The following is a 123,709-nucleotide window of genomic DNA, read 5'->3' on the forward strand; positions in this document are numbered from 1 at the left end:
ACGCCGACGCCGGATTTTCTGCGACACGGGGCCCTTATTAACGCTATCGCGTTAAAAGCCTACGCGCTTGACTGGCAGATCAAATGTTCGACGCTATCGTTGTGCTTTCAGTGCAGCCTGTTTTTTCGGGGCACAGGTTCGCCCAATATAAAGTGTTAGTTTCGCCATTCACAGTTTTGCTGCTGTGTTCTTGACCATCACTACCACGTGACAACATGTACAGCGTCATCCGGTGAACACGGCCGGCTCAGTGCTCTGCGGAGCGCCAGTCCGTCCGGCGCGGCCGCGCCTCGAAACGAAGCGGCGCAGGCGCACAGGGGACGTGCTTCGCGTCATCTCCTACAGCGCTGTAGCGCGCCGCTCTTGCTTTGCTGTTAAGTAAGCTTCACTAAACGCAGGCGACCGAGCGCCCTAGGCGGCGTCGCGGGAAAGCGCGATTCATTATTTGGAGCATTTTCCGGCTGCTTTTGTCTACAGCTTGTGGACAGCCTGCTTAGTCAATGCGCATAAACAGAAACAAGCTTCTCAGCACATAAACGACCAAGCATTTTGTTTTTGTGAGTGATGAGGGTAGAAGAACGCAGTTATTTTTTGCGCCCTCTTTATTAGGCTGGGGCCATTTTATTCTACTGCCGCAGCTGTTGGTGCAGTGCATCCGGAGGAACACATCAGACGCGCTTTTCATGATTGGCGCCACGTCGTGACGAGCCCAGCGGGTTTCGCGCTTCTCTTCATGCTATAACGAATTTGGTTAATTGAGTTAATAAAATTAGGAAAGGAAGTTAGAGAGCGACTGTTCAATCGTGCACACATATTTGATCATGTTTGTCATCAACTCTACCCTTAAGGAGGGCAAAAAATACACTACTTTGATAGTAAGTAAGAAGTGACATCCTTATTGCCGTGTAATCTCACTCGCAGGTGTTCGTGGATCTCTTTACGTGATGCGCGAAATTGCCCTGTCTGGTATAGCAACTGATTTGGCCGTAATTTTCTCGCCCCACTTTCATTTGCTACATCTAATAAAATATACAAATTTTTCTTGTCACACTTTATGTAAATTTCCAAAAGTAGTGCGGGTCCATTGTCGCATACCTGACGCGGGAAGTCGTATGCTCATTTAGATGAATGATCGATCAATCTTTTGATAGCATTGATAAGCTGATGTAAAGTAGGCTGCGCGGACTTTTTATTTTGTTTGTTTTTCTTTTTGTTTATATCCTTGGAGTTAATGCAGGCAGCATGCTAATGCTGTTTCTGTTCATTTTCAATAGGCGGTTGGAGTTGAAAATCTTTAATCGACGTGTGCGTTCTTTTTTAGCTTACACTTCGTCTTGCCGGGTAATTAAGTCATTATTCGCTTCCAGTTAATTTCGTCGGAAGAGGTCATATGCATATCCTCACTAACATTTCATAATTTTGTGGGGTATACGTCTCGGAGTGACTCATGACCTCTGCGTTACGCCATGGAGGTGGAAACAGCGTAAATTTGGCGAGTATGACGAATAGATAGATTTTTCAGGGGGGAGGGATTGCTGAATCAATCCAGCCAGAGTGGGTAAACCCTTAGGATGAATACCGGCAAAGGAATGCTGGCCGCGGAGAAGCCATGCAGTTGCCGTCGCGGGGAAGTCACCGGCCCGGTGTCGTTTGCCGACCGCCTGCCGGTGGTGGGCAAACAGGCTGGCCATTTACAAAAGCCAAGCTTGGCGAAAGACGCATGAAAAGCGCGCCTGATGTGCTTCTCCGGATGCATTGAACTAACATGTGTGGCAGTAGAATAAAATGGCCCCAGCCTAATAAAGAGGGCGCAAAAAGTAACTGTGTTCTTTTACCCTCATCACTCACAAAAAGAAAATGCTAGGTCGTTTATGTGCTTAGCAGCCCAACACCATAGTAAATAAGCAACCACGACGGGTTTTTATAAAGTTTGGCTAAAGTTACGGGGGACACCACGTAACTTTAGTGTGGTTTTTGTGAATTACTTCAATGTAATGTTGATTTTATCTTAACACCGAAATAACAGATGTGGGTTGGTATAAGAATACAAGCGTGTGGTACTTAGGTTAAAATCAGTGTGAACCCATTGCTCTAAATTCATGCAAAACTCTCAAGGCTCACCGGTGTAATGCCTGTCGTTATAGAATGAGGGCTATAAATATACTTGGCCGTAGTTTTTAATCGATTGTGACGCGATGTTGTGGCGAATGTTCTCACTTCAGCTTCATTTGTACTGTTTGCTCTTTGTATGCGATGTGATGTGAGCTGGCACCAGGCGCGGATCCAGGGGGGATGTCCGGATGTCCTGACCCCCCCCTCAGATTTCTGCGTCGCCCCCTCGCTAACACGGGGATGGCCCTGTCGCACAAAAATAAAAAAGATATATGGCAACCAGCATTCTTCAAAAGTATTTTTCGCGAGTACCAGTGGTATCAGCCATGTAGAAGTAAAGCTAGCTCGCTCACAAGCTTAATTGTATTCCGTAGGAGTTTGGTGTCGCGAAGTTGGCGTCGTTATTTTTTCTCATGAACACATTGGACCTCCTGGTGCCTGCCGTGCCTTACTCGTCTCGTCGGTGGCGTCGAATGAACGAGGGGACGTCCCTTTTGCCAAACACGCCGAGGTCCGCTCGAGCGCCTTCGCGCCTGATTAACTTAGTTTCCCCCTGGGGTGTCAACGGTTGCCTCATTGGCTGTCATCGGTTCCGCGACCAACCTGATTAATGAAAGAGATCTCTTGCTGAAGTGTTCATATATAAATAATAACAACTAACAGCTAAACTAAGAACTACGCATAGGCAACCTTTTTTAACTGTAGCACTCATTGGGATCACAGTTACACGTTGACAATATCCAGTACGAGCACAGTACCGTTCGTACGCTACAAGTTTTTCATTGTAACTTCGCAGTTTTATTGTCGTACATTAAGCATAGGAGGCTCAAGCCCACCGGATCCGTTTATCTGAGTGGGCGTTCTCGCGGAGCGGGGCGAAGCCTCGGGCCGCGGCTGCGAAGTGACGTCAGCGGCCAACGCCAGCGCGCGGGCCTAGGATGGCGTCGCGTGGTTAGAGAAACGGGAGCAGATGCGCGCCTTGTGTAAAAGGATGACGTCGCGTGGGAAACAAAACATGAAGACGCTGGCTCGCACTCTCGCCTACTACACCACATCGTTATTCTTGTAGGTGGCGTCGTGAGTCTTCATACGCGGTGATTCGCATATCGTAAACAACCAGCGTAGTGGCTCCTGCGTTGGAGCGGACCGTTACGCCCGTGTTCAAGAACGTTCCTCTAGTCAACACACCACCACGACTCAAGAGAGAAGATGTCACCGCCATCCCTCCACAGAAGTGGTCACTGAGCTTCATGATCATTCACGGGAATTCATGAGAATTGTCGCGTCTTTATTCTCAATTATTCTGCGCAGTACGACAATTGAAATTTGGAGTCTGATATCTCGGAGCACGGACACGCTAGAATAATTCTTCCGACTGATACTGTGTAGAAACTCGACTGTCTCTAATTTTTCAATACAAACAGACCTACTTACTGCAGTTAACAAAAAAATAATTGTTCAATTTTAATTAATTGGGCTGCTCACAGCGATATTATCATCTCACTTTGTGCCCCCCCCCCCCCCCTAGCCATATAACTTATTTGCACAGGTGGTCTTCGCGTGCCTCCCAGTGCCTAACTTTAAGAAAACCATAAAGCTTAGTTTTGAACACCCTGTATTATCAGGCGCAGCCGCCAAGCACATGGCTGTATTGGGTAACGTCCTTTTCCTATAAGCTCGGAGAAACCGATACCTGGTTTCGCTACAGGTCTTCTTCCTCTTTCTGGGGTTTTACGTGCCAAAACTAGTTCTGATTATGAGGCACGCCGTAGTGGAAGGCTCCGGATTAATTTTGACCACCTGGGGTTCATTAACCTGCTCTACAACGCAAGAACACGGGCGTTTTTGCATTTCACCTCCATTGAAATGCGGCCGCCGCGGTCGGTATTTGATCCCGCGATCTCGTGCTCAACGCCTGAGCTGACTGAGCCACCACGGAGGGCTACAGGTGTTGCTTTAGCCGTATAAAACGCGGGTTTATCGTGAGGAAAAACGGTAAATTTCGGTAAATAAGAAAGGCTACTCATCATCATCATCATCATCATCATCATCATCATCATCACTGACAGAAGCTGACCCCCCCCCCCCCCCCCTCAGAAAAAACCTGGATCCGCCCCTGGCTGGCACAGTAGACGACCTGGCGCAAGTGGACTGACCTAGCGCAACAAGCCTCGCATGTCAAACTTTGATTTTTTTTTACGCCCAGAAGTTGGCCCCACGAAATGTAGATGGCGTTGCCATGCCTCCACAAGCCGCCATTGCAAGATGTATGTGCTTCTATGGGAGCTTCGCTACCATGCGTACATATACTTCGGCCACGTGCTCCGAGTATCGCGTTTCACTTGCTGAACACTGTACACCGACATCCTGTAGAAGCTCTCTGGATCGAACGCGGGAGTGTGGTTCTTTCTCTTCGTGATGCGAGGCAGCTGCAGCTCTGTTTCAAGTTCATCCGGCCGCGCGACGGCTTGCTTGTAGAGAGGCGTGAATACCTGTTCGCAATTTTTTCTCTGAGTATAGTTATAACAGCTACGGTATAGAGGCGACTCAGTGGGAGCGTGTGCGCCAGTCGGTCCGAGAGACAAAGTATCGCCATTATAAACTTCCCATCGCCAACAGCGACAACAAGCGTCCTCGCTTTTGCGGTTCTCTCCAGTTGGCGACGGCATCGAGAGCTTTAGCCACGGAGCCAAGTGAGTCCCGAAACTGGATGACACTGACGTGTCGTTCGACCCATGTCATCTCGCAAAAGACTTTAAGTTGGTTTGTAATTGTGTTTTGCCCTACAATATCTCGTTTTGGTGACGTGTTGAAGAAGGAAATTATCTCCTTCATCGTCCTCGTCTGCGTTCCTGACGGCTTGAACGCAACTTGGATAAATACGGGGAGTGAACTGCGTTCGGGAAAAACGCCTAATTTTGGACATGGCACCGCATAGCTCTGACACCATGGCGCTGCAGCAATTTTTTTCTATGCCAAAGCACCTGCCGAGGTCGCGTTCTAGGTCCTTCAGCACTTTTAGAACCCGTTCACTGTCCCTGTCGGGACGGGCTCAGTTACGTTGGCGTCGACATTGCTGCTGCGCGGGTCGACTAATTGGACGAAGTCTTCTCGTACAATGTTCTTACGTACGTACCGCAGGACAAGACTTAGCTGCGACGTGTGAGATACACGGGTTATTCCGTCGAACATGATGCTGTATAGACATAGGCGGAAAGTTTTAATTTTTCCGGGGGGCCTGACCAGCTTTCCGAACCCCCCATGTATGCATATATATATATATAATCATCGTCAGCCTATATTTATGTCCACTGCAGGACCAAGGCCTCTCCCTGCGATCTCCAATTACCCCTGTCTTCCGCTAGCTGATTCCAATTTGCGCCTGCAAATTGGAATCAGAGTAGGAGACAATTCAGTTTTACAGCTTGAGTCCCCTCGCACCGTCAGAGACTGGCGTCTCTTGGTTGAGCCATGCGACAAGCGGATTCAGTTATACACGTTAGGGAGATATATCTGTTTTGTGCGTATTAAGTCGCACAAGTACACATCTATGAAAAAAAAAGCAATGTAACACCTTGAAAAGTTTTAATACAAAAGATACAATAAAGAAATCTTCTCCTGATGAAAGGTCAGTTATTGAGAAGATAAGACATAACATATATAAAAATTAAACGATATATAACAATTTCTGAACACAACTTATGACTAGAATCATTAGCATAAGTGTAATGTGATTCCATAACGCAATGGTTTCATTACTTGTCAAAGCATGCCTTGTGCCACTGGTTTCGTTTATTTTCTGGAGGCAGAATAAAGGATTATAGAGTAAAAATTATCAGGTGACCAAATAAATAAATAAGACAGCGATATCTCATAAGCGGGAAAGGACTCGACAGCAAATATAGGAACAGCGTGGATTGTGTTATTGAGCGGCAAATGCAACACATGACGAATAAAAATTAATAAGGAAAATACACAGCATGGACTGGGGAGTTTTACAAATAGCGCAACCACGCGTCTTTTCTTACCCAAATGACCTCACTCTGCTTGCGCTGTTATGTACCCCATTTTCGTTGTTTTGTATAACTTTTTGCGTTGTTTTCTAAGACAGGTGGTTTGCTTTGACTTGTAAGTTGGTGCCTTTCTCTCTCCTATTAAAGACACTAGTTCGTTGTCTGATGCGATGATTTCGCCATCATTGAAAAAGTGTTCGTTCGGGCACTCGATCTGGAAATGAAGTCGTCGGCAATCTTATTCAAAATAATTTTGCGGGAGAGTTCTTTGTGGGCGTGCAGAATTGCCAGATGGTTCGAACGGGCTTGTCCAGTCGTCGACCGCAAGTACAAGTACATTTTCAGTCGCCGAAGGCAAGAAAAGGACCTCTCGGGTGTGGTGGACGAGACCGGTAAGGCCAACGCAATTTTTTTTTTTTTTTTTTTTTGCCGTTTCCGGCAAAAGGTTTTGCAGGCGTTCGCCCTTGCCCCCCGTAAATATGTGCACGACGTCCTCGAATGTGCGCAATGATGCCGACCTTTTCTGGCTTAAAATGTCAATCAGCATATCTCTGTGCAAAATCATGCAGGAGTCCTGGTTCAAGGTCGTCACCGTAGAGCTATGTTATATATGCTTCGTCTTCCTTCCTTATGGCAAGCTGCTCAATGTGGTACTTATGCTGCCTTATCAGGTGGATACCTGTAGTTTAACAAAGAAAGCACTGTGTCAAGTACTTCATAGAACCTCTGGTGGTACATTTCACTCGCTGATGGAAACACGGGAGCTGAGGAACCTCTTTGATAGCGGCATGGAGTCTTCTTTCGCCTAGAAGCTAGAACACACGGGTCCTCAACTCCTACTGTTGCTGCCTCTGCCATAGATACGCGGGTCACGCGCTTTATTTTGGAGTTAATCTGCACCGAGTTCAAGGCTTGGGCCATCTGGGCTGGTCCCTTCGCGCGCACTGTCTCCCCGCGCGCCCAGTGTTATGTTTCCCCTGGTGCTTGTACGGTGGAAAATACGCTTCCTTTTCAGCGTCAGACGGCTTCTGGCGAAGTACCCATAAGCGAGGTGCCCACTGTTGGCTTTCTCGTTGGTGCTCATGCTGTGTTTGTAGCCGGTGCACATTGCAACGTCCGTAGCCGCGGTAGAAGCGAGCTTGACGCCTGTCTTCTATTTCTCCTTTTATTGCAGACAACAATTGTATCGACACCCCAGGCAAATTTTCGCTGTCGTCGTTGCCGTGAAATTCCGTATAAAGCCCAAAAGTCATATGAGTGAGTGTCCCATACACTGTGGGTGCGAGAAAAACACTTAGCTTAAACGGATGGCGGCTTGATGCGCATTATCTTCCCACGTGCTCAATATTCAGGTTAGTTGGAGGTCACGTGATCGAATGCGCGCATGGGGAGGAGAGCACGCGTCTTCTCATCTAGCCCTGCCGCAGCTGCGAATTACTGTGCGCGGTTGACGCTTACGCGGACCGCGTGCCGTATCCAATTGTTGGTAATCATTGGGGGGCGGAATGATCAAGGGCGAGCAGGGATGGCTGCTAACTTCATGCGGTCTTCCTTCTTAGGCTGCTTTTCCGCGCTCCAACTGTTGCAGATCGCATAGTCTAGGTTAAAGGACAGGGGTAATTGGAGATCGCTGGCAGAGGCCGCCCTCTAGTGGACATAAAAATATGCAGATGATGATGAATCTAATTTTCGGAGTCTTGATAAATCACATGGCTGTACGAACCGTTCGCCCCCGCTGCCGGCGTTCTTCATAATGCCAGCGTTGTCATAACGACTGCTCGTGGTCGTCCAGCGAGATATTTACAGGTTTACATGGTCCATGCATTGCACGATATTTGTTATTTTAATTAGTAAGTAAATGTTACTACAATTATTATAGGCAATATAACCAACGTACAGACTCGCATGAGGGCCACACTTTTTTGCCGCAATTTTGACGAGCCTTACATGGGAGCGGGTCATTTTATCTAATTTTTGCAACTACGAGTATGAAATCCGCTGTAAACCTCCGCGATCGCCTCCTGTCGCCGTCTATAGTCGTGTACAACTTTAGAAGGCAGCGGCATTTGCCCCTCAAACACGGATGCACACGAGCATCCACCAATGGGCGTGCACTCCAGACTGACGTCATGAGCCGGACAGCTGGTGACCACGCCGATTTATGACATGGCAGCCCGCGCTTCGAGCTGGGCCGAGTCGCGTCAGCGAGACTATTTCTTTAGTCGCGGTGGAAATCGGCTGCTGCGCTTCAGTGATCAGGGCGGGGCGCCTCTCCGGCTCCGGCGCCTCACCGATTTTTTTTCATAGTTGCGACGCGTGAAAGTACGCTGCGCGGGAAATCTCGCAGTGGAGCGCGATCGGAATAAGCGGTGAACGCGATTGCTTCTCGGTTGGATTAAAAAAAAAAAAAAAAAAAACATTTGCTTTCAAGTTGGGGGTGCAGCTCTTACACGGATTCATATGGGCAGAATCTTCCTTCGTGTAATTGTCTTATGTTTCGCTATCGCTAATACTGCTTCGCCTTTCCGGTGAAAACGCAGCCTCTTTTTTTATTATTATTATTCTGAGTCCTAGTAAAAGCTCTGCTGCGCATGACTGCTATTGATTCTGATTTCGAGTGAATCCGGCTTGGCCTCACTTCGGCTTACTAAGTTAATTATATATATTTATGACCTCTGCATGCACGTTGCGATGTTTACATCCCCAATAAATGTTGTAAATTATCATGTTTTTTTTTCATGAGTCACTAGCATTAGCCTACTGGAAAGAGAAGCAATGCTGAGACACATATCATTCACGTTATTTCATACACCGTTGATAAAGGACACTGAAGGGGTCACTGAAGTCTGTAGGTATTTTTCTGTGTCAAAAAAGCGCGCAAAGCAATTTGTAGCGAGTTGAACATACAGCAACATATTCAATCTCTAGACATAGGCTATCCATATCATTAGAAATAATTGTTAGTTAGCTACCTCTTTCTCTTTAAAGATATAATAATGTTTGTCCTGTGTACACATTTAAATATCATGTGTCTGTGCATGATGTTTACACTAGCAATTAAAATAACAAGTTGAAGAGAAAAAATACGGATGAGGTTGGCGCTTCTAATGCGCTTGTTTTCCTATTCTCAGGATTTTCAGAAATAAAGCGAAAGTATGAATAAAAGGTGTGCACGTCCACGTCAACAATGATGTAGTTAGCTTTTAGCCACAGTAACATTTGAAGGGAAAAGGTACAGGCAACTCAAAAGAAACCATGAACGATTTGGGTAACATGACTCTGGTAATGACATTAAAGAGCCTGGGGGGGGTCCGCGCCTATGTGTATAGACACCTGGATCGTGCACCCACTGAATAAGTGTAACAAGAACCTCGTATCCACAGCACTTAGGTCGTCTTGCGGAAGTATGCACGTGGCTCGGGTTGATGTGCTCACAAGGTGCTTCTGAAGTTCAGTGTCCCCGCTTGTTAATGGAAAGTGCAGAATCTCGCGGAAATTGCCCTCATTCGAAGTCAATGAGGCCTCATTTGGCCGCTCAAGTGGAGTTCTGTAGTCTGGGTGTCAAAATGGTATCTTCTTCTTTCTGGTGTTTTACGTACCAAAACCAGTTCTGATTATGAGGCACGCCGTAGCGGAGGGCTCCGTATTAATTTTGACCACCTGGGGTTCTTTAACGTGCACTACACCGCAAGCACACGGGCGTTCTTGCATTTCGACTTCATCGAAATGCGGCCGCCGCGGCCGGGATTCGATCCCGCGATCTCATGCTGAGAAGCGCAACGCCTCAGCTGACTGAGCCACCACGGCGGGTGTCAAAATGGTATACTTGGGCACCTCAGAAGGATGATCAACTTTATGATTGGAAACAGGCGGTTTCGGTTGTCGTTCACTTGATGGAGACGCTGAATGTAGGTCTGGTTGGCCACATCTTTTTCAGGTGGGCGGACACATGCAAGAAAGTGCTTCCCGGCCTGCATTGGTTCTTTGTGGTACTTGTTTGCTTCATGTACAGGAAGATCACAATGTTTTCCCAGCAGTTTTACAAGCTTCGCTTACCCCCATTTCCTAGACAGGGGAGGGGCTACTGATTTTTTTTTATGCTGCTCTACAATTTTCGCATTACACTTTTAATCTCATTATAATATTTTGTTATTAAAGACTAATTATGGAATTATGCGGAATGTAAAAAAATAATCTGAGTATTTCCAAGCGACGGCAAGCAAAATTACCTTGGTTCTGTCCACCTACGTGGCATTTGCATATCTTTAAATCTTGGTGCCTGATAGTTGGGACACCCTGTATATAACCGACGTTACTGTAACTGGCCTGTACGAGCTCGTCTTATCCTTATCTCCTTTGCCTTTGTAGATGAGATTCATCTTGCTTTCACGCCATCCAACGGGAATTTTCTTTTTTCTAATCACTTGCTCTATGGTATTAGTCAGCAGTGCCTTGCTTTTTTGGACCGAGGTTTTTGATTAGCTGTATTGGGATTTCATCGGGTCCTGCTGCCGTGTTGTTAGGGACATTTTCTGCTGCCGTTTTCCAATAAAGCCTTTCTATGCTAAATTTTGATCTCTCAGGCCTCTCTGTTGTTGCTGGACCTGTTGTCTGAACTACGCTTTTTCGCGTGCCGAAGTTATCCCTAATAACGTCTGTGATGTACCGCAGCGCATCGTCTCCTTCGTAGATGTTACCGTCTTCATCCCTTATAGCCGTTTGCGAATTTTTAGTTGGAGCTCCGAGTGCTTTTATATGGTTCCAGAATCTTTTAGGGTGCCTTTGTTTCTTTTGCAAATGTTATGCACCCAACGTTCACTTGCGCATTCAGTTTTCTTTTGCACGAGCTCACCTGCACCCTTTTCTTATCTCGTTATTTGTTCCATCTAAGGAGCACCTGTTCTTCGTGTAATCCCAACTTCTTGGCTTCTCGATGATCCCTAGACGTCTGCTTACGCTCTTCTGTAGCTTGCTTTATTTCATTGTTCCACCATTTAAGTGGTTTCCTCTTTCCAATCCAACAGTGTTTTTGTCGCGTCTGTCTTATTTCCTGCTGCATAACGTCTACCAGTTCCTTATATTCCAAGACTGCTGTAGGAAAAGCCTTCATTTTCTTCTCTATGTTTTTGTGATCTCTGTTATTTGCTCTTCATTCATTTTTAGATATTTTGATGCTATTGGTTCGTGTTTTGCTTTAGTATATCTCCCAAACTTTATTGTTAAACGTCTATGATCGCTACACAGGCTATTTTTCCCATGTTCGTCTACTATCATTTCGTCTAGTTGTTCTTGGACCATTTCTGGGACTAAGGCGTAGTCGATACATGACTGCCTGTTTCCGCACTGCCACACTACCTGTCCATGACACTTATTCTCCATGTTAACTACTATAAGGTTCTGTTCATCACAAAGATCCAGCACTAGAGAACCATCGTAATCAATAACGTGGCGGTTTGGGCGTGTTGGTAAAACATGACAATAACTTCACGTGCACAACCAGACGAGGACGGTGAAAGAAGGCTGAGACACACGAGCGCTAACTTGCAACAATTTATTGACACTCGCGAAGCGTGGAATATAAAGGCATTTTGTAGGCGAACATCACGCAAGCGCAGCTACCAAAACAATCAGTGACAACGCGAGTATCGTAATTCCTTCGAAGTTGAAGCAATCGACTGCTTGGACACAGTTATCTCCTGAACTATCAATTATCTCTGCCTCGATAATTTAACGCGTCAGTTGGCATGCTGCTTCTCGTGACGATGGTGCAATCTTGATTGCTTGGCTCGCAGCTCGATTTTACGCCGGAGTTTTCGCTTTGGCCGGAACTGGGAAACGCACTAGCATCATCACTAGATTCACACTTCCTACAGTGCAAATCAAGACACCCTGCGCACTTGTCCTTCACGTTTCTACGGTGCTCACGGAGGTGACAATTTACACACCTCCCACTTTGTCCGATATAAGTCTTACCACAAGAAATATACACGAGCGATTCCGCGCATTCGATGAACTCGTCATTGTGCTTCTTACTGCACCCAATTTTCTGCGAGGTGCCAGGATTGGTCATCTTGCACATTTTAACAGCGAAGCTGTTAAAGCAGGAGGAGAAACGTCCAAAGTCCGCAGAAAACTCCGCGCTGTTGCCTAGCAACAACCAAGCCACAGCTGTGCACCACCGGGCCCAATCTCATCTAGCCTCGCATGCGCCGAAGCAGTAGCGATGACGTTACCTCGCGTTGCCTAGTAACCTTTGGAGCAGGTGCGTGCTCGCTTCGCCCGACACAGACACGGCTCCGCCGAGCTCCCGCCAGCTGCGTGCTACTGCGCATGCGCCTTGTGACGTCATCCCGGCGTGTCGTCTGCTGCGCGCCGCCCGTACACTGTGCTAGGGTGGCTAGAATGGGGGGGTGTGAATACCTTAGATTATTACTGGCTGACTGCCAACAGTTTATTTTCTTTTCAGAAAGCATCGCTATTTACATAGTCACACAATAGCACACCAACCATGCGCAGAAAGCCACGACAAAGCCACACAAAATTTAACGTGGTGACAGCCCGAGGTATCTGATCTCCTTGTCAGTGAGAGCGACAGAGGAGGTACTGACGCAACCCGCTTCGATTATCTCACGTGTAACACGGTATCTGTGTTTTGCGACTATACTACATTTAAAAAAAATCTTGGTCTGCATCCACATGCGCAGCAGTGGGCAGAAAGCCATCCCTGTTTGGCGCGGTCTACATTGTACTTGCGTTCCTTCAGCCTTTCATTTGCGCATCGGCCCATCTTTCTAATATAATATTGGCCGCAAGACAGGGGAATCCGGTATTCAGTCAGCGCTCTGTTCTCTCTTCTGTCCCCACTGGTGGCCTTGCGCTGTTAGCCTGACTTTAAAGCATGTTTTACCAACAAGCCCAGTCTTACACCCTTCCCTTTGGCTATTTGCTTCGCCATTATTTGCTGCCACTCGATTGGAAAAATTCATCGCCTATAGGTAGACCAGGTAAACAGAGGCCAGTCATTCTTTTCCTACAGGATTACAATGAGAAACAACAAATTTTAAAGAATACATACAAGTGAAAAGGCGCGAGGATTTTCATCCAAAATGATTATTCACGGGAAACGCTCAGGAAGCGAAAGCTGCAGTGAGATAGTGCGAGAGATGAAAAAAATAAAGGAAAGAAAGTCAGCTTGATAAACGACAAACTGCGCATAAACAAAGATTTGTTCAGATGGGACGAAGTCACGAACGCAAGAATTCAAAGTCATGATGACCGCAACGCTTTGAACAATGTTTGACTTCATTCCACTAATGCCAAAGAACTACGAATCTTAAATATCAACTCCCGCAGTGTTCTGAACAAAAGTGATCAACTTGAGGCGATTATTCTTGGACACTATCCGCAAATCGTCGTAATGACTGAAACGTGGCTGCATGACGGAATTGATAAGGACGTCCCCCAAATTACCGGGCCTTCCGTCGTGACAGATCTACGAGAGGTGGCGGCGTTGCAGTTTTAGTAAAATAAACTATTCCAGCAATTCTCTTGTGTCAAGCTGATAGCACCGACACCATCTCTTTAAAACTTTCTTTGCGGAACACATCTTTGTTACTGTTTGCTGTCTATTGCGCACCTGATTCGGCTGCACACTTTCTACATGATCTACATGAACACATGGCGTCTTTTACACATGAATTTTTTTTCCAATCGATTATTTTAATCTCCCAGGAATTCATTTGTTGCGTGGCCCCTTCGGTTCCATAATGGATTCACATGCTAGTTCCTTGCGTGGCATTATCTTGAAGCACAGCCTACAGCAAGTTGTGACATAATCGACACGAATTTGTGCTGAATCGGCCACAGTACTTGATTTTGTCTTTATAAGTCGGTTCCTCGAACTGTTCTCTTTTTCCGTTAAAAAATGGATTTCTGATCATGAACTTAGTCTTTTTCTTGCTCCCTTGGACCATGCCGAACTAATCAATCCAACGTCGTTACTTTCAAAGATTTCTCACGCGCCAGGGATGAAAAAGTAGGAGAAAGGTGTTGCCCCGCGCCTGTAGCTGGCAGAACATTGCGGTTCCACACGTTTGCGCGCCTCTGCCTCATTACGGATTGTGTCCATAACTTCTGAGATCAGCGCAGAAAATTCCACACACAGAAAGACTGGACGAGCGCAGTGCATAAATCTTGGGGGCAATTTGATGCTCCCCACCAGGCTTTCGTCACCTGGAAGAGCTTCTCGTTTCTGGTAATTGACCGAATCGTCGACCATGCTGCGCGGAAGAAAAGCATTCCGCAAGTATTGCGACTTGCTTGTCTAGGAAACGCATAAAAAGCACGCCCCCCCCCCCCCCCCCCCCGTTGTTTTTTTCTTCTTTTCGTTGTCTCTGACTTTCATTATGCAAATAAACTTGAGAATAGCTTGCTTTTGGGGCAGTTTGTACCCGCTGTTAGCAATGAAAACAGAGCAAGACACGTGACAAGAAAGCAAGACCTACACAGCGCTGATTTTACCACGGCAAATATATATCAAGGACGGGGGTACGGGGTGACAAACAGCTACAACAAACAGGTGTTCGGGGAAGTAGGTGAATGACCGCGACGTCCACGCTGAAACAGAAATATAAGAATGTTAAGGGCCGCCGCGCCGTTCACTAACCCGGTGAATGTTTAAAAGTGCGACAGTGACTGACGGTAAATAGTTTAAAGAAGAGGAGTAGGGCGATGGATACGAGGAGGGGGGAGGACAAGCATAAAACCACCAAGAACGAAGTTGGCGGAAAATTATGGACATAGGGAGAGCGTCTCGTCACTGTCCGGTCGCTCAACACCAGACCGCCGTGGCCGTCGCAGAGCCGAGGTTCGCCTACCTTGTCGTAGCACTAAAGTTTTCGGCAATTTTCAGAACAGCCGGGTTTAAGTAGCCCTGCTTCGGACAGCCTGCCTCATCAGTTCCCGAGTGTAATTAAATAATAATACGCCTCGCGTGATGACTACAATACCATGATCGCAAGTTACTTCCAAACATCTATTCCAACAGGTCACCGAAAGTGAGTGAAACTTGCATCATATGCCACTATCGATGTTCTAGCGCAAAGGTTCGAACCTGTATTTTTATATGTAAAATAATATAGCATGCCCACAACGCCGAAAGCGCGATTGAGTGATACGCCACGTGCGAAATAGTGCCCGCGCTCTTCCGAACGTACAGCCCTGGCCGAACCACTAACTACAATTTCTGGTTGGAAAACAGCTTATCTCCGCTGTTACCTACGCTGCAGCAAGTCTGGGCTGCAAACACGTGACAGTGGCCTGTCTTGTTTTACAGCGAAGCTGTCTAGGGTTCTATGCATTTTTCGTGTCCGTCAACAGATCTACGTGTGCAAAAACTCAGCTCCCGAATTTGGTGTGAAATCGCTTCATTCTGTGCAACCCTGCGCTCACCCTGTCACCTGTCCCTTTTTCCCTTCATACTCAAACTGAGTTGCGCTAAAGGAAGTCACGAATACGATGCACCAACTTGCCCAATCCGCAGTACTTCTGTGCAAGAGCTTATACGTCTCATCACTTGGATATGCATTTTCAGTAGGTTATTTATTAATAGGAACCATTTTCAAGATCAGTAGACTCTCAGGTAGATAATAAGGGTTTCTCAAATATTTGCCGCTGTGCGACCCTCGTCGCCATGTGTACGCTCGCACCGCCGCCTCCTTGCCGTCGTTCCAAGCGCTTGCGTGCCTAGTTTCCTTTCGCTCTCCCGGCGTGGCGGTCCCGTCGCGCGTGTCTAGTTTCCTCCGGCAACCCGAGGTGGCGGTAGTCTTCCGCGCGATTGTATGCAGCCGTGCAGCCGATCAAGACCGCTGATCAAAATAAAAGTTTGTGTGGGTGTCTTTCTTCGGGATGACCACCGTCGCCGAAGAAGATAAAATTTGGTCATATCAAGAGATAAAATTTGGTCATACCTTTGATCTAAATTCTCTGTTGCGAGGGCTCGACGTGCAGGCTAGGGACGTAAGCGTGGCATGGCAACTCGAGGCGACATAACTTCTAGAACAAAACACGTTTATTACATTGCTCAACCGAAACGTGACCGTCCGCGCCGGCGGCGGGAACAAGAGAAAGAACGAGCGTACGAACCCGGGCCTCGCTTGGGTGTGGTGTCATGTAGGCGTAAAGGAGGCGCAGGAGGTGGCGCTAGCGATCAGTTACACTAATACGGTACTCACATATACGGGCGCTCACAGTTACACTAATACGGGTACTCACATATACGGGCGCTCACACCCTCACCTCTATGTCGTGTGAAAAAAACTTCGCTGGTAATCCACCTTCACAGCAGTGGAATGGCACGTGATCTATTATTTGTTTGGCCCCGTCTTTAGCATGTTCATTTCTTCAAGTCATGTACCAACTAGGTCATCAATTCATACATTATATAAATTCATCAATTTGTAAACGAAATGTTATATTTTAATATTATTATTAAAAAGTGCAGAATAAATTCGAAAGGAAAAAAAATTGGTGCAGCTTCACACTAGTGGTGCGAATACTGGGCAAACAGCAAAGCTGGCGACCCCACCTAGCTTTACCTCGGTTCGGCTAAGTTCTTGCGAGGTTATACTTCGAAATTCCGCCACATTTTGCGCAAGATCACCCCGGAATCACCGACAGCCTAAGGAGCAACGAACACTCGGTCATAAAAGTATCTGGGACGCTTCTGGACGCTCAAACGCTCTTACTCGGTTTCGCGGGCTCGTAACTCCGGACAACGCCTCCTCTTCGGCAAGACCGTTTTCAGAGGCGCCAGCGATAGGGGATGGAAATAACACCGGCTCCTGCGAAAACCCATATTTCCTGCGGGAACCTTCAACTATTGCATCGCCTTCCTAAGATCACCAGGATCAAACGGACACAGAGTTTGAAGTTGTAAGTCCGATATTAAATTTTTTACGGCCACTTCAAATTTTGAGGCAGCGCAAGGCCGCTAAGCCTACGACAGACATCGACAGCATCCGCCGCACAGATGGACGTGGCGCAGCAGGAGGCGCTCGCCGCAGACGCCCACCAGCTGTCCTCCGGCAGCTCCCAGGAGGAAACAATGGACTTGCACGAAGTACAGGACGTCCCTATTCCCGAAGAAGACGACGAGAACATCTCGAGTCCGTGGATCGAAGTTACCCGCCGGGCGAACCACTGCTCGCCACCGCCACCAAGCCATTCAACGCTGACGCTAGACCCAACGCTACCCAAGCCGGCTCTCCGCCGAGGCCCAGGGCCACGTCAGCCTAAACAGCCACCGCTCCCGATGGAGAAAATGATAGTTGGAGGAAACACGTATGAGGTCGCGGTCTCCCCAATCGCGCCGGACAACTCCTGCAAGGGAGTAATCTACAATATCGGAACCGACTGCTCCGTCGAGGAGGTCAGGTCGGTCGTAGAGGCACCGGGCTACGAATTCCTCATCATACGCCACCTGGGCAGCTCCTCCACCCTAGCAATCACCTTCAAAGGAAAAAGGGTAACGTTTTATATCTACGTACATCGAATGCTCACCAGATGCTACCTGTATAAACGCAGGGCAGCGTACATGTACAACTTGTCACGAGACCAGCCATCGCGCAGACGTTTGCCCGAACCCCCCGACAACTCCGAGGTGCAAGAACTGTGGTGTGACTCTCTCCGGAGGGCAACACGAGTGCCACCCATAATGCGGATTGTGTGGCGGTGCTCATACCACTGCCACCAAGCCGTGCCTGAAATGGTTTCTTCCGCCAGTGTATCGGGCAAAGCCTGCTGCCCAACTGTCACCGCCGCCGGCCCGGCGCTCCAGGTCCCCTTCGCCGGGTGTGCGGGGTAGGCGAGGGCACTCCAGGTCCAGTTCGAGGCTAAGCAGGGACCCCACCCGGCGATTCCCCAGGGACAGGAGCGGCTCCGGCCAAAGGTCCAATTTGAGGCGGAGGTCCACTTCTCGACAACGGGCCCCCAGCACACAGAGAAGACAGGGAGGAAGCAGCACGCAGCAGTCAACGTCACAGGATAGATGGGCTGGGGCAGTATCTCCCAAAGCTCAGGATACACTATCACAGTCGCCAGACCGGGGGAAAAGAGAATGCACTGCTCAAATAAGGGCTAGCTTCCCTTCGCATGGCACTCCAGAACATGACTACTCAGGCAGCCAAACAAACCCCCGCACCGGCGGCGCTTTCACCCCCACCCGAGAAACGTCCCCGTCCCAACGACACACCCACTAAGGCATCGCAACCACCCGACCCCCCAGTTAAAACTCTCCCGCCTGCACATTCACAACCGGCCGCTCTCCCCACACGGTACGCCACGAAGGGCGAGGCAGAAGAAATCAAGGCTCTTGTAGCAGCCCAAAGCCAACAAATGCAGCAACAACACCAACAGGTCCAGCAACAAATACAACAGCTTATTGCAGCCCAACAAGCACAGAACCAGCAGGTTAATGAAATACTACCGCAAATAGCTTCCCACCTGATGAGACTAGAGGAGCGGGTGACTGCCCTTGAAGTGTCAAAGGCCAGGAGAGCCGCTGACACGGTAAATGCCGACCTCGCCACAAGTCAAACCGCGCATAACCAAGATACATAAAGCAGAAAACAACCAGTTGGTCATCAGGGGCGACTTCAACGCGGCTCACATGCTATTGGGCTATGCTTACTCGAACACAAGAGGGAACAAGCTGTACGCGCTCAAACATATGAGCAAGATTTGTCTCTCGTCGCTGATCCGAAGACTACCACAGGAATAGGAACGAGCGTCACCAGGGACACAGCTCCCGACCTCACCTTCACTAGAAAGATACCGCCCACCTAGTGGCGCACCGAGGGGGGGAGGGGTGGGGTCGGGTGTTGTCGAACACTTGCGACCCATTTCCCTTATTTCCTGTGTGGGCAAATTGCTTGACCACATAGTATTGGGCCCGGACAGACTACAAACGTACTTGTAAGAAGAAAACAAACAAACCAACGGGCACGGCGTGTGCTTTTTGACCCGGGCCCAGGCCGGGCTCAGGTTTTTTGACGCGGGCCCGGGCTGGGGCTCGGGTTTTTTGACGTGGGCCCGGGCCGGGCTCGGGCTTTCTGGTGGTGTGGATGTAACGTGCAGCGAGTTATTCTCGGGCGTCTCAACTCTGAAAAACATGTATTTTTCGGTCTCGGGCCGGGTTCGGGCCGGTTTCGAGTCGGGCTCGGGCCTGGCTCGGGCCTAAAGTAAAGGGGTGGCGGGCCGGGCCGGGCGGGTAACGTAAATTATTTATGGGCCTGGCCCGGGCCCTGGTCTCGCCATAAAAGTTTTGATCGGGCTCGGGTGGGCAGCCCAACGTAAAAACGGGCCCGCGGGCCGGGCCCGGGCTGAAAAAATCGGCCCGTGCAGTGATCTAAATTCGCAGGCAACGAGATGGCGCAACTCACGGCTCGAGGTTTCACTAACCGAGCCGCTGGCACAACGGAGGAGCCCTGGCGACCACACCCTCTAGTCTCTTATCAGGAAATCACAATGCACTATAGGTTGCAACGAAGAATATTTCTGACCCCGCATAAAAAACTAATTAAAGGTAATGACCGCATTCTTAGAGCAGTGCAAACCAACAGCTTCCCCCACCCATCTAGAAACTGCCACTTCACCCCCTACATGTCCTCTCCACTTTGCCACTTTTGTGGAGCACAGGCAAGGAGGTTGAAAAGAAAATGTTTTTTTTTTTTTTCAATCTCCTTGAGCACAGGGCAGGCACCCTCTACTACATGGTAGGGGCTGTACAGAATCACCCTTACAGAATCACCTAATCCATACCACACACCTGAGCTTTGGAAGAGTGCCCTAGCCAGCTCCACCCTCACAAGCCAGCTCCAGCTGTTAGCGAGGGCCGTGGACGCGGCGAAAGCCTATGGTTTCCTAGAAAAGGGAAACCACCCCAAAGACAATTCTTAAAATAATCTCTCAATAAAGATGTTTATTCTCTCTCTCCTCTTCGGCGGCGCGATACTCGGGATCTGACCGAAGTCGTCTCCCTCGCTCTCGAGTAGCGGCGCGGCGGCTTTCCGCCGCGCTTCCTCTTCTTCGGGAGTGACGCTCTTCTTCGGCCGCCCCATCTTCGCCGCGATGTGCTCGGCGCAGAGACGGCGGGGCTTTTGTGTCGCCTCCTGTGGGTCAGCGCAGTGGCGTCACAGCTTAGCTTCACCTCGGCGCAGCCGCGGCAACCACTCCGCACGGTGCGGTGACGTCATGGCTCGGCAAAAAGGCAAAGCGATGCGGCGCGCGCGATGACGTCACGGCTCACGCAGCTGTGGGGAGGCTCGGCGCGGTCGGCGCAGCTGGGGCGAAACGTTACTAGGCGACGCATGGTGACGTCATCTCCAGGCGGAGGTTTTGCGGCGTACACTCGACGGACCATCCTCGAGCTTAAACAGCTGAATTCGCTAGTTCACAGAGGTGTGCGCCATTGCGCTTGAACCCTTTCTGCACTACCTCCAGGATCGGCCCACATTTCGGGCGTACACCACCGGACTACCTCCAACTTGAACAGCTTCGCTGTTAAAAGTTCACCGACTATTACGATACTCCCTAATGCGAAACTTGGGCGCAGCACTATACGTGTTTTCATTTAACGATGGATGGATGGAAACAACTTTATTGAAATCCGGCGAAGTTTAACGACCCGGGCTCAGGTCTCCCATGAGGGGACTTCAAGGCCTTGCCTCGTCGCCGCTTCCCGGGCCCGCTGGACTGCCCACTCTTGTGTCTTGAGGTTGGAGCTGCGCAGAGCGGCGGCCCACTTCGACGCAAGAACCTCCTGAGCTACTGCCCATTTTCGCTGCTATAACAGGACACTCCCACAACATGTGTGAGAGTGTCGCTCTAGTTGCCTGACATAACTTGCAAAGAACACTCGGGTATTGCGTGGGGAAAATGTGCTGCAATCGCACCGGACTGGGGAAGGTGTGTGTCTGCAGTTGTCGCCAGACGACTGCAGACAACTGCCTGGCAACGTTTCAATTTGGGGTGAGGTGGGGGCAATATCCTCCTGCCTAACTGGTAGTGCTTGGTGATATCATTATAGCTTACTAAGCATTCTCGCATGTTTCGCACCAGGAAGTCCGAACTCGAAGAGGGTGTCTCAGACTCTGCGCGGCGGATCAGTTCTCGCGCAGAGTGGTGTGCCACCTCATTCAAGTTAGGGGGGCCCTCGTCGGTGGTGGTGGCGACGTGCGCTGGGAACCACATGATCGCGGTGCTATTGAAGTGCTGCCGACCAGCTTTCCTTAGGATCTGAAGAGCTTCGGAGGAAATGCGCCCCCGCGCGTATACGAACTGCGGATTATGAGTCGCTAAGAGCTACCTCGCAGAGGGGGTCGGTAAGCGCAAGCGCAATCGCAACCTCTTCCGCTGTATCTGGGTATTCCGTGCTGACACTACACGCGTGAGTAAGCCGGGAGTTAAAGTCTATGACTACCGCCGTGAACCGGTGTTCTTGTGTGTACTCTGCCGCGTCTACGAAGCGCGTAGTCGTCTTTCCACCAAAGGAGCGCAGCAGTGCCTTGGCACGGGCCTGCCGTCGGCCCCCGTTATGTTCGGGGTGCATGTTTCGAGGGTGTTATGATCGGCTTGGAACTGCACCTGTCAAATGTGAGAAACAAGCCCGAGCGCCTTTCCCGTGACGAGATAATCCTCTTTCATCCTCGAGAAAGCCTCTCACCTCTACGAACGGAGCAGACGAAAACGGCGAGCTACCAAGAAGGAGGACCCGAGGGAGAGGAGGTCGTCAACTTGACCGCCCGACAGAGGTCTGACACTTCCACAAGTTCCCCGAAGGAGTCATCGGCAGGTTATGATCTTCCTGGAATCTATATCTCTCCAATGTGGGAAGCAAGCCCCAGCGCTTTTCCCGTGACGAGATAATCCCCTTCATCCCCGATAAAGCGTCTCACCTCTACGGAGCAGACGAAAACGGCGAGCTACCAAGAAGGAGGACCCGAGGGAGAGGAGGTCGTCAACTTGACCACCGGAGAGAGGACTTCCCCGAAGGAAACCTCGGCCACCACGAGGGGATTTAAGGCCGTCCTGGCCCCCGTGTTAATGAGAACCGCTAGAGACTCGGATAGAGTCAAAACCATGTAGCAATGAAGTGAATACAATCTTTTCTATTTTTCATCATCACGATGCCCGCCTTCATCGTCGTCTCCTGATTCCTGCGGTGACGACCCACCTCACCCGGTCGAGATTATATCAAGGGATAGGGGCGACGATCAGCGTGTCGCTGATGTTGGGTGGGATGGCCTGTTTCTGGCCGTGTTGGACATGGTAATTGAAGCCGAGTTTCTGCAGGATGTATCGACCCGTGGCTGTCAGGGACATGCGTTCGAGTTGCGAGGCTCTTTGCGCATCCACGATTTCCTCAAGCGTGTTGTATACCCCCAGCTGTAGCAGACGAGAAGTGCTCGTGGACTCCGGTAGGCCAAGGGCGATCTTGTAAGTCTTGCGTATAAGGGTGTTTAGTTTCTCTCTTTCGGTGACATTCCAGTTGTGGAAGGCAGCCACGTAAGTAATGTGACTGATTGCGAAGGAGTGTATGAGGCGCATGACGCTGTCCTCCTTCACGCCTGTGTGCTTGTTTGTAATGCGTTTGATCAGGCGGGTAGCCGCTGTAACCTTGCCTTCAATCTTGCGGATAGCTTCTGCGTTTGACCCGTTGGCTGCTATATGCATGCCGAGGATGCGTATCTTCGGGACTCGGTGAATACAGGAGCGGTCTTGAGTATACAGGAGTATTTCCTCACATTGGCGCGATTCGCCAATGCGAATGCGATTCGCCCGCGCCGCCGGCTTGGGCCGGCGGCACGGGCGGTAGAGGAGCAGCTCCGATTTGAGTGAGGATAGTCGGAGACCCGTGTCTTGGAGGTAGGTTTCTATTGCAGAGACCGCTGCTTGTAAGGTGCCTTCTATCTGACCGCCACTGCCCTTGTCGACGCACAGGGTGATGTCGTCTGCATACAAGGAGTGATGGAGGCCGTCAATCTCGTCAAGGCAGGCCGGGAGACCCAGCATCACGAGGTTGAAAAGGAGCGGGGATATGACCGACCCTTGAGGAGTGCCGGTGCTTCCTAGTGCATGTTCGTCGGATGTCATGCTGTCGACCGCGAGGGTGACTGTGCGACACGACAGGAAGTCTCTGATGTAGTTGTAGCTGCGCTCGCCCATGTTGAGCTTGTTAATTCGGTTCAGGATTGCTGCACGTGATACATTGTCGAATGCCTTTTCCAGATCGAGGCCAAGGATGGCCCGGGTGCCGCTAGTTGGGTCGTTTACGATCTGGTGGTAGAGCTGGAGCATAACGTCTTGAGAGGAGAGGTGTCGATATACGATATATTGGCTGGCGCGGACAATCTGTCTCGTGCGGCACGTTGCAAGCGGAGTGCAGTGTGGCGCGACTACCTCGCCAATCTGGAGATCGCGAGAGCCAGCGCGTGAGGCCAGTGCGTAGGTGACGCGTGGGCGCGATTCACAGCAACCGCCGCCGACAGACTACAGTGTACGGCAGTACCAATGCATGGCAGCACAGCATCCACGGCTATATAAAGGCTGAATAAACCCTGTTGGGCACTTGCCCACCTGGAGAGTCGGTTGCTGTGTCATTCGCTCGCTCGACACAGACATCCCAGACGATGCGCGCTACTCTGGCGCCATCTCGTTCATCGTCGCCGCACTACGCTTTTACTCTCACGCTTTCGCCATACCCTCTACCGCTTTCCTCTTCATGGTTCCGCTGCATCCTCCTCGCGCCTTTTCCCTCTCGCCACTTTCAAGTGCGCAGCACTTCAGGGGCCCGGGCTGTCGGCGTCCGTCGTGATCATGCTCAGCACATGTGCTCAAAACAAGGTCAAAACAAGTGCACAATTGATCAAAACTGGTTCAAAATGAACTAATTACATGATTCAGAATAATTTAAAAGACCGTAATAATCAAGCATTAAGCGCATTAATTAGCCGAAACTCGTTAAAATTGGTTCCGAAACGCCAGACTGGTACCACCGCTGGGCAAGAGACGGCGCCAGCCCTCCACAAGCGCTGGATTGCTCATCCCTACAGATTGCTGCAGCGCTACTCCGGCACCGGCGCATTACACTGCTTCGCACTTCCCCAGGTTTCACGTTCAAATCCGCAGCATTAGCGCTGCGGTTTTGAACTACACAAGCGCAGGATTTGAACAGGATTGGACCTACATTAAGCGCTGGATTTGAGCAGGATTTCAGCTGGATTGGAACTCTATTTGAGCTACATTTTGCAACTGCACGGAGTTGCCACAAATCGTCCGACCGCAGCCGAAGCCAACGGTTGCGCGCTGCAACCGTTTCGTGCCGTTTCGCTTCTCTCTCGTCCGTCTGCTGCGGAATTCGTGCCTAAATCTTCCTGTACAAATATGTCAACACTCTCCCAGCCCATTTACTTTCTTCCATATTCCTCAGTCATTGTGCATATATAGTCAATATTTTCATACCCAGCTGCGCTCCGCGTTCACTCTCATTAGGGTGCCTCGATGGACGCACCCTAGCTCTCATCTTTCGCTGTGGTCGTTCACTTGGTTACGCCGGGAACGCTGACGCATGCCGCTGGAACGGGCGCGAGCTGCGCTCTAAAATAGCGAAGTGACTGTCGGAAGTAACCCATATGCAGTGGAATCTCGTGGATACGATCTTCACGGGAACCGGTAAATAAAGCGTATCTCCAAAGTAAATCGTATTATCCGACGTAATATCCCACCAAATCGTATTATCGGTTAAGCAAAGTGTTGTTTCGGCAACGTATAAACGTGCATCATCGTTGTTAAAGCATGCTTGTCCGTGGAGCGCTAGGAGTTTGTCTTTGCGTTGTTTTTTTTTTTTTTTTTTTTTTTTAAAGAAAGCTCCACTATAAAGAGGATCACGCAGGCGCTTCCCGCCGCCACACCCAAATCTATGTAGAGCTCAATCTATCACGCTTAGGATGCTTCAGACGAGATCATATCCCTCGCGAGGTTTCCTAAGCAGGATAAACACAGAAATTGACCCACAGTGCCCGGATTGTGGGGAGGAGTTTAGCACTCTAGCACATATGCTCTGGCAGTGTCCTGCGTTACGGGATGCGTCACTCACCAGCGAACAGGACTGGGACGAGGCCATCTCAAGTACGGAACTCAAGCTCCAGTCCATGGCCGTCCAGAGGGCCCGTGAAAGAGCGGAGAGGCTTGGCCTCCCGATTCCGACATGGGAACAGCCAGCGGCGATCGAGCCGGGGGCGCCAGCGGGTCTCCACCGGCTAGTCCCTCAGGACCTCACTAAAAGTTCATTGTCTGTCTGTCCACACACACACACACACACACACACACACACACACACACACACACACACACACACACACACACACACACACACACACACACACACACACATATATATATATATATATATATATATATATATATATATATATATATATATGTGGAGAGAGAGAGAGTAGTGAAGGAGAGGGAGGAGTGGTAGGTGGAGAACTCCCCTTCCGATATAACTTTCTGCCTACGCCACTGTATATATACAGTGTATATATGCGCGAATGGGAGAGCTCGTCCAAGCTCTCCCATCATCTCTCTACCAAGTGACCGGCTCTCCATACATACACCCCCCCCCCCCCCCCCCCCCCCTTTGACACTCCTAATGCCAACGCATGAAAAAATCCATGGACACACGCGATGCATGAACCCTCGTACTTTCACCGCGACGCACGGGTAGTACAGAATGGGGCTGCCCATTTGGCTTTCGCTGAGACTCGCGCAGTTCCTGGTTTAGCGGTCGCGATCGTCGCTGCGGCCGATACGTGAAGGAAACTTTCGGCCGATGCAGTCTGAACAGGAAAAGCGCCGATGAGGAAAAAAGAAAAAGAAACGAGAGAGTACGGTACGCGTGCTGCTGCGCGTCGCTCCGCGGGCGTTGTCAACAGAACGTATATTGGAAGCGTCTCATATGTTAACGTTGTCATTAGAAGAATGTGTGCGCTGTGTGTGGAGAGGAAGCGAGCAGCAGGCGACCCACAAATACCGCTTTGTCATATGCGTCTGTCATATGATTTTCCCGTGCGTGTCCCCGAAGAAAAATCTGTCGTCCGTTCAACCGAAGAGTACTTTCAGTTATGAGCCCGCATTGATCTCTCGAGGCAAATTTAAAAGAAACGACATAACGACAGGAAGTGTTGTTGTTGTTGCCTTGCGTGAGCTAGAAACGATATAGATACGAGGTCGCACCAGCAACAAAGCGGCAGCGAGCCAATGTCGCAACGACGGCACACATTTTTTTATTCCCGCTGAGCGCGCACACGTGCACATCTGGAATAGTCTGCGCCGCCGCCTTCAGGAGGTCACTTTGCGGCCTTGATTTCGCGTGCACGCTCTCCGAAAGTTAAGTGCAGCAGTTTTGAAAGGAAAGCGTGCGTCGCTGTTGCAAACGACGCCCGCTAGGTTCCAGCGTGGCGCTGCGGCGCCTTGTAAGCGCTGATTAAAAATACAAATTGAGAAACCTCGGCACCTCCTCCCCGCTATCGCGTTTTGCGAAGCGCTGGCCGATGTGTCGTAGTTGTGCGTTCGGCTGTGTCGCCGCTGTCCACAAGTATTCGCTCCGCCTGGGTGCGAAACGATCGTTCGGTGTTTTGTCATCGTCGTCTTGCAGCTGACATTGTTGGCAACTACCGCGAGGTGAGAGGTGCTGCTCCACGGCCGTTTTCACTCGCCGTCATGTGTACGTATACGCGTGAACCGGACTACGTTCTGCTTGTGATTGCTTTCGGTCTAGAAAGAACGCAATCTAGGTTACCGTGGCCGCGCCGTCTGCACTTTCTTCGGTGACGAAGACGGCACACGGCCGCTGCTTTTCTTCTCCCATCGAAACTCTACCGGGCACACCCCCCACTCGTCGATCATTTCAAAACTGATTTTGTTGGCGGCGCCTGGCGTTTGCTGTACTAAAAAGTTTCCGTTTTTTTTTTCTTTTACCTCTCAAAGCTGCCGGCCTTAGTGGAGGTGACGAGATGTCGAGCAGCTACTCCAAGGTAACTACTCGTTTAATCCTTGTGTGGCGCTTCGCTGACAATTGCCTCGATGTTGCAGCGCGTGGACGAGCTGCGGCGGTCCTTCAAGCTCGGCAAAACACGGCCTACCAGCTATCGCGTCGAGCAACTCAAGGCCATGGACCGATTTCTCGCCGACTACCACGACCGTTTTGTAGACGCCCTCAAGGAAGACCTGAACAAGGTCAGTCATGGTCTCGTCGTTTCGTTGTTATTGAATCAATTCTGGCAGACTGGCAGTGCTAATTTCCAGCGAAGATTTATTAAGCAAGAAAACCGTGATGATGCGTGCACAGGCAACAGAACGAAAAACGAAGCAACCGTCGCAGCGCGAAGCAGCGTTAGCATTGCTGGCATGCTCACACAGTGTAGGTAATGTTGCTCAATTGCGGAATACATTCTGACGCAGCTTGATTTTGCACGGTTCATTCTACCACGACCATTCCCACCAATTTACTAAGTTTCTGTACACTCGCAGTCTATGAATGTGTACTGTGATGACACTTCCTCGTTGTACAGGTTGGTACAAAACATTCTTCTGTGGGAGTGCCTGATAAAATGCCAGTCAGCAACATCTGACAGCTTGGGGCGAGACTGGTATTCGCGTCTTATCCGACTTGCAAGGACGGCAGTTATTGAGGCAGCCGCTTTCTGAGCTGTGGCAGTTGCCCCAGGCTTGCGCACCATAGTTTTAATCAGTTGAGGAAACGAGTCACGACACATCCAGGAAGACATTTCCTGTGCAATGCCTCTGGAACACGTGTCACTGCATCAGGCCAGGCCGTCAAGGTGTTGCCGGCTGCCGTTTCGCAAAGGTTCGCAATATTTTGTCCCTGCCTGTACTCTTGCCTGCCGACACAACTGAGCTGAAATTGACAACTATTGTGCAAAATATGGACTTCCCAAGTGAAACACGTGTATTTTTACTGTATTGAGACACACGTGTTTACCACAAATAAGTATCGTCAATCGTAAGGGCTCATAAATATGATTACAGGAAACACATGCATTACTATGAACGTTGCAGGCGCATAATACAGCAAAGATAAATTCGACAAGGCATTGCTCGCAACTCGTAAAACAATTATAATAGACCGGCATGCACACATTACACCTATAGAACACTGAGTCTAATGCGAAGGGTTCGAAAAGGGAGCATGTCAGTCTCAAGCTTTGCTGGGCGAAGGCCACAGAGTGCATGCTGGCGGAATTCATTGCAGTAGAACTGTCGTAGGTTTGCTGCACTGATGGCCGGCGAGAAAGGGTGCGGCAGACAGAAGTAGTCGGGGTAGATGCCGTCTGTCTTGTCAGCAGCGTGTGAATGGAGGCTAAGCAGTTGTACCACTCTGTCGTGTGCCCTACGACCGTCTCGTAGACAGGCTCTCAGTCTCGATAACCTCGCGTGTAGTTGCAGCCATCCCTGCGGGCCCAGTCATGCCCACCCGGTCCGGCGTTGTTTGAAAATCTTGCCCGCCTGCACCTCACTTGCGCTGTCATGAGCTATTTTTTTCTTGCATTACCCGAGGCTTCCAACTTCAGTTTTGGCGTCGTATTTTTGTCAGCTGCTCCGTGACACTTTGAGACGGGTGAGCCACGACCCTCTGTATGAAAAGAGGGTGTTTCATAAAAAAAAAAAGGCACTTCGCCCTCTCTTCGTAAACTCCACGACTGCAAAATTTCGCTGAGCTGTTCACAGCTGTGTATGTTATCTTTGGAATGTGTTTTCTCATCACACCCGATGAGTCGTTCAGGGCCCCTTTAAAGTACTAGAAAAAATACACCCTTAGGCATACGACTATTCTGATTTTATGTGATTCATGCAAGGCAAAGTGTTTCTTTGAGGTTGTTTTTTGTGAGATAATAGTTTTATCCAACAGCAACCACTTCAGTCATGGTGCAACCTGTTTTTGCCAGTCCTGATCTGCAAAGAAAAAAAAAAAAAAACTGTGGGTCAACTGCTTAGCTAGTGTTGTGTTCATTTTACTGTTTGATGGGACGTTAAATGTGCCATGAACTTTTCCTTCCCTGCAATGTGTTTTGAAAGAGACGAACATGGCTGACCGTAATGATTTGACTTAGGCACTCTGAGGAATCGCTAGAAAATGCACAAAGCATGATTCTATCATACTTGAAAATACAGCGGGAAGCTATGCAGGACAAAAAAAAAAGAAAAGATGGACAAAGTGCTTTATCGTTCTAGTCTTCTTCTTTTTCGTCCTGTGCAAGTTCTTGTGCTGTAGTTTCACGTATGGATTACCAGCACGGCCATCGTACAGTTCTTTTGATGCATAATCTGACCACTTTGACTTCCTTTCGATGGACTTGAATTATGCAACAGGCTTATAAGTAGTCCATCACAGCTTGTGACTGAAGAGGATAAAAGCATGGTAAAGTATGTTCACTACATGCTTTCTTCGTTGTGCCTGGAAGGAGCAGTGTTGTATCACTGGCGGAACAGGTATTGGGCCATCTCGCGATTCTAAAATAAGTTTTGATCATTGGTGTAAACAACTGTGCCAACACGCTTCCTCTAGGTCTTTGAAAAATAGAAATTCCTTGTAGGGGGGGGGGGGATAAGGTCGTCCATTGGATGCTGCCCAGCATATGGTTTCCATAATTCCTTTATTGCTTCAGCTTTTTGAGAGTGCAGCCACAGCGCTAATTGTAGTGATCAAGCCTGCGCATAGATGCTCCCATAACCTTTTATTATGCAGACACCTTCCCATTTGGCTGTTGTAATTGCTGCCGCAAGAGAGTGGGAAACAGCTTCAGATATGCAGGCAACAAATTGCTTCATCTGCTTACCTTCACATGAGTTGACTTTTGCACAAACCCAGCGGGGGAGGTCGGGGTTGAGGGCTCTTTCGATGGTGGGATTCCCGACCACATTTCAATGGGGAAAGCTGGAAAAACACTTTTCTGTGCATGGATTCAGGTGTGAACCCTAGGTGGTCAAAATTAGTCCCTTCACTATGCCATCTGTCACAGCCCTGAAGTTTCTTTGAGGTTAATGCATCAGTCGCTGTTTTGTGCAAGCCTTGTTCAGAGCATAAAGAGCGATGGAACAAAAAATGTTAGGCCTAACGTTAAGAGACAGGAAGACAGTAGTGTGGATGGGAGAGCAGATGGGGATAGCCGATATTCTAATTGCCGAACAAGCCGCAACAGCGTTGGCCCTGCTGGACGACGGGAGAACGACGATATATAGCAACTCGAGATCGGCGGTCGGAGCATTTGCCAAGGGTACTGTCTCGAAACCGGCCTTGCGGATCCTACGGGTCAAGGAAATCAAGCAACACACAATCGTCTGGTTCCCCGCTCACATGGTACAGATCGAGGGCACCCTGTCCAACCTCAATGAGTCGGCCCACAGAGCTGCGCGAGGAGTCGTCGACCGCGTAGCTACCGGATGGCGCGGCGCTGAGGTTCCGGACAACAGACAGTACCCCTGCCTCGTACAAAGAACTCGCTAAGTACTCTTATCTGGAAGGCGGAAATATCTGCCACCGCACAGTAAATTGAACAAGCCTCAGGCATTGACACTCAGACTCTTGCAGGTCCTGGCATACCCTAGCCCCGCACTGTTACATAGGATCTATCCCGAAATTCAAACGTCAAACACTTGCGCGCTTTGCTCAGACTTTGCCTGCCAACTTAGAACCCATGCTCTGGCGGTGCATCGCATTACGGGGTGACGAAGATGTTACGTCGTCCAAGTGGGAGGCTGCTCTACACAGTCTGGATTTTGAAGCACAACTATGGGCAGTCCAACGGGCCCGCGACGTGGCGGAGAGGCTAGGCCTGTCTGCCCTGACGTGGGAGTGACCCGCTACGTGCTAGTGCACGTTCTGAAGGACCTCAATAAAGTTTTTCTATTCCATTAACAGAAAAAAATGGAACTGGGCAGGCCATGTAACGCGTAGGATGGATAACCGGTGGACCATTACAGTTACAGAATTGGTGCCAAGAGAAGGGAAACTCAGTCGAGAACGGCAGAAAGCTAGGTGGGGCGATGAAATTAGCAAATTTGCAGGTGGAAATTGGAATCAGCAACAGGGGTAATTGGAAATTGCAGGGAGAAGCCTTCGTCCTGCAGTGGACATAAATATAGGCTGCTACTGATGATGATGATGATGATGTTCAGAGCTGAGAAGTGCACCATGCCCTTTCTTCCTGGCAATGTCTTGTCATCTGTCACAGCCCTGAAGTTTCTTTGGGGTATTAAACCTGATGAATCAGCTTTGTCTGCTTGAGGCATTTTTCATCCACAGCATTTGATTAATACAGCTGCATATCCTCTGCTTATCGTGTCATGTATGGCAAATCAGTTCTGCCAAAGATTTGTGCGAAGGAAAATTGTCATCCACCCAACCTTGGCTACAAAGAAACCCATGTGGGTTTCTCCGAAAGAAAGCTTTGCTGGTGAAGAAAACTTCCTTCTGGTTCGGGATCAAACCCGGAACGTTTACAGGGTGGTCCATGGGGGCTTTCACACTTGGGATGATCAAATTTGAGTGGGTTTTCCCAGAGCTTTCTTGTGCGACCCACCTGAACACCATTCTGCTTGGAATACAACGCATCTAGCATTCTAGTGTTGGCTTGCTGATAGATGTTCTTGCTCAAGCTTTTTCTTTTTTGTCTCAAAATAAGTCCCACTGTGCTGCTTGAGCCAATGCCCTTCCTGTTCAGGAACAACAAGTGCAAACAACTAAATATGGCAAATCATTTCTGAGAAAGGCCACAAGGGGGAGGCAATTTCATGAAAGGGAAAACAATTTCATGGATTCAGCTGTAGCACCAAGTTACAAAGGAAACTGGTTTCACAGAAAATGGGTTTCCTGTGTAGCTCTTTGCTGCAGTCAGGTGCAAGACAATTGTTTTCCCTTTCCTGAACTTTCCTCCACCTCACAACATGTCAACATGATTGTTATGAGCTGTGCCACTGTGCTTGGTTGAAAATGTCTGCCTGTTAGCTGTTAGTGTGGCAATGCTTAGGAGTGCATTTCTTTCAGAACAAGTTCGAGAGCATTCTCTTCGAGATCCAGTACACCCGCAACGAAATAAAGGGTACGATCATGGAGTTAGACAAGTGGGTCAAGCCGGAAAAGGTCAGTTCCCCTCCTTATTGAGTGAACAGGAAAGGAAGTGCAAGTTGAGATTCAGTTTTCTGTCGTTTTAGGGGCCATATGCATTGAACTTAACATTTGCTTACTAACTATAAAAGCATGTGGTGTCAAAGCATGTTCCATGCTGCCATTTTAGCTGACACAGCAGACCACATGACCTTTGGGGAGGGCGTTCTTGTCTGACATATGGCACTCCCTCTTTCCACCATAACGTGGGGGGTGTGATTGGTGGAATTCTCTTGCAGCTCGCACGTATGCATCCGAAACATGGCTGTGTGGCTGTACGTAATCGCAGGCTTAGTTTAGCCAGGTTTAATGGGGCAGCATTAGAATGGTCATGCGAACGAAAAGCCGTTTGTCAGCTTGTGTATAGAGTTGAGTGGACAAAGTCGGGACGGAGGGGGGGTCTTGGCTGGCAACGACCGACCCTGTCGGGGCCTTGAGCCATCAGTCTGTACGTGCAACAAAGGTGCCATTTTTTATGCCCTACCTTGTCGCAATTTACAAAACAAAGGTGCAATGTAGTGGCCTGACTAACATGGCTACCAATACAGATGGAGTTACTGGGAACGGTTGGGGCCTACAGCAGAACTAGAATGAGAAAAACGAAACCGTCTTTATGTTTGTGACAGTCATCAATGCAACAGAAAACAAAAAGTAAAGATGTGCAAACAAGCTGTCAATCATTATGAAAAGCACGGTCAGTAAACAAAATACAACAATCTTTGTAAACAAAATACATACTAGCATTGTTGAAGGCATATCTGACCACGATATTCCAATATGTCACCTACCTCTGTCATTTAGTATACCAAAAAGATGTTTAGAAAGCACCATTATCGACTTTGCGAAATCTGACGACGCCAATGTATTGACGTACATGGCACATGAATTCACAGTTTTTGCAGAAATGGCTTGTAATCCTTCGGCAGACGCAAATTGCCTCTGGATTAAGTTTAAGACCGTAATACATGACTGCATTGAACAATTTATACCGTTAAAAACAAGAAAACCGCGGAAATACAACCCATGGGTAACGCGTGAGGTAATTCATGCCAAACGAAAAGTGAAAAGGTTACGTCGGTCTTTGAAGGACACTAAAAATCAATCACTCCAGACATCAAAGTTGATTACCGCCAAGGCAGAACTCAAAATGAGATTAAGCAACTCCAGAAAAGAATACTTTAATACTACCCTGCCTAACTTCGTAAAAGGTAATCCACACAGATTTTGGAATCACTTTCGTGCACGCAAAGTAATCACGCCAGAACGACCCCACGAAGAAAAAGTTTCTGAAGCTAATGCATACAACAAGTACTTCCAATCGGTATTTACTGCAGATAACGGATTTGTCCCCGCAATAATTTCTACAGGTTTCACCATCGACTCACTAAACATAACTGACTCAGGAATTTTTAACCTTCTACTCGGATTAGACACGAAAAAATCTAGTGGCCCTGACGACGTCCCGAACGAATTTTTAAAGCGATACGCAGAATGGTGCAGCAGATATCTTGGCATTCTCTATCGCATGTCACTTACAACCGGTCGTGTGCCACATGACTGGAAAAAAGCAAAGATAATCCCAATCCATAAATCAGGTGACACGAACTCTCCTTCCAACTACAGACCGATATCACTTACCAGTACATCATGCAAGATACTGGAGCATATAATTTTAAAACACCTAACAACATATTTAGAAGAGAATGGCATACTAACAGCCAATCAGCATGGGTTTCGACGCGGAATGTCAACGGTAACACAGCTGACAGAAGTTATACACGACCTAGCACAGGCTATTGACAACCGCGGTCAAACAGACATAATATTTCTAGATTTCAGCAAAGCATTCGATTGTGTGTGTCACAACAAGCTAATTGCAAAATTGGAGTCAATTATTGGAAACGGAAGCATTACAGCCTGGATTAGAGATTTTTTATCACAACGTTCACAGTTCGTTTTCCATGATCAAGCATCATCTGATACAGTTCCTGTCACATCTGGCGTTCCCCAGGGCTCGGTCTTGGGGCCCTTACTATTTTTAATTTACATCAATGACATCGTCACTAACATAGAATGCAGCATAAAGCTTTTTGCAGATGATTGCATTATATATAAAGAAATAAGAAGTTATGAAGATCACCTGACTTTGAACAGATGCCTTAACGTGATAAATGCCTGGTGTGAACAATGGCAAATGTTTATTAACACTAAGAAATCGGTGTCAATGGTAGTAACAACAAAGAAAATTAAGTCAGAATTCACCTACTTTCTCAATGGTGCACCCCTAACTAAAGTTCAGCAACACAAGTATCTAGGACTGACTCTATCATCTGACTTGAAGTGGAACAGGCACATTGCCAACATCACTTCAGCAGCCACTCGTAAGCTTTTCTTCCTTAAAAGGTCCCTGAAATCTGCTCCTAGTCATATCAAACTGCTATGCTATAAAACCTTTGTGCGGCCAGTACTAGAATACGCCAACACTGTTTGGTTTCCTCACACAAAGACAAACATAACCGAAGTGGAAAAAGTTCAGAGGAAAGCAATACGGTTTATTCACAACAAGTACAAAACCACTGACTCGCCCACAGAACTCCTGGCTTCATCCGCAATGGACACACTGGTGATCAGAGCAAAGCAAGCTCGGCTAAAATTCATACATAACCTGTTGCACAACCGCTTTAACATAAATTCTTCAAAATATATTACTTTCTCTACGTCCCGTATTTCACGTCATAAGCATAATAAAATGTTAGTTGAGTACCCTTGTAAAACGGACACAATTAAATACTCTTTTTTCCCTACTGCTGTTAGGGAGTGGAACAACCTCGACTCAGCAACAGCTGACATAGAATTATCATCAATTTTTAGTAACATGATAGAAAAGATTAAGGAATAACTGCTAGAACAGCTTTCGTCTTATGCAATTTTTTTACAATGTTTAGATCAATCTCTTATGTTAGATTGTATTAAGTTACACACTGTTAGGTTGTAAATAGTTGTGTTGCATTTATACTTCATGAGATTGTATTGTATCACAATTTAAATAGTTGTGTTGCGTTTATGTTTCATGAGATTGTATTGTATCACAGTTTATTGTATTTATCACATTTTCTTTCCTCTTAGCGTCAGAGTTGACTTCACTAATTAAATGCATGAAACGATGTCTTTTTTTTCTGCATCTTTATTTTTCCAGACTGTACTGTGTAGCTACATGTAGCGTATTTAACTTTTTGTACTTTGTATACACGTGTCCTGTGAAAAAATGCTGTATTAACGCTTACATTGTAACAATATGCCCACCTGCTATGGTCTCGATAAAGAGACTGGCAGTATTGAAAATAAATAATAAATAAATAAAATAAAAGGAAATCTAGTGTATTCTTGTTATCTAGTAGGAAAAGAGAAAGCAAAATTCTGGATGTTTGGCTGTCCCAGCTAGGTAAGTTGGGACATTTATTCAAACGATATTACTTTGCCGTCATATGCGGGACAGTTGGCACCCCTTCTTGTGTATGGCAAGTGAGGGGAAAGAAGTGGAGGGAGGGCCGATTCGGGTGGAAGGGGACAGGGCACCTGACAAAGGGGCCACACGCAGCACGCTGGAATGCAGCCCGCACAGTTGGCACTCGGCCTTCAGCAGATACACGTTGCTCCCAGGCAAGCCTGGACACCTGTCGTGTGTTCTGATAGTCGTGTTAGTGGCTGTGTTTGTGTGTTGCATAGTTAAAGGCAACGGTGGATGCCGCGCCTTCTATGGAGGAAAACTAATGTTAATGCATTACTGTCGCATGAATCCCATTGATGGCCCTTATTTTTTTCTTAGCATTTAGTGCCACTGAGTTTTGTTTTGCCTTTCTATTACATTTATTCTGTAGTTCCAACGTGGTAGCTTACAGCCACACTCCTTATCCCGCCCCTACGGGCAGCACATGCCGCCTATGTTATAGAGAGTCGTTGGAGTTGCGCTAACACTTGACAAATAATATTAAGGCAGAAAAAAGACATGGCAAAAAGGAAGGTCAAACACGGGATGCATCCGCTCAATCTGACTTGGTCAAATTGTTCTCTGTCAAAGCATGTCATAAATTGCAAAATGAAGTATGGCCTTCATAATTATGAAAAAATGTTCAATTCACTAGTACCAGCAGTTGTGGAGACATTCTGTGGTCAACTATTGCAGGAAGCATACATGAATATTTTGGGAACTATGTGGAGAGTTTGCTCAGCTACCATCGCAAGAAAACCAGGAAAAGTACTGGTTCACAATGTTGTTGGTACAATATTGTGTACTGCATGCTTTCATAATGCATGTTAGATTTTGCAGGCTAGCAGATGTTGAGCAACATTGAAGGTGCTGCAATTGTACCGGCAAATTCAAAGAGTAGGTGCAAGAATGTTTGGCAAAAGGAAGACTGGTCCTGTTGGAGCTGTACACTTATGTGGTCCCAGTTTGGCCATCTCCAACCATTTTAGTGCTGCCGTGTGGGTGAATCGAAGAAGAGGTGTTGAGGCTCCGAATGGTTCATGCAGGCACCCAAGAATATCATGCTGCTCATGGACCAGGCATTGATCCACAGCGAGCCGTATGGAGTGGCCCTTGTGATAGGCTGCCTGGAACTACCCGCTGCAGCTGACGCTGTGCCCCCTCATTGGGGCCATTGCAGCTGGCAACTGTGCCGTGATTAAGCCGTCCGAACAGGCTCCGGCCACGGCCAGGCTTCTCCAGGAAATGGTGCCCAAGTACCTGGACCCCGTGAGTGCAAATCTTTGGCTCGTCTTCATTTGGTAGCATTCCCTTCTTTGTGCTTTTCCCACCATGTAGTAGATGGAAAAGCTGCACTGCACATTAGATACTGCGGGCACGGCCACTTGGGATGTTGCGTTTACCAGAAAAGGATGGGCACTATGTAGATACTGGAGGTTGGTTCCCTTAACGGACACTAAAGCAAATATTGGGTCAAGATAAAGTGAAAGGTTAATGCACGAGAACGTCCAAGGCACCAATATTATCGAGAACAGAGTTTTAGTAATCAGGAAATTGAGGTAAATTTAGGGCACGGTTTCAGACTCCACTGGAACGTTTTAGTACTAGACCAATTATGTAATAACTCCTTATAAGTCTGTTATTTACACTGAGTCACTGATAATAAAAAAATCATTGCATTGCATTATAACACGGAAGAAAATGCTCCTTGTCTACGCCTGTTCGATTGTTAGAAAAAAGCTCATTGACCTTACCCTTGACAATGATACAGCATGCAGTCAAGAGGTTGTTTTGGCTCAGCACCACGGCTGCCTATGCATTTATGTTTTGGTAGTTTCTTTATTGCGTAGGACTGCGCTTGCTTTCCTGGCTCATGAAGCTCGTAATAACGAGGCAACACATGAAGGGCACACAATGTTCAAGGGACAAGTAACGCGATAGAAGGACGCTGTTGTACTGTCGCCACTCACTTTGGGACAAGTATACATTGGCACGATATTGAGAAAAAATGAGTTGCAACGAAATTTCATTGTCTGAATCAATACAATTGCACACCCGTAAAATAATTTCAAGCGTGCAGGGTACTAGATCGACTTTTAAATGTGTCATTACCAGCAAAAATGCACATACTGTATTAACTCGAATCTAACGCGCTTTTTTCTCTATAAAACAGGTCCAAAAATTACGTGCGCGTTAGAATCGAGTATGACCCTAAATCTGCGCTACTAGTATATAGCCATCGGCATCTCAAGATGGCCGCCTCTTGCGTGCTTCGAGCCTAGCTGTCATAGCTTTCACCATGTGCTGCAGTACATGTGCTTAGGCATTTGTCTACCGTCTGTCTTCCCGTTTTCTGCGTTTGCGCTATCAACATGATCTGCCGAGTTCATCACGATGCCACATTTAAAAGGAAAGTGATCAGGTGCGCGGAGACTGACGGAAATCGGGCCGCATCACGGGCGTTCGGCGAATCCGAAACTAGCGTGCAGGACTGGCACAAACAGGAAGAGAAAATTTTTGTCAGCAACGCAGCACGGAAGGGCTTTAGTGGACCGAAGCGGAACGTATTGTGCGACGATCGCCTTAGCCTTATCTTGAAAGCGATCTGCGACGGGGAGAGTCAGTCGCGCGCTGTGTTTTCACCGCTTATATTTCACGTTGAAGCGACAGGCGTGCTAGCACGAAGGTCAATTCGCTCGCCGCGCTTCGTCACTCGCGTTTTGACAGCTAGTTTCCACGGTCAACAGTGAGATTTGTTCATGTTTGCTTGTGCGCGCGTGACACTGTTTTTGTTAATTTAGTTAATAAGCGAATGTTTGCAAGTTTATATGGCTGATAAAACTGCTATCCTTATTTCGCATAGCTGTCTACTAATTTGCTATTGCAATCGGTGCTTCGCCTTTCGGGCGAAACTGCAACTTTTTTTAAATTCATTCCAACTTTAGTTCATCGGGAGTAAATCTTTTTTCAAATGAGAGAAAGTTATATTTTTGTATAAAAGCATGAGGTGCGCGGTACTGTAAAGGATTTTTTCGGTCATGGAAAACGGGTGCGCGTTACAATCGAGGGTGCATTAGAATCGAGTAAATACGTTATGTTGCCAGTGGTAAACGATGTGGCGCCATCTGACAGCTAAGAATCAACACTTTTGTGACTCCATGGTGCAATCTTGGTGTGAAATGAGCCGAAGCAAAGGCGGATTTTGCCATTTACTTCTTGCCGTCACGAAGGAGAACGAGTAGCAAGAGCGAATTCGGAACGAGGCAGGCACTCTTGTGGCTGTCCATTACACAATCGTGTGGCAACGGGCGGGCTATTGCGTGGACTTGTGGGCGACAAGCAAAATTTCTGCAAGCAGCAGAAAATTTCGCTTCCATGTGATATCTTGGGATGCTGTTGAAGTTTTGTTCATTTGCCTTTTGTGTCATCGCTCGGATATGTTTTGTGAAAAAAAGAAAGAGAGCCGGTTGTGGGGCGCCATTTTACTCACCGACGGACATAAAGGGTGGTAATGGTGTATGGAACGTCGCAACTCCGTGCTTGTGGGCGAGTGATTTGCACTCGAGGTTGAATGGGGACCCGTCGGACACAACCAAGCTAATGCCGAGTGCGAGACCGCTCAAGTCGGTGTGAACTGTCTAAAAAAGATATAAAATAAAATGATATAAAAGATATCATTCTTTGTGTTTGTGCTGCTGCTGCTTTCCATGCAGGTTCGGCACGAAAATTCGAAAAAGAAACACTTACAGTATTTACTCGATTCTAACGTGCCCTCGATTGTAATGCGCACCCGTTTTCCGTTTTCGTCGAAGCACTCATCCTTGGATGTCGCATCAGGTACTGGATGCGTGGACGCGTGTCGTTTAGCACAAGTGCGAGGTTGGTGAGGCATCGGAAACGAAAAGCGAGCGACACGATGGCATCGTATAGTGTCACCTAGTGTCAGGTTAGTGAAGCAAAGTGCAGAGACTTGTGCAGTAACCAAAGAGTGGCGCTGCCAGTGCGTTGAAAAACAAAAAAAAAAACATTTTTTTTCCCCTTCGGCAACATCAACTGGAAAAGGAGAGGATTGGTGAGCTAGGCCAGCTGCAGCAAGCAGTGGGATCAGGGGCGCGATCTTGTACGCGTTCCAAAATGGAACGGAGGCGTTCCGTTCCATCGAGCCACACACGATTGGTCAATTTCAACCGCGACGTTCAAATTGACCAATCGTGTGCGGCTCGATGGAACGGAACGCCTCCGTTCCATTTTGGAACGCGTACAAGATCACGCCCCAGGTTTGAATGAATGAAGGGAGGGGGAAAGGTCACGCCCGCGGCGGCAAAATCGCCGGGTTGAGGGATGCAGGCCCGCCTATCGCACTCGTGCGCTCACTCTCGCACTCACTCTCGCCTCGCAGTCGCCGTCAATTCGAGCGCGTCAAGCGCGATGCCGCCGCTGCTTCGCATTGCGTCGCGGCGGAGAAGGTGCTTCCGGTTGCTGCTCGCGCAAAAATGACAAAACTTGGGGCAAAATCCCTAGGTTGTCGGTGGGGAAAATTCGTTATTTCGAGGGGGTCGTCCGCTGCCACTTCGTTACGTAGAGGTCTCAAATACATGTTCTTCTATGGAGTAAGGGCGGGGAATAGAAAAACTTCATTATGTCAAGGAATTCGTTATATGGAGGTTCGTTATAAGCAGGTTTAACTGTATATATTCTGTGCCTATATATGTCAGTGTGTCAGCAATGAAACTCTGTCATTAATTGTGCATTATTTTGTCATAGCATTCTAGCTTTGTTGCTTATTTTCAGCTCATGTGACTTGTGAGGCATTGTTTGTTTTGTTTTCAGCTCGTCGGACGTGCCTGTACTTGTGTGCAGTAAAAATATTCGTTGAGTGTTTGCATGTGTCCTCGTTCATGTTTTGTTCTCGCACCCTAGTTTCCCCAATGATTGCTTTTCTTGGGCCCCTGAAAAGCATTTATTTTCTTGTGGTAACCAAACCTTGAAACCTACTGGGACAGGTCAGGTGTTATCTCCAACGTGAGGTTAGCTCCAAAGCCTTCACGGCCCTCTCCTTAAGCTGATCAGAGAAATATTGTTTGCAGGCATTGTTCCAGACATTGGTCAGCCACAAGTGTAGGCCAACGTCGTACTTGGAAAGATCCCGAGCATCCCATACAACAGTACCAAGTTATACGTTCACGAATAATCAACAGCAGAGGCACTTCTAACATTTGCAACATACAATAAATAATTGAAGCAAACTTTATGTACTGGCATGCTTAGTCTTCTGAGCAGGCTTTTGGGACTTGTCATTCTCATTCTCGGGCGGCTTTCTTCTTGGTAATGCAGGAGTGCTTTGCTGTCATTGTTGGGGGCCCCAAGGAGTCTGCCGAACTTCTGACCGAGAAGTTCGACTACATCTTCTACACGGGCTCCACTCAGGTGGGCAAGCTCATCTATGCTGCTGCCCAGAAGCACCTCACGCCAGTCACCCTTGAACTGGGCGGCAAAAGGTGGGCAGAATTTCTAATCCCAGCTTCACAGTACAGTATAGACCACTTATAATGTAACTAACCGCTTATAGTGCACGACCGGATATAGTGCGGTCTTTTCAGACTCCCGTTAATTTTCCCATAACACTCCATGTATACACATATTGCTTATAGTGCAGTTGCGGGAAACGAAATACCGGTTACAGTGCGGCTGCCTGGGAGTACGGAAGTCAGCGGAGACGGCGAACGCTCCCCTCAAACGGGCGCCCCAAGGAGTGCGCGAGGAAGAAAGAGAGACGAAGTGGAGGAGAAGGGCACGTGGTGCGAATGAACAGCCAGTGAGGCTGGAACCAGGATCTTGAGTGCGAGTCGTGAAATATCACAACGCACATAGCGAGTGATGGCGACGAAACTGCCAACGCCGGCCAGCGCTCGCTTCACGATAACGGCAGTAAACGAAACTTCGGGGAGTGGGCGGCGCCTGCACGGCACGGCGAAGGGCGCACGCGGAGACCGTGGAATGTGAGGGAGGAGGGCGGCCGGGAAGCAGATTTCTCCTCGGGAACTCCGCCGCTTCGGTGGCTCCCCTCACCCTCCCTAGTAACTCCCTCACTTTCGTCTGTCACCGTGCGCGCCCGCCGCTCCAGCCGGCCCGGTGCCAGCTCCCCGGAGTATTGTTTTCTGCCGTTATCGGGAAGCGGGCGTTTGCCGGCATGGGGGGGGGTGGGGCAGTTTCGTTGGCCGGCCTGGGACAGCGCCGCTGCTTCCCTTTTCGCTGTAGCCGCAGCGTGCAAGGTCTACACGTGACTAGAAAGTAGAGGAAGCATAAAGGAGATAGAAGGGTTCACTGCCATTTTCTACGTGTGGATACGGTAGCTTGGCTGAGACGTCGGCACGTACACGCGGCTTCCAGCGCAATGCAGATTCGGCGACCTTGCCATTTGAGAGAGGGTGAAATTTTTGCTGTGTTTTTTCTTTATTTTTTTTCTTTTCTTTTTTTTTCTTTTTTTTTTTGTTCATGTGCGACATTGAGGGGTCTCTCCTAAGCTTTTACTCTATGGCGGTGCCGGAGCAACGCCGGTCGGAGGCGCCGCCGCTTGAATTATTTTGAATTAATGAGATGCAACTGTAAATTGAATGCAAACGTTCTAGCCGCATTCCTCGACTGTCGTATACGCGTGGCGGCTCGGTGCACATGTTTTGCATATGTGCGGGCCTTGAAAATTGTTGCTTTGGTTATAGTGTGGATATTTGCGACTCCGGTGACTTACACTATAAGTGGTCTACACTGTATATGGGACGGATTTTAATCCTTTTGTGTCCCCTTATGTGAACGTGTCTGTTGCACTGTAGCTACCATGAAGCTTCACCAACTCGCACAATCTTCCATCTTATTGAAGGATTTTAATGCCAAGCCCACCACAGTTTTGGGTCAGTTGGTTGGTCAATATCCGAGCCAAGACAGAGTGGTGGATTCCCCGCTGCAGCAACTTTTGGTCAAGTGACTTGGACTGTTCGGGCATCCCGCAACATCTCGTGGAAGTGGAATTCTGCGCTACTTGCAGTTTGTGTGAGGTTTGCCAGCCAGCAAAACCAGTGCAGCACTACGGGATAACGAAATACTGAAACGCGAAAGCGCGGGCGGCACAGAGTCTTGCGAAAATGAAACTTTTCGACCGCATGTGTCGTCGTCAAGGGTAATTTCAAAGTGTTCTTTTTTATAAAAATGAAATAGAACTGGACAAGTACCATTTTCTTTATTCTTATAATGCAATACAATAACATTGTTATAACGAGTGGTTGAGTACTAGTGACAGAATTTGAATGAGAAGTGCCTTCGCCATCGGGCAAGCACTTGAATGTCTCGGGAGAGTCTCTAATTGTGTCCTGTATTTACCTCAATTTCTCGATTACTAAGGCTCTGTTCGCAAGAATATTAGCGCCTTGGAGATTCTCAAGCGCTGATCTATCACTTAAGCTTGACTTAATATGTGCCTTTAGTGTCCCTTTAGCAGCAGCATTGAGTTCTACAAAATACATTTGTGTTGTTTTCTTGTAATTGCATATTCTTTGGTTATGAAAATGAACTTGAACTGGTTTGAACTGTTCGGTTTTTGCCCCGGAGTTGAATCGGAACTGAGCCATTTTCGGTGAACCGAAACGAAAACTGGGATGAAAAAAATTTCTGTTGGACACTCTGCCCGTAGTGATGTGTGAAAAGGTGCTGTTGTCTTGTGGTGGTGCAGCCCCGTATATGTCGACGCGGCAGTGGACCTGGAGGTGGCCTGCCGCCGCCTCATGTGGGGCAAGTACGTCAATGCGGGCCAGACGTGCATAGCGCCCGACTACGTACTCTGCCACACGGCCGTGTACGCGCAGTTTGTGGACACGTGCAAGAAGGTCATCACAGAGTTCTACACGGAGCACCCCAAGGACAGTGCCGACCTGGGTCGCATTGTCAACACCAACCACTGTCGAAGGATAGCCAAGCTTCTTGAGGGACTGCCCATTGCATTTGGCGGGGACGTGGACGTGGACAGCAAGTACGTGGCACCCACCCTGGTCACCGAGGTCAAAGTCACCGACCCTGTCATGCAAGAGGAGGTGGGTGTCTAGGAAACTAGAGAAAAGTCGGCAAAATTCCGAAGTTGTTGGGGAATTTTTTTTCAATTAGCCAAGTGGATCAAGGAAAATGGTTTAGTTAGCTGTGCAAGTTGCAAAATCATGTAGCTTGGTTACTCTGCAGAGTTGTTAAGCTCTTGTGCAGCACCCTAAGTTGGCTTTTCCGCATAAAAAGTCTGTCCTTAATTGCCATATTAAAAAATCTATTCTTAAATCATGTGCAACACTTGCAAGACAGTACAACTCATTGTGTTACAGTTAACGTGCAGGGCTTGCCATGCAGTGATACTGAAACTTGGACGTGTCAGTAAAACCAACAGGATTCGAAAGGGCCAGTCACATTCTGGTGAAAACCAACAGGAATTGAAAGGGCTAATCACATTCTGGGAAAAACCCCAGAATATGACTGGCCCTTCCAATTCCTGTTGGTTTTACACACATCCAAGTTCCAGTGACAAGTATGGCTTCAAAACCACAGAATGTGATGGCAATTTTTAGTATGGCTTATTTATCACCAGCGTTATTGCAATAAGCATCTTTAGCTATCTGCTTGACAGCTCGAGTGGCGCAGTGCATATCGCCATGGATATCCACTGTGCAAGCTTTCATATAAGCAATAACCCAAAAGCACTGCTGCTCTCCGGCGCCTCTTGGAGTGGGACCAGTACAAGTGCACGTTGCTTGCAGAAACGAATGCAGCCCTCCATTGGCACAGTGGCTCAACGAAATACACACCCCTGGCACTGCACCCGTGCATGGCCAGGAGGGGCGGGGGATACAGGGAAAGCACAGGTGTTGCTTCAAAACGCAGGTCTGCCGCTTTCGGAGATAGTTTAACTTTCGCGAGAGATCAGCTCTGGGTTAGTTGTTGTTGGGCGAGTTGGTTCATGGCCTAGAAGGAAAAAATAGTTGCGCCAGTCTGTGTTCTCGTCCTCGTTTGTTTTGCGCTATTTCTTCCTTCTCGGCACTGGGCTCATCGAAGTATATGGCCGACAGCGTCCTTGGCACTTAACGTAAATGGCGAGCTTGTCACAGCGCCAGAAACGCTGTCGTCTATATATGTGGGCATGTCTGGTGCAGAGTCCTGCGAAATCTCACGAAAGTGAAACTATCACTGAAAATGACCATCCAAGCATGCCGCTTTCAGCAAGTGTCCACAGCAACGGACATTGGTGATGGTGTACGCTTAGTAGGTGACGCGCTTGTGAGCGCGTTTCAATGAAGTGATGCCGATTTTGTGGAGTAGCAGATCACTGTGCAGACGCGCACTTAGGCATCGGGGAAAGCTGGACGAGTTCTCTGCACAGGCGCCATGTCAGCCACTGTGTTCCCTGTCAAATTTATCAAAGTACTCCTTTGGTATTGCCACCATGGTGTATTGCTTCTGTGTTGATCACTTGGTTGTGCCAGAGAACTGGAATTTTTTCAGTGCTAAAACTTCCTAGCGCATATTTTAGTGAGCATTTACTGTAGGATGACATTTATTTCTTCGTAGGTAGTGGCGGTGCTTGTCAGGTGACTCAAATTTGTACATGGCACTACCGTTTAGTGTGTAGTTATGCCAACGGATGGAGCGAAGGGAAGCGCAGTCGAGGTCGGCAGAAAACCAGATGGGATGACGAAGTTAGGAAATTTGCAGGCGCAAGTTGGAATACGCTAGCGCAAGACAGGGGTGATTGGAGATCGCAGGGAGAGGCCTTCGTCCTGCAGTGGACATAAAATATAGGCTGATGATGATGATGATGATGCCACCTTCCCACCAGGTTTCACTGCACAAGTGTTTACACAGTCTTGTTATCTCGCTATTATTGAATCATTTGTGGTTAAAGGGATATGTAGTGAATAAAAATTTTGCCACCCAGATGTGTAATCCAAATAAAAGCTAGGGCACTGAAAGTCGTAAATACAGCACTGTTTCTGGAAAGAAATTGATGGAATGGTAAATTTAATTATTTTCTCATGGACTACTGCTCCTAACAGCCACGGCACAAAATGCAGGATGTGACGTCAATTGTACCTGGTACTGTTGCCAAGTCCTCCGAGATCGCATAGAGCGATCTTGGAGGCCAAGTTGCTCCACTTACTGTATTTACTCGAATCTAACGCGCACTTTTTTCTGATAAAACAGGTCCAAAAATTGCGAGCGCGTTAGAATTGAGTACGACCCTAAATCTGCGATACCATATAGCCGTCGGCATTTCAGTATGGCCGCCTCGCATGCACGTCGAGCCTAGCTACTCTCTAGCCTAGCTACCGTAGCTTCCTCCGTGTGCTGCAGTACACGTGGCGTAAGTCTACCATCTGTCTTCACGTTCTCTGTGTCTGTTCTATCAGCATGAAGTACCGAGTTCATCATGATGCCGCATTTAAAAGGAAAGTGATCGTGTGTGCGGAGACGGACGGAAATCGGGCTGCATCATGGGTGTTCGGAAAATCCGAAACTTGCGTGCGGGACTGGCGCAAACAGAGGAGAGGATTTTCGCCAGTAAAGCAATGCGGAACGGTTTCAGTGGACCGAAGCAGGATGTAATCTGCGACGATCCACTTTGGCGATATGATCGCCTTGGCCCTATCTTCTATGCATTCTGTGACGGAGAAAATCTGCCGCGCGCCGTGTTTTCGCCAAGTTGAAACGAGAGGCATGCTAGCACGAAGGGCAATTCGCTCGCCGCACTTTGTCACTCCAGCGTTTTGACAGTTTGTTTCCGCGGTCAACGAGCGAGATGTGTTCAGCTTGTGCACGTGTGACACCTTGCTTGGTAATTTATTTAGTAAGCGAATGGTTGCAAGTTTATACGGCCAATAAAACTGCTATCCTTACTTCGTATCATCATCATCATCAGCCTATATTTATGTCCACAGCAGGACGAAGGCCTCTCCCTGCGATCTCCAATTACCCCTGTCTCGCACTAGCGTATTCCAACTTGCGCCTGCGAATTTCCTAACTTCATCATCCCATCTGGTTTTCTGCCTACCTTGACTGCGCTTCCCTTCTCTTGGTATCCATTGTGTAACCCTAATGGTCCACCGGTTATCCATCCTACGCATTACATGTCCCGCCCAGCTCCATTTCTTGCGCCTAATGTCAACTAGAATATTGTCTATCCCCGTTTGTTCTCTGATCCACACCGCTCTCTTCCTGTCTCTTAACGTTACTCCTAAGATTTTTCGTTCCATCGCTCTTTGTGCGGTCCTTAACTTGTTCTCGAGCTTCTTTGTTAACCTCCATGTTTCTGCCCCATATGTTAGCACCGGTAGAACGCAATGATTGTACACTTTTCTTTTCTTCAACGACAGTGGTAAGCTCCCAGTCAGGATTTGGCAATGCCTGCCGTATGCACTCCAACCCCATTTTATTCTTCTGTAAATTTCTTTCTCATGATCAGGGTCCCCTGTGAGTAATTGACCTAGATAAACGTACTCGTTTACAGACTCGAGAGGCTGACTGGCGATCCTGAATTCTTGTTCCCTTGCCAGGCTATTGAACATTATCTTTGTCTTCTGCATATTCATCTTCAACCCAACTCTTACACTTTCTCGATTAAGGTCCTCAATCATTTGTTGTAATTCGTCTCCATTGTTGCTGCCCATACCCTTAAGTAGACCCATACTTCGTATAGCGGTCTACTAATTTGCTGTCGCATTCGATGCTTCTCCTTTAGAGCGAAGCTGCGACTTTTTTTATTCATTGCAACTTCAGCGCATCGGGAGAAAAGCTGTTTTTCCAAATGAGAGAAAGTTGTATTTCTGTTTGAAAGCATGAGGTGCACGGTACTGTAAAAGACTTTTTTTTTTTGTTGTCCTCACGGAAAACGGGTGCGCGTTAAAATCGAGGGTACGTTAGAGTCGAGTAAATATGGTACTCTTTTGCAGCCTGCATCTCCAACCAAATACATTACCTGCTAGGTTGCTTCTCCCCCCTGTATGAAGTGGTACAGACAGTGGTGAATGACATGCAATGATGCGCAGTTTCTTTGTTCACTAACCTTGTGGCATAGAATGATTCAGGACACATGGGACAGGCGTGCAATGCGTAGATCTGGCGTCCTTGCTTATATGCTCGAAAGACAGGTATCCTTCATGATTATGTTCTGCTGAGTTTTTTGCACTGGCAAAAAGATGAAGAAGGGAACAAGGACGTGAATGGACGGAGCGCAATTGCTTTACTTAATCATATCCTTGTCAAGAAGTACAAAAGAAACATCTTCAGATGACGTTGCTTTGTTTTATACAGTTGTCAATAAAAGCATGCCTACGCAATTCACAATGGTGCACCATCAACTGACGGCCACCGATAGGGCCGGTATGCTATATCGGGACATGAATGGCATGCCATGACATGCATGTCATAACATGATTGGCATGCATGCCATGAATGCAATCATGGCATGTCTGTAGGTCAAGCCATGACATGATTCTCATGGATGTCATGGCATATGTATTGCAGAAATGACATAAATTGATGACATGCATACATGCATGCACGTCATGAAATTATTACCATGGCAAAACTTATGCCAACCCAGGGGGCCCAGTTTTCTACTAACTTGGGTGGACGGCTGCATTCGTGTTTCTGCATCATCGTTGCGTCATTCCAGCTTTGTAATCAGACTCTCGCCTCTGATTCTTGCGTGCTACCTGCGCTCCAGCCAGGTGGCGTGCGTGAGAAGATCCCAGCATCTGGGCAGCAGAACATACATGTTGGTTGCATCTGTTCAAATGGCGATTGAAAAGGAAGTTTCCCATGAGTGGGGGGGGGGGTATTTCCAAACGCTGGACAGCAACGCTCAGCCACCACCTCGTTCCTCCCGAGACTCCTACCACACTTTCTCAGCCCTTCTCGTCATTACCAGGCCACTTCATTAAACTTCGAGGCCTGCGCTTTCCTGGTGCACATAGTGTCCGAGTACGACAGCGCTGTACCTAAGTTCACTGTGGCAGCGTCAGCACGGCTTGGCCAAGACGAGCAGTGCACCACCCCACTCGTCTGAATGGCCATAAAAGGACACGGGCTTCAGGTTGTGCTACAGCATCGTTGGCACGTCACCCATTTGTGTCCTCGAAGTGGTACCATGTGCTGCCATCAGTGAGCATTTCGTTTGTGCATTTCTTACCCATCTTGCACCTCCATGCTGCTCGTTTGCACCAATTCGATCGTTTGTAGAAATCATACAGTTGTTACCGTCGTCGTCACCTTGCTACTGCCGTCATACACGCACTTGCGTTAATTATAGTTCACCGTACTTGCGTGACACACAAACAATGATCGGATTCACATAAACGCATACGTCAGTCTGCTAACGCTTTGCGAAACCCCAAACAATGCTGCATAGCCAGATGCCTGTGAAATTCTTCGTATAACATAGATTTGTCATTTCCCCCAGTGCGTGGGATGTGCACAACTTTTATAGTGTAAGCTGTTATGTGCTCATTCCAATAGCCGTTTCTGGTCGCGATGATGCCGCCGCCCCGTAGCCACTGTCACATGCAAAAAAAAGTACCTGCTCTCTACCGGGATCGAACCCAGGCCCGCTGCGTGGGAGGCGGATACTCTACCACTGAGCCACGCAAGTGCTTGATTGGCTGAGCGGAACGGTGCTAGCCATCGGCGATGGAACCTGTCGGCTTGCATGGGCGACGGCGTCCCAAGTGCGTTCGTGACGCATTCACTCAAATTAGTAGGTAGTACTGTCGAAACGCTTGTCTAGCTTACGCTGTGACTGTGCTGCGTGTGCCGCGCAGGCCTGGCATTTTTTATCCTTCCTTTTTTTTTTTTTTACAATGCAGTCTGGATATTCCGATCCTTCCTGCCTTTCCCGTTATTCTTTACTGCTCTGGGCATACATATGCCAAGCTATGCCAAGGCTGGCTGTCTGCATCTGTATCTGCTGTTATGGGTAGGCATGATGTCACGCTTGTCGGCGTGCTGCCTTGCACAGCCTGGCTTGTGGTTGGCATGCGTTCATAAACGTCAGGAAAAACAGTGATGTGTTGAAAAAAATGTGATATGATTACTGTGTATTGGAATAAGCATGTCTTGTGGGCTCAATTCCGATGTGTTCTTCATTTCTTGAATTTATTTACAAAATACTGCAGACTTTACAAAGTCCAAGCAAGAAGAACAAAGAAAAAGTACCATTCCAAAAAATTAATTAAAGGTGAAAATGCTCATATTTTTATTCAGTATCCCTTTAATATACCTGTCCGGCCATAACGACATCACAAACTGTTTTACTTAAGAGAGCTGTGTCTTACTAACCCTGTGGTGGGAATAGTTGTTATTGAGATCAACAGCTCAAGAGGTTAATGTATTTGCTTCTTTGTTTTATGGATTTAAAATATCACTGAAAGAATACCGGAGTGCTGACTTGTGCTCCATTACCTAGGCAGGATGCTGTTTATGGACAAAGTAAAGATTTGTCCAGCCTAATGCTTTTGTTATGCCACGCAGATCTTTGGTCCAGTGCTGCCCATCCTGAGGGTGAACAGTGCAGACGAAGCAATTGAGTTCATCAATGAGAGGTTGGTGGATCACCCCCCCCACAGACACACACACACACACGTGCACACACACACACACACACACAAGTACACTTTTTTTCTTCTTTCTTTTCCGGTTAGTTGCGCTAGTGTTCGCCAAGCTTGGTAAAATGGTCACATTCTTTGAAGAATTTCGTCATAGCGATATGGTAAGGTGATAAGCGAATATTGTTTAGTAAAAGTATCTTAGGCTTGTATTCTATTGTTTCTGCTATAATTTTGTTGGATGTATTTTACTGTACGTTGAGCATGTCATTCCTCAGCAATACATACTTTTATAAACGTATGTGCTTTCTGTGTTCCTAACTGTATAGGCATTATCTAACTCAAATTTCAAGAATTTTGGGATACATTGGAAAGCTTTTACTGTGGGTCTGAAAATTGCCAGCATGTTACAATCGGTTACGAAACCGAAGCTGCGTTTGCGGCGTTGGCAACAGCTTACCGTCACAGCTGTCAGACCCAGTGTCATTGTCGTTACGAGATGGTGGCAGAGCATGTTTTCTTGAAGGTTGCTGTGGGTTCATTTTGTGCTCGACTACGATCACTCTCGGAGATAGCACATTTACTCAAATGTAATGCGATGGCGATTGCAACTTGAGGGTAGACTAGCTGATGCCGAGCTGCGGCGGAGGGTTCCAGCTCCTCAGCCATCAAAATTGCTTGTCTCTCAAAGTGGACATCATACCGAATGTGATGCGTCGCATTATGTCGTGAATGATCAGAGCCGAAACATGAACGCCATAGGGCACGGCAGCACCTTTAACTGTAAGACCAGTCACAAGCACGGCGAAAATGGTGTCAGTTTGAAAAATTAAGTTTTTACTTTGGTAGACTTGTCTATGGATTGGATTGAGACATAAAGATTCAGGTTGCCAATGTAACATTAAAAACCATGGCTTTGGAATATTTGTTTCAGAATGGCCAATTTTGCTGTTATTCCAGCAAGGGTCTAGGTGAAGCAACATCATGAAAAAAATCGGCGTTACAAACAAGTAAATATGTAACTATCACTTGCGCGAGATTTCGTGTGACTGTGCATGGGATGTGTCGCCGTATTGACCACCAGAGTTTCTGGTGCGGTGCCAAGTTCGCTGTCTGCGCTGAGGGCCAGGAAATTTTCTGTCCGCTTTGCAAAATGTTTGATGCAGTAACGTAAAATCACGTGAAAGTGATAACAGTACTCGAACCTTGTTATAACAAACATGAAGGGGATGCCTTCGTCCTGCAGTGGACATAAATATAGGCTGATGATGATGATGTCCAATGGTAAGCACAACTTTAAACATGCAAAGAACACTATGGCTCTGTAAGTTGCCGAACCGCTACGCAGCCACGTGTGTGATGAAAATTCACCAAAACAACAGCGAAAGACCCTCCGGCATGTGTAGCATGCAACTTTTTAGCACCTAACACGACAGCCATCACGATAGCGGCCTCATGTTCCAATGTGATCATTTTTTGCTTCCGGTTTCCACTTAGCTCGCTCATATTGTCGTGAAACCCGTCGAAGTATGCGACCGACAGCTTGGCACTGCGCCAGAAATGCGGACTTGTAAGGGGACGCGTTCGGCCTTTGAAGCGAAACTCTGCCGCTTTCTCATGGTCCCTCAGTAACGTGTACAGTATTTTAGTATTCAGTGAGCTCGCCGGCTTGGCGAGAAACATGCTGGCTTCATGCACTCTTCTAGGTCATGCCTAGCTGCGTCAGCACAGCGTGGTGCGCAGCAGGGAGAGAGAAGCACTGGTTTTTAGCACGCTGCACGTAAGCATCAACATCGATACGTGGCGTGGCACAGCTAGGCATAGCCTCCGAGATTGCAATCTCGGAGGGTGCACCTAGCTCTCTGTCAGCTACGTCACTCGGCGAGAGAGAGAGGTGCGATGAGATTGAAAGAAGTACTGCTTGTGCATGGTGGTGAGAAAAAACAGTGTTGCTCGACAGCATACTCAACGTGGGAATTTCGAACTGCTGCGCTGAATGAGTGTGGAACACGACTGAAAGCGATATGCTCAGTGTGCAACGGTCGGTATTTTTAAATGCGCAGCATTTCTTGGCTAACATTTGCCACTTTGACAGTATCTATCTATGTATCTATCTATCTAGCCGCCTACGTCTTCGTGCTCTCGCGGCCATTTCGTTAACTTGGTACAGTAAAACCTCGTTAATTCGGATTTCATGGGACCGAAAGAAATGCCCGAATTAAAGGAATGTCGAATTATTGAGGGTATCCAAAAAACAATAAGCGAATGCTTACTACGTCAACACACTTTTATTTAGTGAATGAATGAGGAAATCATGTTGCTATTTCGCACAAAAGCAGAGTGGAAGCTGAAATTCTCATCATATCGTGGCTCATTGGCTCGTGACATATCGTGGCTGAGGGCTCGTGACTTGCTTCGCAGCACAGCCGCGGCGCGCGCATTCATTTGCGACACGCTTTGCACTACCACGCGTACATCCCAATTATGTTTTCGCCTGTGAGCTGATCGCCAATCCTTCGCGATGTAGACGGTGCTCTTCATCCTCAACAAGCTTTGCATCGAGCACAAACGAAACAACCACTGTCGAGAAAACCACGGCCGCAATCGACGCAATTATCAACGGCGACTTTACGGTGCTAAAGGCACACGGCCGACGCACGCACCGAGTCGGAACGAAACTACCGTTCGCTGCGACAACTGCGGACGGAACCGCGGTCGTTATCGATAAGATCATGGATGGCGACTACGCAGTTTTTTAGGCACGTGGCTGACACGCGTACTGAGTCAACTACTGTTTGCCGCAACCGTTGCGGAAGAAACCGCGGTCACTGTCGATGCGATCATGGGATGGCGACTATGCAATTACGAAAGCCCGCGGGCAACGCGGTGTTAACTCATGAGTAAAGGCTTTAAGGGCACAAACAGGCACGAAGCGTTCCGGCGTTGCTGTCATTCACATACGATTTCCGCTACGACTATGGCGATGCGGACTCCGCCGCTTCGTTTCGGTTGGGCTCTAGTGCCGTTTTTGCTCTTTTGCGTCGCACATTTGCGGTGCTTCTCACTCGCCGAGCTCCGAAAGTTGTCTGAATTAACCGATGTGCGGCCAAATACGTCCGAATTAACGAGAGTTTGATTGTATTGAAGAACGTATACGCCAGCCGGGACCAGAGGACGAGTCCGAATTATCCGATTTTCCGAATTAACAAGAGTCGAGTTAATGAGGTTTTACTGTATGTACCAAAATTAGCATTGTAGGACAAGAGTGTATGACGAACATAAATGGTAGGTCATGACATGCGTGCCATGTAGGTCGTGAAACAGCTGCCTACGTCTTGGTGCTGTCATGGCCGTTTCGTTAACTTGATAGGCTGCACACTGCTTTGCATAACATCCATTTCCACAGGGTGTGGGATCTGCCGGCTTTTTTGGTTTCGGAGATGAATCTAGTTTGTTATATTCATTGGCAGAACAATTTTACTTCAGTAAAACGAGCTTTTAAATACATGGATCTCTGTGGAGATTTCAAGGGGAATTGCTTTTACTTCGTTATATCCATTATTTTGTTAAATCCGGTTTCATTATAATGACATTCAAGTGTATTGAAGTTCGTCATATCAAGGTTTGCGGACTTGTAAGGGGGATGCGTTCAACGCGTATTGAAGTTCATTATATCGAGGTTTACATGTACATAAAAAATGGCAAAACCAAATTGAGATGGTAGAACATCCATAAGTATAGCCAGAAATTAACAGTTGTAAAGGTGCCGGGTGAACCCTGGATCACAGCGGTTCTTTTGTTACAGTTTGATAGAAGTTTGACGGGCGCCAGAAGTGTTTTACATGTATTTGGCTGGTAGACGAGCACCAGCAAAGGCTGCTCACAAGTGGCAACTACTTGTTTGCTCCCCGCTTGTTGTATTTGCACAGTAAACTATGTCCTTAATCGATAGAAAAAATTTCTTTGTTGCCGACTTTTCTGCAAGTTGCTTTCATGTATATGATCATATGATCCCCAACCAAAGTTCCTGGCTCCCTGCCTGATACAGCCAAACCTTGTTTATTTGACCCTCGTTAGTTCAGAAAATTGCTTAATTCAGACTCGTTCCTAGTCTCAGCAGACATATGCATTTGGCATAAAACTCTCCCCAATTTGGATGTATATGGCCACGCACCAATTTTGACTGAATCGGAGCGCTCTAAGAGCGGAGCACCACGATTATGCGACGCAAAAAAGCTACAGTGGCCCTAGCACCTAACCGAAATGGATTTTTTTATTCATCAGCGGGAACCGTGCAGGAGTGCTGTTGTGTTTGCCACTACACATGACGACGCAGTCTTTAGAAATGCATAGTCAGCAACCATGGCTGCATCCTGAATAATTCAGTTCAGTTCGTCAGGAAGATTATGCAAGTTGGTTCGACACAATTGAATGTTGCGCAAAGCAATGAAGGGACAGGACTTGAGTGTCGTGCATTGTTTTTCTTGCCCAAGTCTTGTCCCTTCGCTGCTTTGCGCAACAGTGTTAACAATATCAGTTTATTTCCTTAAGGACCCCTACTTTAGGAGTTAACACTCCTAAAGTGTGTTACAACATAAGGGTGTTACAAAATATTGCATACATGTTGCTGTTTTATTGGAATACAGTTCTGTTAGCTTGTGCAAGATCATTGATGGACAACTTATAGGTGCAACTTGGTGGCAAAGGTCTGTCCAGTCCGATGCTGCCCGGAAGAAAAATGAGGCTAAAGAAATAGTAGTTCGCGAGCTTGGGTGTGAAAATTGGAGTGGCTGTTATGCATAGTTTCATGCAATAATTACTAGCGGGAGCTGTGGCGCTAGTGCCTGTGGCAGGTGCAGTCAGCCGGCATGGGAATTATGGGAAAGTATTTGCCTGAACTTCATCCTTCTAGCTTCAAACGGCTTCGTGACTTTGTAAACTCGTCATTTTCAACAAAGTAATGTGTAATGAATAATTAAATACAAATTAATCAAATAGCCTGACTACAGGATTTGAACACTGGACCTCTAGCACAGAAGCACGATATTGAAACCGTTACGCCACGGATGCATGCATCAACACGTGACATAGAACAGCCTTACGAATTTCTTGCAGGCAAGCCAGAGCGTTGAGACGCTTGGTGCATTTCGATTTGGCCACCTCGACAGGCTTAACCGCTTCAATTAGTTGCAATTGTGCATGCTTGCAGAGTCTTCTGCACTTGGAAAAGTATAGACTGCCTTTGAATTTAGGCCAATAAAGGCAGATAAAGCAGAGTAAACGAAGTCGCAAGAATGTCTGAATCCACAAGCACGAAGATCGGACTAATCCATGCGCTACCCATCGTTTCCACGGTGGCTGAACGGTCGCAGTGCCAGAGGGCCCTCTGGTAATTATTGTAGGAAACTCTATAGGATAGCCAGTGCGCAGTGATGTATGGCGTGTACAGTGTAAGGTGCCTGATGCAGTAAGCTTTAGAAACACTCGTGTTGAAAGAATAAGGATAAGTGAACCTCGCTGTGTTGAGGTTGTTCGAGATCTTAGGTTGTTCGAGATCTTTTTTTAAATGTTCTCGGTACAGGTTCAAGATGCATATTCTAGTTTTGGTCAGATAAGCATTTTGTAGGCATGTAACTAAACATGTTTCAAAGCCATACCTAAATAACGTCATAAGAGTCCCAGTGTTTTGTTAGCTGACTATACAATGCCAGTGATGCGGGAGTTCCATGTGAGGTCGTTTTTTATAGCGCGACACCGAAATATTTGAATGACCAAGGAATCTATCTGGACGTTATGAATTGTGTGAGGGAAAACAGAGTAGGTTAACAGTGTGGTTAAGGGGGACACGGGTCTTTGGCACCGAAAAATAACGAAAATATTGAATTTTGGAAAATGCTATTTTCGGAATCTACATTCATTATTCTACTAATTTGCAAAGTTTGATATCTGAAACGCATCTATTTCAACCGCAATATTAATTTTTTGCGTTAAAGGTGGTTCAATTTGTGTAGATTCCGAACCGAAAACGATGCAATTTAAGCGACGCACAGCTTCCGTGCTACAGCCCCGCTCACCGCCATGTTGGTCTCATTTGAAAGAGCAGCTTTTCGTCTTCAATTTTCATGCGCCAGTGCTTCTTTCTAGTCACCGGTACCGGTAGAGAAACGGTGCAAAAAAATTATAAAATGCCTGTTGCTATTGGTTGCTTAGGGCACGTGACGAAAGCTGGCTATGCGATTGGCTGAGAGAATCGTCTGCAGCGCGTCTCGCTTCGGTACGCGGGCGCCGGGCGCATTTTGTCCTGTCGTCCGACTCGATTACGACTTGCCGCGATGTCAGCAAGAAAGTTTGTGTGCCGACACAAGTCTGGCAAGAAAAGAAGGAAGTCACTGATCCGGAACGTCAGAAGAGTTATTGAAAGATTGAGATGCACCGAGGTCGAACTGCAAATTGAAGATGAGCGACAGCAGGCATCGAGCGACGGAGCCGCCGAGGTGCACACTGCATGATTAGGCCTAACAGCCCCGTCAACAAGTGCCCCCGATCCCCCTGACGTTGGCCGCGTTCGGGTTGATACAGTTATCCGGGCGCCTTCAGAAATAAATGAAGGTAAGAAAAAAGCCGATGCAAAGTTCAAGAGCTTGCATCGACTGCAGCAACGCAACGCAAGTCGGACTTGTTGGCCGCGAGCGATTCCAGTGGCTGCCCGCTTGACGAGACTAGTTTCATCGTGATGTGTTTGGAACTGGTGAACACCCTTCAACGTCTACAGTGCAAGATATGCGGCGGAAACGCAAAACTCTGCCAAGACGAGCGCGAATACGGCCTTGCCGTGAAGCTGTTACTTGTTTGCTCCAACTGCTTCGTCTGATCGTCTGATCTGCATCGTCTGATCTTGCTGCGGTGACCTCTGGAGTGCCCCAGGGCTCAGTCTTGGGGCCTCTCTTATTTTTGTTATATATAAATGATATTACTAGAGGTATTACGTCGACTTTCAGGATGTTCGCCGATGACTGTGTGGTGTATAGGGTTATTGATAGCGATTCTGATTTTTCTTCTCTTCAGACTGACTTGGATAGCGTTTCATCTTGGTGTGCCAAATGGAAAATGTCACTTAACGTTTCTAAATGTTTAAACATCACCTTTACAAGGAAACATTCACATAAGTCATATGAGTACAAAGTAAATGGCGTTACCCTACGCAGGGTTAGCGAATGCAAATACTTAGGTGTTTTGTTTACCTCAGATTTAAGATGGAACAGGCATGTACAGGAGATTAGAAGAAAGGCGGCACGTAAGCTGGGCTTCCTACGTCGAAATTTTGGCCACTTACCTAGTACACTGAAAGAACGACTATATTTTACCCACGTACGTACGGTACTTGAGTACGCGTGTGTTTGTTGGGACCCTTATACTGGTGAGTCAGTTAATTTACTTGAAAAAATCCAGAATAGGGCAGTCCGATTTGTATTGGGAAATTACAATAATAACCTCAGTATCACTGAAAGCAAGCGTAAACTTCAGTGGCAGGATTTAAAGGACAGAAGAAAGAACTTTAGACTTAAATTTTTTCATAATATATATTATTCTAAAACAGGCGTTGAAAGAGAAAAGTATATTAGGCCACCATCGTATATTTCACGCAGAAGGGACCATAACTTGAAACTTTACGAACTTCCTTTTAAAGGTGATGCCTTGCGATACTCATTTTTTTGTCGAACCACGAGGGACTGGAACGCTCTTCCGTCAAATATTGTAGGTATTGAATCTAATGATGAATTTTACCGCGCTTTGTGTTTTTAAAATTGATAAACAATTTTTGTCGCGATTTGTATACACCCCTGCTGTAATGCCTGCAAAGGCGATGCAGGTACCAAATAAATAAATAAATAAACTGCGGTGACAAAGCTACGGTGTGGAGCTCGCCACACGTGATACAAAAGTGAACCCGTTTGCGATAAACATTCTCGCTGCGCGTGCCATGCAAGCCACTGGCAACAGACAAACGGCCCTCAACGATATTTTCACCATCATGAATATTTATCACCGCGGACTGCACACGAAAACATGGGAAGCCTACCAGAAGCTGAAGTTGATGCCCGCCGCGGCTCGGTGCAGCCGAGAAACAAGAAAAGGTGAGCGTAGAATCTGTTCGGAAATTGTACAGCGAGCTCAGCCCGGACAATCCTGGGAACGTTGCCGTGTCCTACGACGGATCTTGGATGACCCGCGGGCATTCGTCCTACATCGGAGTTGGCGCGGTTATTGAACTTCTTTCGGGGCTCGTTTTGGGCTACGTTGTCCTCGGCGACTTTTGTGCTGGTTGCGAATGCGGATCGAAACCTCATGACCCCCACTATGAAGAATAGAAGGCCAGTCACGTATGCCAAATAAATACGGACAAGAAGTCTGGCGAAATAAAGGTTGAGGCTGGCCTTATTCTGTTCAGAAGGTCTTGGGAGAAGCACCACCTCAGATATACGACAGTTTTGTCAGATGGCAACAGCAGGACGTTCCTTGCCCTAAAGGAGGCTGAAGTCTATGGGTATATAGATATTCAGAAAGAGGAATGCGTCAACCATGTGCAGAAGCGCATGGGGACAGCCCTCCGTAATCTGCTGACAAAACACAAGGGGTGCTACTCCAAACCATTAGGTGGAAAAGGAGGGTTGACGGGTGACCTTGTCAACAAGCTCAGCTCGTATTACGGCTGGGCAATCAAGTCACACAGTGATGACATTGAGGGAATGCATGAGGCTGTGATGGTGACATATCACCATGTAACATCGAATGATAGTCTGTCCAATCACAGCCTTTGTCCCACTGGTCCCAATTCTTGGTGCCGGTAAAATGCTGTGAAAGCTGTAGAAGAGCCAGCACCAAGAAATCGTTATAACCTTCCCGATCATGTGGCCAAAGCTCTGCTGCCTATCTACGAGCGGCTATCTGATAAGAAGCTTCTTGACCGGTGTGTGCGCGCCAAAACTCAGAAAAGTGATGAGAGCCTGCACTCACTAATATGGGCACTCGCTCCAAAAGAGAGGCATGCATCTCTATTCACCATTGATTGCAGCTGTGGCAGAAGCAGTAATGAACTTTAATGCAGGCCGTGAAAGAACCTCTGCGGGAATCCTACATGAGCTAAGCATGAATCCTGGCCAGCGAAGCACTAAACGCACGAGAGAAAAGGACAAGTGGCGATCGGTTTCATCTGCACGCAAACGCGCATCTGCAGACAATGTGCAGCAAACACTGAAGAAGCGCCATAAAGGTGGCAGTGATCAAAGTGATTATGCCCTGGGAGCATATTAGTAGTGTGCGAGAGCAAATGTGTTCATTTTTCTCAATGTTCTTGTCTAAATAAAACTTTTGTTTGTTTTTCTCACTTTTCTCAAAATGCAAATTTTGGCCTCTCAGTGCATCCATAAATGTGATATCTCAGCTCCAGTTGCAGATATGATAATAATTCTTTTTGCAGTGCATAGCTGAATGAATGGAGCACACTAAGGTGCAAGCTGGTTGTTTAATTTCCTTTTTACAAATATTTTATATGGTGCAGTTGTGGCGAGCAGTAGTCTAGTTTTGACTCAGTGCGTGCGTTGGCTGCATGCCTTTGAACTGTGTGGTTGTCATTCGCATAGTCTGTATAGTTGCTCTCTGCACAGAACTGCGTGGTCACGCAGTAGTAAAATGCATATCTGAGATGAAGATGAGGGTCTTGCACCATGGCCGCACTGCGAAGGAAGTCTCGAGGCCTTCACCAATGAGAGTGCTAATCTGTCAGGAGATGAGAATTGCAGCTTCAGAACTGTTTTTGTGCAAAATAGATACAGGATTTGTTGATTCATTCAGTAAATAAAGACTTGTTCATTTAGTGAGCACTTGTTCTCTTGATACCCTCGATAATTCAACATTCGATCAGTCACGTGAAATCAGAATTAACGAGGTTTTACTGCAGTTCCAACTTGACTGGTCAACATGCATCCGCCATTGGCTGCAGTGCCTGAGCGGCACTAAGGAAAAATTGTTGTTGCCGATTTTATACAGATTTTCAAGCAGAAGTGGCAGCTACATATTTCACATATTGGACATTTCAAATATAGGGGACATATTTCACATTGCGTATTTATTTATGTCCAAATTGAATTGAAATGGAATTGAAATGGCAGCTCAGAATGAATGATTTACCCCATTCTAACTTGCACCTTTTTTCAATATTATCTATCTGATAATCACCTGTTTATAAAGCCGAATTCAAAACTGAAAATGAATTCGCAGTGTTGACAGCAGCATGTCGTCAAAGCCAGCTTCATAGCCATTTTCATCACAAAATGATGACAGAGCAAGTTTTTGCATAGGTTTGCGGTGACAACACACCACTTTTCATTATGAAAGCTCGTTTGAAAGAGAAGTTAATTTACATGGTAAGCTAGCAGTAACAAAGCTGCATCTCGTGTATTTAATGCGATTAGCATTCTTTTGGAACTTCTGCATCCAACCTCTTTTACTCCAACATGGACACTGGGTATGGGCAGAGCATTGGGCTGCTGTGCTGTGGAAACCAGCTCGGTCGCCTCTTCAGCGACTAAAAAGATTTTGAAATTTTATCCAGTGCTGGTCATAATTTAACCCATATCATATATATCTGGGCACTCTTGTTTGAATATTGTGACGGGTGTTTACACATTGACAAAGACACCGGTTTTGGCTGGCGCTGTGCTAGTGCTGACCTTGGTCTTGGATGCAGGGCTGTGCTTACTAAACATAATACAGTCAACAACCGATTTTCAGGATGCCTGATTTTTTGGACATGCCCGATAATTCGGACGCTTTCGCGGCACCGCCACGTACCCCATAGAGTCAATGTGTAAAAACGTCTAAAATTGCGGATGCAAAAAACCTTATCCGTTTGATTTTCCATTTTTTTTTTCCATGACTGCAAGTCCCAAACGGTATTAATTGAAGCCACCACCGTTGCCATTTTATCTCGCCGCCTCGAATCTGCGCTCTCGCGCGCAGATCCGCTGACAGCCGTAGCCACCACCGCAGCAAAGCTAGGCCTACTTGCTTCAACATTTGCTACCAAGCTTCTTGCTGTTCGATGCCGTGCTTTTCATTGAAACAATTCATCGCTGTTAGCAATGGCACCGAGTCTGCATTTGTAATCCTCGCCAATGGCTTCGAAACTCGTTATGCACGCTGCGTTGCACAATTCCGGTTCCCGAAAGTCAGCTTCGCCTCGATACTGCAGTGTTATGCGGTGTTGTGAGGGGTTGTCTATGCCATCCCCTTGCACCCTTGTGGGCAGTTGTATATCGGCCAAACTGAACGTTGCGTGAACGACCGCTTAAGGGAACATGCGCAAAAAATAAACAAAAAGGAGGATAAGGGCGCGCATTTGGTGGCCCATGTTACCGCATGTGGGTGTGACTCGATTTTTTGAAACTACCATTTTGGGCAGGAGTGGCAATGCCTCTTCTCGTCTTGCACTGGAGGCCTTCTTTATCAAGCTCAACAGAGATCGGTGTGTAAGTGAGCCGTCTATCTCTTTACTTGATGCCGAATTCGACTTCTTGCGCAAGCGTCTTTAATGTACACGTGCCTTTCTTATTGTCTGGTCTGCGCATGCGTGACAAGAGGATACATATGTTTGTACAATCCTTCCATTGTATTAAACAGTTGTGAGTAGCACTTGTCTTCGTTTCTCCCTTTCTTGTGTCTGTCTTTTATATTGTCATGACGTCGAAAGCTCGAGGGACAAACGAAACACACTTGTCGGCAGAGGCAGTAACAAGAATGGACGGTTTTAAAATACCGCGCGCTAGTCACTGCTTCTTCTTCTTGCTATGTTTTTCATAAGTGCCGATGTGTCTTATGTCGTCATCATTGCCGCGCTAGACACGTGGCCTTTGCCTCCCTCCCAAGGGAAGCATCGTCCCGATGCGCAACTTGACTATGCATGTACGAGACACTAAAACGCGAGTCACTTGGAAAAGTACGGCTTCATGTGCACCACATGCACCACTTCGGGGGGCTTGCTGGCGGCGCCGCGAACAAGCTTCACCATGGGGCATGACCTAGTAATTCACGTCGTTCAGTCGTCGGATAACTATGTATGGGCCAAAATATCGCCTTAGTAGTTTTTCAGAAAGTCCCCTACGCCGAATGGGTATCCAAACCCACACTCTCTCGCCGGGTGTGTAGGCGACAAATTTGTGCCGACGATTGTACCGCATTGCGTCCTGGTCTTGCTGGTGGTGGATGCGTACACGTGCAAGCTGTCTGGCTTCTTCGGCACGTTGACCAAATTCTTCAGCATCTGCATGGATATCGTCGCACTCATGGGGCAGCATTGCATCCAAAGTTGTCGTGGCTTCGTGACCATGTACCAAGCTGAATGGTGTCATGCGAGTCGTTTCCTGTTGAGCGGTGTTATATGCGAAGGTTACATAAGGCAAAATCTCGTCCCAGTTCTTATGGTCCACGTCGACATACATGCAAAGCATGTCTACGACTGTCTTGTTCAAGCGCTCCGTTAGTCCATTTGTCTGGGGATGATAGGCTGTCATTTTCCGGTGGGCTGTGCCGCTGAGTTTGAGAACTGCTTCTAAAAGTTCGGCCGTGAACGTGGGCCGGGGCCTCTGTCAGTAATTACAACCGCTGGGGCACCGTGCCTAAGCACGACGTTTTCGACGAAAAATCAAGCTGCTTCAGCTGCTGTTCTGCGCGGGCTAGCTTTTGTCTCCGCATAACGGGTGAGGTAGTCAGTGGCAACAATAATCCACCTGTTCCCTGTAGTTGAAGTTGGAAATCATCCAAAAAAATTCATGACAATTTTGCCAAAGGGCGTTCCCGGTACTTCTACAGGATGTAGGAGACCAGCTGGCTTGTCGGGTGGTGCTTTGCGTCTTTGGCAGTCAGGACAAGTGCGCAGATGATGTTTAACATCGGCTGGGAGCTTCGGCCAATAATACTTCCGCTGCAGTCGGGACAATGTTCGTGTGGAGCCCAGATGACCTGAGGTGGCCTCATTGTGACACGCTGTGAGAACTTCATTGCGAAGTGAAGCAGGCACGACCAGTAAGTAGGTGCTGCCCGTCGGAGAAAAGTTCTTATAGAGAACATTGTCCTTCAAACAAAATCACTCCAGACTGCGTCCAAACAGGCGAGGCACGTCTTTGCCCCAGCCTTGCAAGAAATCAATAAGCGGAAGCAGTTCTGGGTCGTCACGCTGCTGCTGGGAAATGGTGAATGTATCGACGACTCCCAAGAATGCACCGTCTGTGTCCGGATCCTCGGTGACAGAAGGCTGTACAGGTGACCTGAGAGTGGCAGTCGGCGTCGGTATGCTTTTTCCCTGACCTGTATACAACGGACATGTTGAACTCCTGCAGCCTGAGGCTCCAGCGTGCCAATCGACCGCAGGGGTCTTTTAAATTAGTCAGCCAACACAGAGAATGGTGGTCACTGACGACGGTGAATGAGCGACCGTATAAATAACGGCGAAATTTAATAACAGCTCACACAACGGTGAGGCATTCTTTCTCCGTAGTTGAATAGTTTTCTTCTGAGCGTGAAAGAGTTCTGCTGGCGTAGGCTATCACTTTCTCGGAGCCGTCTTGCCATTGCACCAGCACGGCACCCAGACCTACATTGCTCGCGTCAGTATGAAGTGCTGTCGGGGCGTCCTGGTCAAAGCATCGGGACGATGCTTCCCTTGGGAGGGAGGCAAAGGCCACGTGTCTAGCGCGGCAATGATGACGACATAAGACACATCGGCACTTATGAAAAACATAGCAAGAAGAAGAAGCAGTAACTAGCGCGCGGTATTTTAAAACCGTCCATTCTTGTTACTGCCTCTGCCAACAAGTGTGTTTCGTTTGTCCCTCGAGCTTTCGACGTCATGACAATATAAAAGACAGACACAAGAAAGGGAGAAACAAAGACAAGTGCTACTCACAACTGTTTAATGCAATGAAAGGATTGTACAAACATATATATCCTCTTGTCACGCATGCGCAGACCAGACAATAAGAAAGGCACGTGTACATTAAAGACGCTTGCGCAAGAAGTCGAATTCGGCATCAAGTAAAGAGATAGACGGCTCACTTACACACCGATCTCTGTTGAGCTTGATAAAGAAGGCCTCCAGTGCAAGACGAGAAGAGGCATTGCCACTCCTGCCCAAAATGGTAGTTTCAAAAAATCGAGAGTCACACCCACATGCGGTAACGTGGGCCACCAAATGCGCGCCCTTATCCTCCTTTTTGTTTATTTTTTGTGCATGTTCCCTTAAGCGGTCGTTCACGCAACGGAGAAAGAATGCCTCACCGTTGTGTGGGCTGTTATTAAATTTCGCCGTTATTTATACGAGCAATGTAGGTCTGGGTGCCGTGCTGGTGCAATGGCAAGACGGCTCCGAGAAAGTGATCGAGAAAGGTCATCTGGGCTCCACACGAACATTGTCCCGACTGCAGCGGAAGTATTATTGGCCGAAGCTCCCAGCCGATGTTAAACATCATCTGCGCACTTGTCCTGACTGCCAAAGACGCAAAGCACCACCCGACAAGCCAGCTGGTCTCCTACATCCTGTAGAGGTACCGGGAACGCCCTTTGGCAAAATTGTCATGGATTTTTTTGGATGATTTCCAACTTCAACTACAGGGAACAGGTGGATTATTGTTGCCACTGACTACCTCACCCGTTATGCGGAGACAAAAGCTAGCCCGCGCGGAACAGCAGCTGAAGCAGCTTGATTTTTTCGTCGAAAACGTCGTGCTTAGGCACGGTGCCCCAGCGGTTGTAATTACTGACAGAGGCCCCACGTTCACGGTCGAACTTTTAGAAGCAGTTCTCAAACTCAGCGGATTGATACAACGGACATGTTGAACTCCTGCAGCCTGAGGCTCCAGCGTGCCAATCGACCGCAGGGGTCTTTTAAATTAGTCAGCCAACACAGAGAATGGTGGTCACTGACGATGGTGAATGAGCGACCGTATAAATAACGGCGAAATTTAATAACAGCCCACACAACGGTGAGGCATTCTTTCTCCGTAGTTGAATAGTTTTCTTCTGAGCGCGAAAGAGTTCTGCTGGCGTAGGCTATCACTTTCTCAGAGCCGTCTTGCTATTGCACCAGCACGGCACCCAGACCTACATTGCTCGCGTCAGTATGAAGTGCTGTCGGGGCGTCCTGGTCAAAGTGTGCCAGAACTGGCACACTTTGACCAGGACGCCAGGAGCAGACGCTGACGTAATTTGTTAAATTCCATTTGCTCACGTTCGCCCCAAACAAAGGGAACATCTTCTCGTATTAGTCGTGTCAACGGTGAGGCAATACTTGAAAAGTCCGCAATAAACCGGCGATAATAGGCGCACAGGCCCAAGAAGTGTCTCACTGCCTTCCTGTTAGATGGTGTGGGGAATTTTGTAACCACGTCTATTTTGTCTGGGTCAGGCCGGACATCTTCGCTACTGACGACGTGGCCCAGGAATTGGAGTTCGTTAAAGCCAAAATGACATTTTTCAGGCTTTAATGTGAGGCCAGCAGAGCGTACTACTTGGAGAACAGCCTGTAGCCGGGTTAGATGCTCTTCAAATGTAGCCGAAAAAACGATCACATCGTCGAGGTATACCAAGCACGTTTGCCACTTTAGACCTGAAAGTACGGTGTCCATTAGACACTGAAAAGTGGCTGGCGCTGTACACAAACCGAAAGGTAGCACCTTAAATTCATAGAGACCGTCGGGTGTCATGAAGGCAGTTTTCTCGCGATCTCGCTCGTCGACTTCTATTTGCCAATACCCGCTGCGTAGGTCCATGGAGGAAAAATAGCGTGCGTGGCGCAACCTGTCGAGTGAATCGTCGATGCGTGGTAACGGATAGACGTCTTTCTTTGTTACCTGATTTAACTTGCGGTAGTCAATACAGAAACGTAAGCTGCCGTCGTTTTTCTTGACCAACACCACAGGGGACGCCCAAGGACTCTTCGACGGCTGTATCACATCATCCTCGAGTATTTTCTTCACGTGCTTTTGTATTTCTTCGCGTTCCTTCGGGGCCACACAGTAGGGGTTCTGTCGAATCGGTCTAGTGGCATCATCCGTAATTATCCTATGTTTGGTCAGTGGTGTTTGCTTGACCTTGGACGTACACGAAAAGCAATCCTCAAACTGCTGTATTAGTTCCAGTAGGCACTGCCTCTCAGCGGGCAACAGGGCCGAGCAAACGTCGACGGACAATGTTGTCGGGGCCGGAATGGTCTTGTCACTCGTTCCTTGGTCGTGCACAGCCAAGCAGTCCTTTACTTGTACTATGTTATCACAGAACGCAACTGCAGTGCCTTTCGGGACGTGGCGGCGTTCGTTGCTAAAGTTCGTAAGCAGCACTGCTGCATGCCCACGATTTAAAGCCAGAATGCTCCGTGCAATCGAAACGCCCTGTGTGAGCAATAATACGTTGATTTGTTCCACTATCACATCACCGTGGTAAGGCCTCTCGGTAGAAACAGACACAAGGCAGCAGGTTCGCGGCGGCATCGTCACGTCCTCGGCTAGTCGTAAACGCCCGTGCTGTCTATCATAATTCCAGTCTAAATCTGGGTTCGCCGAAAATGGGACCAAACGCTCCGGGATGTTTATAATAGCTCCATAATCCCGCAGAAAATCCATCCCCAAGATGAGTTCTTTGCAGCACTCGGGGAGAATAACAAACGTGGCAACAAAGCTGGGATCACCGACGCGGAGTCTGGCGGTACATTTACCCGTTGGCGTCATTATCTGACCCCCGGCACTTCTTATGTGTGGCCTCGTCCATGGTGTTTTCACCTTTTTAAGGCGGTCAACCAGCTCTTGACGCATAATCGATAAATCAGCACCGGTGTCCACAAGGGCTGTTACGGGATGTCCGTCAACAAAAAGGCTGAGGTCGGCGCGAACACATTCGTCGGCATTACTCGTCGTCGGCATGTCGTCTTGTTGCGGCGGTTGGGGGGTCTTTTCGGCTTCTCGACAGTTGGCAACCTTCCCCCCGGAGGTCGCGGCCGTTAGTTTCCCCGGTGAGGACTGGGGGAACGGCCTCTGACGACGTCAGCCATACTGGGATGGTTGGGGGAAGCGGAACGTTGAGGTGACGGAGACTGCCAGTGACGACGTGGCGAAGCGGCTTGGGTGGTCGGCGAGTAACCCTCGTCCAGGGCACAGCAGTATTCAAAGCGCGGAGAAGCTGAACGTGTAAAGCCTCCAAACGCGACGTCTGGATGAGGGCAGTAACGGACAATGCTGCCCGGTTCCCCACAGTAGAAGCAGAGTGGCCGACGGTCGGCAGTGCGCCACAAGTCAGTTCGGCGAGCTGGTGGTCGTCTCCGAGGCTCCTGCTGCCATGATGGAGTGGTAACAGGTTGCGGATGGAACGGCGTGGTCGGCGGTGGAGGGGGAGGACGACGAACGGCATCGGCATAACTCAACAGGCGTGATTCGGGGCACGGCACGGGCGATGAAAAGCCTTGCCGCAGCTCCTGGCGGACGACTTCGGCAACAGAAGCAACTGCTGGCTCAGTAGAAGGAGCAACCAGGGTTTGTAGTTCCTCACGCAGTATGCTGCGAATCAGCTCTCGCAGAGAGAGAGCTTTCACTAGTGGTGGCATTCTGAGCGGCAGCGCTCATCGGTGTGGTATTGGACAGGCGGTCAATGTGGCGGCATCGTTGCTGAAGTGCTCGCTCGATTATTGTGGCCTCCTTGATGAATTCGTCTACCGTGGTTGGTGGGTTTCGTACCAGGCCTGCAAACAACTGTTCCTTAATTCCGCGCATGAGATGGCGCACTTTCTTAGTCTCAGGCATATCGGGGTCAGCTCGGCGAAATAGACGGGTCATATCCTCAGCATACATAGCGACGCTTTCGTTGGGTTTCTGGAAGCGCACTTCGATTAGCTGTTGGCGTAATCCCGCCGGTCGGAACAGGAGAACGTATCCAGGAGTTGGCGTCGAAAGTCGTTCCATGTTTGAAAGCACGCTTCCCGGTTCTGGAACCACGTGCGCGCACTGTCTTCTAGTGCGAAATAGGCGCGCCTAAGTTTTTGTTCTGCGCTTCATTCGTTGACTTTGGCAACCCTCTCATACAGATCAAGCCAGTCCTCAACGTCTTCAAATGCATCGCCGCAAAAGATATCCGGAACGCGAGGAGGCTGAAGAGTCACCTGGGAAGGGCTTGTCGTCATCTGTGAAGGAGGAAGATTCGCCGATGTAGGAGTGTCCATGCTGGTCGGAGCCAGAACGCTGGTGAATTCTGGGCTCAGGCCTAACAGGCGGTGGGTGAATCGGCGCACTGGAGTAATGTCGAGAGGTTGATTCTCGGGACTGCATGTATGGGTCCGAGCAGGCGTCCCGAGCATCAGGTACCCAGCACCTCCACCAGTGTCACGATGTTGAAAGCTCGAGGGACAAACGAAACGCACTTGTCGGCAGAGGCAGTAACAAGAACGGACGGTTTTAAAATACCGCGCGCTAGTCACTGCTTCTTCTTCTTCTTGCCATGTTTTTCATAAGTGCCGATGTGTCTTATGTCGTCGTCATCGCCGCGCTAGACACATGGCAATATCGCGCTGAGTTACTTGTTCAGTTATGCGGTGAAGCATGCCAAGAGTGGGAAGGGAAAATTGTCGCGGGACGTAGCATGTATTTCTTAATTATACACGTGCACCCGCTGTCGCCTACCACAGTACGAGCACCGATACGCCTAATAAGCATACTGGCAGGCTTTCAGAGCTGTTTCGGACGAACCTGTGGCAATTTGAGCCCCTGGGGGCAGTAAAAGGCATGCGTTCGTTTTTGTGGACATTTTTGCGGCAGAACTGATAGTTAGGCGAGTTGGGACGTATTCATAGTGAAATATTTAGCGTGAAGTTTTCGCGGCCCTTAGAAAGTCCAAAACATCGGACGTTGACTGTATCCCCATAACATTTTTGGTGGAGGTTGCGGGTTCAGCTCGCGAGTACACGGCACTGGATCTTAGTAGTGAACGCCATATTGGTTCTGACATCATATCTGATGGTGATGACTAGTCCACTCCTGGGTCGTCAGCTGTGCCTACTGTGGGTCCATCAGTCATTGTCCTCAACCATCCACGTGACCCAGGGACTTTCACCTGCACCAGCGGTGTGGATGTCGAAGACTGGCTGACAATGTATGAGCGGGTCAGCGACAATAATCGGCGGGACGCGACACTTATGCTCACCTAGTGTCATCTTTTATTTGGGAGGCATGGTGCAACGTTTACCGATACTTCAGTTCAGGAACTGCGCCTTCCCAGGCGGGCGTGATTTCTTCCTAGGCGCTGAGAGGGCGCTGCAGTCGTGGGTTGTGCGGTGTCGGCGGCAGCGTTGACGGCATGTGCCGGTTAGCTGAGAAGTTTGTATGGGTGTTCTGTGGGCTGAGCTCAAAGTTGTGGCACAGTTGCATGTCCCCTCTACACGATTCTTCTTTTCGCTTGCGTTTGTCTTCACACCTGTGCGAGAACTTTGCCCCTTCAGTCCGTTCGATTTGTGGGGCTATTGAACAGTGCGGCCGCGGACGGGAGTTATTTGTAACTCCGTCAACACGGTGTGTTTTCTCTGATGTGCTGGGCTTAATTAGCGCAATGCCAACCTGCTACGCACCTGGCTGTATGAGCGTTTACAAAAGCAACACTCAGATCTGAAGTGTCACTTTTTTGCGCCGCCATTGGATCCGGAGCTTCTCGGCAAATGGAAAAGAGCTATTCCCCGCGCAGACAAAGAGCTGAGCAAAACGTGCAAAGTTTGTAACCTTCATTTTTTCGAAGCGGACATTTCGAAGACGTTTAAGCATGTTATCAACGGTGAAGTCGCCGAGATCGACCGGGCGTACTGGGCAAAGGAAGGTGCAGTCCCTGTTAACTTTCCCAAACTTCCCAGTTACTTGTCGAGAAAGCAGACTCGGCGGCGATCTCCGAAAAAGAGAAATGCAGCATCTATGCACGATGTGACCACAAACGAAGCGCACTTGCCCACAGAGCGACAAGAGAAGCTGTCTAACCAAGAGGTACCTGTTCCCCTACAGTGCACTGATTTTGCTCAGATTGTCGAGAATAGTGCGACAATACGGCTCCCAGCCAACTGAACAATGGCATTACTCGAGGAAGAACCAGGGCAGCGTCGGCAGATTGTTTTTTACGTGGCCGGAATGAGAGCAGGGGCATACACTATGCCCTCATTAAGAAAGGTACAAATATTGTTGGCTGCCCAGACCGTGCTGAGAAGTTAACAGCTGAGCTGATACATTTTTATTTGGTGACCCGCATGCATTTTTTTGCACGACTGAAGTGCCAAGAAAATGACAGTGCAGTTGGTGCACAAAGGGAACAAAAGAGAGCGAAACTTGTCTAGATAGAAACGTGACCACGAAAGCTTCATCAAGGCAATGTAGTTTGTGAACGCCATTGTCAATAAAGTTCCTCTTTTTCCCATTTTGAAAACAGCAACTGCACGGATCTAAGGTAAGGTTTGACCTTGGGCTAGTTGGTTCTTTTCTTCGTCCTCGTGTGCGCACACGGATCATGCTCATAAAATCACTGTCTATACTGCGTGCGCAACGCGATACACATGCATTGGGCAAGCCCATGTAGAATATTTCTTTAAAGTAGAATGAGTGTGGAGAATTTCGGATAGAAGAAAACAAGTTAGCACTCGATGGTTCCAAGTTGCGCAGTCGCTGAACTTGAAACGGGCAGCCAGCTCCTGAGGCTCGGAAAGTAAGCTACGCGGATGTCTAGGATAAAGAAAGCAGTTGTTCCGCACGGCTGTGAGGAAGTATCATTCGTGCTGCAATAGATTCGCGTGATTAGTGTGGCAAGTGAATTCGTGTGAACACTTGACGGCCACTGATGTGCTAACGTTTATTTAGAATGCCGTCATTCTTGATATTTGAGCCACCACTCAAAATCCCTGGGCGTACACATTACTCCTTGCAGAATACGGCCCGTTTCAAATAAATCGCGAACTGGAATAGCCGCAACAAAATGCCGAGCAACTTCCCGAGAACAGTTATTTCTTTTGCAGTGCACAGCCAGAAGTGGTGAGAACCTGAGATGCTGCGGCGGGACGCTGCCCGCTAGCAGACGACGCCCACTCTCCTAGCGCAACCCGTAACCGCATTGCCGCGGTGGCGAGAATCATGACGGGCCGCCTTCTCTCCATGGGGGCGGCGGAGAGATACGGAACTGAAAAAGTATCTATAAACGTTGTCATGGCGTGCATATGGTTTAAAAGGCACGAGGAGGATGTAACCAGTTGGGATATTTGCAAGCAGAAGCTTTGCAATCTGTTTCTGTGCGGCGAAAGAACTTGTGTCTTGTGCCCAGACAACTACAGAAGCATATGTCTCCTACACTCAGGATGTTCTATTCATGTGCCAAAAAGTGGACAGAGATGTGCCAGAAGCGGACGAAGGGGGCCATATCCTCAAAGGCATTGCCGACAACGCCTTCAATCTTCTTCTCGGCGAGAATATCTCGACGGTTGAGGCCATAATGATGAAGTGTAGGCGCTTCGAACAAGTCAAAAGCCGACATATAGTTCAACGTTTCGTTCGACTCCCCAACACCACTGCGACTCCTTGTGGGGATATGCTGACCTTCCAACTGGCGGATACTATTGAGAACTTGACCCTCAATTGTACGCTGAGAACTGGGGTCCATGGCACCAGCCACCAACATTTCGCAAGTGCATGACTGCTCCCTGACTTCGATTTCACTTATTTAACCCATCGTGCACCAAGTGGTTGTGAACATGGGCATCGGCCAATGAACTCTTCGACCAAACTGGACCACAACCCTGTCTCTCAAATTGCTGCTCCTGCTACACAGTCGCGAAACTTCACGCCTTGTTTTCAGAATTCAAATGAATTCCATGCGTCCGAGGACTGACTTATTTGCTTTTCCTGTGGACACGCTGGCCACATATCTCGGCACTGCCGGAGGCTTCCTCCGTACAACTAAATTTTCGCTTTTATCGACCCCTTCAGCATGTTCTGAATTGTTCTACGACCTGCCCTTTCGCCACGTGACACTCAACTTTTGGGTGGGGCTTTGCCCTCTTGGCTTATCTGCTGTGTAGCTTCTGGCGTGCTAGCGGGAATGAAAAGAGAGAGAAAGCCGGGGATAGGTGTGATAACTCCACTTATAGTTGAAAGATTTAAAACTTTTTTTTGGTGGAGGACACTCGTGAGGCGACGTCTTTTAATAGTGAGGCCATTCTATGATTAATTCGAACATTGTTTCAGGGCCGCTTCAACGACAACTCAGTTTCTGTAGAAGATCATCATCATCATCATCATCAGCCTATATTTATGTCCACTGCAGGACGAAGGCCTCTCCCTGCGATCTCCAATTACCCCTGTCTTGCGATCTCCAATTACCCCTCCAATTACCTCCCTGATGACTGTAGAAGATAGTTGTGCAATATTACATAGAGCAAAATCTTGTCCACATTGAGTACTCTCATGCAGTGTGTATAAAACCTTAAAATAAGAACAAGTAGAAAATGATTTAATTTGTTTCTACTTGACTGAAATTTCTGTGTGCATCTCCTGTGCTTGAGACCGTGCATGATTTCCTTTGCAGGGAGAAGCCGCTGACGCTGTATGTGTTCTCATCACGGCAGAAGGTCATTGACCGTTTCATGTATGAAACCACAAGTGGCAGCATTTGTGCCAATGACACCCTGGTTCACCTGTCTGGTGAGTGGGATCCTGACTTGATATCATGCTGCTGTCAACAGGGGCACTGATGCTCATCTCATTTGTGCACTAGCTGCTCTCATCTAAAGTGATTGGCCCTACTAAAATTCTAAAAATGACCTTCAAAAACTTCAATTGTGTATTTATTATTGCTGTCGCAATAATAAAAACACATTGGCATACCTGCCAGGTTTCCTGAATTGTCCGGGAGACTCCCGAATTTTGATGGTTTTGTACGATTGTATGACCGAAACAGAAATCTCCCGAAAATGCACCCGTGTCCGGCCGAATCCTTCTCCTAGTCTGGCCACATAGCGCTGGAGCTACGTGACACCGATTGACATCGAGATCAGTGAAGAGTCTAAAAAGCGTAGCCGGTCAAGCGCAGAATTGAAGCTCCTAGTATCACTTCTGCTTTGTTATTTATGCGAACGCAGCGCCACCGTCGTTTTCATCTACGCATCAGGAAATTGACTGTGCAGCTGCCCAGGGTATCACAAGCGTGGCGCTAGGGTCTGATTCTCCCTGTAATTTCTCTCCACTTTCTTGTGCTGGTTTTTCCTGTAGGCAGCACTAGGCCGCCTCCACACGCTCATCGGAAGTTTTCTTACGTTCTTTGTTGGCTTCGGCGCTCCGGTGCATGGTGTAGTGCGTCCTTTACATAGTTGTTGGCAATGGCGTTGAGTAAAGAGCGCAAGAAATACCTTCAAATCTTTTTAAGGCAGTATACCACAGTTTGGCTGTATTGTGGCGTTGCGGAAAGGCGAGCATCATGCATTTTGCACTGTTTGCAATTGCGACATCAGCATCTCGCACGGCTGTAGAACCGACTTGGCTACGCATGTTTCGTCGTAGAAGCACACCAGCAGCCGTCAGTGCCAAGAAATATTTTGACTCCGGCCCACCCCCCCGTCAGATCTCCCTAATGTCTTCTCTGCGAACCTGGCAGGTCTGCATTGGAATGGTTTCACGTTATGCCAGCCCAGGGTTCTGCGGTGACATATGGTGACCAAGAAATTGTTACTGCGTCGATTGGACCAAATAATTTGAGAACATTTGTGGCTATCATCATGAGCCTCAGTGTGGGAATACAGTCAAACCTCATTAATACGTACCCGCCTAACGTGTAATTGTGGTTTAAACGTAGTTGCGAAGATTCCCCCACCCAGCCTCCATTGAACCCCATGTATTCGCTGACTGCTTAAGCCGTAGTCGCTCATTGCCCACCACCAGCCGTGGTTGCTCAGTGGCCATGTTGTTGGGCTGCTGAGCACGAGGTCGCGGGATCGAATCCCGGCCACGGTGGCCGCATTTCGATGGGGCGAAATTCAAAAACACCCGTGTATTTAGACTTAGGTGCACGTTAAAGAACTGGTCCAAATTTCCGGAGTCCCCCACTACGGCATGCCTCATAATCAGGTAGTGGTTTTGGCATGTAAACCCCATTATTTAATTGCACATTGCCCACCAAACGGTTAGTGCATACTATTTTTGTTTCTTATCTACACGCACAGGCACAAAATCGCCAAAATCTCATGTGCGCAGACGTTAGACTCTCGAGTTGCGATGCCCGGACGACAGCTGCCAGCGATAGTGAACTTAAACCGTGACCACCATGACGTATTTCCTGCTCATGCAGCTGTTGCCGATTGTCACACACAAAAGCATGGCCTTCGAGATTAGCTCCCGGTAACGTGAAGAAGCCGCCGGTTGGGGGTGCGAATTCGCTGTCCCCGTCGAATCCAATGCAAGTAGTAACCGCGCAGAAGCACATTTTATTGTGAAGCGCATTTCTGCCGTCACCGTGGACGTCGCTTTGAGGTTCTGTGTAAAGTCCAAACATGGCAGCATCGTCACCGCGTGCCGTGTGCTGTATGTGCGAGCAAAAGCTTGCGAGGGTCAGCCGCCTATCTCGAGCGCGCGCGCGAGAGAGAGAGAGAGAAAGGCGGGGCGGAAGCGCGCTGCTTCTGTCGCACACGGTGGGGGAGGCGATAAAGGGAGGGGTTTACTTCGGCGGCGGCCGCCGTATCTTGAAAGTGATCTGCGGCGTTCAAAAAGTGCGTGCCCGCACGGGCCTTATCTTCAAAGCAATCTGCAGACAAAGTGCAACTAGCGCTGCTAGCTTCGTATGCACTATGCTTTCGACGTCTAGTTCGCGTTGAAGCGAGAGACAGCACGCTCGCTGTTGCTGCTGCGCCTCCTCACTCAGTGTTCTGACAGCGAATTTCTGCGGTCATTGAGCGAGATGTGTTCATGTTTACCAGTGCACGCGTTACACTGTGCTTGTTAATTTATTTAGTAAGCGGGGCCTCATGGACAAACTGGCTCACAGCCTTATCGAGTTCGAAGATGCTGTCATTGCGCCAAGTGAAAATTACCACTTTTTTGCTGCCTACCCGCAAATATAGCCTGTCTGATTGCGTGTGTTTGAGAGCATGGTGACGTAGTTCTTTTTCAGCCGGAAAGTAGCCGCTAAATTGGCATTGAAGGTTATTTGTACATTGCTTAGTGTGTACCTAAACGTTGTTCTCGGCCAACTACGTATTAATGAGGTTTGACTGTATATAGTACGATGATAGTACCACCGATGTTTTCAGCTTTCCAGGAAAGCATGCGCCGTGCCGCCGCTCAACCCCCTCTTCCATATTTAGTACGCAATAGCTACAAAGCGTGCTTCTAGTGCGCGCTTTGTTTTGGTTTATTCTGAGTTTCGTTGTGGTTTTGAAGTGTGCAGCCATGTTGCATTATTCAGTTTGGCGTGCTCCAAACTGCTTCAAAATGAAATTTTATCTGTTCCAAATTGCTCCAAAATGATATTTATTCTGCTCCAAACTGCTTCAAAATGAAATTTTATCTGGTTCAAATTGCTCTAAAATGATATTTATTCTGCTCCAAGCTGCTCCGAAATGCAGTTTTGCCTGCTCTTAACTGCTCCGAAACGCAATTTTACTTGCTCCAAAAACTGCTCCAAAATGACTTTGGGCAGTCAGAAAAGCTATACACCCCTGTGTATAGCTTTTATTTAATTCTGAATGGGTTCGTTTTCCTTTTTAGCTTTGTGCTACAGTCGGGTAAATAATCATGAATCACTACAACTTGGTTGACTTACGTTAGGAGTGACATCATTGCACCCTATAAATTCATCTAATAAAACATTCAGCAGAAGCCGTATATTGCATTACAGAGCTAATCACATTTGGAAATTTGCGGTGCCAGTTCACTGCCACGAGTGGTTGCAGCAGTGCATTTTTAAATGTTGCTACCTGGCGAGTGTGTTAGACTGGCACAGCGCATTTCACCCTCACAGGGAGTTCACCAAGTGGCTAACAGTGTGACCACAAAGCTTGGCAATGCAGCCCTGCTTCAGTGGCATTGCCTCTGGTGGGCTGCACTCACCACATTGATGCTAAGGATGCCCGACTGGCATGGCCGTTTGGGACAGAGCACTCTGCCAGTTGCTACAGTCTTTTTTTGGGGGGCTAAATTAGTTATAAATGGCTTGTACAGTAGAATTCTGGTGAAGGAAATTGCTTAAACGAAATTGAAACTTGCAGGCCAACAGGCTCTAATTTGGTTAGTTTTGTATTTGGGTGGTAATGCACGAAAAAAGAAAACTTTTGTTAATTGGAACCAGAATTTTCACATCTCTCTGCAAATGAAGTCTCAGAAGCAAGCTCTGAAGGATAGTTCTTTATTTTTATTGTAAAAAAAAAACAGCATCTAACTTTTTTTTTACAATACTTGTCTTATGTGGGGACAATCATCCTTAAAAAGAGTTGGCAAGTACTCAAGCCACAAGCACAGTGAAAATTGGGTCAATTGGAACAGAAAATAAGTTTCAACTTTGGTCGACTTGTCAGTGGATTGAATCGAGATGTAAAGATACAGGTTGCCAACGTAACGCCTAAAGCTGTGGGATTTAGAATATTAGCTTTAAAATGGTTAATTTTGACATTATTCAAACGTAACGCGAGGGTCGAGTTCAATCAACGAAAATTATAAGAACGTAAAAGCTCATTACAATCGAGAAAATACGGTAATGGATGTAACTATGTATATAGTTACATCCATTATGTATGTATGTATGTATGTATGTATGTATGTATGTATGTATGTATGTATGTATGTATGTATGTATGTAACTAGTATGTAACTATTATGTATGTATGTAACTATGTATACAGTTACATCCTCTGCTTATATAGCTGCATTTAAAATATGATTCTAGTGAAACTGCTAGAAATGAATGCGAACAATATTTAGTTCAGATTGAAGATTTACTGATCATTCCATGGTGAGGAGGCCGAAATTGCTACATTTGACAGGTTTGACACTGCTGCATTTGATGATGTGGCAGCCGCCGTGGTTGCTTAGTTGCTATGGTGTTGGGCTGCTAAGCACGAGGTCACGGAATCAAATCCCGTCCACGGCATCCCCATTTCGGTGGGAGTGAAATGAAGAAAACACTCGTGTGCTTAGATTTAGGTGCAGGTTAAGGAACAAGTGGTCCAAATTATTCCAGAGTCCCCCCGCTACGGCGTGCCTCATAATGAAATCGGGGTTTTGCCACGTAAAACCCCATAATTTTGATGATGGGGTAGTTAGAGACCTTCATGACCTTGAAACTGCACTGTGAGGGCTGAACATGCCGGGACATGCTTTTCCATGTGCCCGATGCATCATGCTTTGGTTCTGTCATGAGAGTTGTGTTCTATCACATTGGAATAAAATACAAACAGCCGAGCTTATAGTACACGCTGTGCAGTGCAACCACGGTCATGATGATTTGTGCAGTTTAAAGGGTTGACATGGCATCATGTCCTGCGCCTATCGCTTGGCTTATTGGCATTTTGAGAAAGGGCCAACTGCGGCCCTCTTGATTTTATGAGACCCTCAGTGCCACATGCTTGGGTAAAAAGAAATAGGAAATTGTTTAGAAGCATTGGTTCGTAATGAGTATTGTACAAAATGCGACGATTCTACCAGCAGGTCCGGGGATAAGCCGAGTGATAGCCTCAGCAATAAGGTTGGCCCAGTCTTTATTTCTTTTGTGGTTGGCTTACCTGCGGTGGTAACGGCATGGCAGGCAGTGTTGGTCACTAGGATGGGTGACTTTTTTACTCAAAGTATTAATAGTTATAGCAAAGTATACTTGGCTTTAACTTGGTTATATCACATTGAGGATGGAGTGCATACGGCAGGCATTACTAAATCATGACAGGGAGCTTACCACCATTGTTGAAAGTAAGTGTACAATCATTGCATGCTACCAGAGCTAACATGTGGGGCAGAAACCTGAAGGATAGCTAAGAAGCTTGAGAAGAAGTTAAGCGCTACGCACCGAGCGATGGAATGAAAAATGTTAGGCATAACGTCAAGACACGAAAACAGCAGTGGGGATTAGAAAGCAAACAGAGGTAGCCGATATTCTAGGTGATGTTAAAAGGAAAAAAATGGAGCTGGGCAGGCCATGTAATGCGTACGGCAGATAACTAGTGGACCATTAGTTACAGAATGGGGCCCCAAGGGAAGGAAAGCACAGTCAAGGAAGCCAGAAAATTAGGTGGGTGATAAAATTAGCGAATTTGCAAGCACAACTTGGAATCAGCTAGGTCAAGACAGCAGTAATTGGAGATCTCTGGGAGAGGCCTTCATTTTACAGTGGTCATAAAAAAAATAGACATGGCGATGATCATATCGAGGTACTATAAGGATCAAATTTAGCCAAATCTATGTTGCGAAACATCGAGATGGCAAGAGGCTGTGCCCAGTGTGTAGTCGGAAACACTTTAAGTGCAACTCCCGTCATCCATCCCGTGCACCTTGGATGCAGTGGACACGCTGCCCTTTGGTGGAGTGGGCCAGAGTGGCATGGGTCGTTACCATGGCAAGTACTCCTTCGACACCTTCTCCAACAAGAAGGCCGTGCTGGTGCGGTCGTTTAACCCCATCGGAGAGGCGTTTGGCCGAAAGCGGTATCCACCGCTGGACGACTTCAAGATTGCCTACTTCCGGCAGCTGCTGCTGAAGCGAGGATCCCCCCTGGGCACAGGACTGCTCGGCTGCGCCCCCTACCTGTGCGTGTTTGTGCTGGGCATCGCCTCGGCCTTCCTGCTCCGATATCTGTTCCACGTGAGTGCTTTTCTGCTTTCTCCAGTGTTGGTTTGCAGTGAAGTCAACTTTACAGCGTGAATCGGCTGCTACATGTTGCGGCGCTGCAAAATAAGACTTGCCAAGATGGAGGTTGTCTGGTCTAGTCCCATCTTTTGTCCCAACTTGTTCTGAATAGTCCATCTCATCATAACCAGCAGGATTAAGTGTGCCAAAATGGACTGAATGCTCCAAGTGGTGCAACTCACCTTGTAGCTGACTCACCACAAGTGACCAGCTGTGAAACGGACGCAACTGATGAGAACAACAGCCACTCCTTGCAGCTTGGGAAGACATGCTTCTCGTTTTATTTATTGTGACAGTGCTGCATGCAGTCCAGTCACTTCTGTTTAAATCAGACGTAGCTTTTTTTGTTTGTGTTGCAACCTTAGCAATCTGCACGGAATAGCATCTAGGCTTGTGCCAGAACAAAGTTTATTGGCAGATACAGGAAGTACGATGGAGCAGGTATTCAAGTGGCTTAATAGCGGCAGCAATTGCAATATAGATGTCAGGTCCAGCCACACACACAGACAACACTTTAATTGTGTATGTCAATTCCTCATATGTTATGCATTGCATGTGGATGATATGGGTTTGGCTACCACACGCGTCTTTTCCTTGTCCTTATCAAAGCTGCTTCCTTTACTGGAGATGTGAACTGCAGCAGACGTTGATGCAGAGACGTTGATGGTGGGCAGCCAGAGACATACATTGTCGTTTTTACAGCTTCAGCAAGCTTAGATTGGCACTGCTCAAATTCGGCCCGAATCGGAAGCTTCTTCAAGTGGGGCATTTTGGTGGGAAGTTCTTATGTGCCTACTCAGCGCGAATTGTTGCGGCACAAGACGCGGACGCACATCGAGCTGATAGGGCCCAAGCGACCTGAGACACAAGTTGTTTTCCTTTTGCGTAGTGTTTTAAGACTGCGATGGGAAATATAAACGAAATCGAGCTGGTAGGCAATACGGGAATATGATGCTGCCAGAGTGATACGTGACGCTTCCTTTGTGCCGCCTGCAGCCGGGAACGGCAGGGCATTTCGGTTATTGCATCATAAAAACATGCAGTACGCTTTCAACGGCGCTACGGCCCATGTGCTGTGAAACAGATACGTGAAGATGCTTATCGCAACAGGGTCGGTAGCGATAGCTGTGAATGCAGTGTGCGACGACCCAGGAGGAGATGTGCTGGTACTGGAATAAGAAACTTTGTGCACACCAATGTTTTCATTTGAGACGGGTGGGCGAGTATTGCGAGGTGGGTGGCTACTATTCACGATTACGTGCGCTTGTGCTTTATTCTTTATTCATCAATTACGCCGCAGCGCCCAAGGGCGTTATAGCAGGGGGGTTACAACATGGAATAAAATACATCTTCATTCACGCAATTCACTTGCTTTTCACTCAACCTATTCCACTGTTTAATTGTTCGAACAAAAACTCGAGGATTTTGCAACTATGATCAGATCGTTTTAAAATGTAATGAGGTTTTCGTAGGTAAGTTTCTCTGTTAATTCCAGTTTTATTACAGTAAATCGAATATAAAAATTTTATTCTCAGTTTATTGCGGCGGGCAGAAAGATTTCTATGCTAGCTCAGCCTTCATTGCAGTGCAGCTCTCCCTCCTCCCGTACCGCCCCAAGACGAACCTGGCAGCACGGTTTTGTATTTGTTCTAGAGCGGCAATGAAGATTACCTCGGTGGGGTCCCACACAAGACAGCCATATTCTAAGATTGGTCGAACACAAGTTGTATATACCATACGTTTTAAATTCGCATGTGAACATCGCAGGTTTCTCTGAATGAAATTCAAAGCTTCACCAGCTTTGGCTATGATACTGTCTACCTGAGGTTTCCACGAACATTCAGACGACATTAGCACACCTAGATACATAATTATACGTACTGCCTTGCTTCAATAGTACATTGTTCAGATGATACTGTGACTGAATTGGTTTCTTCTTTTTAGTAAATGACATATGTACATTTTTTCTATGTTCAAAGTCATTTTCCATTTAGTACAACAGTCATGATTAAGTGATAAGTTGTTCTGAAGTTCAATTGTATCATTGTGATGGGCAATCTTTTTGTACACAACACAGTCATCCGCAAACAACCGTATAGAAGATGAAATTCCGGCAGAAATGTCATTAATATAAATTAAAAATAATACTGGACCCAGAACTGAGACCTGTGGGACTCCTGACGTAACGTCTGCATATTCGGAGCATTTTCCATTCAGTATTACACATTGCCTTCTTTGGGAAAGATAACTTTCAATCCATTTAAAAACAGTTGCATCAATGTTTAGGGTATTAAGCTTAAAACAATAAGAGTGAATGGGATACCATGTCGAAGGCTTTCCGAAAATCCAGGAACACACCGTCTACCTGTCCTCCTGCGTCTATGCTCGATGTTATGTCATAATAAAACTAAACTATAGTGGAATCTCGATGATACGATCACGGCTAATATGAATTTCCGGATGATACGAATTTTTTTGTGGTGCCGGCTGAGCCCCATTACTTTGTAACGTGCTAGAGAACGGTTGTTACGAATCGATTTTCGACACGCGTCAGTTGATACAAATAAACGCCGCCCCACCGACGGCCGCGAAAAAGAACAGCGCGCAGTCACGCGCTTTCTCCCTTTCTCTTTTGGTGCGGAGGCGCGGATGCGGCGCCCGACAGCGCGGAGGCCGCGACTGGGCGCGAAGAGTTGACGCGGTGGCGCTTTTCTTGGTTTTCTCGCGCGGCCGCGGGCCAAGGTTCGTGCGGTCTATCGCTTCAACGGAAACTGAGCGGCGTAAGCACAGTGCATACAAAGGTCAGAGCCATGTGGAGATTGCTTTCAAGATACTGTGCGCGCAACAACCCCGACAGCCAGCACAGGCGCAAAGTGCAAGAACGCATTTGTTGGCAGAGTAGAAGCCGCCCCCCCCCCCCTCCCTCCTTCCCTCCCTCCTGTGCTGCCTTCCCGCTTTGCTCCTTTCGGTGGGAGATTGCGTCGCCAGTTACCCTTGCGCCCGGTTGCAAGATACGCATTTGGTGCCCCGCAGCACAGCGTCGCCCCCCCCCCCCCTCCCTCCCATACCCCCCTGCCTTTCGCGCGACGAAAGCAGGGCCGGGCTTGACTGGCGCGCCCGGCCGTGACGGAAGTCGCGTTTGCTCTCCGCTGTGCGTTCGCTCTCCGTTCGTGAAAGCACGCGTCCCCCACGCGAAAGGCGCGCTTTCACTCGCACATACGGCGCGCGGTGACAATTTTATCGCCCTTGGACTCATGCTCCTCCTCCGCATCGCCTTCGTTGATCTCATCTCTCGTCGGTGGGCGCACCTCGTTGAGAAGCATGCTCACTACCGCCCTTGTCGGCGATATTTTCCAGCGGAAGCCGCATTATAACCGGTATTTCGTCTCACGCAGCTGCGCTGTAAGCGGTATGCGTATAAGATGGAGTTCTATGGGAGGGTAAACGGGAGTCGGAAAAGGCTGCGTTGTAGCCAGTTCTGCACTATAAACAGTTACGTTATAAGTGATCTATACTGTAAATGCTTTTTACGTGTGCGTGCCTGAGTGAGTTCACCTCCGACTCTTTAATTTAGCTAGTTTTAATCGTGTTTCGATGATACGAATTTCGGCTAATATGAATAATTTTCGTGACCCCGTGAGATTCGTATCATCGAGATTTCACTGTGGTTGTGTTGTGCAAGATAGTCCCCTACGAAAGCCATGCTGCTCGTTAATTAGTACCTTATGTTCATTTAAATGATTTGTTATTTCTTTATATAAGATATGTTCAAGTATTTTACACGGGATAGACGTAAGTGATATTGGCCTATAGTTACCAACGTCTTTTTTGGACCCGCCTTTATGTATCAGGACAACGTGCGCAATTTTCCAGTCATGTGGCCTGTCGAAATACCTGTCGATAAAGACCTTTGAAAAATCAAATAAAGGTCCATAGAAATTGGCCCCGCGCAACGTTTGAGTACACGTAGAGAAATTCCATCCGGACCACTAGATTTACTCTCATCAACATCCTTCAATAGTTTTTCGATTCCGTTAACACTAAGCTCAACAGGATGCATAGGCGAAATATTCGTTGTAGGCGGATGAGTATGACAGGTGTGGTTGGGTAAGAAAACCGAATGAAAAAAGTTGTTTAGGCACGCAGCTTTATCCCTGTCTTCCGTAATTATCGTACCATTATAATTTAACTCCTGTATTCCGAAGGAATCTAAACCACGGAAAAGGAATCTGACGCATCGTATGACTGCAGTTTAGGGATCTACTGAACGTTTGTGCCGAAAGATTGTTTTCCGGGAACGTCTGAACCAGTAAAGAATAAGCATAACTGCATTGGGTCATTTTTTTATGTTCTCGATCTCAAATGTTGGCTCTGGGAAATTGTACATAACGGGATTGTATCATCGAGGTTCTACTTTGCTCGATTACTGCAATGACAGCTCTGTGTCCTCTCTGGTCGAACCCGGCACCAACAGCCGGCACCACCAACCCACCCATTCACTCTGGGATTCTGCATAGGGAAATGTGATTATGGACGAGCTGAAACTCCCAATTATTTCAACATTTAAATGAAAAACCACGGTTATTTTCCCTATACTTTTCTTGGCTTCTATAGTCGGGACTAGAGACCAGACAGTTAGGCACAAAGAAATGCTTTTCTAGGCACCAATAACAGGCTCTCTGTTATTTAAGGTATATGGAGGCGCATAATGCTGTCCTTTTGGCACGTATAGAATCATTAAGGGCTTCCACTCTGCATCTGAGGATAAATTATGATTGCTAAAAAACACGGCCGACTAAACCTCCGTTTTGCGAAATTCACTTTATTTTGTTGATAAAGCAGAATAAGGCAAGTTGTGTGTTAGAAAATTTATCTGAAATGTAGTTGAGAAACGTTGTGAAAGTAGCAACAAACAAGCACCATCAGAAAGTTTTCGCATTTCGTGTTGCGCCTTCTTTCACTGAATATTGCTTGGTATGCAATAAAGGAGCTCTGAACATCCATCCTAGTTAGGGGCTCATATTTGTACCTAAGAATGTTTCATGATCTAACACCCTCTGGGATTGCAGAATGTTGGCTGGTCAGAACCTTTGACAGCTCTCTTAGTACTTAAAACCTGGGATTTTTCTTTCAGACAGATTGAAGTCTCGAACTCGGTCTATTATCACCAGGTCCATTTGGGATGGTGCCAAACCTTTCCGGAATGTCCAAAGTGAGCTCCACATTCTGGGTCAGAGTTGTGCCTGAGCATTAAAGTTTTGTGATGTCGGCTCGTTATAAATTAGCCAACAGTGTCATAAATGCTCAAGAGGTGACAGGAACGCTTGAGCGGCTGCAGTTCCCATAGTGGTAAGATAGGTGGTTGTTCCAATCCGTTGAAACAGGCACAAATGGTGCCGCACACACAGTTGCTCAAAAACGAAAGTGATGCTGTCGTGGCATCCGATATCGTACCGGCCCTGCACCGTGCCGTTTGGCTGCACGCCTCCATGCCGTATTCGGTTTGCATTGTTCCGAAGCTTGTTCTTCGCTTTCATGATGGTCATCAGCATGCTCTTCGCTATCCCATATTTCAGTGCTACTGAAGTCTTCGTCATTCCAACATCAACTTCTATTGCAGCTACAGTATAGACCACTTATAACGTAACCGCTTATAGTGCAGGACCGGATATAGTGCGGTCTTTTCAGACTCCTGTTAATTTTCCCATAACACTCCATGTATACACGTATCGCTTATAGTGCAGTTGCGGAAAACGAAATACCGGTTACAGTGCGGCTGCTTGGGAGTATGGAAGTCAGCGGAGACGGCGAACGCTCCCCTCAAACGGGCGCCCCAAGGAGTGCACGAGGAAGAAAGAGAGACGAAGTGGAGGAGAAGGGCATGTGGTGCGAATGAACAGCCAGTGAGGCTGAAACCAGGATCTTGAGTGCGAGTCGTGAAATATCACGGCGCGCATAGCGAGCGAGGGCCACGAAACTGCCAACGCCGGCCAACGCGCGCTTCACGATAACTGCAGTAAATGAAACTTCAGGGAGCGGGCGGCGCCGGCACAGCACGGTGAAGGGTGCACGTGGAGACCGTGGAATGTGAGGGAGGAGGGCGACAGGGAAGCGGATTTCGCCTCGGCAACTCCGCCGCTTCAGTGGCTCCCCTCGCCCTCCCTCGTAGCTCCCTCACTTTCGACTGTCGCCGTGCGCGCCCGCCAGCCGGCCCGGTGCCAGCACCCCGAAGTTTCGTTTTCTGCCGTTATCGGGAAGCGGGCGTTTGCCGGCGTGGGCAGTTTCGTTGGCCGGCCTGGGACAGCGCCGCTGCTTCCCGCTTCGCCGTAACCGCAGCGTGCAAGGTCAACACGTGACTAGAAGGTAGAGAAAGCATAAAGGAGAAAGAAGGGTTCACTGCTATTTTCTACGCGTGGCTACGGTAGCGTGGCTGAGACGTCGGCATGTACACGCATGTTCCGGCTCAACGCAGAATCGGCGACCTTGCCATTTGAGAGAGGGTGAAATTTCCGCCGCGTTTTTTTTTTTTCTTTTTTTTCGCGCACGACATTGAGGGGTCTCTCCTAAGCTTTTACTCTGTGGCGGTGCCAGAGCAATGCCGGTCGGAGGCGCCGCCGCGTGATTTGGTTCGAATTAACGAGATTCGACTGTACATTGAATGCAAACGTTCTAGCCGCATTCCTCGACTGTCGCATTCGCGTGGCGGCTCGGTGCACATGTTTTGCATGTGTGCGGGCCTTGAAAATTGTTGCTTTGGTTATAGTGCGGTACTGCTTATAGTGTGGATATTCGCGACTCCGGCGACTTACGTTATAAGCGGTCTACACTATAATTTATCCTTCACGGAAAGAGTTAGCTACTTCCCTCGAGGCGGCATGATGTGAAGGGTGGCGCAGCCGGTGATGGAATGATAAAACGTCTCTCTCACTCAGTCCCAGTCCTTCGCGCTGTACGTCATTTTCACCATGAATAAAATATGTTGGTGTGCGGATCGGCCGAGGTTCATGGTTTCATACTTTCGCATTTTCGTACATGCCGCACCTGCCTTCTCAGTTAGCTCAGTGTTGTTTTTTTTCGCTTTTCTTGATCAATGCGCGATTCTGTTGGTGCGCGCGGTTTGGCCACTTTGGCACGTGCGCGCACCGGGGAAAGGTGAGATGGCCGAGGGTCAAGCGCGTCATTTTCGTACGCACCGCGCTTGCCGGCTCGTTTTTTTTTTCTTTTTTTCTTTCTTCTTCTTTCTTCCTTAACACGTGATTGTTGGTGTACGGTATTGCTAGTTTTGTTGGCTTTGACACGTGTGGGCAGGCAATCGGCTTTATTTGCAACTTTTATTGATGTAAGAACGCAAATGTTCAGCTAGAAGTGACAAAGGCAGCAGATATTTTTTGGCATGGACAAGCAAAAAGTATGAATGAACTGAATTAACGCTATGGCGCAGTTTTAATTAAGCGACCTTAAACGACATTGAAAACATAACGGGCCAATCAAAAATGTGAAACTTGTTTGAATTAACCGAAAGTTTGAATTGTCAGTTTGAATTATCGCGAGTCTACTGTATGTACCTGCTGCATGTTTCACAGCATTGTTCTCGCAGTCATCTACAGGTACCTTACCAGACGATTGGAAAGTGAGAAAGGTCGTTCCACTCTTCGAAACGGGTAACAAAGACTCCCCTTAAACTACCGCTCCCTTGACTAGTGTCCATTGCAAAATCATGCAACATGTCATATATTCTCATATCATTAACTTCTTAGACTCGGTAAACTTCTTTCACCCTTCTCAACAAAGTTTTTGTAAGGGACTTTCATGTGAAACACAACTAGCAATCTTCCGTCATGACCTGCTTGTTAAACTTGATTAATTAACACTCAAACTGATGCTATATTTTATATGGACACTCCAAAGCAGATTTAAGCTGTCGCCGTGAGATTTTGTATAACGTCAACGGCGATGAAATCGTCGCCGCGTGCCGTATGCTTTATGTGCGAGTGAAAGGGCATGAGGGACGCACGGTTTCACGGGGAGCGAACGCACGACGGAGATCAAACGTGCCTTCTGCACCGTGCTCCATGAAGGGCTGCAGAATTAATCGGCCCTTTCCTCCATTACACTCACCATATATATCGAGTAAACGCGACTTCTTCCGTCGTGCAAAAGGCCGTGGACGGACGGACGGGAGGGACGGACGGACGGACGGACGGACGGACGGACGGACGGACGGACGGACGGACGGACGGACGGCGGACGGACGGACGGACAGGAGGGACGGACGAACGGGAGGGACGGACGGGAGGGAGGGAGGGAGGGAGGGAGGCGACATTCAGCTGCGGCACCAAATGCCTATTTATATAAAAACGTTGCGAGGCGAGAAGGTGGTAAAGACTTCCGACGCTGCTCGACGAGTGTCCCGTTCTGATCTCGTCGAAAGCTTCTGAGCCGCCCCCAGAGGCACCGACAACAGTTGCCAACGCCGCGCGCGTTTGGTGGATAGTGGATTTGAGGCTCGAAGCAAATTCAAAGTGAATAGTGATTTGGTCGAATAATTTCGAATCGAATAGTATATATCACATATTACAGTAAAACCTAGTTAATTCGAATTTCACGGGATAGAAAAAAAAATGTCCGAATTATCAGGGTATCCAGAAAACAATAAGCAAATGCTTACTACGTCAGCACGCTTTTATTAGTGTAATGGATGAGCAAACCCTTTCACTATTTAGCACAAAAGCAGTGCGGAAGCTGCAATTCTTGTCATCTCGTGACTGATTGGCTCTCGCAGCGGCGATTGAGGCCTCGCGACTTCCTTCGCAGCACGGCCACGGTGCATGCCATCATTTGCGATTATCATCATCATTTGCACTACCGCGCGCACATCCCGATTATTTTTTCGCCAGTAAGCTGACTGCCAACAGATCGCACGTCCATCTCGATGTAGCCGGTGCTCATCATCCTCGACAGCTTTGCACTGAGTCAAACCGAAACAACTGTTTGTCGCAATTGCGGCTGCTATCGACGCGATTATAAACGGCTACTTAGCGGTGCTTAAGGGTACGACCACGCTAGTGGCAAAAACGCGCATCATGCCGCGAGCGGCAACGCGACATGCCGCACGCGGCAAAAGTGGCAGGAATCGGGGGTTTTACGGCTTGTCGAGGGTGCTGAGAGCGACGAGGGTGACGTCACGGAGCCAATAACCCGCCGCTTTGCGCCGGGTTATCAATCGACGATCGTCGTCTCTCGCGGTTCTATGGAGGGATTTATGGACGCTGTCCGATCGCACCCTTTTCGCTCACGGTGATTCCGCGTACCGAGAGCGCACGAGATCCTATCGCGCTGCCGCGCAGCGATACGCAATTGCCACAGTGGACTTCGCGGCAAGGTGCTGACGCGCGGCACCTTGCCGCCCGCGGCATGACGCGCGCGTTTTTGCTGCTAGCGTGGCCGTACCCGGCCGCGACTTTACAATTGCTAGTAGGTACAGCGGAGACTTCCACTTAACACGTGTCGTCATGGCAATCGTGGAGCTCCTAGGTGCCTAGGGACATAATCGCTTAGGGACTTTTGAGGCACTGGTCTTCGCTGAGCGTGGCTCTCTTATCTCCGGGACCGGGCGCAGCGGCCTTGCCGAGCGCAGCTCCTACGTGCGTAGGGAGCGAATCGTTTAGGGCCCGTTGAATTTCAGGCGGTGTCGGGGCCACGCCGGCCGTGCTTTATTATGGTAGCGTTTGTTCTAGTGGCCGAAATTCTTGCAGTAGTGGTGGTGTGGCATGACGGCTTTTGATCTTGGTGAACTGTGGTGGTGTAAACAAGCGGATACTGCTCGCATTTGTACCCCGGTGCCGCGGCGGAAGCCATGGTACCGAGCGCCGACGTGAAGCGGTGGTCGTTGGGGCGTTGCGCAGCGCAGCAGAGCAACACCCCAAATAAAGTACTGCTCCAGTCAGGTAGACTGCTCCCTCCCTGATCATGAGATTATATTTGTATCATCAAAATATTGATGTGTTGAGACAGAAACGATGGTATTCCTAAATAAATGCATCAGTGTTTTGATGATCCAAATATAATCTCACTATAATCTATATAATCTCACCTGACTGGAGCAGTATTTTTTTATAATGGTCTCTGCCACGCTCAGCGGAGACCAGTGCCTCCAAAGTCCCTAAGCGATTGTCCCTAGGCACCTAGGAGCTCCATGATTGCCATGATATGTGTTAAGCGGAAGTCACGTGACCCGCAGTGCCATGCCCCCGCTGTACCTACTAGCAATTGTAAAGTCGCTACCCAGCCGACGCATGCACCGAGTCAGAACGAAACTACCGTTTGCTGCAACAACTGCTGACGAAATCGCGGTCGCTATCTATGCGATCATGGATGGCGACTACACTGCTTTTTAGGCACGCAGTGCACCAGCGACTGAAACAAACATGGCTAGAACAAACAAAGCTCGACATTTAGTGGACGCCATTCATGTAAAGGTCTTATTTCTTGGCCACATTAATTTGCACAGCCAGTATGTAACTTCATACTGTTCTGTAAATTCAAATAAAAAACACCTTTTCTTGATCTGCCTGTAGTATTACGCATGTTGAGCTTTACCGAGCTGCTCCGAAATGCATATCTTGTGCTCCAAAATAGGTAATTGCTGCTCCAAACCAGCTCAAGAGTGGCAAGTTTGCTGCTCCCGGAGCTGCTCCAAAACACCCTCGGCCACTTCCACCCCTGTGTTTCTTATATATTTCTCACGCAGCAAGGTACATAAAAAGGAATAAATCATTACCGCTTTCTAAAGTACATTGATGATGCAACACCCTCTGCCGTGTGCTGATTGTATTCTGACCTTTTTAACAGCTGCAGTGCTTAGAGAAGCCTATTTGTGTAAATGCACTAACCCGCATGTTTTGCTTCTGGCAGGATGGCAGCAAGCTGCCGCAGAGGCACGACTGACCCCCGAGTGCACTTTGAGCACAACCAGTGTATGCAAGGTACTACGCACCATTTGCTATATTCACTCAGCTTGTCAAGCGTAGACGTTTGGCCTTGTAGGTAAGGCATACTTTGGATTGTTTAAATGCATGAAACAACAAGGACGAGCAAGGTAGACGCACGCAAGTGCTTACTTCAACAAAGGCGTTATTGGAAACAGCTGCACATACTTGTACTCGTGCATATCGCACACATGCAGGATTAAAGATGCCATGTGCACTGCGCTTTATATCGCATTCGGAAAAGAAGTTGCTGGAGTTGGCGCTATTGTGTGTGTCCATTTGCCTGTCCTCATTGTTAATGCCACTTCAACAATCCAAAGTTCACTCAGCTGTTGAGTGCAGCATTATGCTTTATCGATTATACCCTCCTGGAATGTTCAAAGACAGTCCAGTCTGACAGAGGGGCATGTCACGTTATCTATACTTAGCAGGCAATGCAAGTCGTGCAGCCATAGAAGTACAGTTAAACTTCGATGTAACAAAGTCGGTAAAATTGGCAATTTGTTTTGTCATATAGAAATTTCATTGAAATTCAACCTTTTATGCAAATAAGTACAGTCATGGATTTTTCTTACGCTGAAGGGACTGCAAAATTTCCTGAATTAGTGGGCTATAGGAAAAGGAAATTTAAATGAAAAAAAAATCATTTTGTTGAATTTGAGAGACAGCAACGAAAGATACGGTTTCATTTGTGTCGGCAATATCTTTAGATTGGCGATACAAAGTGAAGCCAGCCATGCTTACGCGTCAAATCCGTGCCTGCGTCTGATAGCGTCGCCCATAGTGGGACTACACGATCATGAAAAGCGCCAGCAGCAGAGAGTGAATGCTTCGTCTGCCTCTCGCTTCACACTTCTCCAAAACTCGACATTAGGCAGCTTCCAGTACTAAACGCCCGGGCAGACAGCTTACGTGATGCCACGCCACTTCGGCATCTCACTCATTGCTCACGCAGCAGATTACCTCTAAAACGGGGCACGCAGGTTGCTTATGAACATGCACTTGGCTGCACTGACGGCTATGCACAGCCAAGGCAGCACTAGAAAAGGAGATGCATGCCAACCTGCCCCCCCTCCCTTTTTCCCTCCCTTTGCATGCACGCGCTCCCTCCCCCACTTCCTCTTGCTCGCATGGGAAGATACGCCACCATCTTTCTCGGTTCACCTTCGCACGATTTAACTCGCCAAAGCATACAGTGTGCGGGGCACGATAGGATCTTACCAGACTGGACTTTATACGGAAGGTGACGCTGATCCGCTTTGGCGGTTCCTCTTGGTTGAACGGCCGGCGCGCAAATTTAGAGGTGCGTTTGGCAAGAGCCATTTGTAATTCAACCACTTCACCATCTGCATCCGTGGAAGTTTCCCTTTATTGTATCGGTATTCCTTCGAGGCGGCAGTAAAATTTCGTTATATAGAAATCGTTATTATATATTATATATACTTCATTATATTGAGGTTCTAAGTACATGGTGTTCTATGGATGAGACGGAAAGTTAAATACTTCATTATATTAAGAATTTTGTTGTATTGAAGTTTGTTATATCGAGGTTTAACTGTAGCTCACTGAAAACGTTTTTCAATGCAGTTCTTCTGATCTGCGACACTTTCTCAAGAATAAACTACCGTATTTACTCAAATGTAACGCGGCCACGATTGTAACGCAAGTGACTACTTTCAGTCCTGTGAAATTAAAAAAATAATAAAACCATGAATGTAATGTGAGATGAACAGAAGAAGAAATGCTGTATTCAAGAAAACACAACTTGGAAACAACTTCTCTTCAGTTATTGTTGTCGGCTGAGGTGGAGACAGCTTTCCTGGGTGGTATTCTTGGGTGATCCGTTTCGGAGATAGTTTCACTTCTGCGCAATTTTGCATGACTCGATACCAAAAGCGTCCTCGACAAGTGTTATTGGCAGTGCGTCAAGCTCGTTATCAGTGCCAAGAGCACTATTGGCCGTACACTTCGAGGGGTTCGGTGTCAGGACGAGCCAAGTCATCTCTGAAAGTCATCGTACGAGATCATGTCATCTTCGAGCCTGTTTGAGGTTATGTACGTCTTACGACGCCGTACAACCGTTTTATTCGGGGATGATACCAGGCTACTAAGAGGTCCACAGAGCCCTTCCGACCGGCGCCCGGCCACACATTTAAAGAGGGCCTCCTACTGGTCCTGCTATCTACAAATCATTTCTGTCGAGCCGCCGAGCTACGGCAGAGTTTACCTTGTTTTCGGCCATCGAAATTGCTCGTCTCTCGAAGCGGGTGTCATATCGAATGTGCTGCGTTGCCATAACATCGCGGATTAATTGAGTCGAAGCGCGAAAGGCCACAGGTAGGGTGGCTAGAACTGGGAGGTGTGAAGGTGTGGGGCATTTCCTTTGCCCAGAATTGTCGCCTTGCGGTGATCCCTCCGCTAGGTCGAAGTGGGGTACTGCGGTCAGGGGCGCGGGGATTGGTCAGCTTTCGAAATACGCGGTGTTTGAGTATTCGAGTAAAGAAAGCAAGGAAGAGATTGATAGAAGCAGAGTCATATTTATAGGTTACCATTCCACGTGTTCTTGCAAAACTCCCTCATAGTAGCGCTCCTTGATTATTAAAGGTGTCTTCAAAAAAAAAAGCTCAGCATTGCTGTTGTGTGCCTCAATGCATAGTAACGTCTGCTGTCGGGCTAGTTGGTACTGACTAGAAATGGCTTTAGGTGCAAAAAATATGACGTGGATGACAGAATAAAAGACACGGACAGCCCATGTCTCTTATTCTGTCGTCCGTTCTTATATTTCTTGCGCCTAAAATCATTTGCTGCCTCAATGCAGTTTGGCGTACAAATCGTTGCAGAAAAGGTGTCCCTTTTCCGTGCGGTGGCATGCAAAGAGATATTTGTGAGTTGGGGCCGGGCTATCCTTAGTTGACAGAGCTCCACAGGAGAATTCCGCTCTGTGTGCACTGTTGAGGAGGTTCGGCAGCGAAATGAGGCTCAACAGGAAGTTCCCACGGAGGCAGCAGAAGTAGCCGTGGAACATATGTTGACTACACAGAGCAGCGCAGCGCTGCTCGCCTTGTGTACAGGCAACGTGACAAGAAAGCGGGTTCTCCCATATGCACGGATGGCTGCAATGTGCCAAGGGACAGACAGTGCTGCAATGGAAGTGCCTACTGACGTATCAGAGCCATCAGAGTCGCTGCACAGTGCTGTCGAATTAAGCAGGCTAACACGTTTAGCACAATGTGTAAGCAGCCCATGTACTGCAGGCAGCAGTGTGCCATAAACTGGCTGCCCAGAACTAGCCTGATTAGTTGTTACTACTTGTTATATTTTTTTTTTATCACAAGGATTCATCCCCTTTTAAAGGGGCTCAAACAAGCAGCAAGTGAAAAAAAGTACAATATAAAGAGGCTGAAGCATTGTGCAGCTTAAAGGGACACTAAAGGCACATGTTAAATCAAGCTAAAGTGATAGATTAGTGTTGGAGAATCTCTAAGGCGTCAATATTATCGCGAACAGAGCCTTAGTAATGGAGAAATTGGGTAAATGCAGGACACGATAAGAGACTCCCCCGGGACATTCAAGTACTTGCCCGTCGACGAAGGCACTCCTCATTCAAATTCTGGCAATAGTACTCAACCATGTGTTATAAATAATCATTGTGTTGCTTTACAAAATGAAAGAAAATGCTGCTTGTCCAGTTCTATTTAATTTTTTAGAAAAAAGAACTCATTGGCATTACCCTTGACAATGACTCGGGTGGTCGAAAGGTTTCATTTTCTCTCAACTCTGTGCCGCCCGCACTTTCACATTTCAATAGTTTCATTATCGTGTAGTGCTGCGCTGGTTTTGCTGACTCGCAAAACACGTACAGCTGCGAATAGCCAAGAATTTCACTTACAGGTGATGTCATAGGATGACCGAACTATCCACACCACTTTACCAAAAGCAGCTGCAGCGGCAAATCCACCGCTCTGTGTTGGCTCGATTTCTCCATAGCCGCATGGTTACATTTCGAGCAAAAACTGCACTGCCGTTTCACTCACCGATGGCAGAAAAGGGCAGTGATGACGTATGCAACGTCACCACTCCCCGGTTTGGTGGTGAGAGATTTGAATTGTGATAAAGGTATTCAAACCCTTGAAAGATGAAATTTTCTAGTAAACTAAGGCTTTTCTTGGGACGAAACAAGTGTTGCGAGGTTTCTGGAATGGTATTTAAACAGTCCACGTCGACTTATTACGTGCCTTTAGTGTCCCTTTAGCCACCATCCACCATAGAGTCACGGATACTGTTGCTGATAAAGCTACTAGCCGACGGATTTTTCGGACTCCAAAAATTCGGACTTGTTGGATATTCTGGACTTCATAGATGCACCATCAGGATTCCCATAAAGCTAATGCATTTTCGCGACCGATTTTTCGGACGAATCTAGGTGGCAATGTTCGATTTTCCGGACTAAATCGCTCGCTCCGAGCCACGCTACCCGATCTTGGGGGCCGCCATGTTGGATTTTCCGGTGGCTTGGCCGGGCTTGGCTTCCAGTGCCCCCCTGTATAGCCTTCAAGATTAGTACAAGCATGCTATCCTCTAGTCTCCGAGGCCATGCCAGCTCTTCCTTGGCCGACAAAACATTCCAAAAAGCGGCACTTGCTTTGTTTTGTTTTTTCTTGTTTTTTTCCGTCAGCTCAGCACCATCATCATAATCACTTAAGCGGAATCCGTTTTTTTTTTAAGTTTAGGTTGCGCCGTACGCTGTGCGAGGGTCAGCCGACAACCGCAATAGGTGACCCGTAAAACGAGCAATCGCAGGGAATTGTGGGGCGCGCCGTCTGCTAGCAGCTTCCGGTTCGACGGACGACGCGGGGGCATCGGCGGCATGCCCGGCGCACGTGTTTTTCTACGCGGTTTCAACTGTTAGTCGTGCGAAGCTTTCCGTCCGCTTTGTCGACCAGCAAGGTCGTACCATTCATGCAGCTGATTTCTAGGTTTCAGTTCACTCTGGGCACGACGATTACGAGCTAAGAAAGGCAAGGATACGCTTTTATTCATAAACGAATTCTGGTTTTAGTTTCGGCAGCCTTTTTTGTTTCTGCCAGGCTTAGCTCTACGACATTTGCCGCTGCTTGGACGCACCGTCACTGACTGCTCTTCCTGCGGATCAGTCAGAGAGATGAGAAAGCTATCTTGAGCCGATAATTTATCAAGCGTATAGAAGCATTACTTAGAAAATCAGGTGCTGACGCGATATATCAGCCTGGTAAATACTGCCCTAGCTGTGATCGTCGCTGCAACCGATATGGTCAGTAACGGAGCAGCTAGCCTAATTAGATAATGAGGTGCTGAAAATGTTTGAAAATTGCGCGCTGTCAACGCCATTTCTTGGTTGAAACTCGAGGTGCATTTGAAGTGGTACGTAGTTAGAAGTCTTCGCTTTTTTCTCAACAAGATGGGGAAATGGCCGTATCGCTGACATATTACGGTTGCGCATTACCTCTATCTGTGTTCGATGAGCTAAGGTGGGTTAGTTGGTTACGAGTATTATGTATGTATCTCGCTGTGTCCCGTTTAAATTTGCGTCGTAAAACCATGTTTCATAATACCTCTATATGTGCATGCGAGTATTGAAATAGTTATTGTTGCTTGAGTCAATGTTAGAGAAAGAAATATCCTGGGGAATCATTCCGTGTCGGCCCTTACACAGCTTATCACCGCCTCAAAAGTGGCACTGTACGTTCATTTTCTTTTTGTTCACTGCTGGTTCAGTTTTGAAAGTGGCAGCCATGCCTCTGATGCTTGTGCACAGCTGACTCAGCAAGGGATGCTGCAAGGCAGTAGTTACATAAGTTTACCTTTAACGCTTGAAATTGAGCAGCCAACGGCTGAACCATGGTTTTGCTAGGCGCCTGCAACCGGGTAATCTTCGAGTGTGACAGAGCCGGACTGCAAGCGCATCAATAGGCTTCAACGGCGAAGCGGTGGCGGCGGCTGCGCTTCATCGAACCGGAAACAGCGAGCAGACGGCGCATCCCAGAATCCCTCGCTCTTTTACGGGTCACCTATTTAATCTCGCGCACGCGAGAGAGGAAGGCGCCCGGAGGCGCAGGCGCGCGGACTTCGTTCGCTCTCGGGGCACGGGGAGAAGGGGGAGAAGGCGACGGAGACGGTGGGGAGTTGCGTTCCGCTCTTGTGGCTGCTGCCGACGGAGCTGCCACGCAGGCACCGTATCTTGAAAGTGATCTGCGATGGGTACAAAGGGCGTGCGCCGAGTGCCAGTAGCTTCGTATGCGCTGTGTGGGTTTTTTTTTTTTTTTCGTCGTTCGCGTTGAAGAGAGAGAATAGACAGCGCGAAGGTCAATTTACCCGCGGTCATCGAGCGAGATGTCTTCATGTAACCTGTGCGCGCGTGGCACCGTGTTTTTTTCAGTTAGTAAGCGCATATTTATAACTTTATACGGCCGCTAAAACTAACATCCTTACTTCGTATCGCTGTCTATTAATTTGCTATCGCAATCGATGCTCCGCATTTTGGGCGAAACTGCGACATTTTGCATCACTTTTTTTTTCTTTTTTTTTTGGCGGGAGGGGGGGGGGGCGAGTTTTTCAGACTGTTCGGTTTTTCGGACTGCTCGATTTTTCGGACTATTTTTCAATCCCCGCGAAGTCCGGAAAATCGGTCGGCTACTGTAGTTATGTAGCCGTGAAACAAAGTTCAGTATCAATTTCTCTACAACATTGAGCATATTTACTGGCGCTGCGATTGCATGACGTTAGGCGCCACTCAAAGCTGCATTGAGATAAAGATGATATGTAGCAGTAAGAGTCATTATAATGTCTCGCATGTTAGCACGTGCTAATTTAGGAATAAAAATTGGAGGACGCTTAGGCTTCGCCTTTAAGAGTGGAACGCAATAGCGATAAAAAATCCCTGAATGCTTGTCAGGCTTCCCGGCAACTGAAGCTTTCTTTTTTCTCCACCTTCGCCTCTGCACGCCACTGTTGTTATGGTAGAAATGCTAGAAAAAGGGTTTGTGTTTAAGTTTCCTGCACTGCTCCATGGAAGGTAGACTAAATTATTAAATAGAAAGTTACCATATTTATTCGACTGTAACGCAAGTTTTCTTTGTGAGTTGTGTTGCCCAAACTCAACCCTCGTTTTACAGTCGAATAACGGCAAAATTGACCATTTTAAAACAAAATTCGAAATCCCGCGATTTTTAGCGCTACATTGGCAGCCTGTAACTTTAGGTCTCGATCCAATCCATAGACAAGCCGACCGAAGCTTGACTTTGTTTTTGGTTGGAATCGGCGCTGTTTTTGCTGTGCTTGTGACTGGTTACGATGCTGCAATACGTCTATGGCCTTTTCCAGTTCAACTCCGTTCATTCGTGATGTTATGGCGACGCAGCACATTCGGTATGATGGCCGCTTCAAGAGACGAGTAATTTTGATGGCTGAGGAACTGGGAAACTCTGCCGCAGCTCGGGGTCTCAACGACGACAATTTGCGGATGGCAAGACCAGTGGCAGGCCCTCTTTAAGTGCGAGGCCAGTCGGAAAGGCTCTGTGGAACTTGGAAGTGGCCTGGTACTGACCCCGAATAAAATGGTTGTGTGGTCTTTTAAGAAGTACTTAAATCTCGTACAAGCTCGACGGCACAGAAGATGACTTGATTCTTGGGCGATCACTTTTGTCAGCCTCTGCTCGTCCCGGCACCGAACGCCTCGAAGTATACGGCCGACAGACCTCTTGGCGCTGATAGCGAGCTTAGGACAGCACCAGAAACACCTGTTGCGGCCGCTTTCAGTGCCGAGTCACGCGAAATTTCGCGAAAGTGAAACTATCTACGAAAGTGATCACCCGAGAATACCGCCCAAGGAAAGCTTTGTCTCCTCTTAAGACAACCATGAGTGACGAGAACTAGATTCCAAATTGCGATTCCTTGAGTAAAGGTACCATTTTCCTTTTTCCGTTCATCTCGCGTTACATTCGCGGTTTTATTTATTATTCTTTTATTTTTTGCGCGTGACTGGAAAGTCGCCCCTCGCGTTACAATTGCAGTCGCATTTCATTCGGGTAAACCCACTATAAGCTGGCTGTAGTGTGCTCACGTCTTAGCCTGCATCTGCTTAGGCCTTTTTTTTTTCTTTTTCTTGGACGGTACCAGAGAGGCATCGTACGAGGAGGGTTCAGTGTAAAATTGTCTCGTATAATTGAGGTCTTTAATACATTATTTCTATGGGAGTTTTGCCAGCACCAAACCAATTCGTCACAAGATGTGGGTCGTCGCATGACCGGGGGACATATAATCGAGGTTCCACTGTACATCGAAGATGGCGTCGATTCCAACAAAAACAAGCTTTGACTTCGGTCGACTTGTCTATGGATTGGACAAGCTCGATTCACGTGGTCACAACGGCAAGGTTGAAATGCAGTTCCAAACCAATGAGCAGCGACATCAATGATGGTCGTGCGATTGAATCGCAACTACATCTCGCGGGGCAAAGCGCTAGTTTATGAAAATTATGCATCCGATATGTCGCCAATGGAAACATTTTAAAAAGTACAGACAGGTTCATTAGAATAGAAAAAAAGTTGAAGTCAGAGGCTGTTTGCTTCCATCCACGAATAATTATGAGTGCGAAACTGCAGGCTTTGTGAAGTTTGCTTGTGGAGATGCGTGCTGAGATATGCCGAAATTGTTACACCATATTTGAGAGTGATGTCATCAAAAATCTTTTATGCATAGCCATAAAAAGTAATGGCAATATGTACCTGTATGTAGTATTAACCTTATAAGATATGTACTATTAACCTTATAAGATTTGATTGGTAAGCTTATTTTTTATCTACCTTTTCACAAAATATGTTTGAGCTATGTCTTCAGTACCAGAGAAACTGCAGGTGGCAAGCACGCTGTGTTAGTGAAGATTAAAGTGTGGTTCTTGTGAATTTTTTCAATGGAATGTTGATTTTATCTTAACACCGAAATAAGACTTGTGTTGGCACTAAGGAGACATGCATGTGGTACTTAGGTGAACATCTGGGTGAAACCATTGCTCTGAATTCGTGCAAAACTCTCAAGGCTCACCAGAGTAATACCTGCCATTATAGAATGAGACCTATAAATACAGATGGGTGTATTCGTATTCCATTGTGACGCAATGTTGTGGCGAATATACTCGCTTACTTTGTACCTTTGTACTGATGTGTGCTCTGTGTATGTGATGTTCTGTGACCTGACGCCACAAGCCGCAAACAGGAAACGTTGATTTTTTTCCACTGAGAAGTTGGCCCCACAAATTGTAGATGGCGCTGCCGTGCCTTCACAAACCCCATTTTAAAGGGGATGCCAATAGATCATCATGAAGCTGCCATTGCAGGATGTATGGGCTTCTATGGGAGCTTCGCTATAATGCATACATATACTTGGATTGGATCGAGACACGTAAAGGCACAGGTTGCCAATGTAGTGCTAAAAAACTCGGAATTTAGGATATTTGTTTTAACATTGTGAATGTTGCCATTATTCGAATGGAATGTAACACAAGGGTCGAGTTCAAGCAACAAAAATAATGAAAAAAACTCGCGTTACAATTGAGTAAATACGCTACCACATTGCTAGGTAGGTGGATTGCACCAAACGAAAGAACTGGACAGATTTTGTTCCAAAGGGCCACATTGTGAACTTTGTTTATCTTAGTGGCCGTCATAGACTCAAGTGCATGATGGCCACTCAAGTGCAAGTGACAAGCGGAAATCATGCACTCGAAGATTGAAAATGCAAGCGGTGCATGGAGACCTCTGCCTTTTTTGGGAGCATATTGTCACGAAGATAATACGAGCTCGCCGAAAGAGAACAGCCTTCTTTAATGTTGGCCGACACTTGTAAGAACACACGCACAACTGCGCCCTTTGTTGTCTTCTCTCTGGCGATCTTGTGCCTGTAGTGGGCAGCTTACTTAGTCATTACTCCCCACGCGAAAAGGGTCGCCGATCGGAGAGGGTCAAGGGCTTTTATGGGAGCTTCGCTATAATGCGTACATATACTTGGATTCGAGACACGTAAAGGCACAGGTTGCCAACGTAGTGCTAAAAAACGTGGAATTTAGGAAAATTGTTTTAAAATTGTGAATTTTGCCATTATTCGAATGTAATGCAAGGCTACTACTACTACTACTACTACTACTAGCTATACGTATACTATACTATATATATATATATATATATATATACTATACGTATACTATACTTACTATGCAAAATTCACCGCTATACTATACTATACTATAGTATACTATACTACTAGCTATACATATATTACGTATAGGCTAGTAGGTATTGTACAGCTTCATCCGTACTATACGTGGACAATTTCGGCTCGTGCCCGCCGTCGGCTCGAGCTCATATTAGTACTCTGCCTCATAGTTCACGTTGCTGAGTTGCCTGACGATCTTGTACGGGATAAAATATCTGTGCAGTAATTTTTCCGACAGCCCCTGATGATCCATGGGTGTCCACACCCAAACGTAGTCGCCGGGTTCGTACTGGATGTTCCTTCGGCCACTGTTGTAACGGCGGGCGTCGGTACTCTGCTGGTTGCGGATGCGGTTGCGAGCAAGCTGTCGAGCTTCTGCGGCTTTCTGGTCGATGTCAGCATTGTCACTTCTTGTTGTTCCGTTGTCTACCGGGAGCATGACGTCTAAAGGTGTTATTACGCAGCGCCCATAAACCAATTCAAATGGTGTGAAACAGGTGGTTTCCTGCACAGCCCTGCTGTATGCGAATGTCACGTATGGTAGAATTTCCTCCCACGATTTGTTCTCTACATCAACTTACATCGAGATCATATCGACATTAGTTCTATTAAGGCACTCCCTTAGTTTATTGGTGATAGGCCGTGGTTTTCCGATGATTGGTGTGGGTCAGCGTGACGATCTCCTGCATTAAGTCAGCAGTAAACGCAGTTTCTCGATCGGTTATTAAGATGGAAGGGGCCCCGTGACGTAGTACGATGTCGTGGACAAAAAACATCGCGACTTCTGTAGCGGTTCCGTGGGTCACAGCTTTGTTCCGCGTACCACATTAGGTAGTCTGTTGTGACGACTATCTATTTGGTTCTTGCGAACGACGAAGAGAACAGACCGAGGAGATCCATTCCCACCTGCTGAAGCGGTGCAGGAGAAGGGTTCAGGGGTTGCAGAAGACCAGCAGGTTTCAAAGGTGAACCTTGTGCTGCTGACAATCACAGCAGCTTCTGACGTAGCGCTGAACAGACGGGAATAGCTGTGGCCAATAATACTTCTACCTAGAACCCGGGGTCTTCCTCCCTCCGCACAGTAAACTAAATAGAGCCCAGGCCATTATGCTAAGGCTCTTACAAACAAGAACGTATCCGAACCCGCTATTAATCTAATCACCAAGATCTATCCGGAGATCTCTGCTCCTACAACGTGCGATAAATGCAACGTCACCTCATATCTTAGTCATATGCTCTGTTGCTGCTCTTCGTTAAGCAGCGACAAGGACAACACTGAAGAATGGTGGAACGCAGCTCTACGCAGTCTCACATTAGATGAACAGCTATGGGCTGTCCAACGGGCCCGCGAAGCGGCCGATAAGCTAGGCCTTTCGGTCCCAACGTGGGAGCGGCCCGCGTCGGGCTAGGAAACTAGCAACCCAATGGAACATAATAAAGTTTTTCCATCCATCCATCCAATAATACTTATGGCGTATGCGCACTAACGTCATGGCGAAGCCTAAGTGTCCGGCACGCTGGTCGTCATGACGCGCCTGCAACACTTCCTCATGCAGTAAAACTGGGACGACAAGAAGGAACCTTTCTTGGCTGTTTTTGAAGTTTTTTGTAGAGAATGTTGTTCCGGAGGCAGTAAGAAGTCAGTCCTCGTGACATTGGTCGTGGGGAAGCAATGCTTTGTCTGAACGCTGGAGGTCAGCCATCTCGACAGTGTCTACAACACCAAGAAACGGGAAATCTTGCTCTAAGTCACTTGGCTTCAAAGGTATAGGTGCACATGAGAGGCAGTCAGTGTCGCCGTGCTTCTGTCCGGATCAAAATACCACTGTGACATTGTACTCCTGAAGGTGGCCTAAGATTCACAAGCCAACACAGTGAAGTGGTGGTCACTTACTACGCGTAAAGGTCGGCCGTAAAGGTAGGTTCGGAACTTGCCGATGTCCCAAACGACCGCTAGACATTCCTTTTCAGTCGTGGAATAGTTGACCTCTTCCTTTGTCGGACTGCGGCTCACGTAGGCTACTACTCGTTCGGCGCGATGTTGCTGGCATATGTGTGTGGATTTCTGTGTCAGCCTTCTTGTCAAAATGCACAAGTATGGGGGCTGTTCGCAGTCACTTCCACAATTCTGTAAAGACTTCTTGTTGCTCTTCCATCCATTCGAAGGGCACATCTTGGCGTGTTAGTCTCAATAATGGTTTGGCGATTCTTCAATATCGTTCGACAAGACGACTGTAGTAAGTGCAGAGACCTAAGAATCACTGAACCGCCTTCTTGTCTGTTGGACGCGGGAACTCTGCGACGGCAGCTAGCTTCACGGGGTCTGGCCAAACACCGCAGGGACTGACTACGTGTCTGAGAAACTTCAGCTCCTGAAAGCCAAAATGACATTTTTCAGGTTTGATAGTCAGATTTGCTTTGCTGATTGCGATGAGTATAATATACTAGTACTGGTTAATAAACTGATTGCACACTTTTGAAGTATAACACCAAGCTGATAACCTATATTCTGGATATATTTTCATCTTGATCTCATTATCTACACAACCAAAAATGTTTTCATTCGCTGCTTCGAGTGTTCACTACCAATCACAATCTCTTCTACTTTTGCTAGACTGTTGAGCACCTTAGCCTCTTATTTATTATATAGTGCTTAAAATGCCTTTGTATTGGGCGTGAGGGATGTTTATGTTAATTGTACTTCTGGTGCGGGCTCAATCACCAATTGTCAGTCATCTCCGGTGTTGCTCTGCAGGCCCTTTACAAACAGCATGTTGCTGATATATTGCCCATTATTGCTCAATCTATATGCATGATTATTTGGTGCAGGCGAGCATTAAACAACAATGGAGACATTTCTTGCCTTCTGAACCAGTATTTTCCTGCCTCTCTTGGGAAACTGTGGAATCACTGTAGATAATTAACAAGCTTGCATATTCTATAGCTTGACTAAGCTGTGCCTGTATGAATGCTGGCATCTCTGGTTATTGAACACATTTTTTGTGATATGTGATGGCCATATATTTATTAACACCATCCTCATGGAAGTCATGGGTTCAATTCAGGGCCACAATGGATCGCCACATGCTGAAGGGGGCATGCATGCTCATCTACAATATCATAGAACAACCACTGGTGGTGAGAAGCTCCACTAGCCATAAATCAAACCTGATTAGTGGCATGATTGTGATCCATTGTTGAAGCTGGTTGCAGAGGACTACTACCCTAGAGGACTACTTGAGCTGCCTCAGGCACTGTTAAATAAAGTTTAATTCTAGGGTTTAACATGCCAGAACCTGTATATGGTAATGAGGCATGTTATAGTGGATTAATTTTGACCACTTGGGGCTCTTTAACTCTTCCCTTACCACGGGGAAATTGGCTGTTTTTTGTATGTTCTAGTTAGGAATTTTTGTGCTACAGCTACTAAGTTTACAGTGTCATGCAGTATATAAAAGTGAAGGTGAATGAACGTGCTTTCAAATGTTTATTTTTAAAAATGTAAAAAATTTTAAATCCATAAAGAATTCAATTAAAAAACATTTTCAAAGCATTTTTGAGTAAGTAACATCTCTGGCAAAAATTTTTAGAGAAATTCCAAAATATACAATTTGTTGATATATCACTTCGCAACATTTCTTGAAAAAATTATAGCCATAGGTAAAGTACGCTTTGAGTTAAGAAAAATTACATGACACATAGTGAAACATTCAAGTTCTTGGTTGATCCTACATAGGATTTCTTTTTTTCAAGAAAAAGAATAATTTACAGCATAATATTGTATACCAAAACACGAGTACTAAATGTACATTTCGAAGGTACATTTCGGAAAAGAAACAGTAATTACAAAATACGTAATAAAGATTACCAAACACAAATAATTAATGAAATTTATGGCAAACTTTCCTAATGATAGATTTATATCTTCAGAGAAAAACAATCTGTACTTGAGTTTGTCAAGGATATGCATGCGTGCATATTCGTTGGTGTTTACAACATATAGCATGAACGACCTCCGCTCTAAAGGACAGGCGAAAAAAATCAAGCTCTCTCCAGCCGCTTTGGACCGCTACGGAGCGGCATCTCGAGGTAAATGCCCAGATTTCTTATGGAAGGTGAAAACGAAATTTGCCAGCGGGCAACAGCCGATGTTCCCGGCTGATCTGCTGAAGTTTCCTCGGCATCGATGTCCGAGTCATCACTGCTCGAAGAGTCCAAAAGACTAGGGTCATTGGGATCAAGCAAAAACTGCTTTCTTTCGAGCGCGCATGGTTCCAGATGTTGACGCCATCACGCCACTTAAGTGCGCCTCAACCTTTGAGCTCGCGTGCCCGTTAGAAATCTCTGCCGTGCGGTAAAAATGTGAACTGCACAGAAACAGAAACTCCACTTTGTATACAATCACCAAGATGGTGCTACGAGTCCAGGAGCACTGCGTTTTTCTTTTTAATGGATGCTCAAGAGCGTTGATCACCGGTGTTCGATGCCTAGTGCCGTGGTAAGGAAGGAGTTGACGTGCACCTAAATCTCGGTGCATGTGCATTTTGCCCGCATTGATATGCAGCCACCTCAGCAGTACAATGCCATAGCCACGCTGCTATCGTGGCAGCTCCTGAGGCACTGTCCCCAAAACTACAAAGGGATATTTATTTCAAGCAGGGTTCTAGTGCATACGGTGTGCTGTGCCTTGGATTGTATGCCCCATGACCAGCTTGTTAAAATCAGTTTAGAGTTAGGCTTCAATCATCACTTTTGCTGTTGTAGCACTGTACCTGTTTCAGCTAATCTGTGCAGCACAGGCCCATGACATAAACATTGTGTTGTTTCTGCTTGAATAATAAATGTGGCACATTTACTTATTTTATTTTCTTCTGCTTGCAAAGCATTTCTTTCTTTCACTCTTGCCTTTTACCAGTGATTGCGTTCACCAAAATATGATTGTTAACAACTTATTCTTCACGAATGCTGCCTTTGTTTTGACAGTGAGGCAGGCTTATCGGACGATTATGCCTACTTCAAAAACACTGTACTACATTCTCAGGTTAACTGGTCTTGAACGCATGATGTGAGGTATAAATAGCTGCTGTGTGTGCACTTCAAACAGATCTTGAAGTGCACCGGCACACAGCCGAAATGTTACATAAAAGCAGACAGGACTTTAGGATGGATAGTTGGGCGTGTTGGTTAAGCATGATCTGAAGTGAAGGCGTGAAAACGACGGCAGGTGAAGGCAGGGTGAAGGGAGGGCGGACGACGACGGACGAAGACAGGGCGCCATAAATGGCGCCCTGTGTGTGTGTATGCTCTCTCTTCGTCCGTCGTCGTTTTCGCGCCTTCACTTCAGATCAGACAGTGTGCCTCACTCACAACTGAATTTTTTTTGCAACACAAAGAATATACACACGCTGTAGCGCACATCAGCATGAGTGCACACTCCAGCCCTGTTGTGCACATAGCAAACATTGCGCTGTACCAGCTATACGCAATCAAATCCCGGCCGCGGCGGCCGCATTTCGTTGGAGGCGAAATGCAAAAACGCCCGTGTGCTTGCGTTGTAGTTCACGTTAAAGAACCCCAGGTGGTCAAAATTAATCCGGAGCCCTCCACTACGGTGTGCCTCATAATCGGAACTGGTTTTGGCACGTAAAACCCCATAAAGAAGAACAGCTATATGCACTACAGTTAGCCACTGCAGTTGCACGTAGCTGCATCTGCTGTGTTGTGTAATTATCGCTGCGGCTCGTTGATGACAACCGCTTGCTCCGAGGAATAGTCTCTGGGGTACGTGGCTCCACGCTTGTGGCGAGCCGGGTCGAGCGCCAACATCTGGCTGGCACAGGTTGTCTGCTTCCCGAGTTGCACACCTTCGAGGTGTTGCCACATGATTGAAGCTTCTGACGTTGGGAATAAGCCTTTCAACACGAGTCCCGAGTGCAGCATCCATCACTTAGGCATGTGTCTGCTGCCTACGTACGAGCATTGGAAATTGTCTGATTGCCATAGATAAGTGCAAAAGGAAGTGTGCAACTCAGTGCTAGAAAACAGCTGTGTGTAGCTATTTGGTATACTGTAGCACGGCAAAAGGATGAGACTCAGCTGTAAGTTGAGGGATAGCTTCAGAGTGTGGTGCGTCGTAGGTGCCAAAATTGAAATTAGTGGTGCCTATGTGAGCATCGAAAATCAAATTCTAACTGCGTGCCACAATAACATTCAGTAGGGCCGAGTGCTGTGGGCCCTTCCCACTCCGCTGTAGCCGTCGCACCGCAAGGCATTGAAAAAGGAACTGGAGCACCGTAAAGGGGATCACAGGCGATCTTTGAGTGCCAAGAACTCCGTTTCTAAACACATAGAACTACTTTTTGCTGCAAAGTATTTCTGAAATACGTGTATTTTAACTCCAAATGCATTTCTTTGTTTAGATAAAAAGTGTTGCTGGACCCCTTTAAACGTGTAATCTGTCACAAATTCAGTCTATCCTGCCTCTTGATCTGGTCGGAATGAGTGCATGCAAGTTGGTCTATTTTCAACAGTGTTGCCTTCTACTCATTGTGTTTATTATATACCTGTGTTGCCTTGGCGCTCTCTGGCCCCATCTGGCTTTGCGCCATTAAACCCCACTAATCATCATCATTATACTTATTTATAAGGCATTTGTTTTGTTCATTCCAGATGCTGGGCACTGAAATTTGAAGGCAGTGTCAAAGGAACAAAGCACCAATGGCACATTCCTGCAGCATCGCAAAGTGGAGAGATTATTTTTTATTCCAGTCAGGCCGTGTTTCCTTTTTCTTCTTTGTAAACTAAATAGCTTCAGTTGCTCTTCTGTGTGAGAGAGAAGATAGCAGCTGGCAAGAAGAGTTGAGCACTTTAGGCAGGCATGCAGAGCAACACCAGACACACTAATGCTGTCACTGTGGCCGTGCCTCTCTTACATTTGGGTCACAGAATCAAGCCTCCAGCATTTTCATAAAGCCGTCCACAGAGGGACATGAAACAGCTAGCGAGATGGCCAATCATTGAGCCTACCATGTCGAGCACTGCTTGAACATGGTTTCACACAACAGTCCTCATGGTCTAAAGGGAAGGCAAGCCTTGACTTAGTGTCTTACCAACAATGTTTGCATTGTGCTAAGAAGTGGCTATGTTGCAGATTCTCCTGCAAGTGTCCACTATGGGCAGGGCTGCGCCAGTGAGGTAGTGCATTGCTGGGCTGGCTACCTCTTTCAAGGCCATGCACACTCCCACTAATGAAACTGACATAACAGGTGTCATGACACAGCACGAATTATCTAAAAAACTGCACTTTTAATGTTGAGAAGCAATGTAAAAAAATATCCTTATTATTGAGGCCGAACTGCAGTTTACCGCTTATAAATAGGACATGAGACGTCGCACAGCAGTTGGTGGCATTAATGTTGTCCTATGTTTGCATTATTTTGTGAAAGCGCTGTTCTCAATAAAGGGCAACTCGCCTTTAAGAATCCTTGGAAAAATAGCAGCTCTGCTGCAGCAATAAAATGTGCTCCCAGCCAATTCTCCCGTGCCTTTATAGCCTCGTATGCTCTACACCTGTGCAGACTGCTTATTCTGAAAGAATGTGTAAAGTGCAGACGAAACGACACAAGACAGCAATGGCCCTCTGGTGTAAACTGGTCACTGGGTCGCGTAGGTATCGCACACAAGCGTCTATACAGCATAGAGGCACAAAACAAGCTAGGACACTATTGTGCTATGTGCATGAAACTATTGTATGCATCTGCTTCCTTGATAAAATAAAGCTCCAACAACTCTTGAGGCACTGCTTTTGCCTAGTGTGATGCGATAGTGTTTAGTCTCAATTACAAAAATATTATCAAAGAACTTTATTTTCCCAAAAATTTCAACAAAACAGAAGACTTGCAGTGAAAAATGGTGAGCTGGGAAAAAGCTGCCTAATGACAGCTTGACAGAGCCCCAGCCACCCATCGGTGGTGAAGACAGGGTACAGCACTCGTAATCTTTAGCCTAACAAATTATAAGAAAAAGTGTTGCAGTTTCGCTAGAAAGGCGAAGCATCGATTGCGATAGCAAATGGGTAGACAACTATACGAACTAAGGATAGTAGTTTTATTGGCCGTGTAAACTTGTAAACATTCGCTTACTAACTAAATTAACAAGCGCGGTATATGCGTGCACAGGTAAACATAAACACATCTCGCTCGATTCGATGACCGCGGAAACTCGCTGTCGAAACGCTGGAGTGAGGAGGCACGGCAACAGGAGCGATCGAATTGACCTTCGTGCTGTCTCTCGCTTCAACGCGAACTAAACGTCGAAAACGCAGCACATACGAAGCTACCGGCACTAGAAGCATTTTGTCCACATTGCAGATGGCTTTGAAGATGAGGCGCGCAATTTGTCCATGCCACAGATCGTTTGCAAGGTACAGTAACCCCCTCCTCCCCGTGCCTCGCGCGTGACAAGCAGCTCGCTTCTGGGGTCCCGCCTTTCTTCCTCACGCATGCGAGATTGAGCCGCAATCGTCGGCTGACCCTCGCAAGCTGTCACTAGCACATACAGCCCACCTCCGGCGCGCGGTGACGATGTTACCGTCTTCGGAGTTTATACGGAACCTCGCAGCGATGTCCACAACCACGGCAGAAGTGCGCTTGGAATGTCCATGTAATTGCTATCGCAATAATAGAAAAGAACCAGAAAGCTTACCTTCGTGCATAGCGTTCACCGCCATCGTTTCCAGGTAAACATTACGGTTACATAAGCTGCATGCAGTTGCCGGGAAGTGGAAGACGCACTCTGGGATCTTTGAATGCTATCGCGTTGCACTCTTTTAAAGGCAAAGCTTAAGCGTCCAAGTTTTTTGTGCACGTTTGTGAAGTGCGTGCGCAGTTCACAGCTCGGCACATATCGTGCAAGCTTTTCCTAAGTGGTAAAAACAACAGGAACTCCGCATTTCCCAGCCAGTTTTTCAAGCGGCGGGAAAGTGCAATGACGACAGGCTTTTGTGGGCGTTCAGTTTTTGCTCCGCACACCGGATTTGGCTTCATCACCGAGGCTTTTCACTACGGAAGCAATGGTTTCTTCAGGGAGACCTGCCCACTTGAGCCTCAGGATTTGGTTAGACGTGCTCACCACCTTTTGGTGCTCGCAGGACTGCTCAAGAACTGCTGACCGAGTTCATAGCTGTGCCTCTCTTACCAGCTTTGAGTAGGCCGAATCATAATTCAACATGCCCGTTTTAGACCTATAGCTAATATCTCCAGCACACACCAAAGCTTCTGAAGAATAGGCCCAGGAACTGCAATTTCTCATGCTGTGGAAGTTCATGCATAAACTTCAGTCCTTCACCTCATGCGTCAAAAACATCGAGCACAGTTTTCACCTTTTCTTGTACCTTGCCACTTTCCACACGACCTATTGTAAGAGAGTCATCGACCTGTCTAAAAAAAAATTTCACCGACCATTGCGATACTTCCTAATGCAAAATTTGAGCGCAGCTTTATACGTGTTTTCATTTCGTGATATAATATTGAAGCATTGGTGCGATCTCCGCACCGACTGGCAGAGCTGCGATGCGTGGCATTTCATCATCGACCGTTTCATCGAGGGCGCCGCCATGGATGGATGGACGAGGCTGAACCCTTTAAATTGGGCGGTGGCACACGCCACCTAGCCGTGACTATTAACATATTTTGTACTTTGTGGAGGGTGAAATTTCACTGATGCCTTGATTTTAGCCATCAATCAGATAACCTCTCTTTGGTTATTTCTACCCGCTTAAAGTCTATTTTGCCTCCACTGTCCCTAAACCCCAATGCTTTGAAAAAATCAGCCCCGTTGCTTTGCACTGTAGGGTTAAGCCCTTTACAGAAAAGTATAAGGTGTTTTGCTGTTTCCTCCTTTCCACACGCACCGCACAACGTGTGTATACCTTGGTACTTCACTCGGTACAGCTTAGTCCGTAATACTCCCTTCCTGGCTTCAAACAACAAAGAGCTTCCCCTAGAATTATCATAGCTATTTTCTTTGACAATAGCTATCATAGCTATTGAAATAGCTATTATCATAGCTATTTTCTTGCTTGAAAGTTCTGTATGTTTCCAGTGCTGATTTTGTCTGCATCCCTGTTTTCCATAGACCCCTCTCTGCTTCTTTAACCTTTTTCTTTAATGCTGTTTATTGGTTTGCACCCCTCCTGCAGTCCAAATATTTGATTGACAATTTTCTGGTGAGCTTCCTCCATTTTGTGTCAACATTCCTCATGTACAAATAACTGAAAACTCTCCTTGCCCACTGCGTTTCTGCCATTTCTCTCAATCGCTCCTCAAATTCTATCTTGCTGCTAGCTTCCCTGCCCTCGAATGACGTCCATCCCATGCCATCCTGTACCCCCTGATTTGGGGTATTTCCGTGTGCTCCCAAAGCAAGCCTACCTACCCCTCGCTGCTTAATTTCCAACCTTGCTCAAACCTCTGGTCTCATGCACAGGACCGCATTGCCGAAAGTCAAACTAGGGACCATCACCTCTTTCTAAATCCCTCTCACCACTTCGTACCTATTGTAATTCCACAGTGGCCTATTTTTCATCACAGCTGCATTCCTGCAACCTTTAGTCGTTACATATTTTTCATGTTCCATTAGGTACTCGGCCCCATTGTTTGTCCACACTCCCAAGATATTCGTACTTATCCACTACCTCCAGCGTAACCTCCTGTATCCTATGCTCGCTGCCCTGATTATCATTAAAAATCATGACTGCCAATTTTTCTTTACTAAACTTCAAACCTAAGCTATCTTCCTCTTTACCACAGATGTCCATTAATCCCTGCAAGTCTTCCTTGCTGTCAGCCATAAGTACAATGTCATCCGCGTACATCAGTCCTGGTAATGACTGTTTAATCCATTCTCCTCGCTTGAAAAAGGAAAGGTTGAAGCCAAGTCCGCTCCTCTCAATTTTTTTCTCTAATCCTTCTAAATACAGCATGAACAACAAAGGTGACAGAGGGCGCCCTTGCCTAAGCCCCTGCTGTATCTCTATAGGCTCAGATACCTTTTTTCCCCATTTTATAAGCACCTTGTTACTTTTATAGATATCTTTTAAAAGACTACTTACTCCATCTTCCACATCTAGAGTGCCAAGTATGTCCCACAAATCCTTTTGGATTACACTGTCATAGGCTCCCTTGATACCCAGAAGTGCGAGCCATAGGGGCCCGTGTTCCTTTTCTGCTATTTCAATACACTGCGACAATGAGAACAGATTATCTTCTAACCTCCTTTGTTTCCGGAACACATTGTGTAGTTCCCCCAGCACCTCCTCGCCCTCCACCCATGCCGGCAGTCTGTCCTTTATAATCTGCATCACCAGCCTGTAAACCACAGACGTCACTGTTATGGGACGGTAGTTGTTTATGTCGGCTTTGTCCCCCTTTCCCTTATATATCTTGCTTATCCTGCTCAGTCTCCACCTGTCGAGGGCTTTACCATTCATAATCATTTTGCTCACTGCCTCTCTTAATGCTTTCTTAGATTTTGTGCGCAATGTCTTTATTAACATAATTGGGATGCCATCAGGACCTGTCGACGTGCTACTAGGAACCCTCTTCTCTGCCCTTTCCCGCTTACTTTGTTCAAGTGGAACCACTGCACTAACCAGTCTATCGTCGCCTGATTGAGCACATGCTATGTTTCGTTCTTTAAATTTTTCTGTCATCATTGTTCTTATATGTTCCATTGCCTCATCTCCCTCTAGTCGAACACCTTGAGCTGTAACTATAAACCTCTGCTCTAGGCTAAGTCTCTAGGCTAGTCTGCTCTAGGCGATGAAGTCGTCGCCGCGCGCCGTATGCTGTATGTGCGAGTGACAGGGCGTGAAGGACGCGCGCTTTCACGGGGAGCGAACGCACGTCGGAGAGCAAACGCGCCTTCTGCGCCGTGCTCCCTGAAGGGCTGCAGAATTAAGCGTCTCTTTCCTCCTTTACAATCACCATATATAGAGAGAAAACGCGACTTCTTCCGTCGCGCGAAAGGCCGAGGGGGGACGGGAGGGAGGGGAGGCGACGTTTAGCTGCGGCACCAGACAGACAATGAACTTTATTAAAGGTCCTGAGGAGCACCGCCACCGTTCAGGGCGGCAGCGCAGCGGGCCACTCCCACGTGGGGACGGGGAGGCCGAGCCTCACCGCCGCGTCGTGGGCCCTCTGGACGGCCCTTAGCTGGTGCAGTAGTTCGGGGCTCCTTAGCTCGGAGCTCCACTCTTCTTCGGTGATGCGTTGAGGGCCACGTAATGAGGGACACCGCCAGAGCATGTGCTCTAAATTGCAACGCTCGCCACAATCGGGGCATTCCGGTTTAAAAGTGTCCGTGTAAGAGCTGAGAGTGGATAGACTAGGATAAGACCTGGTCTGCAACATTCGGAACGTTGCTGCCTGCGGCCTGGAGAGTTTCTCGTGCGGAAGAGGAAACGTTCGCCTGCCCAGCTGATAGTGCTTAGTAACTTCGTTGAATGTGAATAAAGTGTCTCTAAAGACTCCCCACTAGTCTCCGAGGTACCACCTCCGTCCGACCCGGTACGGTGGGTTAGTTCGCGCGCGCGGGTGTGGGCGACCTCGTTGAGGTTAGTTACAGAGGACAAGTGCGACCCGAGGTGAGCCGGAAACCAGGTGATGGTGTGTGAGGAAATGACCCTATCGCCTAGGATGCGAGCGACCTCGGGCGAAACGGAACCTGATGCAAAGGCCCTGATGGCCGCGCGAGAATCGGTGTAAATTCGATGTCTACTGTCGTCAAGTAAAGCGAGAGCTACCGCGGCCTGCTCGGCTCTAGCCGGGGTGGTATACCTGAAAGATGCAGAGTTGAGAACTGCGCCACTGTGATCGACCATGAAGGCCGAGAAGTTTGCCGATCGGCCGTACTGCGCGGCGTCCACAAAGCACGCGGAGTGCGGGTCGTCGCGAACTTGTTTTTAGGGCCTCGCCTCTGGCCCTTCGCCTGCCCGCATTGTGCTGCGGATGCACGTTGCGGGGAAACGGGGAGACAGTTATACCGGCTCTCTGCTCCTTGGTTAGGCAAATCTTGCGTTCTTCCTCCAGCGATGGATTACAGCCCAGAAGCGCCAGAATCTCCCTTCCAGCGGCCGAAGAAGACAGCCTGGCAGTCTGAGCCGTGTGCTGCGCCTCGATGATTTCCTCTAACGTGTTGTGAACCCCGAGCTGCATGAGCCTCTCTGTGCTGGCATTCATCGGAATACCCAGCACGCGCTTGATGCTTTTGCGAATAAGTAAATTAAGCTTCGTCTTTTCGTGATTCTGCCAGCAGTGCATGGCAGCCACGTACGTGATGTGACTCATCAAGAACGCGTGGAAGAGCTTCAAGAGATTGTCCTCCCTGATGCCGCCGCGACTGTTTGAAACCCGAGTAATTAACCGTATCATGCTATGTGTCTTTGCGGTAATTTTGGCGATGGTGTGCCGGTTACAACCGTTCGACTCGATGAGCATTCCGAGAACCCTGATGACCTTAACTCTGGGAATGAGGTGTCCATCGCTCGTGCGGAGTGCAAGGTTAACTTCCGACAGGGGGACCCAGCCCTTGGGCTTAACCCCCCTCCTACTAGGTCTGTACAGAAGTACCTCCGACTTGCTCGAGGAGAGGCGAAGTCCCGCCCCAGCGAGGAAAGCCTCTGTGTGATCTAGCGCTTCCTGAAGTGCTTCCTACACCCTACCCTCGCAGCCTCCGACGCACCATATGGTGATGTCGTCCGCGTATAGAGTGTGGTTGATGCCCTCGACTTCCGAGAGCTTCTGAGACAATTTACACATGGCAATGTTGAACAGGAGCGGAGATACTACCGAACCCTGCGGCGTCCCCCTCGAGCCGAGCTCAATGGGCTCTGACTTGAGGTGCCCAATCTTTAGCGTGGCCTTTCTGTGTCTGAGAAACGAGCCGACAAATGCGTGAAAGCTCTGGCCTAGGCCCAGATCCGAGATGGAATCGAGTATGTGGGCATGCGAGACGTTATCGAAGGCCTTCTCTAGATCTAAACCCAGGATGGCCCTGACGTCCCTCGCGTTCCTATCAATGATCTCATACTTAATAAGCTTCATGGCGTCCTGAGTGGAAAGGGACGGCCGAAAGCCAATCATGTTATATGGAAAGACACCGCGGTCCTCAATGTGCTTGGAGACACGGTTGTTAATCACATGTTCCGCCACTTTGCCTATGCACGACGTGAGCGAGATCGGCCTCAGATTGGTCAGGTCTGGAGCGCGCCCCGGCTTCGGGATCATGACGACCGACGCCAGCTTCCACGATTCCGGAACCGCGCCCCGCTCCCAGACCCGATTTATCTCCTCGATTAGGAATGTGATTGACTCCTCGTCCAAGTTGCGAAGAAGTCTGTTTGAAATGCCGTCCGGACCTGGGGCAGATCGCCCGTTGAGGCCCGCGATTGCCTCCCTCACCTCAGGGACGCTAAAAGGCTCGTCCAAAAAGGCCACCGGAGGACCTTTGTAAGGCGGGTAGTCCGCATCATCCGAAGTGTCTATGGGTAGATATCTGTTGGCGAGCGATTCTATTATTGCCGTATCAGAATCAGCCTGGTGGGCCGCGTGTAGAACCTTATCAGTGGCGCACCTCTGATTAGTCCTGGAATTGGATTCGCTTAGCAACTGCTTGAGCAGCTTCCATTTACCGCCCGTTCGCATCTGCCCGTCAACCGAGTTGCAGACCTCGACCCATTGTTGCTTGGAAAGCGTCTGACAGTGTAGTTCTATGGTACGGTTTAGCTCCGCAATCTTTTTTCGGAGTCTGCGGTTCAGGCGTTGGCCCTTCCATCTATCGAGGAGGGCCCTTTTCGCCTCCAGAAGGTGCGCCAATCGGCTGTCCATCCTGTCCACATTCAAGTCGGTGGCAACGGACTTGGTGACAGATTCTGCATCCTTCTTAAGCTGCGCTACCCAACTATCTAGAGACGTAGGGGTTTCGGCTCCTGTCTCCTCCCTGATTTTACGAAAAAGGTCCCAGTCCGTAATCCTAAACTCCTTCGGCGGCCTCTTACGCACCACCAACGATGTGGCCAGTACGCAGTGATCGCTGCCCAAGTTCTCATTGAGATTGCACCACGCAGTGGACCCGACGTTCGCCACCAACGCAAGGTCCGGCGTGGTGTCCCTGCTGCACGAGTTTCCCGTCCTAGTTGGAAAGGACGGGTCCGTAACCAAGGTGAGACCGTAGTCCGACGCCGCCCGCCAGAAGGTCCGCCCCCTTGGCCGTAACGCGGTGGTATCCCCACTCCTGATGCGGAGCGTTGAAATAAAATCACCAGCCACTACAAGCGGAGCTCCTGCCACCTTGCCAGCCGCCTTCGAAATGAGAGACGTAAAACGCTGCCTCATGTCTCGTGGAGAGCTGTAGATGTGAAGAATAAAAAGGCTATCCCTGAGCTGGCCGCTCGGAATGAGCTCGATTAGCGAGTGCTCCGTTTTACTGTGATCCATAAAGAGATTGTGAACGATGAATGTGAACTTTTTCGAGACGAGATGCCTCTCTTGCCCTGTCCGTATACCGAATGAGATTCGTATCCTGAAAGCGAGACCGACTCAGCCAGTCTCTCTTGGAGTAAAATGACGTGCGGTTTGTTAGGATGGGATCTGACAAACTGCTGCAGGACTGCCTTTTTACGTTGGGAGCCGCAACAGTTCCACTGCCAAACGACTATCTCACTATCGTGTCCCGCCATGGTTGGGAACCTCGATTAGCCGGTCGCGCGAAATGCTGGGCGCAGGCGCCGGCTGCGCAGCCTTCTGGGCCGCCTGGACTGTAGAGCTACCCGTCGATGGAGATGCGTTTTCCACTGAGGACCCAGACAGCTTAGCTGTTACCTTAACCTTAGATTTGACCGAATCGACTCTCACGTTCAGGGCAGAGACCGCATCGCTGAGGGCTTTGAGCGCGTTCCTCAAATCGGATTGGAATTCTCTTAACTCGGCTCTGAGTTCGTCGAAACCCTCGTCTCGTATGGGTTTAGATAGCGCTCTCTTTTTTGCGGGACGCCCGGTCGCGGGCGTCTCGGTAGTGATTTCCATTGGCGTTTCTGCCGTCTCGGTTACGGGTGGAAGAGGCTGTTGAGCCGGTTGGGCCTTTCCAGCCCTCTTCATCTCGGCTATTCCAGCCTTCAGCTGCTCGAAAGCGTTCCCGAGCGAAGCGTTCTCGCGTTCTAGCTGTACGATCCTAGCTGCGCTATGCTCTGGCGCTGGTGTCGAAGCCCCCATTACCCTTGGTGCAATTCCCTTGACTCGATCGGCCCACTCGGTCTGCCCGGCCGCAGGTGGCTCCTGGATGCGCACAGCTGGTGGCCCCCTGGAGCGGGAACCTCCTCTGAAGCACGAGCGTCCCCTGGAACGGGAGCGCCGGCGTCTGGAGCGAGAGCGTGGCGCCGGTCACCCTCGAGCAGGTCACCCTCGAGGGTGACCGCGTTCTCTGACGGGCGACGCAGGTGGCTTGGTTCGCTGGCGCTGCCTTCTTCTGCGAACGATATACGGTATTTGAAACCGCTGATTACACGACTTGTCCGCAGTGGGATGAGGGCCCCCACACAGGGCGCATTCTGGCGTACAAACGTGGTCTTCGGCCGGGGTTGCAATGACGCACCCCCCGCAGATTGTCTTTTCGGGCGTCGGGCAGACGTCGGCTCGGTGCCCCAGCCTTCCGCAGGCGTAGCACACGTCCGTTTGCCTGCGGAAGAGCGTGCAGCGAAGCATGCTTGGTCCACACATGATCTAATTGGGTACCTTTAGGCCATCAAAGAGGACGACGACCGTGGTGGTGTTCTTGATACGCTTGACCTCCAGAGCCTTGGGATTCCTGGGCTGCACAATCATATCTCTGAGCTGTTCTCCGTCGAAGTCGAGATCGACACCTTTGACGACCCCCTTGCACGTGTTGTCCGGCGCTGCCAAGTAGGAGCTCACCTCGTAGTTTGCCACTCCAACTGCGATTGTCTCCACTCTAGAGTATGCCCGTGCGTTCTTCTCCGCCGGCGTACTCACGACCAAAATATTTTGCATGACATTGGGACATACAATATCGTCGGTGATCTCGGCTGGAGCGAGCTGCGCCGCCGATGCGAGAGCATGGGCCTACCTTGATTGAACTCATGTTTTTGACGTTTAGGCCTCCCCTGGGCCTAACAATGATCCTGTAGTGCTCCCTCGGCAGACGGGGGAGCCTCGACGCAGCGACGATACGCTTTTTCACGCCGGTGGTAGTGCGGGCCCCGCCGGTGCTGCCGCCGCGTTGTGTCGAACTCGTCTTCCCGCCCGGCGCGGGCGTTCCTTGCGTCTTGCGCTTTGAAATGACCGTAGTCCACCCGGACTCCAGGCACTCTTCGGGGGTGATATCCTCCCATTCCACGGTGATTTGCATGGACATCTTGGGAATAACAGGCACGGCCGCGCGGGGGGACGCTCCTCCGCCGCGTCTACGCCGGAGAAGTAGGCCTAGCGGCCGAGCGGCGTTGTCCGGACAAAAAGTCTTGAAAAATCAGCAAAGGAACCACTCACCGACAAAAAGGTGGTATCGGCGTGATCCTCGTAACTTGCCGCGTCAGGAACCACAAAAGTCAACAGTAGGCACAACAATTTTCGGACCGAAATAATTTAAAGAAGCGGGAGCCGATGTTTGTACGTCCGCACTAGTCGGCGCCCCCTGGTGTCTCCTCTGCGGCACCAAATGCGTATTTATATAAAAACGTTGCAAAGCGAGAAGGTGGGTAAGATTTCCGACGCTGCTCGATGAGTGTCCCATTCTGATCTCGTCGAATACCTCCGAGCCGCCCCCAGAGGCACCGGCAACAGTCACCAACGCCGCGCGCGGTCGGTGCGAACGCGGGCATAACGCTGATGGCGTCGACAACAGTTCTGCGGTTTGTTGGTGCTGCTGCATGTCCAAGTTTAGACAGCTGATAAAACTACTATCCTTACTCCGTACAGCTCTCTACTAATTTGCTATCGCAATTGATGCTTCGCTTTTCGGGTGAAACTGCGACAAATTTTTGTACCGGTGTAGAAGACTTCAAAGCTGTTCCTGTTTACGCGTGGGAAGACATGGATTTTTGCCGATAAAACGGTCTTTATAGACCGGCCAAACATTTGTCGCTTACCGGCAACTGCAGCTTATATAACCGTAATCTTTACTGAGAAACGTTTGCGGCGAATGCTATGCGCGGGCGCTTCTCGGGAAACTAAGCAATGCAGCTCCCGGAGGTGAGGCTGCTTTGATGATTCGGACTGCAAAACCTCTGCTGGCCCCTGCTGCTCAACCGAACCTTGCTGAAATTCTCACAGCGAAGCTGTTAAGGGCTCAGTCTCCGATGGTCGTGTCCGCGTGTAGAAAAAGAACTCTCATTGGCCGTATGCTGTATGCGCAAGTGAAAGCGCGCGAGGGACGCGCGCTTTCACGGGGAGCGACTGCACGGCGGAGAGCAAACGCGACTTCTTCCGTCACGCGAAAGGCCGTGGGGGGACGGGAGGGAGGGAGGGGAGGCAACGTTTAGCTGCGGCACCGAATGCGTATCTTGCGACCGGGCGTAAGGGGGACTGGCGACTCAATCACCCACGAGAAAGGAGGAAAGCGGGAAGGCAGCGCGATAGGGCAGGAGTGCGGCTTTTGCTCTGTACTTGTCGGTCGCGCGCACCTTATCTTGAAAGCGATCTGCAACATGCTCCTACCTTTGTACGGGCTGTGCTTTCGCCGCTCATGTTCCGTTGAAGCGATAGACGGCATGAACCTTCGCTCGCTGCTGCTGGCGCGCTTGCTCACGCCAGCGTATTGACAGCGGTTGCGTGCGGTCATCGAATGTTATCTATTCATGTTTGCGTCTGCGCGCTGACACCATCCTTGTCGATTCAGTTAGTAAGCGAATGTGTCCAAGTTTATACAGCCGATAAAACTACTATCCCTACTCCGTATAGCTCGCTACTAATTTGATATCGCAATTGATGCTTCGCCTTTCGGGCGAAACTGCGTCTTTTTTACAGCGAAACTGCTAAGGGCGCAGTCTCCTATGGTCGTGTCTGCGTGTACAAAAAAAAAATCACCGCATATCCACGAAGTTAATGATGATGAGTGGGCGAAGCTCGGGGGATCATTCGGGTAACCGTGAATCCCTCGTATATATATATATATATATATATATATATATATATATATATTGTCACCTGTAGTAGTGGGCATAGGGCAAGCGCAGAGGCGCAAGAAGAAAGAAGTGCGCGTGCTAACCGCCCCGCTCGGTAGTTGCCTCTCGCCGCCGTTTTCGCCAGAGCCCAGCCGCTCTCAATAAACGTCGTCAGCCCCTTTTGAAGACGCGTGGCAAAGTGGTGGAGGTGCTGGGTATTTCTCACTCATGCCACAGACTCCTCCTGGGAGCAGAAGCACCAGCCCTGTGTTAGTCCATACTCCCGTCCATCGGACCAGCCGCAGGATCCGGGGACTGCCCCCTGAAGACACCGTAGTGCTTCAGACTACCCCAACCGGTATGGAACGTGCAATGACGAACCGGTATACGCTTCAGAACCCGCTGGTGCCGAAGTCGTTCCATGGCGACGTCTTCGAAGACGTCGAAGACTGGATGACCGACTTCCAGCGCGTCGCCGAATACAACCAATGGGACGACGCGACTAAACGTAGGAATGTCTACTTTTGCCTCGAGGACGGCGCGCGTACATGGCTTCAGAACCGTGAGGAGCAACTGACGTCGTGGCGCGAGTTCCGCCGTCATCTACTGGACACTTACGCCACTCCTGATCGCCGCGAACGAGCCGAACGAGCAATTCAGGTCCGCGTCCAGCTTCCCAACGAAAGCGTTACCGCGTTCGTCGAAGATATGACGCGCCTCTTCAGACGAGCAGACCCTGGAATGACCGAGGACAAGAAGTTGCGTCACCTGATGCGAGGGGTGAAGGAGCAGCTCTTCGCTGGTCTGGTGCGCAATCCTCCGAAGAATGTCGCCGAATTTCTATCTGAGGCGGTCAGTATGGAGAAGATGCTTCATCAGCGCTCTAACTTTTACGAGCGGCAAGTGAACGCGACTACGGACATGTCCACGGCCATCGGAAGCCACAATGACAACCTTCGAGACCTCATCCGCACCGTTGTGCGCGAAGAGATACTGAAGGTTTACGGCACCCCACAAGCCACGGTGAGCTCCATTGCGAGTGTAATAAGAGATGAAGTGAACCAAGCGCTCCGGTCCACCGTTCCTTTTCCTGACACCGCGCCTGCACCTTCTGTACACCACCGTGCGACCTACGCAGAAGTCTTGCGACAGCCTGCTTCGTCCCCGCCGCTGTTTGTTCAGGCCGCTCATCCGGTTACGCTCCCACCAGCCCAACCGGTGCCATACATCGAGGAACGACGCACGCCTCCACCGTTTCCCCATGCCGCTTCTCCGGTTGTGCTTCCGCAAGAGCCACCAGTGCATTACGCCGATGATCGACGAATGTCCCCTCGGAAGTCAGACGTTTGGCGCACTCCGGATCGGCGTCCTCTGTGTTTCCACTGTGGTGAGGCAGATCATTTGTACCGCCAGTGCCCATACCGACGCCTCGGGTTGCGGGGCTTTTCCGCCTATTCGCCGCCACCCCGACTGGGCCAACGCCCTCGGGACATCGAGGATTATCTAGCTCAGCAACGCATGCCACCGCCTACCGGGCGGCAGTCACGCTCGCCGTCGCCAAGGCGATTTTCACCATCGCCCCAGCGGTATTCGAGCGGACGGTCGCCAAGTCCCCGCCTGGAAAACTAACTACAGCGACCTTTGGGGGCGAGGCCGCTGGCAGTCGACGCGCTGAAGACCTCCGATCGACGCGAGTGAACAAGGGCACCGGTCCTACATCAACTGCAGCTGAACGGAATGACCGGCTTTCGCTCGACATACCGGTGGTGATCGACGGTTACGCGGCTATAGCGCTTTAGTGGATACCGGAGCGGACTATTCTATATTAAGCGGGAAGATGGCGACGTTTCTGAAAAAAGTAGTTACCCCTTGGCATGGCTCGCAGATTCGTACAGCTGGCGGTCACGTCGTTACTCCACTGGGATCCTGCACGACAAGAGTTCGAATTCAAGGATCGACATTCGTGGCGAGTTGCCTTGTCCTACGCGAATGCTCCCGCGACGTCATTCTCGGAGTTGACTTCCTGCAGGAATACGGCGCTGTTATTGACTTACGGGGCGGTGTAGTCACCTTCTCAGCCGACCAAGCAATCGACACAAACGACGACAAACGACGTGACGACGCGCTACGTGTTTCCGCCGAAAGTGTTACGCTTCCTCCACGAGCCAGTGTTCTAGTCGAAGTGATGTGCGGTGGAATGCGCGAAGGTGGAGTGGTCGCGGAAAGTAACTTAGCGCATCTACTGACACAAGGTGTTTGTGCGGCCAGGAGTGTGCTACAGCTTCGTGATGGCCGATCTAAGTTGCTAGTCACCAACTTTAGTAACGAGCATCGACACCTCTTCCGCGGTACTTCGATAGCGTTTGCCGAAGAAATGGCACACGTTGCTGAATGTTTTGCCCCTGAACCAGTGAGGCTGGCTGACAAGTCACTGGACACCGTCGACATTAATCCCGAGTTATCTAACGACAAACAGGCAGCACTGCACGAGCTCTTGCTTGAATTCAGGGCATGCTTCGCAAGCTCGTCTAAGGTACGCCAGACTTCGGTTACAAGGCACAGGATCATCACATGCGATGACGCACGCCCGATACACCAGCAGCCTTACCGCGTGTCGGCAAAGGAACGCGCAGCGATTCGTACGCAAGTACAAGAGATGCTTGAAGATGGCGTGATCGAACCTTCCAACAGCTCATGGTCGTCTCCGGTCGTTCTTTTCAAAAAGAAAGACGGAACGCTACGCTTTTGCGTCGACTACCGGAAGCTCAACAACGTAACTAAAAAGGACGTGTACCCACTGCCACGTATCGACGACTCGTTAGATAGACTGCGGCGTGCCCAGTACTTTTCGTCACTCGATTTGAAAAGTGGATACTGGCAGATCGAGGTAGACGAACGGGACCGCGAGAAAACTGCCTTTGTGACTCCCGACGGCCTTTACGAATTTCGAGTGCTCCCTTTCGGTTTGTGTTCAGCCCCAGCAACTTTCCAGCGAATGATGGATACTGTCCTCGCTGGATTGAAGTGGCAGACTTGCCTTGTGTATCTTGACGACGTAGTTGTCTTTTCTGAAACATTTGAGCAACATCTTCATCGCCTGCGGCATGTGCTAGAAGCGCTCCGATCGGCTGACCTCACGCTTCAACCAGAGAAGTGCCACTTCGGTTATGAAGAGCTCAAGTTTCTCGGACACGTCGTCAGCGCCAAAGGAGTTCGACCCGATCCCCGACAAGCTTGCCGCTGTAGCAGCTTTTCCTCTTCCTGCCGACAAGAAGGCCGTCCGACGCTTCCTGGGCTTGTGTGCGTATTATCGCCGCTTCATAGACAACTTCTCGAAGATTGCGGAACCCCTGACTCGCCTTACCAGGGATGACACGCCATTTGCCTGGACGAATGAGCAACAAGCGGCCTTCGCTGAACTACGCCAACGCATGCAGTCAGCACCCGTCCTGGCACATTTCGACGAAGAGGCTGACACCGAGGTGCATACTGACGCCAGCAACATCGGCCTTGGCGCAGTACTCGTCCAACGTCAAGACGGCATTGAACGAGTAATAGCCTATGCTAGCCGCTCGCTATCCCGTACCGAGGCGAACTACACTACTACAGAAAAAGAGTGTCTCGCGGTCGTCTGGGCGATCACGAAGTTTCGCCCTTTTTCCGTGCTCACGTTGGTTTCGACGGGAATTCAGGGCGCAGGCTCCTTTCCCAAGCGTATCACCCCTGAAGGAAGCCGAACGCCAGGCCGGGGTACGCTTGTACCCTTTTGAACCAGTGGGTGCCCGGCGGCGGTGGGAATCGAACCCACAGCCTCCCGCAGCCGAGGCGGGCGTTCTAAGCCACGCGTCTTCAAAAGGGGCTGACGACGTTTATTGAGAGCGGCTGGGTTGCGAAAA

General features: G+C 48.2%; 1 protein-coding gene and 1 pseudogene across 1 annotated transcript; one reads left to right on the top strand and one right to left on the bottom strand.

Annotated features, from left to right (window-relative positions):
* Positions 1–26,678: 26,678 nt before the first annotated feature.
* LOC119433693 (aldehyde dehydrogenase, dimeric NADP-preferring-like) lies at positions 26,679–108,436 on the top strand. The gene is given in 13 exon segments (XM_037700947.2): positions 26,679–26,910; positions 27,174–27,220; positions 27,279–27,422; positions 32,251–32,346; positions 36,904–36,978; positions 36,980–37,126; positions 41,192–41,355; positions 43,581–43,938; positions 50,408–50,478; positions 73,117–73,232; positions 79,066–79,364; positions 90,324–90,394; positions 107,312–108,436. Coding segments are annotated over 12 exon segments (1,554 nt in total). The 5' UTR covers positions 26,679–26,906; the 3' UTR covers positions 90,357–90,394; positions 107,312–108,436.
* Positions 108,437–110,370: 1,934 nt separating this feature from the next.
* LOC125941521 (uncharacterized) lies at positions 110,371–111,869 on the bottom strand (annotated as a pseudogene).
* Positions 111,870–123,709: the final 11,840 nt, after the last annotated feature.

Source organism: Dermacentor silvarum, chromosome 11 (assembly GCF_013339745.2).
Source record: "Dermacentor silvarum isolate Dsil-2018 chromosome 11, BIME_Dsil_1.4, whole genome shotgun sequence".
NCBI lineage: Eukaryota > Metazoa > Arthropoda > Arachnida > Ixodida > Ixodidae > Dermacentor > Dermacentor silvarum.